The sequence below is a fragment of the Lepus europaeus genome, chromosome 6 (assembly GCF_033115175.1).
Source record: "Lepus europaeus isolate LE1 chromosome 6, mLepTim1.pri, whole genome shotgun sequence".
In the NCBI taxonomy this organism is placed as follows: Eukaryota; Metazoa; Chordata; class Mammalia; order Lagomorpha; family Leporidae; genus Lepus; species Lepus europaeus.
The window spans coordinates 122,215,795-122,358,793 of NC_084832.1; the positions used below are offsets into that span (position 1 = coordinate 122,215,795).

General features: G+C 49.9%; 2 protein-coding genes across 9 annotated transcripts; both read right to left on the bottom strand.

Annotated features, from left to right (window-relative positions):
- Positions 1-9,565: 9,565 nt before the first annotated feature.
- CAPRIN2 (caprin family member 2) lies at positions 9,566-57,770 on the bottom strand. Of its 7 annotated transcripts, none has more exons than XM_062195028.1 (18): positions 56,727-56,989; positions 54,034-54,096; positions 43,477-43,563; positions 39,978-40,216; positions 37,815-37,897; positions 35,091-35,258; positions 30,793-30,836; positions 29,019-29,693; positions 25,121-25,243; positions 24,212-24,293; positions 22,890-22,945; positions 20,675-20,776; positions 19,428-19,565; positions 17,001-17,169; positions 15,425-15,547; positions 13,982-14,082; positions 13,262-13,325; positions 9,566-10,477 (listed from the first exon to the last, which is right to left on the bottom strand). In XM_062195028.1, exons 1-18 carry the CDS (start codon positions 56,973-56,975, stop codon positions 9,909-9,911), a joined length of 3,135 nt encoding a protein of 1,044 aa, XP_062051012.1. In that variant the 5' UTR covers positions 56,976-56,989; the 3' UTR covers positions 9,566-9,908. The 7 variants fall into 7 exon arrangements, with proteins under 7 accessions (XP_062051012.1, XP_062051011.1, XP_062051010.1 ...); XM_062195027.1 differs by having other exon boundaries at positions 15,425-15,607; XM_062195026.1 differs by having other exon boundaries at positions 15,425-15,610.
- Positions 57,771-93,451: 35,681 nt separating this feature from the next.
- Positions 93,452-125,913, bottom strand: SINHCAF (SIN3-HDAC complex associated factor). Of its 2 annotated transcripts, none has more exons than XM_062195033.1 (6): positions 125,750-125,913; positions 111,486-111,631; positions 110,370-110,469; positions 107,245-107,371; positions 97,595-97,745; positions 93,452-93,901 (listed from the first exon to the last, which is right to left on the bottom strand). In XM_062195033.1, the coding sequence occupies exons 2-6, from the start codon at positions 111,611-111,613 to the stop codon at positions 93,739-93,741; spliced, it is 669 nt and encodes a 222-aa protein (XP_062051017.1). In that variant the 5' UTR covers positions 111,614-111,631; positions 125,750-125,913; the 3' UTR covers positions 93,452-93,738. The 2 variants fall into 2 exon arrangements, with proteins under 2 accessions (XP_062051017.1, XP_062051018.1); XM_062195034.1 differs by lacking the exon at positions 125,750-125,913 and adding an exon at positions 123,898-124,002.
- Positions 125,914-142,999: the final 17,086 nt, after the last annotated feature.

The window sequence follows — 142,999 nt, forward strand, 5'->3', positions numbered from 1 at the left end:
GGTAAAGCCACTGCCTGTGACGACAGCAACCCTATAGGCACCAGTTCACGTCCCAGCTCTCTGCTTATGGCCTGGGAAAAGCCATGGAGGATGGCCCAATTGCTTTGGCCACCACACCCACGTGAGAGACCCAGATGGATTTCCAGGCTCCTGGCTTCAGGCTGGCCCAGCCCTAGCTGTTGCAACCATTTGTGGAATGAACCAGTGCATGGATTCCGTGTGTGTGTGTGTGTGTGTGTTTCTCCTTATCTCCGTGTGGTTCTTTCAGCTAAGTAATTTTTTTTATTAAAAAAAAAAAAGCCAGTGTTCCCAGGAAAACTTTATGTTCCTTGGACACTCCGTGAAGACAAGTTACTAAAAGCAAAACTATCAAATGAGGGTTTCTTTTTTTTTTTTTTTTTTTTTTTTTTTTTTGACAGGCAGAGTGGATAGTGAGAGAGAGAGAGACAGAGAGAAAGGTCTTCCTTTTTGCCTTTGGTTCACCCTCCAATGGCCGCTGTGGCCGGCGCATTGCGCTGATCCAAAGCCAGGAGCCAGGTGCTTCTCCTGGTCTCCCATGCGGGTGCAGGGCCCAAGCACTTGGGCCATCCTCCACTGCCTTCCCGGGCCATAGCAGAGAGCTGGCCTGGAAGAGAGGCAACCGGGATAGAATCCAGTGCCCCAACCGGGACTAGAACCTGGTGTGCCAGCGCCGCAAGGTGGAGGATTAGCCTGTTAAGCCACTGTGCCGGCCCAAATGAGGGTTTCTAAGACAACAGGAAAAGATCAGGGGCACACACAGACTCCCTGCCTCTGTTCTCTGATGCCTTTACAAGTGTTTCAGCGGCTTGCCCTACACTGTCATCTGTTTAGCTGACGTCGGGCTGTTTCTGGGGCCCCTGTGCTACACTGCCCCAGATGCCAGGGCTTCTTCCTGGCGCGACAAGCTCACCTTGTTGGAGGGAGAATGTGAGCCGGCTATTTCAATCTCCGCGTGTCGCGATGTGCATGTACCTCGCCTCTCAGTGCCTGCTTCCCAGAGCTGTCAAGTAGCTCCCTGCCCCGGGGACACGCTCAGGAAGCGCTGTTATCCTTGAGGTCTTTTCAAAGGACAGGAGAGACCCCTCACTCAACCTTCAGTGACCAAGACATAATGAGGGGGGCCGGCGCTGTGGCGTAGGGGGCCAAGTCTGCCTGTGGCGCTGGCATCCCATATGGGTGCCAGCTCATGTCCTGGCTGCAGCTCTTCTGATACAACTCTATGACCTGGGAAAGCAATGGAAGACGGCCCAAGTGCTTGGGACCCTGCACCCAAGTGGGAGACCTGGAAGAAGCTCCTGGCTTCAGGTCGACCCAGATCTGACCACTGCGACAGTGGATGGAAAACCCTTCTCTCTGTCTCTCCCTCTCTCTGTAACTCTACCTCTCAAATAAATAAATAAAGACATGAGATACAGTCTCTCATTGGTACAAAAAAAGCAATGTGCAAGCACTGGTTGAATGTATAATCCAGTACAAATGCTGGACAAGGGGTCTGACACAAGGCATCCACACTAGGGAAGAGGAGAGGAAAGGTTTGAGACCCATCACAGGTACAATCAACAGCAATTATGATGAAGTAACCAAGGGAGGTCAGGAAGTATTCCAACGTCCCAAGCTTTGATGACCTATGAAGTCATTAACCAGGGAAAATGCAACGCAGGTCTGGCAGGGAAGGTGAGCTTTGCCGCTGGACATGTTGAACCGGACACACTTGGAGTTCACGCCCTCGAGATTCCCCGCAATCCTCTGGCACTCCTTTGGGAGCTGGGCGAGGAAACACAGGGCTGGGATGGAGAACTGGGTGTCACCTGTGTACACACGGGAACCAATGGCATCACCCCAAAGTTAGCAGAGGGGGTGATCTGCATTAGCACTCAAGGTGCAGGAAGCAGTTTTTACTCAGAGCCCTGCCCTGTCTTGAGATATGCCATTTACGCCATCATGGTGTAATACCAGGCAGCTGTTCCCCCATCTGCCACACAGCTCATCACCTCTCGGCATTAGGCTTCCATCTAGTCCAGACGGTACAGAGGGAAAGTTAGGAACCAGTAGTTAGGACACAGCAGTTCAGAGCCCACCTGAGACATCCAATTCCGTATCAGTTCCCCGGGTTTCAGCTTCCAGGTAATGCACACCCTGGGGGCAGCAGGTGGTCACGTAAGCTCCTCCCAGCCATGTGGGGGACCCAGATTGCGTTTCAGGCTCCTGGCTGCAGCCGGGCTCAGCCTGACTGTTGTGTGGGTGTTTGGGAATCGCCAGAGGATTCAAGAGCCCCCTCTCTCTGCCTTTCAAATAAAGTAAATTAAAAAAAAAAAAAAAACAATGCATAGAAATTCCTGTAAGTTTAATAACACATCTTTTAAACCATGTTAAATTATCTGGGGGTGAAAGTTGTATAGTTGGTAACTGTATTCCTGCATTCGAAAGTATCTACATTGTCGGAGTTCAATTTCAGAGCACCTAAAATTCATGCGAAAGCAGACAGATTTCTTGCAAATGAAGCATCTTCAGTATTTGCTAACGGAAGCCAACAGTGACCTTTTACACAGAAAACATGAGGTGCCACAGTGTATGGCACCAGCACCCCACATCCGAGCGGCGGTTCAAGGTCAAGCTGCTCCAATTCTAATCCAGCTCCCTCCTAGTGGGTCTGGAAAAGCAGCCAAAGATGGCCCAAGTACCTGGGTCCCGGCCACCCACATGGGAGACTCTTGGCTTCAGCCTGGCCCGGCCCTGGCTGTTGCGGCCATTTGGCAACTGAACCAGCTAATCAAAGATCTGTTACTATGCTTTTCCAATAAATCTATAAGAAAAAAAGCATCACATGCGAGGTGTGCGTTTGGCCTGGCGATTAAGATGGCCCTGACCCGGATCTGACACCCAGCTCCCGCTCCTGACCTCCGTCTGCTCCCAACGCAGACTCCGGAAGGCAGCCGGGATGGCTCAGATGTGGGTCCCTACCACTCACACAGGAGCCTGGGAGCGAGCTCCTGGCTCTTGGCTTGGGTCCTGGCCACTGCAGCTATCATTTAGGGGTGAAACAACAGAAGGGAGCTCTCCTAAGAACGTGACAGATCTAAAGACTTCTTAGAAAACTGCAATCAGTGACCTGTGAGCATCAGCCCAAGAAGGCAGGGGCAGCGTCACAAAGCTCCTGCGCGGGGGCCTGAACCCCCACTCCCCAGTGCCTCTGGCAGCGTGGACAGGAAGGCGCTGAAGACAGCTGAGTGACCGACAATACAGACCGTCTCCTCTCACCTCTCTTCTTCCAAATGCCATTTCTTCATCTCCCGGGCATCCCACCTCCCACTCAGACAAGCAGGCCACCCCCAGCCTCAGCTTCAGGACCACGGCAACCTCAAGAGAACACAGTTTACCAAGTATAGAGCTGGCCGCAGCCCACTGAGAGCACACCAAGGCGAGTGTGTGAGACAGCACTAGGAACCACGGGCAGGCAGAGGCACCGGGCGCCAGAGGACAGAGCAGGCTTAGGAACCAGGGCAGCCAGCTCTGTCCCGGCCTCACAACCCCACCGTGAAGATGAAGGAAGGTGATGGTGCAGACTACGAGGGGCGTTGTGAACATCAAGCGCTGTGGCTGTGCAACCCCTCCACGGGAGCTAGCGCAGGCCTATGGTCCTCACAACACTCAAACCCTACCCAGAGACCAGGCAGGGCAGGCACCGCCGCTGTGTCCTGTCTCCTCTGACTTGAGAGGTTTTCACCAAGAAGCGATGCACGCATCTCACGTTCAACAGCACGAATGGACAACGCTCCCTCACTCCTAGGACAACCCCAAACCCTCCAGGCCAACACCATCAACTGCCCTGTGCGTCGTACCCGGAAACAATCGATTCAAGTAGTCAGAGGTCTGAAACTGCACTACCAATGACCTCTCCCGCACAGCGCGCCGAGCCCTAGCACATCAGCCACGGACCAGCTCAGCGTCTGCTTCTGTAACCAATGCTATGGAAGCCCTCTTTCCCCACGTTGCCTGGCCCGATTCCTCAACTGTGTGTCAATTCCTCGCCGCAGGATGTCTGGCTTTCTCATCTTGATGGCTACCATGCACCGACCCTCCCAGAACAGCCCAGCTCTACCCCCACCAAGAGTACACGGGCTTGAGGGTGATGAGCAAACCTCCCATGCCTGCAAAAGTGCTTTGCAACAAAATAAACATTTGCAACAAAATAAACATTTTTAAATTCCAATTCCGCCCTGAATCAGAGCACGTGAAGCGTGCATATTTGTGCACGTAGGTGTGAGCTGCTTCTGCAGATTATCTGTCTGCTGTCTCCCACTGCACATGCTTCTGACACTAGCATTTCCCTCCACAAAGTTCACGTGGCAGAGGGATCCCAACTCAGCAGTATCCGGGTCTTGCACCGCACAAGCTCTTCCGTCTGTGTCCTACGCCGCTCCACGAACCCTGCCTCCACGAAGCCCAGGGGCAACAGTCCCAGCTACACAGAGTTCCCGGCAGCTTTCTGGTGCCCCGTTGGTAATTAAGAACAGTTGGCAACTACCACAAGACCCATGGCCAATCTAATACAGAGAAGAGCCTGGGATGGAAAGACAAGGCACCGGAAATACACCACGCAGAGGAGCAAACTAAAACACAACTGTCCACCACACAGTGCCTGGACACTCCTCATGTGGCCCGCGTGTAGACGCCAAGGGCGGGCCGAGGCACTCGGGTGGGGTTTCACCTGCAGGGTTGCACAGGGTTGCCCCGCTGCCAGTTCCAAAGCCGAACGCATCCTCCTTGAAAGACAGACAGCGAAACCTGCCAAGCTGCGCAGCAGCCACTGCAGAGCCCCTGGCTCCACGGGGTCTGCACTGCTCTCACGTGTCTCCCATGGGTCCCTCTGCTGCTGGGTTTGTCTGAGTGTTACTAACGCCACCTGAAACTGACTGAAGTGTCACTTCTTGTTTAAAAGGCAGAAAACACAAAAGACTGGTCCTGCAGCAGTCAGAAAACAATGTATCCTAAGTCAACAGGATACGTATATGGAAGCTAACAAGTATGCTACGGATTTTATATGTTAGCAGTGATTCAACACAGGGTAAAATACTAGCAGGACAAAACCAAGACAATCTCCCGGGAAGTCAAGCTCAAAAGTTAAGACAAAGGTTGAAAAACAGTTTCAGCTTCTAAATAGGAACACTTCCAGACAGAAAGACAAAACATGTGCGACAGACACCAAGGAAACCACCAGAGATTTGGTCTCAGAGGATGAACCTGTTACACCTGCAAGTCTCTCTTCTTTCTAAGAGTCAGGTTTAAGCCAGATACTGAAGCGACTAAATTCATTAGCCAGGTACAGAACATGTGAAATAACGCTTGACCAACAGTGGGCCTGAGACCTCCTGGTATGGATAATATTTTATAATCCAGCAGTTATCATCTTGCATTGCTAACCAATGGGCTATGCAACAATCACTGTCAACCCTTGCCCAAAAACTAAAAAAAAAAAAAAAAAAAGAGTACAAAGGTACCACGGCCTCATCACTAAAGAGGTCAATCGAATACCCCAGGATGGGTGGAGGTGCAAACACAGGAGCCAGAGACATACACTGAATTTTCTAAGCCAAAATCATTTAAAGTATTTGGAGGGAGGGCAGATAAGGAGTTATATGGGAAAAGTCTGCAGTACCTAAAAGGAAACCTGTTCTGTCGAGGAACAACTTACTACTTTATCCCTTTTAGTTTTTTTTGTTCTACTTAATACTATTGGTTGAACTCTTTAATTCACACACAATTATTCTTAGGTGTTTAAATTTAACTGAAAAGTGATCCCTGTTAAATATCAGAGAGTAAGAGAGGGAGGAGATGTACAGTTTGTCACATGCTGACTCGGACTTACCCCTAATGGTAGTTAGAAAAGTGCCAGGGGATTCCAATCCAATCCCATCAAGGTGGCATGTACCAATGCCATCTCACTAGTCCAAGTGATCAGTTTCAGTTCACAATTGATCATAATGATAGGTCTAAGAGTCAAAGGGATCACATAAACAAGACTAGTATCTGCTAATACTGATATAATTAAAAAGGAGAGAAAGATCCAACATGGGAAGCGGGATACACAGCAGACTCATAGAATGGCAGATGTCCTAAACAACACTCTGGCCTCAGAGTCAGCCCTTAAGGCATTCGGATCTGGCAATAAAGCCTGTGAGAGTATTTCAGGCATGAAAAGCCAAGACATCGTGGCAAAAAAAAAAAAAATTTAAATTGCCTAAATGAAAGATCTCTGCGAGTGAGATCCCAGCAGAAAGAACGGACCATCAAAGAAGGATGTACCTTTCTCTGAAGGGAGGCGAGAACTTACACTTTGATTATGACCTTGTCTAAATAAGATTGGAGTTGGCAAATTCAAGAGGCTTCCATAGCCTTGGCAGCTCATGACAAGGGCCTCGGGTGATTACTGACGTCATAAATAAGAGTGTCAATTGTCAAATCAACAATGGGAGTCACTGTGCACCTACTCCCCATGTAGGATCTCTGTCCTTAATGTGCTGTACATTGTGATTTAATGCTATAACTAGTACTCAAACAGTACTTTATACTCTGTTTCTGTGTGGGTGCAAACTGTTGAAATCTTTACTTAGTATATACTAAATTGATCTTCTGTATATAAAGAGAATTGAAAATGAATGATGAAGAATGGGATGGTTGCGGGTGGGAGGGTGGTTATGTGGGGGCTGGGGGGGGAAGCCGCTATAATCCAAAAGCTGTACTTTGGAAATTTATATTTATTTAATAAAAGTTAAAAAAAAATGGAAAGTCTGTGTATGCGCACAATTATTTCAACATAAAACACATAAAACTTCACCTGGTAATTATCCCGGGATCATAAAAGAACATCATGTCATTAAAGCAAAGATTTTAAATTTATCTTTGCAAATAGGAAATAATGATAGAAACGTAACATACGTAATGTCAAAGGATTAAAAAAATGCAGCTGTCATGGAGCTGTGTAAGGTAAACAAGCAGCACGGGTGAAAGACCACGGGGTCCGGGGGACCAGAGGGAGTCACACGTGCTCTGCACTCGGGCTGCTCACCCCATCAGAGCCACAGGAGTCACAGACTCAGAGACTGAGGGTGAGAGCCCAGAACTCAGGGGACACCGGGCATCAGCGTCACTCCTCCTCCCACAGAACCACCACGTTTCTACGACCACAGGCAGCAAGAATGACAGATAGCCTTTCCACTTCAGTCGCACCCACAAGACCCGCCCAGTGAAATCCGAGTTCTTCCCACAAGCTCTGCAAATGGGCTTCGGGTATCTGCTCCCCACTCCACCTCCTGCACACAGAAGTGCAATCTGTTCATGGTCACTTATCTGAAGCTACGCGAGCTTCACTACGACTTTCCAGAACTATCTTCAAAAAGCAATCTCACATCACAATGAAAGAGCTTGTCCATTCATCCTCCCAAGTCTGAGAATAATGTATAACACATAATTTTTATACCTGGCAGAAGAGAATTTAAATAGACTCCTACAGCATGACTGATAGCATCAGTGGGCCCCCTAGTTAATCTCTTGTTGTTTGACACTTGTCATAAAAAAAAGTTGTCTACTTTACATGATTACATGTGGGAGTGGGGGGAGGATTAAGCCAAAGACAACTGGTAGAAAATCTAACGGTTACAGCAACATGATGAACTTGATCTCCAACTGTTCTTCAACCTCTGGGTTCCCTACTTTTTTTTTTTTTTTTAAGATCTATTTATTGGAAAGGCAGTGTTATTGGGGGTGGTAGTGAGTGACAATGAGTGAGTGAGTAGGAGAGATAAATGGATCTTCCACCCACAGGTTCCCTCTCCCAATGGCCACAGGGGCCTGGAGCTTCACCTGGGTTTCCCATGTGGGTCAGGAGCCCAAGCACTTGGCCATCTTCCACTGCTTTCCTAGGTGCATTAGCAGGGGCCTGGATGGGAAGTGGAGCAGGAGGGGCTCAAACCAGAGCCCAGATGGGATGCCTGTACAGCAGGCTGCAGTTTAACCCACTGCACCACAGTGCCGCCCCTCAACCCCAAATCTTTTAATCATACCCACAGAACACTGGATGCTAAAGCCATGAACTAGTGTATTTAGTTGGAATGCTAACATCTGTAACCCAGAAAGTACCTACCAGGAACTGAGGAAGTTTTGCCAACAGTGGCCCTACGTCCCCTCTGTAGAGGGCACCACAGGAGGGTCCTTCCACAGGCTCATGGGAAAATGGAAATGCAATACCCATTTATTGTGAACACAAAACCTGAAATGCAGGCAGTTTTCTTCAGACACATAACACACACTTGCTGTGAACTTTTTGAAGACTCCCTAACAGAGAAGGTATGGGGGGTGGGGGTGGGGCTGGGGACGATGTCAACCTCACAGGTAAAATGATTTGCCAAAGATCAGTTACCAAGTGGCAGAGTCAGGACTCAAAACACAACCCTGACCACGGAGCCTGTGCTTTCTGCCTATTCTAACTAAGCATTCACTGCCGAGGCCACGTCTCACTAAGAGAGGGCCAGAAAATCACCTGTGTGCGTCCTACCATGCCTTGTACTATAGCAACAGGTACCCAAAGATGCCCAACTGAGAGACAGAATGGCTTCATGGAGACTGCAGGACTGGGTCCACGGAGAGATCAAATCTTTTTTAATGAATGAGATGTTTAGTATGCATGAAAAAACTCAGGGAAAAAACAGCTTTATAGAAGTCTTATTTTGGCCGGCGCCGCGGCTCACTAGGCTAATCCTCCGCCTTGCGGCGCCGGCACACCGGGTTCTAGTCCCGGTCGGGGCACCGGTCCTGTCCCGGATGCCCCTCTTCCAGGCCAGCTCTCTGCTGTGGCCAGGGAGTGCAGTGGAGGACGGCCCAAGTACTTGGGTCCTGCACCCTAAGGGAGACCAGGAGAAGCACCTGGCTCCTGCCATCGGATCAGCGCGGTGCGCCGGCCGCAGCGCGCCAACCGCGGCGGCCATTGGAGGGTGAACCAACAGCCAAGGAAGACCTTTCTCTCTGTCTCTCTCTCTCACTGTCCACTCTGCCTGTCAAAAAAAAAAAAAATTAAAAAAAAAAAAAAAAAAGAAGTCTTATTTTAAGGCCGGCGCCGTGGCTCAACAGGCTAATCCTCCGCCTTGCGGCGCCGGCACACCAGGTTCTAGTCCCGGTCGGGGCACCGATCCTGTCCGGGTTGCCCCTCTTCCAGGCCAGCTCTCTGCTGTGGCCAGGGAAGGCAGTGGAGGATGGCCCAAGTGTTTGGGCCCTGCACCTGCATGGGAGACCAGGATAAGCACCTGGCTCCTGCCATCGGAACAGCGCGGTGCGCCGGCCGCAGCGCACTACCGCGGCGGCCATTGGAGGGTGAACCAACGGCAAAAGGAAGACCTTTCTCTCTGTCTCTCTCTCACTGTCCACTCTGCCTGTCAAAAATAAAAAAAAAAAAAAAAGAAGTCTTATTTTAAAACAGTCGCAGGAACTTTAAAAATTGGCTATGTCACCTCTCAACGCAACGTTCAATGAACAGGACCACAGAGGGTGCAGGTAACCTTTTTATTGAGGCACAACAAGGCATTGTAACCCGCCTGTACTGGAGGCAGTCAGTTTAGTAAGCTGAACGTTAATACAGTTAAGGATTAAGTGCAAACAATTATACATTCACAGCTTGACTAGCGAGGCTACATCACAATTTATAAAGTGCCAGATTAGTGCTAATTGTCATTCGGCCTGAAATTTTTCACCTTGGGGAGGCAAACAAAAAATAAGGCTCTCCTCCTTCCTCTGGGAAAGAAGACATTTCCTACACCAACCAGTGCCAAGGACAGGGACTCCTGCTCCCTTCAGCCCACTCATGCGAACACCATCCTCTCACTGCCGACGCCGTACTTTCAATCCTGATAAAGCAGATAGCCGGAAAACGTGGAATACTTCCAACTGCTGCCGTAGATGGCTCCCCTGTGCAACCGCAGCCAGATCTGGTCTCCCTGGAAGAGCTGCAGGATGGCGTGGTTGCTAGCGGTCTCGTGGTCAGGAGCACCGTCGTTGGCGTAGGCCGACACCAGGACCTCCTCGTTCTTCATGAGGTTGACGTACAGCGGCACGTTCACCGCCAGCTTCAGCATGTGGAAGATGAACACGTACGTGCCGTTCACCGGGCAGTTGAACCGACCGAGCTGCAGGTCGAACGTTTCCCCCAGGTTGTTGAGGAGCAGGTCGAACACGATCGGCTGGTCCAGCGTCCCAGGGGCCAGGTTGGAGGTTCTGGCCGCCGAGAAGGCCACGCGCATCTGCTGAGGCAGGGGGTAGACGTGGACTGGCAGTATGGTGGCCGCCGGATTGGTCACGGGCACGTCCACGGGGGTCATGCTACGGGAGTCTCCTTGGCCGGAGTCGCCACTGTTGAAGGTCTCATTGTCCCGCTCCGGGCTGCTCACCTGAGATGAATCACTCCACCCTGCTGTTTTATTAGCAACAGTGAGTTTCTCATATGGAAACAGTTAGCTTTGAACACAGTATGTACTATGAGTCGGCTACTGATACACAGATTCGAGACACATTTTTATAGTCCATTCCAAAGCCAAAGCAGTGACATACCATTAGACTGCACTTGGCTGGGAATTTCGGGCACTGGGCTTTCACACTCCTACTCTACAGCCAGGGAGATCCAGAGGATAAGCAACACTGGGAGACTTCCAGAGGCAGTCTGTACTCTTACCTGAGGCACAAGGCACTGCACCCGCCTGCACCTGAGCCAGTGTGCTAAGGCGAACGTTAACACACACCGGGTAACTCAGCAAAGCTGGCTAGAGGCAGCAAAGCTAAAGCACAGGCTTGAATGCTTTCTACTCCTTCCTGAGTTCACTTCTCAGCGATGCATCTCCCACTCCAAGTGGCTGCTGTAGGGCAGGTGTCTGGACACCACCGACTCCCACATCCCTTACACAAGCGCCTGCACTGGAGACCCGGCTCCACTCGCAATTCCAGCTTCCTGCTAACGTGCACCCCAACACGCAGCAGAGGATGGCTCAAGAACTTGGGTCCATGGCCGGCGCCGCGGCTCACTAGGCTAATCCTCCGCCTGCAGCGCCGACACCCCGGGTTCTAGTCCCGGTTGGGGTGCCCATTCTGTCCCGGTTGCTCCTCTTCCAGTCCAGCTCTCTGCTGTGGCTCGGGAGGGCAGTGGAGGATGGCCCAAGTGCTTAGGCCCTGCACCCCATGGGAGACCAGGAGGAGGCACCTGGCTCCTGGCTTCAGATCGGCACAGCGCACCGGCCGTAGCGGCCACTTGGGGGGTGAAACGACAGAAGTAAGACCTTTCTCTCTGTCTCTCTCTCTCTCACTGTCCAACTCTGTCTGTCAAACAAAAAAACTTAGGTCTCTGCCTCCTACAAGGGACTCATACACACATACACTGAGTTCATGGCTCCTGGCTCAGCACAAAAATTCAAGGTGTGAACCAGAGGATGGGAGATCTCTGTCTCTCCTTCTCTCTCAAGTAAGTCAAGAATTTTTCTGGATTGGCTCATGTAGAAGAACTCAAGAAAACTGAGCTTAAATAACAGAAGCCAGCTTTCAGAACCACTGGCCTCTAGCCATTCAGACATTTTGGGCTGGTTTTAATTCCATGATGAAAACCTGTTTTTCCAATTCCAAGTTAATGTGACATCATCTATGTGCAGTATAAAAACACTAGCCGGAAATAATGCAAACTCATAATGACTACTACATTTCCTTATAAAATAAGTAATTATCTTCAACATTTTTTTTAAGTTTATCGATTTCTTTGTGAAAAGCAGAGAGGGGGGAGGTATGGAGGGCAGGGAGAGATTATCAATCTTTTATCCACTGGTTCAGTCCCCAAAGGGCCACACAGCCAGGTCTGGGCCACGCAGAAACCCGAAGCCGTGAACTCCATCCTGGTCTCCCACGTGGTGCAGGGACCCCAGCCCTGTGTCATTCTGCACTGCCATCCCAGGGGCATTCACAGGAAGCCGAACAGGAAGTGAAGCAGCTGGGACTGACACCACTGTTCCGATTCGGGGTGCCAGTGTTCTGAGGGGAGGCTTAACCACTGTGCTGCAACACCGGCCCCTCCAGTCAGTACTGATCTTCTCAGCTCTGCTCAATCTTGCCTCCTCACACTTTAAGAAGTGCAGGGGTTGGCGCTGTGGCACAGTGGGTAAAACCGCCACCTGCAGTGCCGGCATCCCATGTGGGTGCTGGTTCGATTCCTGGCTGCTCTACTTCCAATCCAGCTCTCTGTTATGGCCTGGGAAAGCAGTGGAAGATGGCCCAAGTCCTTGGGCTCCTGCACCCCACCCAAGTGGAACCCAGAAGAAGCTCCTGGCTCCTGATTTAGGATCAGCACAGCTCCAGCTGTTGCAGCCATATGGGGAGTGGACCAATGGATGGAAGACCTGTCTCTCTCTCTGCCTCTGCCTCTCAGTAACTCTGGCTTTCAAATAAATAAACCTTTTTTTAAAAAAAAAAGTGTTATACATACACTGCTTTTGAGTCAGTGTGTCTGAACTGTTGATTATTCAAATTTATCAGAGTAATGACAAGAAACTATAAGTGCTTCTTATTTAAAAATAAACTCAGCCTGAAACACACAAAACTGGGTGCAGTCAGCATCATGAGTATGTATCAAGATTAAATTATGTGCCAGCGCCGCGGCTCAATAGGCTAATCCTCCACCTTGCGGCACCGGCACACCGGGTTCTAGTCCAGGTCAGGGCGCCGGAGTCTGTCCCGGTTGCCCCTCTTCCAGGCCAGCTCTCTGCCATGGCCCGGGAGTGCAGTGGAGGATGGCCCAAGTGCTTGGGCCCTGCACCCACTTGGGAGACCAGGAGAAGCACCTGGCTCCTGGCTTCGGATCAGCGCGATGCGCCGTCCACAGTGCGCCGGCTGCGGCAGCCATTGGAGGGTGAACCAACGGCAAAAACGAAGACCTTTCTCTGTCTCTCTCTCTCACTATCCACTCTGTTAAAAAAAAAAAAAAAAAAAAAAAAAAAGATTAAATTATGCTCTGGTGTTAAATTCATTTTAGCTAACATACACCTTTAAATAAGCTGACAACGGGATCCACAGCTCCTCTAGTCATGTCACACCTCCCTTAACAAGCAAGCTGAACACCTCGAGACAAAGGCTGAAAGCAACGTGGCTTGCGGAGGCTCAGCACAAAGCAGAGGGTGCTAGGCAGGCGCCCAGGGCAAGCGGAGCACTGGTCACTGACCCTTACCTCGTGAGTTTGCCCGAGGACCACCAGAGGCTCCTCCTCGCTTGTAACACTGCTGGAAATTATCCTGAAAGCAACACAGAACATTCCCTTCCAGGACTGTAATTAGTGAGCGGCCAGGATTACCGACTGGTCCGTGTAAGATTATCCAATTCCTCCTAGTGCTCTATCCTGCCTCCCCCAGCAGCCACACACCTGGGAAACACATCAGGAAGGGGCAGGAACGGCCATGTTGGCTTCTCCTGTTAACTAACCTGCCCAACTAGCTATGTTCACACTTGTAAACCAACGAAGCACTCGGAGAACTCCGTGAAAGGCACAGTGCAGCGCCCGCACTGTGGCACAGCCGGTTAAGCCGCCACCTGCACCCGTGGGGGAGACCCGTCAGAAGCTCCTGGCTGCGGATCAGTCCAGCTCCGGCCATTTTGGCCATTTGAGGAGTGAGCCAGCGAATGCAAGGTGTCTCTTTCTCTTTCTCTCCCCACACCCAGATCTAACTCTGCCTTTCAAATAAATAAATAAATCTTACTTAAAAATTTGCAGCACCTCACACCATTGAAGCTTCGAGTGACTGGCAGCCACGTACCCTCCTCTGGGTGATGATAAGAATGTCCAATTCAACCCTCCTCAGGAGTTACAAGCAGTTCCAAGACTCTGCCATGGTTTAATCACAGCCTGGCAGCAACACCTGCCACACTCCCCACGCGGGGCAGTGACTCTTACCCTTTGGGAATAAGGAGTTCCAGGATAGTCTCGCCCTTGGAACTGCAACTGGCTGTAATTTCCATTGGAAATTGAAGGGGGTCCTCTGTAAGCATCAAAGCCTAGTGAATAAAAACACAGCAAGTTAAATGCAACCAAGGGTGAACACTAACTCTGTACTGCCTTAAAAATTCCACTGATCCTGTAATGCCATCAGCAGTCAGGCCTTCCGTAGGTAAGGACTACTGACATCGCTTCCACAGAGCAACACACATTTATAAAATATCGCTGACTCCAAGTAAGCCGACGTTAGAAATCTGCTACTGAAGAAATGCAGGCAGGGGCTGAATGTGGTGCCGTAAGAAGCTACTTAAGGCCCGTGAAATACTGAACAACCGTAACTAAAACCTAAGAGAATATCTGGACTACAGTCTCGATTCTATGCTCTTATCTGTGATAGAATATGATCAATAACTACTAGAAAATAAGCACTAACTATGGCAAAGTTTTACCAAACTCAATTAACTAAATAAAAAAAGCAGTTACTCAAACATGAAGATAAATTCATGCCATCCCAAACAAGATGGGAGCAGGTCGCTGTGGTGCAGTGGGTTAGGCTGCTGCCTGGGACACCTGTAACCCACCCCGCAGTGCCACTTCAAGTCCCAGCCACTCCAGCTTCCCGCTAATGCGCCTGGGCAGGCAGCAGATGACGGCCCAGGCCCTCGAGTTTCTCCCACCCACGTGCACCTTCCAGATCCCATCTTTGGCCTGGCCTGACCCAGCCCTGACTGCTGCAGTTGTTTGGGGGCATGAACCAGCGGATGGCCGATCTCTCTCTCTCTTCTCTGTCCCTATCACTCGGCCTTTCATAGAAATAAATAAATAAATAAATAAACCAACAACAGGCCAGCATGACAGCAGAGTGGATTAAGCCCTGACATCAGTATCCCGTATCAACACACCTGTTCAAGTCCCAGCTGCTCCACTTCCAAGTCTGCTTCCTGACAATACACCTGGGGAAGCATCAGAGATGGCTCAAGCACTTGAACCCCTGCTACCCATGTGGGAGACCAGGATGGAGCTGCCAGCTCCCGGCTTCAGTGTGACCCAGCCCTGGCTGTTGTGGGCATTTGGGGAGAGAACCAGCAAATCGAAGGTCTCTCTGCCTCCATCTCCCCCTACCACTCTGCCTTGCAAATCAATAAATAAATCTTTAAAGCTCAACAGTCAACCTTTCACCTTCAGCAAGTCATAGAACCTATGTGCTTTTCCTACAGAAAGGCAGTTCCTATGAAAGAGAGGATAGGCATATTAAAACGACTTTATTACTTACAAATAAAGAATTCTCTATCACATTACCACCGGCAATGACAAAAGAGAACAAGGTAAGGCAGTAACAGCCAGAGCAGGTCAATACGCAGACAAGGCAACTGGTGTAACTGGGGCTGGCCCAGAGCCTACCTTTGTAACCTCCAGGGGAGCGGTAGGAGTTGGCCAGCAGCCTGCCCCCACGGGCGCACCCTCGCACAGAGCCCCGGCTCCCGACGAACGGCTGCGCAGGTCTGGGGAACACACTCGTCTGTGCTGGGTAAAAGGCAAGGCTACCATTGCTTACTTGAACAGCTCCATCAGGAGGATGATTGGCTGCTTAAGGAAATAGTTCAAGAGTCCGAGAGTTAAACGGCAACAAAGGGCCAGTGCTCCTCAGATTTCAAAGTCGAGATACATCTGAACCCTCAGACACTGGCTCCCTTTACAAAAAAACCAGGTGTGTGTGTGTGTACATGCACACACAGAACATATCAAGTGAGTATCATTTGGCCTTGAAAAGGAAGCTGCTCTGGCACGTGCCACAGCATGGGTCCAACTGTCGAGACATCATGCCACGTGAAATAAGCCAACTCCACAGGGACCACGTTGTGGGTACCACGTGTGTGAGTACCAAGGGGTGTCAAGTTCATACTCCAGGAGAATGGCTGTTGCCAAGGGCTGGAGGAGAGGAGAGGGTGGAGTGAGTCAACGGGGAAGGGGCTGATGACGGCACAATTTGGATGCAGTTAATGCCAAACTGTAAAAATGGTTATCTCTGTGTTATATATATTTTGTAATTTTTTTTAAAGAGTAGGGCGAATACTCCAGATCAGGGAACGTAAGATAAAGAATTCCAACCAGAACCCATAACTGGGAAGGCATGAAGAAAACATCCTTTATGCAAATCACACGGCCCAGCCATCAGGAGACAATGCCGTGGCACCACCTGTGGCTGCCAGGGATCCACATGGACTCAGCTGCTTAACTCAGGACTCTGAACACTCAGTTACTTCGCTAAGAAGACACACAAAGCTCTCTTTTTTTTTTTCATGATTGAGAACAGTATGAAAGATCATAGTGGTCTCCTATCCCTGGGCGAATAGTTCTGTAAGCACATCAAGTTACACCTTCACACTCATAGCTCCGTTTCAACTACGAGGGAAGAAGGGCAGGATGGTGCATCATGTAACTGTAGCCTGGGACTCCTACAGCCCATACTAGAGCCTGGATCCCAGTCCTGGCTCAACTTCCACTTCCAGCTTCCTGCTACCACACATCCTAGGAGGCAGCAGGAGGCTCAGGGCAGGAGGGCCCCTGCCACCCACAGGGTAGACCGAGAGGGAGCGTGTGGCTCCTGGCTTCCGCCTGGCCCAGCTCTGGCTGTAGCGGCATTCAGGCAATCAACCAGGGGACAGAAGAGACTGTTTATCTCTGCCTTTTAAATAAATGTTTAAAACAGGGAAGAAAACGGAGAAAAGGCCAGATAATCATTCTACAGAATGGTCTCAAAATCTGCACAGAAGCAGCACAGGGCTTCTATACCCCGGTCACTGTCCACGGCGATCAGAGCAACCAGTCTGCAGATTATGTCTAGCACCTCAGTACTGCCGGTGCAACAATTAAACTCACAGGTGAACCTAACCACACAGGCACTGCTCGAGGAACACACGGAGCCGTGACGCATGCTCGCCCCTCCAGCTGTCGCTGCCCCGTGCACACGTCTTACCAGTCTCTTGAGAGAGGACAGTTTGCTCCACGTGTATGGCTGGCAGCTGGCACTGGGGTGGCGTCTGTGTACTTGCTGTCGTGTAACTCTGATTGTAGCCCGCTGAGTAAGGGGATTCTTTTATTTCTTGTTCTTTCCGTGGAGGCAGAGGTGCGTTAACATTAAATACCTTAAAAGACAAGGGTGCAGTCAGTCACTTGTCAAGACTCACGCGTTAAGCTTAAAGGTGGCATCCCCTTCAACTCTCCAACATTCAAACAAGCCTTTTGCATGGGCCAAGGACCCGAACACACGCTTCTCCAAAGACGACAAATGGCAAGGAAGCACATGAAACTCTCTCAGTAGGATTATCCACTAGGGGAATGTCAATCAAAACCCCATTAAGATACCTCTTCCTACCCATTAGGATGGCTGTCATCCAAGAGACAGAAAATGAGTGGTGGCGAGATGTGGAAAAACTAGAACCGTCTTACACTGCCAGTGGTGTGTCCCCGGAGGAAGACATGGGGGCTCCTCACCTCGCTCAGAAGCATCACCCTATGACCCAGCAATCCCACTTCTGGGTAAACACCCCAAGAACTGAAAGCAGGGACTCAAACAGAACTTAGTACACCGAGGTTCATAGCATCACTCAGCACACTCAAAGGTACAAACAACCCACGTATCTATCACCAGATGAACAGATAAAGTAAGGGGCATAAATGAAGTGGATATTATTCTGCCGTAAGAAAATCCTGCCACACACCTGTAAACTCCATGCTAGGTGAAATAAACCAGACAATACATGGTTTTACTTAGAATACGTAAGTTCATGGCCACCACGTAGTACGGAGGCCACCAGAGGCTGAGGCGAGCGGGAAATGGAAGTGATGACGGTTGAGTGGGTAGTTTCCGCTTGGGATCATGACAAAGTTCTGCAAACAGTGGTAATGGCAGCACAACACCGTGAATACACTCAGTGCCCAAAGCAGCAGACCCTGTATCAGGTACACTGTACTGCAGAGAAAAACCCCAACCTTTTGTAACGATACTTTTGAAGTTTGTACACAAGTGAAATTGAAAGATAAACTGATTTTCGTGCCAAAAAAAAAAAAAACTAGAAATGTGTGCATGGCTTTTTGTGACATGGATTCTTCACGAACTTTTTAAAGAGTCCTCCTCTCTGGGTGCTGGCAGAATTGACACCCAAGAGTAAAAGCTAACCCCCCACTATCATGCCTTCACACTCTGCTCAGAACAGGGAAGCGGAGTAGGGAACGAGGCTCTGTCTTCAGTAACTGGAGACGCAGCAGTCCACCATGCACTGGACTTCTCCATGTGGAGGCTGCAACCTGTGCGACCCTGGCACTTCAACTCCCCAGCCCCTAAATCTGCTCCGTCCTTACTGCACACAGCCAGCACATGACAAGCTCCCATCTCTCCGGATCGCCAAGCTCCCTAGGCAAATCCAGCGTCCTGAGTACCAAGTCTCTGCTATTTCCCAGGGCTACCACCCCAGTGACTGCGAACAGGGCCTGGCTGCACAACCTCCTGCCTACCAAAGCAAAGACAACCAGTTTGACTTGGGTGGCGGTCAAACAGGCAGACACGAGGAAAAAGGAACTGTGACAAGCCCGCAGACGGCTGGCTCAGGGGCCCAGTCTGGCAGCTCACAGCCGACTGCAACACTGTGTCTGGCTAAGGACTCGATCTCATTCCGCCAGGGACCTCTGCCTGCTTTTAATCAGGCTACAGAAAAAGTCGGTAAAACCAGTGTGGCAATACTGCGCAGGGTCGCCTGACAAGACGACTAACACGTTCCATCAGGGCCAGCATCACGTGGGAAGGCGAACGAGCCGTGGGGTCAGTGGGCAGCCATGTGCAGTGGCTGCGTGACTGGCCCCACCCCCCACTGTGGGACACTGGGCACCATCAGGAGAGGCACCTGTTGGCTGAGATGTTTCTTCCCCCAGAAGAACTGCTTTATACTTGTCTGTGCTTAGAGAACATGCACACCAATCTAGCTTTATCAGTATAGCGTATCTGAAAATGCCAGACACCTGTCCCAATGATGAGGGAACCCCTCAGTGTGCATCTGCACCTCGTGTTCCGGGGCTGTGGATCGTCCCCAGGGTGACGTTAACAAACACTATGAAGCTGTGGCTGCACAACCATGCTCCTGACCCACACATCTCACTGACTGCACACGGGCCCTCACCCCAACCTGCTGGCTTGCAGAGGGGGAACAAGGCTCTCATCAAACACCCTTCGAGAACCAGAGAGGCTGTGCACTGAACACTGATTCCCATGGGACCAATGCCAAGTCCACCACCCCCAGTGACCCTGCGACGGAAGGCGGGCTCTGCCCGTGGTCCCAGCGATGGATGCAGAGCACCAACAGTTCTCCGGCAGCAGTGAGCCACGGCCAGCACCATGCTTCATACTCACTGTCTGCAGGGCTTGGAAAGGGGCTGTGTTAATGGTCACGGAACTGCTACTCGCTGGGGGTGACTGGAAGCCCTGCTCAGAGCCCTTGGCCATGGGCACGGCGGGAGAAGACGGTCGCTTGCTGGCGGTTACAGCTGCCTGGGGACGACAAATGCAGCATCAGCCAATCACCTGCCCCGTCACAAGCAGTTAGCTCCCACTAAACCCCAAACCGGCGGAAGTCAGCAAGTTCTTTGGGATGGCATTTGGACACAGGAATGCAGAAGAATAGCTTTTGCTTACAATTTCAAATCTCAACTGCTGAGGAGGCACAGCCGTATTTGCTTTGCGCAGCTTGCTGACTAAGGAAAAGCGTCTTCCCAGCGAGCAGCCGGGCGAGCAGACCAAGGGCTCAGCCACACGAGCAGCTCGAACCTTTCCAACCCTGAAACGGCCTCTCCACTCAAGAACCCGGCTCTGCCCCCAAGTCACACGGCAGGACCAGGCTTGGGGAAGGCTCGCTAAGTACCTCCTGTTTCTCCGTTTTCAGTACATACCCATCGGTTTCTAAGTCAGCTTCTCAGACAAGAAAACTGGCCCTGGCCTAATTTAAATCATCCTCACCTGAGGGAGCCAATTCTTAACAGATCAGAAATCCAAAAGCTACCAGAAACCGCCCCAATCAGGGTGCAGCAGCAGCGCTGAGTTACCTGGCAACCATCACTTCCTCTTCTTAAAGGGAGCACCCAAAACTACCTTGAGAGCCGATCAGCATCATAAAAACTGTTAGCTGTGCTTTCTTATACTCTAGAGTGAATGCATATTCCCCTGTAATAGTGAACCCTCAAAATGAAACCCAATTACCCATCTGCTGGAACACAGCGAAGACTAAACTTAGAGCCGAACACACGAACACCATGTTGTCAAAAGGCTTTTTGATGAGCACAGAGTCAGCGCTCAGCAACACGACAAAACGACTGAATGGGCAGCGGCACACATGAGTGACTTCCGTGAAGCAGTCCCGTTTTTTCATGTTAGAACTTGGCACATCTATTCCATGAGATACGGCAACGCAGCGTGAAATCTACTTTATGGCAAAGCCACAAGACAGTCAGCAGTGCTCGTTCCGTGACCGGAAGGAGCAGAGGGCAACGCCTCGGTGACAGAGGTGGTCACATCAGGCACCTGAGCACGCTGGTCACTCCCGAGGGAAGCTGCCTCCCTACCTCTTAAGGAAGAAAAGAACTTGGAAGAATCACTCTTGTTACCTCAGGGGCCTCTGAGGTCATAAACTCTGCTTCTGATCCTGAAGACACCTGGTCGGCAGTGACCAAGCCAGCGTTGGTGCTGTGGGTGCCTGGAGAAGCAGCCTGCACATGGGAAGACAGGGAACACCATCACAGCCACGCCGTGCACACCTGCACCTGCACCTGGCGCTGTCTGGGCCCTGGGCTTCCTGACACCTAACTTTATCAACCTAAGCACTTTACACCTGCTACACATATTCACATATTTAATCCTAACATTAAAATCCCTGAATGGTTGACCATCAGGCAGAGCCAACGAAAGGTTAAGTGACTGTCCCCCAACCCCCATCACATTAAAACCCAACAGCAGAGCTAAGGTGGGAGCTCCAAAACCAAGCAGCGCCATCACCCCCGACCGCACCCTCCCTTTCGAGACCCGTGGCCCTAGAAATTCGGGTGCACACTCCAGGCACGGGCACCTGCACAGAAGGAGGGAGCAGGAGGTGAGGTGACAGTGAGTTAGGTGTTTCTGACTGGTCGGGTAGACAGGTGCAGTCTTTCCCCTCCCAAAGCTTGCCAGTGAATGCCAACAGGGCTCCGAGATGCTAGGGCAAAGTCGGAGCAGCTGGGGAGTCAAGCACTGGGAGGAAGCGGCCAGGGACGGAGCCTACAGCAAGTGTGACCCGCGCAACACTCAGAGCTCTAGGAAGGAAACCCAGAACACACAGACACACCCGGAAAAACAGCAACACGCAGCCAATGGCGTCCTCTGTCCCCAAGTTCTAGGTGGTCCTGAGGCTCAAGCAATGCACTGAGGGAGGGTTTAGAATGTCTAAGAAACTGAAGTGTCTGTAGAACTAGGCCTTTCTTCTCGCCTTCCAACTAAAATAATGAGATGACTACTGGAGCTGCCTGGGGAGCCAGCTCACTCCGCTGCTGAGCAAAGACTCAGACGACAACTCGACGGTCACGCCGAAACACACATGCTTAGGTAACACCCCTAAAAATTCTGCTCCAGTAGGTCTCAGCTAATACCTAGCAAGACGCGTTCTTATTGAAGTGACCAGCGGACTCTGACACAGCCATGCCACAGCCTCTGCACCAGGGAACAAACTCTATCTATGGCTTCTGAAAACCCTGGTCACTGGACAGCCTTGTGTAGACAGGGGCAACAGATGCTAACTGAAGTAAGGAGTGGAGTGGGGGGCCACGGGGTAAAACCCCACTGGTACCCCAGCCCACAGACACAGTCTGAAAACTGAGCCTCATCTTGCCAAGCTACGTCCAAACGACCATGAACAAACGGCATCACTGGAAAGCTCTTGGAGGGATAGACTGCACCTGTCGAACCAAGCAGTCGGAAACACCAAACACACCGTCAGAGCAGCCACCGTGGAGAACGCTGCCACAAGGTTTTCGGAGGGATGCTGACAACATTTTTTGACAAGTTCAGAGACCAGAAAACTAGTGAGCCTTGAGCAGACCACTGAGGGAAATGTGACGTGACATTCAGAAACCTCACTGCTCTGATGGCTTGGCCCCGCTAAGTGCAACCTGGGAAAATCAGTTCCTGACAACGTCAACTACTAAGTAGGGAAGGAGACTGCTGAACCACAGGCCACACAAGGTGAGCTTCTTTCTTGGGACCCTGACTGTTCTAATACAGCAAGTGACTCACGTAGCTCCACAGCACTCGGGCAAGGTCCTCGGAATCCCTCGGGCTTGCTCGCCTCTGACTAGCAAAGTAACTACTGCAACAGATGTCATCAGAAGTCACCATAGGGGCCAGTGTTGGGGCACAGCAGGCCAAGCTACCGCCTGCGATGCCGGCATCCCATAGGAGTGCCGGTTAGGGACCCAGCTGTTCCACTTCTGCTCCAGCTCCCTCCTTGTGCACCTGGGAAAGCAGCAGCAAACAGCCCAACTGCTTGGTCCGCTGCACCCATGTGAGACACCCAGATGGAGCTCCAGGCTCCAGCCCGGCCCAGCCTGGTCAGCCATGGATAGAAGTTCTCCCAAACTCTACCTTTACAAATGAGGAAGTACATCTTTGGAAGAAAAACAAAGTCATTTTAGGACCAGTTGTGCTTAACTTGAGAACTAGCTAAACCCTAGAGATACGTTCAGAAACTCAGATACATCACAATCAGTCACCCTCACCACTCCTGCCAAAAGCAAGCGGCTCCTCCACAAACAGCCAGAGACAGGAAGTGAGAAACTAACTTGGAAATGTTACCTGCAATGGCTCTTGAAGAAAATCGCTCTGACTGGACAGATTCTGCTCTGTAGGCGCTGCAGAGAGGGAATCAGGAGAACGTTACTGAGGCTGGAGAGGGTCACTGCGCATCACCCAGGAAGTCTCAAGTCCACACATTGTCATACAAGTGTGAATGGGAGAGCTGACACTGCGGCACAGTGTGTAAAGCTGCCACCTGCAGTGCCAGCATCCCATATGGGCGCCGGTTTGAGTCCCAGCTGCTCCACTTCCAGTCCAGCTCTCTGCTATGGCCTGGGAAAGTAGTTGAAGATGGCCCAAGTCCTTGGCCCCCTGCACCCACGTGGGAGACCCAGAAGCAGCTCCTGCTTCGCATTGGTGCAGCTCTGGCTGTTGTGGCCAACTGGGAAGTGAACCAGCAGATGGAAGACCTCTCAGTCTCTCTGCCTCTCCTTCTCTGTGTAACTCTTTCAAATAAATAAATATTTAAAAAAAAAAAACTGAATGGGAGGGACTAGGTCTTGCAGCCACCCACACGTGCTCTGAGACCTTTGAAGATGGCAGACTACAGAAGAGTCAATGCTAGCTCCATCTGTGATGCACACAGACTTTAAGGGTAAACAGAAGCAGAACTAAGGGCAGAAGCAGCACTTCAAGTCTTCCAAAAGAACCCAGTCTTCAAAAAACAACTGGTGACAGTCACCTGCGAGATGAAACCCGAGCTGTCACCAACACTAACGAGTCTTCAATCTCAGCTGCGTCACCCATCTCTCTAGGTTTTCTTCCTCTCCGGTTCCATTACGAATACGCGTCTCAGCATGGTTCTTGTTGTCCACTGCTCTCTCTGGACTCTCCCTGCTTCACCCGGGAAGGAGCACACCAGTCTCCCAGCAGGGGTCTGCCGCTGGCTGCAGATACGCCCTGGCTCTCGGTCAGTCCTATCCTGAGCAGCAGCCGCGGTGCACAAAGCCCAAGCCAGGAAGCATCAGCCCAGACTCCAGTCCAGACCCCACGCTTGGCTGCTGGGCTCAGCACTGTACTAACCCCGCTGGAGCAGCCTCAGTCACAGTGCGGATCCACGAGCCCCAGCACCATACAGAGTCCAGGGGAGTCAACAAGCTCTAGTCTGAATCCACCCCAAAAAGACAAAAAGCTGCAAACAACTGCTGTCAACTTCACTCACCCACACGGGACTTTCCCCAAAAAATCCAAGTCAAAGGACCCTCACCTCCTAACGTGATCTACCCATATGAAACTGCGAACAGATGGACACAGCTGAAGCAGCTTAACCACCGACCAACAGACACCAAGTGGTCCCCAGACTCCGTACACTGCCCACTCACCTCCTGGGCTGCCCGGAGCAGTTGAAGGCGGCTGTGACGATGGAATTGCACTTGAAGGTTTGTCAAAATCCAGAACAGATTCCTAAAACGAGATTGTACACGACGAACAGGAACAAAGATTCTTCACTCAACAGCTCTCACCATTAATCACAGTATTCCCACGACCCAGCTAACTAAAGCAATAGCTATCCAGCTAATAACCATCTCACAGTGCTAAAAAACAAACTGAAGAAATCAAGAGTTTAAAAAAACTGACAGACCCCAAGGCTTGGTCAACAGTTCAAACTACAATAGTAGAATAAAACACAGGGAGAAGAAAAAAAGCTGCATTAGTAACTCAGACTGCAAACTTGGAAACAAACACCTGACTCGAGGTCTGGGACCTAAGCACCCGTCCTGGTCCAGATGGAGCCCTCAGGGCCACTATTCCCAACAGTGAGGGCATCGATTTCCCCTCCAACACTTATTAGCCTGCCCTGTTCAGCACTCTCACCGTGAGAGCTCAGTCTCCTCTACCTAGGTGCTCCCTCAAAATTTCAACACTTTACATACATTCTTGGTTTTTTTTTTTAATCTTCCAACAATGTGAAGAGACTGGTTATTCCTTCATTGTGCAAATCCATAGAGGGCTGGAGGTGAATTAACTCACCCCAAGTTACACAGCTGGTTAAGAAGTACAACAAGGATTTAAACCCAGGCCTAAAGCCTAAAATCAAGAACTACTGTCCTCAATTCTCAATTGAAAAAACTGAAAATCATTTGCCTAAACTCTCGGAGCAGGCAGAGCCAGGACCTGTACCCACTGTGGACACCAGCATCCTTGCTGTCAACCACAATCTCCCTGTAAAGCTTTGGATCACGTTAGCAGCTCCACGTGTCCCACTGGACGCTTCTTAAAGTGACTCATACTTGCATAAAGTTACAGGTTCCTTGAATCTGGGTCATCAGATCCTGCAGTTTTTCCTTCCTCAGTGCTGGATCCTTTGGGAGGGCAGATGAAGAACCTATGGGCTGATGCATAGGGTTAGGCACCTGCAAGACAGACCCACACCCAGGACAGAGAAATTCAACTTCCAGGATCAGTGCATACTCATCAGATTCATCTCAGGTGAACAACTTCCACTTCAATACACTTCTGAATCAGCTAGGCAAACGTTACAGTTTTTCCTGCTTCCAGATAACTTTAATGGAAATCTTTCTAAATGACAGAAGATTTTAATTTAAAGATTTTATTTATTTATATGAGAGGTAGAGTTACAGACAATGAGAGGGAGAGACAGAGAGAAAGGTCTTCCTTCCGTTGGTTCACCGCCCAAATGGCCAGAATAGCCAGAGCTGCGCTGATCTGAAGCCAGGAGCCAGGTGCTTCTTCCTGGTCTCCCATGTGGGAGCGGGGTCCCAAGGACTTGGGCCATCTTCTACTGCTTTCCCAGGCCATAGCAGAGAGCTGGATTGGAAGAGAGGCAGCTGGGCCTAGAATCAGCGCCCATACGGGATGCCAGCGCCACAGGCGGAGGATTAACCTACGGCGCCATGGTGCCGGCCAGAAGATACTCTTTTTAAAGAGAGGTCCCAGAAGACTGCAACTTCCTTGTTAAGTGTTCATTTCAGACATAGTTCCCATGTAGTCCTCTGTAAGATGTCACAGACTATTGGGAAATACAAACCACTTATTTTCTTCCCAGGTAAAAATCCATTCTACCACGTTAAACACACAAACCATTTTATAGATGTTTGAGTTTAAAATACTAAGATGTGTGTATACATATGTATGTACCCAACACATTCTGGAAGTGAGGAAGTGAACAGCTGTATTTGCCTCTAAGCTAAGTACACTCTTGAGGGTTTACTGATGTTTCCAGGGCAGTTAGTTCTCACACTAATGTGATTAAAACTCCCACAAAGTACACCTAATTTGCAGTCACTCCTTCCAGCTGTGGGCCTCTTCACCACCTGCTTATTCACTGAGGAGTCCCACAGGCTGAGCCAACGCCAGGTGCATGGGGGAGGGACTCTTTCAGGGAAGAGCAGGAGTGGTGGGACTCCACATCGCCCCTGCCTACGTTCGGGCACAACCCAGGCAGCTGCCATCAGCAGCCCCGAGAGCCCAGAATCCATCCTAAAAAGACAGAAAGCTGCACAAACAACTGTTGTCAACTTCACTCACCCACATGGGACTTTCCCCAAAAAATTAAAGTCAAAGGACCCTCATCTTTTTTTTTTTTTTTTTTTTTTTTTGACAGGCAGAGTGGATAATGAGAGAGAGACAGAGAGAAAGGTCTTCCTTTTGCCGTTGGTTCACCCTCCAATGGCCGCTGCGGCCGGCGCATCACACTGATCCAAAGCCAGGAGCCAGGTGCTTCTCCTGGTCTCCCATGCGGGTGCAGGGCCCCAGGACTTGGGCCACCCTCCACTGCCTTCCCGGGCCACAGCAGAGAGCTAGACTGGAAGAGGGGCAACCGGGATAGAATCCGGCACCCTGACCGGGACTAGAACCCGGTGTGCCGGCACCGCAAGGCGGAGGATTAGCCTGTTAAGCCACGGCGCTGGCCAGGACCCTCATCTCCTTACATGATCTACCCATACGAAACTGGTAACAGATGGACACAGCTCTACAGCATGTGCCCTCAGTCACAGAGAAACCCTACAACCTCGACAGGCTTTGGCCTTTCCAGCAAAGCATGCCCCGTTTTAAATCCTAGCCAACAAAGAGCAAGTTAGCAATACTCTGGTGCAGTCCACACTCAGCACGGCTGAACTCAGGGCGATTCTAAATTAAGTTGTTTTAAACAGCTTTACTGAGTTATCGACCTTTTACATCTAGGTTTCTCAAGGTGGTTATCGTATTACAATCACTGTTGTGTGCTATCTATAGGGTCAGGAAGATGAAGACGGGAAAGGAGACAGAACACAAGTAACTCACAACTCCTTCTCGTAAGGCAGAACGGAGCCAGGATGTACCTATCCATGAAGTGCAATGCTTCTCCTTCCCCCAGCCACAGCTTCCACATGGCTGGAGGACCCAAGACTTAACAGAGAGCCTTTGACCAAAGCTTCAGAAAAGTACATAGAGAACTACTGCGGACATCGCAGGGTGGGAGACTCACCGCCCATTTCTCAGCTAGCAAGGTAACAAGTCTGCATTTAGCAAAAAGCACAGTCGAACACTGTTCGCAAGGGTCATGCCCCGCAGGGCGCACCTCCCTGAAACAGGGTGCTTATCATCAACACGTAAGGCCTTATTTACTAGGGAAATTTCACACTCCCACATCTGAAGATGAAATATTTAAAAGTCTGCAGTTCACTATTTCTAGAAAAATTCTTATTGTGAAACAGAAAGGGGCCAGTACTGTGGCACAGTAGGCTAAGGGCCAGCCTGCAGCACGGGAATCTCGTACGGGTGCCAGTTCGTGTTCCAGCTGCTCCTCTTCAGATCCAGCTCTCCGCTATGACCTGGGAAAAACAGTGGAAGATGGCCCAAATGCTCGGGTCCCTGCACCCAAGTGGGAGACCCAGAAGACGCTCCTGGTTTCTGGCTTTGGATCAGCCCAGCTCCGGCCATTGCGGTCATCTGGGAAGTGAACCAGCAGATGAAAACCTCTCTCTCTCCTTCTGTTACTCTGCCTCTCAAAAGAAAAAAAGAAAAAAACCCAAGTAACCCAAGTAGAGAATAAATTCAAATCTTTGCCCAGCCACATGAGTATCTGTAGCCGCACTGTACCTTCTGCTAGGCTGAGTGTCAGCTGCTCTGAGGAGCTACAAATGGGCAGAGGGAAGCCCAGGCCCACGAACAGTCTAACTCCCGCGAGAGCCAGCCGCGGGCAGACAGATCATGGCAGACAGCACATGGTAGACAGCCCCCATCCCGTGACCACAGCTTCTCATCGTGCCTGACATCGCACTGCGTCACTGCAGCTACGACATTCAAACTTAAATTTAAAACCTCATCTCAGGGGGCCTGCACTGTGGCTCAGCGGGTTAACACCCTGGCCTGAAGCGCCAGCATCCCATATGGGTGCTGGTTCGAGACCCAGCTGCTCCACTTCCTGTCCAGCTCTCTGCTTTGGCCTGGAAAAACAGTAGAAGATGGTCCAAGTCCTTGGGCCTCTGCACATGCTTGGAGACCTGAAAGAAGCTCCTGGATCCTGGCTTCGGATAGGTACAGCTCCGGCCGTTGCGGACATCTGGGGAGTGAACCATCGGATGGAAGGTGCCTCTCTCTCTCTCTCTCTGCCTCTCCTCTCTGTGTAACTCTGACTCAAATTAATAAATAAATCTTTTAAGGAAAAAAAAAAAAAAAACCTCATCTTAGGTTACGCACCCAGACACCTTAGGTTAACTTCCACCTTTCCAGGGAAAATAAATCTACCCATTAAACAGTTAACTCAAAAACTTAATGACTATTCATTTCTTTGTTACTGTTTTTAAATAGAACTAAAAAGTTACCATCACTATAGTTCCTTTATAAAAAGAAAAATCAAAAGTTGTTTTCATCTACGTGAAAGGCAGAGCGGGAGAGACAGAGAAAGACCTTCTATCTACTGGCTCTTGCCACAAATGCTTGCAACAATCAGGCGGAAGCCAGGAGCCCTGAGCTCCGTAGGGGTCTCCCACGTTGGGTGGCAAGGACCCCAGGACTGTGTGCTCACTGCTGCCTCCCAGGAGCAGAGAGCGCAGACTTGAACCAGCACTCCAATGCGGGGTGTGGACGTCCGGGGCTGCAGCTTAACCCACTGCACCACCACCTTTCCACCAGCTCCTTTTACGTGCCTGTGGGACAGCGGCAGGCAGACACAGAACTACTCACATCTTTGGGTTCGGTGTTGAACTTCCTGGGCAGGAGCTGCTCATTAGGTACAAGGCTCGCGGCAGCTGCACCCCAGGACTTTGGAGATGTCTGTGCCTGCGGCGTTGAAGAGCGCTTCTGACTCTCCACACCGTTTTCCCAGGTCTTTGGGGGCTCCAGCGGCTTTGAATCCTGGTCTTCGCACACGGCGGGGCTCCAGGACTTGGACAGGTTCTGTTCACTCTGCACTGAAGGCATCCAGGACTTTGGGGGTTGCTTCTTTGGATCCTGCTCTTTCTGCAGCTGGCCTGGCCACGGCTTTGGGGTCTCCTGCTTCTTTTGCTCCTCCTGGGCGCAGCCTACCTTGGCCTTGGGCACTTCCTGCTTCCCCTGGCTGGGGGCCGCCTTGGCCTTGGAGACGCCAGACTTCTTCAGCTCGTCCTGCAGGGAGGACCTGAGCTTTGGGGCCTCTTGCTTCCTCGGCTCAGAGGACACCACAGGCTTCGAGAGCTCCTGGTGCTTGGGAGACTCCCAGGACTTGAAGGATTCCTGTCTCTTCTCCTGGCCATCTGGCTCAGTGAGCACATCCCAACATTTGGGGAGATTTGGTTTTCTAGCGTAATCTGCTTCCCACGACTGCTCTTCCTCTTGTTTGCCAGAATAGTCCACTTCCGCCATATAGCGTCTATTAAGAAACTAAGCCAGAGAAAGAACGCACTGGTCACAAATTTCAAACCAACTGTTAGTATTCCTATACCCAATGTGCAAAAACTTGTTTTCTTTTTCTTTCCAAATGTGAATAGGAGACAGGGAGGAGAGGGAGAGACCTCCCATCTGCCTAGTTCACTCGTCCAGTACCTACAGAGCCAGGTCTGGGCCAGGCTGCAGTCAGGGACTAAAGTTACTTGGGTAGCCGATCGCCAATTACTCGAGCCACTGCCTGCTGCCTCCAGGGTACACATTACAGGAAGCTGGATTGAAAGCAGAAGCAGGTGTTGAACCCAAGCACTCTCAAAGTGGCACGCAGGCATCCCAAGCTGCATCGTAACCACTGAACCAAATGCCCACTCCTAGCACGCTTCTTTTTTCCTAACTTTAACAGAAATGTGAAGTTTGATTCTTCAAAAGCAATAACGTGTCTGACTCGCTCAAGACTGACCGAAGTGCACACCGTGCGGCCACATCGCGTGGACAGCGCTCTGAGCACGGCTCCTCTGCCCTTCCTGGCCTCGGGGCCCTGCCACCCACCACACTCCGCTCAGAGGTAAGCCAGGGCACAGTTCAGCAACAGGCAGCGCTGCTGCTGCACCCTCAGCGGGAGTTTCCTCCATCAGCCTTTGCTGTTTCCCTGAGATGTCAGTTATACCACGCTTCTGCTTCTCCCGTTCTGTTCGGCTCCCACAAATTTAAATGTCACTTCACAAAAGCAAAGACACTTTCTACTAGCAGTGCACGTAAAATGTGGACACAGCAAAATCCTGCACCTCTTTAAACCCTAACAGAGAGGTCCAGCAGCCAACACTGGAGCACTTACTGCATAGCAGACAAAATTCTAAGTAATTCAGAATTAGGGGACTCCTTTCATCCCCACAATAAGCCCACAAGACAGACAGTATCTCCAGGCCCATCTTACACACGGGGACACCAGACACAGCGAGGCCTGAATTCTTGCCAAAGTCACTAAGCTCGGAAGCTGCAAGCTCAGGCTGTCTGGCTCCGGAGCCTCTGTTCCTGACCGGGACACCACACACAAGTCTAAAAGACGCCATCCGCCAATCGCCTCTCGGCATCTTACCTCTCGCGGCTGTATCTCTGGCTGTGCAAGTTCCATGAGAGATTCTGGGAAGATAAAATAACAGTAAATAATCATTGGGTTATCTAAACGCTTGAATACAATTTGGAAATAAATTTATTTATCTGACAGACACAACGAGAATGCTCCTGTCTAATGGTTCACTTGTCCCAGAAGGCTCCAACTGCTGGGGCGGGCTGGAGCCACAAGCTAGCAATGCAATCCAGGTCTCCCAACTACGTGAGCCATGGTCACAGCCACCTTCCAGGGTGTGCATTAACAGGAGGCAGGACACAGAGTCAGTTATCCAAGCCAGGACTCTGCAATGGGACGTGCACACCTTACCCGTCAGGCCAAACGCCCGCTCTCTAAGTTGTTAGTCTGGTTACAATTCCATCAATGTATTTCAGATGATTCAGAAAAGCAATTTTTTAAAAAGCATAAATACGATGTTGGTCAAAAATGTGTGTCCCAGGCTAGTTGAACCTAGGAGGATGAGGCTTCAAAAAGTTCATGCAACACTTATTTTATGAAATATTAACGAGGCCAGCATTGTGGCACAGCAGGTTATCTGCTGCCTGCAATACCAGCATCCCAAATGAGCACTGGTTCAAGTGCTGGCTGCTTCACTTCCAATCCAGCTCCCTGCTAACAGTTTTGGGAAGGCAGCAAATGATAGTCCAAGTGGGCTGGCACCGCAGCTCACTAAGCTAATCCTCTGCCTGTGGCGCCGGCACCCCAGGGTTCTAGTCCTGGTTGGGGCACTGGATTCTGTCCCAGTTGCTCCTGTTACAGTCCAGCTCTCTGCTGTGGCCCGGGAAGGCAGTGGAGGATGGCCCAAGTGCTTGGGCTCTGCACCCACATGGGAGACCAGGAGAAGCACCTGGCTCCTGGCTTTGGATCAGCGTGATGCGCCGGCCGCAGTGGCCATTTGGGGGGTGAACCAACAGAAGGAAGACCTTTCTCTCTGTCTCTAACTCTGCCTGTCAAAAAAATAAAGAAATTTAAAAAAGATAGTCCAAGTGTCTGGGCCCCTTCCACTTGCGTGGGAGACCTGGATGGAATTCCAGGATCCTGGCTTCAGCCTGGCCTAGCCAGCTGTTGTAGTCATTTGTAAAGTGAACCAGAGAATCAAAATTCTCTCTGGAATTCTGACTTTCAAATAAATAAATAAAAATATAAAAGAAGGAAACAACCTGAATTTCAAACATTTCTGGACCAAAGTAAACTTATCATTTTATTCCATTTTCCAGGGGCCAGTGCTGTGCCAGCATCCCATAAGGGTGCCAGTTCGAGTCCAGGTTGCTCCACTTCTGATTCGGCTCCTTGCTAATGGCCTGGCAAAGCAGTGGAGGATGGCCCAAGTCCTTGGGCCCTTGCACTCACATGGACGACCTGGAATAATCTCCTGGCTTCGTCCTGGCCTAGCTCTGGCCACTGCAGCCATTTGAGAATGAACCAGCAGATGGAAGGTCTCTTTGTCTCTCCCTCTGCCTCTCTGTAACTCTGCCTTTCAAATAAATGAATAAATCCACCTCTAAAATTTCCATTTTTCCATGAACGTTCTGAAGTACCCACTGGCTCTCACATACAAGACACTTTGCTGTAAGTTTCAGTTAAAAATTGATTTCTGCTGAGATGCTGTCACTTTGAACAGCCCTTATCTCTACTGTTGAAAACAGGTTTTGCACAGTTCAACTATTTGTTGAACTCTTAGTATAGAGCTACTCATGTGAATACAGTTAATTCAAAATAGATCTTAGTAAAAATAAGAATGGGAATAGGAGGAGGAAGAGGAAGCGGGCTGGGAGTAGGGGTGTGAAGGCGAGCCCGGTGGGAAGACTACTTTCCTAGTTGTTCTTAAGAAGTGCGTGAAGTCTGTACTCCTTAGTTTCTGGGGAAAAAAGAAAAGTGATTTCTGGTAGAAAATACAATTGTCTCTTCTTTTTAGAAACTATTCTTTTCCCCAATTGGGATCACAGCTCAAATCTCCTGGAGGAACAGGACCTCCCCACAGGCATGTTAGGGTTAGCAGAGGACCAAGCACTGGCCTGGATACTAAGAACCAAAGGGGAGGCCGGCACCGTGGCTTAACAGGCTAATCCTCCACCTTGCTGCACCTGCACACTGGGTTCTAGTCCCAGTTGGGGCGCCGGATTCTATCCCGGTTGCTCCTCTTCCAGGCCAGCTCTCTGCTATGGCCCGGGAAGGCAGTGGAGGATGGCCCAAGTCCTTGGGCCCTGCACCCGCATGGGAGATCAGGAGAAGCACCTGGCTCCTGCCTTCGGATCAGCGCGGTGCGCCGGCCGCAGCGACCATTGGAGGGTGAACCAACGGCAAAAAGGAAGACCTTTCTCTCTGTCTCTCTCACTATCCACTCTGCCTGCCAAAAAAAAGAACCAAAGGGGAGAGGACTTGAGCGATGACTTGGCTTTTACTAGTGGCTCCAAGAACCTGCCTCCAGGGCTGGCACCATCGCATGACGGGTGAAGCCACCACCTGTGGCACCGGCATCTGACATGGGCACCAGTTCCATTCCCAGCTGCTGTACTTCCTATCCAGCTCCCTGCTAATGCACCTGAGAAAGCAGCAGAGCACGGCCTAGGCTCTTGGGCCCCTGAACCCACATGAGACCTGGATTAAACTCCTGGCTTCAGCCTGGCCCAGCCCTGGCTGTTGTAGCCATTTGCGAAGTGACTCAGCTAATGGAAGATCTTTCTCTCTCCCCCTCTTTCAAATAAATAAATAAACCTTAAATATATATATATATATATATATATATATATATATATATTTAAACAAACTAGGGGCCAGCGCTGTGGCTCACTTGGTTAATCCTCTGCCTGCGGCGCCGGCATTCCATTCGGCTGCCAGTTCTGGTCCCAGTTGCCCCTCTTCCGGTCCAGCTCTCTGCTGTGGCCCGGGAGTGCAGTGGAGGATGGCCCAAGTGCTTGGGCCCTGCACCCGCATGGTACACTAGGGGGAAGCACCTGGCTCCTGCTTCGGATCGGCATAGTTCTGACTGTGGTGGCCATTTGGGGGGGTGAACCAATGGAAAGAAGACCTTTTTCTGTCTCCCTCTCTCTAACTATCTGTCAATAAATAAATAAAATAAATAAAAAAAAATACAAACTGCCTCCCCCACCTCCTAGGCAGAGATATTTCTTATTTAACCTAAACAAATACCATCAAAAGTGCCAATTGCTGCAAATATTTCTTTCCCCATTAAACACTAATTTGAAAAGCATATTTCCTTTAAAAATTTTGGTGACTTTTTTCCCTGAATCAACATTCTACTCTAATACTGTAATCGTTAACTTACATTTTAAACAACTTTAAATGGAATTATCTTACCTATAGTTTAACAGAGAGATTCACTCAAATTTCAGACACACTTAATTTTAACCCATGTATTATACTGGAACAAAGTTTAACCTTATGTTTCTATTAAGGTTCACTCCATAAACCATGGAAATATAGACTAGAGATGTTTTCAAAACTTACAATTTTCCTGGCTGGTGCCGTGGCTTAACAGGCTAATCCTCCGCCTTGCGGCGCCGGCACACAGGGTTCTAGTCCCGGTTAGGGCGCCGGATTCTATCCCGGTTGCCCCTCTTCCAGGCCAGCTCTCTGCTATGGCCCGGGAAGGCAGTGGAGGATGGCCCAAGTGCTTGGGCCCTGCACCCGCATGGGAGACCAGGAGAAGCACCTGGCTCCAGGCTTCGGATCAGCGCGATGCGCTGGCTGCAGCGGCCATTGGAGAGTGAACCAACGGCAAAAAGGAAAACCTTTCTCTCTCTCTCTCTCGCTATCCACTCTGCCTGTCCAAAAAAAAAACTTATAATTTTCCTGCAAGTTTCACCTGCATGTACAACCTGACACACTAACATGAGGCCACCGGGGCAGGCGTTGTGCCACTGCAGCTCAAGGTTCTACTTGGAATGCTCACATCCATGCTGCAGGGTCTGGTTCAAGTCCTACCCACTCAGCACTCCTGACCCAACCTCCTGCTAACGCACCTGGGAGCAGCAGACGACAGCCCAAGCACTTCTTTTCTTGCCACCCATGTGAGAGCCCCAGTTTGAGTTCCTAGTTCCTGGCTCCAACCAGCACTACCCCAGCTGTTTCTGGCATGTGGAATGTGAACCAGCAGATGGAAGACAGCTCTCGCCCTCTCTCTGTATCTCCTCCTCTGTCACTCTGCCTCTCAAGTCTTAAAAAAAAAAAAATCATGCCATCATTTCAGGATGATTCGACTCATCACACAACTACTAGACAGAGTATCGACAATCACAACAAACCTGACTCTTTGACAGGTTCAGTCTTCAACAACTGTTTTTTCTTTTCAGACTGTATCAGCAGTTCTTCCTCCAAAGATACTTCTTTCTCTTTAGCATTTTTGGGAACTGGGATACTTTCAAAATAGCCTGAGTTCAGCAGTTTAGACAGTAGATCTTTCATGTGTTTATCTAAGAAAGACGGATTAAGACTTAGTATCACATCAACTACTAGTCCATTGAAAATTAATAGGAACAGAAACCTTAATTCTAGTTGCATCATTACAGTACTTTACTTTGGGGAGACTCAGATTAACTGGTCGGTTCTATGAAAAGGACATGTACAGTCCATCTTGGTTTTATGCTTCATAATACAAAATTTTAAAGATCCAAATCTGAAAGTTCAGTGCATCATTTAAGTCTCTCTGGATTAATCACTAAAAACCAAAGGTCCTAATCAAGAACTCCAATATGTCACAAGATAACTCCTTCCCTGAGCTGTTAAACAAGTCCTGTTCCTCTAGGACATCACAACTAGCAACTTCTCTACCTCCCATCAGTGAAGGGCTCGGAGCAGGGAAAGAGCATCGCTCAGCTGGAGGAATGCCGTCTTAGAAAACTGACATGTCTGTCTAAACTATGAGATGCCTTGGTTAAGATTTCAGTCTTGGATTGTGATCTGCATCTCTCCTGGCACATCACCATTCGATGATCAAGAAAAATCTTCAAGTGACAGTAAAGTCACTGCACTAAACACAGGCATGAGGGCTAAGTCCTCTTCCATATCCAGTAAGAGCTTAGTACTCCAACTTGATCTCAGTGGTCCCCCTTTCACAGAAGTACCATGTCACTTTAGTTCTTCTTTAATCAGCTCTGATGCTTCACCAACAACATGCACCTATTCAAAGTGTACGACTTGCACAGATGCAGTCAAGTGTCCACCAGAACCGTGACACAGACCATCTTCATCAGCCATCAAAGCCCCTTCAGAGCCCTGTGTCTACCCAGCCCTCCCCAGTCCCCTGGCAACTAGTGGCTGCCAACTGCTCTTGGCAATTGCTCTTGTTCTAACACTGTCTTTCCTACAGTTTCATGCAAATACAATAGGGACTCATTTTGGGGGGCAGAGGGTCTGGCTTCCCTCACCCAGAGTAATTACTTTGGAGATTTATATATGCACTTATGGGAATCAATTTTCACTCCTTTTTCTAACTGCTGAGCAGATTCCACCACACAGTTACACGTTTTGTTTATCAGTTTTCAGCTGATACACATCTAGGCTATATCCAGTTTGGGGCTATTATAAATAAAGCTGGTACTTTCATGTACAAGGACTTACAAACATGTTTTCATTTTTCTTGGGAATTAGAAATGTAATTGTGGGGGCTGATGCTGTGGCATAGTGGGTAATGCCACTGCCTGCAGCGCTGGCATCCCACCTGGGCACTGATTCAAATCCTGGCTGCTCCACTCCCAATACAGCTCTCTACTATGGCCTGTAAAAGCAACAGAAGATGGCCCAACTCTTTGGGCTCTTGCACCCACATGGGAGACCCTGAAGAAGCTCCTGGCTCTTGGCTTCAGATTGGCCCCGCTCCAGTTGTCGCAGCCACTTGGGGAGTGAACCAGCGGATAGAGGACCTCCCTCTCTCTCTCTGCCTGTGACTTTTAAACAAATAACTGTTTATTCATACTAAACACATACTTAATTTTACAAGAAATGTCAGGGGCCAGCAATGTGGCATAGTAGGCTAAGCCTCTCTGCCTGCGATGCCAGCACCCCTTATGGCCACCGGTTCATTTTCTGGAAGCTCCACTTCCAATCCAGCTCTCTGTTTATGGCCTAGGAAGTGAGTGGAAGATGGCCCAAGTGCTTGGCCCCTTGCACCTGCATGGGAGACCCGGAAGAAAGTCCTGGCTCCTGGCTTCAGATCGGCCCAGATCGAGCCATTGCTGCCATGTGGGGAGTGAGTCAGTGGATGGAAGACCTCTGTCTGTAATTCTGCCTCTCAAATAAATAAAGCCTTAAAACATAAAGAAATTGTGAAACTTTTCCCCAATTTTCCTAACCAAGAAAATTTTTAATTGACATTTAAATTTGAAAGGTCTTAGAAATCTTAGAACAGTTAAACATACTCGGATTTTTTTTTTTTAGAAAGGAAATAATCACTAGTTAATAAAACATTCTGCCAGCTCCTAGTGACTTTTCATTATCCTAAGCGAATACAAAAAAGCTAAGTACTTGACACCCAGCCCCTGGTACTTGGTCATTTGGCCAAAGGCTATTTAGGAAGCCAAAAGGACTCACTCCCTGCACTGCATTTCCAGATGGAGAAAAAGCAATGCTTCCACAGACAACGCCACTGACCTATCATATTGTCTTGGTCTGATCTGGTCGATAGGCCCTCACACTAAAGATGTGTGGATGTAGCATTCTTGAGTAGAGTAGGTTTTACCATGCAGAATAGAAAACCGAACCCCAAAACATTCAAGGTAGGATTGAAGCCAAAACTGGTGCTTAGCTCTTGTCCCCAAACCACACTGATCCGCCACTTCCAAGCTCTCTCTACATTCTATTTTTGTGAACAAGGTTATATGATGGCTGCTTTTAACAGAATTAAACCAAGGGATCCCTCTCCCAAAGACTCCAGTCTTGTGAGACATGTAAGCTCTGACGGACACAGTGTAGCCCCTCTACTTCATACTAAACCTCCAGACATCCCTATATCCAGAAGAGAAGAGACTCACATGTCGTTCCTACTACTGCTTTCTCGCTACCTTCCAGAAGGTCCCAGAAGTACAAGGACGACTGCTCCATCTGGTCTTCAACACTGACAAGGAAAAGCAGCAGCAGAACAGAGTGGCTTCAGAAGCACATAGAGAGACGGGGCAGCACAGTGTGCACCGCGGCCCGTTCACAACATTCCAACGTTACCTTTGTCTTTTCACTCTTTGGAAATAATCAAAATTGATAAAAGGTGACAATGCTCATTTATGGATTTCAAATGAGATAGTTTTTCCTTAAAATACCTAAAACAGAGATTTTACCAAATACAACCACCGAGCAATAGATGAACAAGAGGTGACAGCTGCCAACGCGGCATCATTAGCGACCACGAGCGCGTCCTAGACACAGCAATGGCCGAATGGACACCCGAGCTGCATTTCTTAAAGAGATCAGCCTATTTTGTTAACTGTTTTTCTTATATTTCACTTGTTAAAGTAAGCTGCCTCCCCTGCACCCACCTAAGTGAGAAGGAAGCAGCAAGAGATCCAACAGGTAATGATAGAGTACACACGGCCGAGGCCGGCGCTGTGGCATAGCGGGGTAAGCTGCCGCCAGCAATGCCAGCATCTCAGGAGGGCGCCGTTCACGTCCCGCTGCTCCACTTCAGACCCTGCTTCCTGCTAACGGCCTGGGAAAGCAGTGCAACACCGCCTACCGTTTGGGTTCATGCCACCCACGTGAGACACCCAGGAGAAGCTCATGGACTCAGCCTGGCCCAGCAGTGGCCGCTGCAGCTCTCTGGGGAGTGATCCAACAGATGAGGATCCCTCTGCTCACGCTCCCTCTTCCCCTCTAACTTTAAAATTAAATGAGTAAATCTTTAAAAAGAAAATGGCCATGCACAGGTAACTCAGTTTCACGAGGCTTCTCTGTGAATGATCTCTAGTAACAGCTCAAGTCTGACTGTACTTAACCATGGCTGACAGATGCCAATATGGAACAACCTGGGTTTCACAAAGCTGAAGTAGAAACATCCATTCAACTCCATTTAACAAAAACAGCTTATGGGAAACCACAGGGAAAAAACTGAGGGGATCAGATGGCTGTCTCAGTATTGGCTAAGGACACAATAAAAACACAAAATAACCCTAACTATAATTTTGGCCAACTTAAATTTTCTTTTCCTCTACAGAAGTAGAGCAGGTACACAAAGCCAAAGACTCTGAAATTAAAATAATGTTCTATGGGCCAGTGCTACAGCAGTGCATGTTAAGTTTCCACCTGCAGCACAGGCATCCCATATGGGTGCTGGTTCAAGTCCCAGCTGCTCCACTTTGATCCAGCTCCAAGCTAATGCACCTGGGAAGGCAGTGGAGGATGGCCCAAGTGCTTGGGCCCTTGTGCCCACATGGGAGACATGAAAGAAGCTCCTGGCTCCTAGCTTCAGCTTGGCCCAGCCCTTGCCATTGCACCCTTTTGGGGAGTGAACCAGAGGGTGGAAGATCTCTCTTGAGGCCAGCCAAGTGGCATAGTGTGTAAAGCTGCTGGCATCCCATATGGGCATCAGTTCCCATCCCAGCTGCTCCCCTTCTGATCGAGTCCCCTGTTAATGCTCCTGGGAAAGCAGTAGAAGATGCCCCAAGTCCTTGGACCTCTGCGCCCACACTGGAGATCCAGAAGAAGCTCACGGCTTTGGATTGGCCCTGCTTGGAGCAGATGTGGCCATCTGGAGAGTGAACCAGTGGGTGGATGATTTTGGCTCTATCTCTCCGTGTATGTGTGTGTGTGTGTGTGTCTGTGTCTCTGTCTTGCTCTCTCTCTCTGTTCCTCTTCCAAATAAATAACATTTAAAAAAAAAAAAATCTCTGCCTCTAACTCTGCCTTTCAAATAAGTAAATCTTAAAAATAATGTTCTATGAATATTATATATAACAGGACTTCTGTATGGTTATAACCTGATCAGACATCATTACAATCAGTTTTATAATTAAAAAGCATGATAAGAGACCATTCAAATTCACATTCCTTCTAGACAATCTGTCCACTCTATTTAAGTATGAGCCAGCCAAGACTTCCCAAACAGATGCAGATTAACGCCTTCTCCGTTAACTCCTAACTTCATGCGTAACTACACGGCCCAAGTGCTATGTGACCAACTTCAGGCAAACCTTCTCCAAGCTTACCTCAGACTTTCGTTCCTCTCCGGGCAGGTCAGTTTTGAAAATTTAATGAGGTAGTCGAGTTCTTTTGAAGGCAAATATACTGCCCCATTCAAGCCCCCTCGGAAGTCCTTCTGCACGTGCTCCTGCGTCAGGTTCTGCAGCACGTACTGCACCTGCAGGATGGTCCGCAGCTTCTTCTTCTCGGCCTCCAGCTTGATCAGGTGCTCCCTCCTCTGGGCCTTCTTCTGCGCTTTCAGCAGCTGTGGAAACCGACAGTCACTGAGGGGGACAACCCTCCACCCGCATGGGAGACACGAGCGCTCACAAAACCCCACAGCTGGGCCAACAGGCCACGGAAACCACCAATCAATGAACCGCTGAGTCTCGGGGAACCAGGGCACAATGAGCCCCGACAACCGACTCAGCACCCAGCACCTCCAAGCCCCCAGGAAGGTGGGAAGCAGAGCATCCGGCTCTGGGCTGCACGCTGACCTCGAGTCTACCTCTTCCTAGAACGTGCATCAAGCCTTCGCAGGCCAACTCTGTTAGCAAGTGCTTTGGCGTAGATGTGGGGTACTGCTCATGTTTCAGAGGAAAAATGTCAGCTCAAATGGTCTATTTCCAACCGACCAAAGGCTACAGGGTATAGTATAAGGAAACAAAAACTAACAGACTTGTCTCACAAGTCAATACAGAAAACAACCACAGCAAACGTGTTCTTCAAAGGAGGAAAAGTGGAAATTTTATTTTTTAAGTTCGCCCACCGGTCTGAAGACAGCTGTAGCCTCTAATACTCAGCTGAGGACAAGGATATGGAAAATTAGCGCCACTTAGGTTTTCCCTTAAATACTGTGTCTGTGGCGACAGCAGCCCTGGGTCTACTCCATGCCAAAGGACGACAGCACCGTAAAGCCTTGTATCATCAACATCGTCGCACAATTATGCCACCTTAAAGCCTCGCCTAAGGCATGGGCCCAGGAACAGCCACCACTTAACAACCCCACACACACCACAGCTCGCACGGCACCAAATGGCTTCATTCTCGTATCTGCACCCGTGTCACTCACCAACCCAACACCAGTGTCCACTACACAGCCGGCCAAGCCACAAGACAGAAGATTCTTGGTCAATGACTCAAGTACCACAAAACACATCATGTCCCAGATCAGGATCATCTGTCACAAAAAGCCATTTCTTACCGAGGCAGACACTCGGATGAAAGTGTGCGTCCTTCTAGCTGAGGATACAGGAAACACCCTGCTCCTGCTCCCAAGCAACGTGACTGCCCGACAGAATTGTCTGACCCATGACTGAGAACGAACAACCCCAGCCAATGAATGGCAAGCATCACACCAACCAAGGAGGACACCATACGGGCGCCGGTTCTATTCCCGGCTGCTCCACTTCTGATCCAGCTTCCCACTAATGCACCCGGGCAAGCAGGAGACCCACAGCAGACCCAGAAGCGGCCCAATGCTCCTGCCTGCAGCTTGACCCAGCCCTGGCCACTGCAGCCATTAGGGGAGTGACCCAGCAGACTGAAGATCTCTGTCTATCCCTCACTCTGCTTTTAAAATAATTAAAATAAATTTAAAAAAAACCCTCAGTGGGGACTGATAAGAAGTGGTGAGCTGAGAGCTCCCTCTGCACCCCAGAAGAACTCGGGGTCCCATCCTGGCTCTCCCACTCAGCGACACGTGACTTTCAGGAAGACCCAAGACTCAGGAGCTTTACCTGAACAAAGAGATTGTTTACATTCACAGCCCAGACTGCTGTAGGCATCAAGTGTTATGACCTAAGTGCCTGGCACAGAACGGAGTTTCAATATAAAAAGGAGTTGGTGCTGGGCACAGCAGTGAAGAACCTGCTTAGAATACCACATCCCGTCCTGGAACGCCTGCTGCAGATCCCGGCTCCTCTGCTGGCCCAGCTTCCCGCTAACGGGCACCTTGGGAACCACCAAGTGATGGCTTCCAATACTGGGGTCCCTGCCACCTACGTGGAGACCCAGACCAAGCTCCTAGCCGTTTCTCTGTAACTCTCTCAAAAAAATAAATTTTTAAAAAAAGGGGGGGGGGGTGGCAATGCTGTGGCACAGTAGGCTAAAGATCCACCTACGGTGCTAGCATCCCATATGAGGGCCGGTTTGTGTTCTGGCTGCTCCTCTTCCAAGCCAACTCTCTGCTACGGCCTAAGAAAGCAGTGGAAGATGGCCCAGGTCCTTAGGCCCCTGCATGCGAGACCCCGAAGAGGCTCCTGCCATTACATCAGCTCAGCTAGCCTCTGGGGCCATACGGGGAGTGAACCTACAGATGGAAGGTCTCTGTCTGTAACTCAACCTCTCAAATAAATCAATTAAAAAAAAAAAAAATGTTCCTGGTCCTGGCTTTGACCCTGATGGCTGCAGGTATTTGGAGAGTCAATCAATGAATGGAAGATGTCTCTGCCTTTTAAATAAATATTTAATAACTGTGCAATTAGCAAAAAACTACTAAAATTAAGTGATAAATGTGTGAGCTAAAATAGGCTGTGGCTGACAAGAAAAGCAGGCATCTTGGACCTGCATTAACAGAGCACCAAGCAAAACAGCTTGATGGCTCCATGTGATTCCACCTTAGATCCGTGTGCTACCTCTTATCCCCTCCCAGAAAACCCAGAACTGAACTATATTCCACGGACTGTGATGACAGAGGTCTTCGGCCTAGATACCATTCTTTGTATTCCAGTGGAGGAAGACCGCAGAGATTCTTAGACCACTGTAAACAATGGGTAATAAAAAAAAAAAAAAAAAAAGACGATCTGCATGGAATGTGCTCCCCCCACCACTGGCACAAATCATCAAGAAACTTCTTCTACTGAACAAGACCTTTAAAGGGCCTTTTAAGATTTATTATTTATTTATTTGAAAGAGCGAGAGAAGGAGAGGCAGAGAGAGAGAAAGAGGTCTTCCATTCGCTGCTTCATTCTCCTACTGGGGGCAAGGGATAGAGCTGCACCAGTCCCAAGCCAAGAGGGAGGAACTTCCTCGGGGTCTCCCACGTGGGTGCAGGGGCCCAAGGACTTGGGCCATCTTCCACTGCTCTCCCAGGCCACAGCAGAGAGCTGGCCTGGAAGTGGAGCAACCGGGACTAGAACCAGCGCCCATATGGGACGCCGGCACTGCAGGCAGCGGCTTTTCCCTTCACACGCTGATAAGGGCCTCCTAACGCTAAGACCCTGACCCAGGAAGAACACATCCTCAGTGAAGAACACAGATCCACTGTAACTACCAAGTGACGTGGTTAGAGGTCGGAGTCTGACTGCCAACACGGACCATCTCCCAAGCAGTGAGGCCACACTTAAGCCCTCCAAAACATGCATCTGAAACTCTCCTGGTAGTAACTGTTCAGGCTTCAGAGGAGTGCAAACCCCGTGTACCCTACCATGGGAAGCCCGTATGATAAAGCTCCACCATTACACATAACACTTTCTTCAGGATTAGTGGTTACACTTATCAAGAAGGCAAAGCAAACACACTCACATCTTGGCTTAGTCCAGAAAAGGTTTTCTGTAGCTCCTTGGCGAATTCCAAGTTATGCAGCACTTCTTCGTATTTCTCTACGGCTTCCTACCAAACAGAGAAGCAAGCATCAATTCCATGACCTTCTGAGTATGAATGCATCAGAATTAGTGCTCCTTCAACATAGAGCAGACACAGCAAGGTACTTACCGTTTACAAAAGTTAGTCCAGGTTACATTAAGATAAACTTTAAAACCCAACTTTCATGCAGAAATTCTAATGTTAGAAATTCAGGGGCCAGCACTGTGGTGCAGTGGGTTAATGCCCTGGCCTGAAGCGCTGGCATCCCATATGGGTGCCGGTTTCAGACCTGGCTGCTCCACTTCCAATCCAGCTCACTGCTAGGGCCTGGAATAGCATTACAAGATGGCCCAAGTCCTTGGGTCCCTGCACCCGCATGGGAGACCTGGAAGAAGCTCCTGGCTCCTGGCTTCTAATCAGCGCAGCTCGAGCAGTTGCAGCCAATTGGGGAGTGAACTATCGGATGGAAGACCTCTCTCTCTCTCTGCCTCTCCTCTATCTAACCGACTTTCAAATAAAAATAAATAAATCTTTAAAAAAAAACAAATTCAATTTTTTAACTTGTGATTTTGCTCTTTTAACTTAATAGCCACAATCTGTTAGCTAATTTACTCTCATTTATTTGAAAGGCAGAGTAACAGCAAAAACAAGAGAGGTATCGAGGGACCTCCCATCCGTTGGTTCACTCCTCAAATGCCCCCAACAGCCAAGGCTGATCCAGGTAAAAGCCAGGAGCTGGGAACTCCATCTGAGTCTCCCACGTGGGTGGCAGAGGCTCAAGTACTCGGGACGTTAGTAGGTGGGTCTTCATCCCAGAGATTCCAATATGGCATATGGACATCCCAAGTGGCAACTTAACCCACTGCGCCACAACACTCACCCCACAAGTTCCATTCTTGGAGTAGAAATCTGCCCCCTCTACGAAGTTAAGGTCTGAAGAAGGTAGGTGTTAAGATCATTCAGTCAACAGGATTCCTCTCTCAACAGTCACTACTCAAGTTTATTACACAAGTACCACCATGAATCACAGATGAACAACTTCAAAATAATTAGGAAAAGATGCGAAAACTAAGTATCTTTTTTTTTTTTTTTTAATTATAAACCTGTCTCACGACGGTCTAATCCCAGCTCACGTTCCCTATTAGTGGGTGAACAATCCAACGCTTGGTGAATTCTGCTTCACAATGATAGGAAGAGCCGACATCGAAGGAAAACTAAGTATCTTAACATAAAAAATGTGCAATGTCCTACCAGAAATTTAAATGAGCAGATTTTGGAACTAGCAGGTGCTGTACCCAAGACACTACTTGGGACCCAAGCATCCCACATTAGAGTACTTGGTTCAAGTCCTGGCTCTGCTTCCAATTCCAGCTTCCAGCAAACGCGCACCACGAGATGCAACACATGATGGCTCCAGTACTTGGATCCCTGCCACTCAGGTGCAGACCCAAACTGAGTTCTGAGGTCTTAGTTTCAGTCTAATCCAATCCCCCAGGTGTTGCGAGCGTTTATCGAGTCCACCAGCAGATGGAAGCTCTCTCTACACGTCTCTGCCCCTCAGATAAAATAGAATTTTTAAAAATATTTAAGATGTATTTACTATTTGAAACGCAGAGTGAGAGACACAGATAACTCTTCTACCCAGTGCCTCACTTCCTAAATGCCTCCATCAGCCAGTGCTGGGCCAGGCCCAAGTCGGAAGCCAGGAACTTCATCCAGGTCTCCGACGTGGGTGGCAGAGGCCCAAGTACTGCAGCCATCATCTGCTGCCTCCCTGGGATGTTAGGAAGAAGCTGGATCAGAAATGGAACAACCAGGACTTGAGCTGGTGCTTCAAGACGCAGGCATTGCCAGCAGCATTTTAACCCAGTGTGACACAACATCTACCCCAAATAAAATCAAAAAGAATACTGAAACAGGCTCTAACATGAGTGAGACTCAAAAATACTACAGCAAAGAAGCTAGATGTACAAGACTTTATATGAAATGTCCAGAATAGATAAATTTATAGAGACTGAATCAAGACAGGGTATAATGGTGAATTTTTCAAGGTGGTAGAACTGTTATCAAACTAGATGGTGGTAATAACTGAATAACTCTAAAATTTACTGTAATTCACTGAACTGCACACTTGCAATGGATTTGTTTTTATAATATGCACCATTATACCTCAAAGCTATGGGGAATAGAATCCAGGTGCAGTCAGTGCAGCACTGGGTGACACCATTGCTTGGGATGGCCACATCCCACGACAGGGCTGGTTACTGTCCCAGCACCTCCATTACCAAACCAGGCTCTTGCTAATTCCCCTGGGAGGCGGCAGAGGTTTCAAGTGTTTGGGAGACCCAGACTTCTGGGCTCCTGGCTATCACAGGCATTTGGGGATTGAGCCAGCAAATGTGTGGTATCTCCTTCTGTCTCTGTCACTCTGCCTTTCAAGTAGACAACAAAAAACAAGTATTAAAAAAAGGTTGGCTGGCGCCATGGCTTAACAGGCTAATCCTCCGCCTTGCGGCGCTGGCACACCAGGTTCTAGTCCCGGCTGGGGAGCCGGATTCTATCCCGGTTGCCCCTCTTCCAGGCCAGCTCTCTGCTATGGCCCGGGAAGGCAGTGGAGGATGGCCCAAGTCCTTGGGCCCTGCACCCACATGGGAGAGCAGGAGAAGCACCTGGCTCCTGGCTTCGGATCAGCGAGATGCGCCAGCCGCAGCGGCCATTGCAGGGTGAACCAAAGGCAAAAAGGAAGACCTTTCTCTCTGTCTCTCTCTCTCTCACTATCCACTCTGCCTGTCAAAAAAAAAAAAAAAAAAAAAAGGTCAAATACTGCACATATACATTTATAAAAACAAAAAAGGCAGAAGTTCGTAACAGTAAGTCTGTGTGAAGTTGTAGAGCAATACCTTCTCCTGTGAACTACCATCAGTAACCATCAGTACGATGATTTTGGAGAACAGTTTTGGCACTTTTACCCATTAAGTTAACCATGCGCGTATCTGAAAGCCCAATAGTAAGCCAACCCCTTAATACAGCTCCAAGTCAAACTGTTCGTAACACCAAGAAACTTACAAGCAACCAAAGCATCCACCTTTCACAGTGCTGCCTGCACTGACATAACTAAGAAAGCCATCCTTCATCTCTGCACCTGTAACAGTGGAACCTGCAGCTGACAGACGGCTGCCTGTGTCTGCTCACTCCCCACCTGCTCACAAACTCTGTTCCCCGTGGGTCCTAACCCTACCACCAGACACAGGATCTTCTAGGGTAGGCTCTGCCTACATACTGCTGAAGGAACGCAAGGTAGTTCAGAACACCACCTTGAGGAACCTAAAACACGCTTAGGATTCTGATCAGATGTTAAAACTTTTCAATCGAACCAGACATTAACACTTCTGTTCCAGGCAAAGGAAGCTCAAGACAACGGCAGCGCTGAGCTGGAAAACAAAGTTTCAAGAGAGGAGATGGATCAGGAAGCTCACGTGACACTGAGGTGACCACCTCTGCAGAAAGGGAGGCACAGAGGATGTCACTCTTCTCCATGGGGTTATTATTCCAGCTCAGCACCAAGGAATGAGCACCAATCCTAATTCATTTTATTTCTCACAGTGTTTTTTCTTCATTCATCTCACAGAGGGAGGCAGAGAGAGCTCCCATCTGCTGCTTCACTCTCAAATGCCTACAATGGTGGGGAGAAGGGGCCAAAGGGAACCCAAACCAGGAGTCAAACTCAATCCAGGTCTTCCAGGTAAGTGGCAGGAACCCAGTCCCTTGAGCCATCACTACTGCCTCCCTTAGCAAGCTGGACCGGGGAGCCAGAGCTGCAACCTGCACCTGGGCACTCAGAGGGAGGATGTGGGCATCCTCACTGGTAGCTTAAGCTGGACCAGGGAGCCAGAGCTGCAGCTTACACCTGGGCACTCAGAGGCAGGATGTGGGCATCCTCACTGGTAGCTTAAGCTGGACCAGGGAGCCAGAGCTGCAACTTGCACCTGGGCACTCAGAGGCAGGATGTGGGCATCCTCACTGGCGGCTTAACTGCTCCAGGGGTGCTGAGCTTCTCTGCCAAGGGGCATCTGCATATCCACACCTTCACTCACAGACATCAGCAAATTACCTGCTTACAAGGTAGCCTGCTTCCCTGTTAGAATGGCTTTCATACAGAAATCAACAAACAACAAATGCTGGTGAGGATGTGAGGAAAAGACACCCTAATCCACTGTTGGTGGGAATGTAAACTGATACAGCCACTGTGGAAGACAGTATGGAGATACCTCAGAAATCTGAATACAGACCTAACATATATCCCAGCCATCACACTCCTGGGAATTTACCCAAGGGAAATGAAATCAGCATATGAAAGAGTTATCTACACCCCATGTTTACTGCAGCTCAATTCACAATAGCTAAGATATACAATCAACCAAGATGCCCGTCAACAAGACTGGATAAAGAAATTATGGGATATGGGCTGGCGTCATGGCTCAATAGGCTAATCCTCCGCCTATGGCACCGGCACACCGGGTTCTAGTCCCGGTTGCCCCTCTTCCAGGCCAGCCCTCTGCTGTGGCCCAGGAGTGCAGTGGAGGATGGCCCAAGGGCTTGGGCCCTGCACCCTCTGGGAGACCAGGATAAGCACCTGGTTCCTGCCTTCGGATCAGCGCGGTGCGCCAGCTGCAGCGCGCTGGCCGCAGCGGCCATTGGAGGGTAAACCAATGGCAAAGGAAGACCGTTCTCTGTCTCTCACTATCCACTCTGCCTGTCAAAAAATAAAAAAAAGAAAGAAATTATGGGATATGTACACCATGGAATTCTACACAGTGGTTAAAAAAAAATGAAATCTGGTCATTTGCAACAAAATGGATGAATCTGGAAAACATCATACTTAGTGAAATAAGCCAGTTCCAAAAGGACAAATATCATATGTTCCCCTGATCTATGGTAACTAATACAGCACCTACAAGGTAATCTATGGAAGCAAAATTGACACTTTGTGATGCGATGCCTTTGAACAGCCCTTGTCTCAACTGCTGAGGAACAGTTTTTTCCTCCTACTGTTTGTTGAAACCTTTACTTAGTATAATCTTATATGTATAAAGTTAATTGAAAATAGATCTTAGGGGCCGGCGCTGTGGCACAGCGGGTTAATGCCCTGGCCTGAAGCCCCGGCATCCCATACAGGTGCTGGTTCGAGATCTGGATACTTCATTTTCCATCCAGCTCTCTGCTATGGCCTGGGAAAGCAGTGGAAAATGGCCCAAGTCTTTGGGTGCCTGTTACCTGCATGGGAGACCCGGAGGAAGCTCCTGGCTCTTGGCTTCAGAACAGCGCAGCTCCGGCTGTTGCAGCCAGTTGGGGAGTGAACCATCAGATCGTAGACCTCTCTGCCTAACTCTTTCACATGAATAAATAAATCTTTAAAAAAAATAGATCTTAGGGAAAAATGAGAATGGAACAGGAGAGGGAGGAGGAAGAAGGGTGGGATGTTCCTGAAGTTATATTTAGGAAATACATGAAGTTTGCAGACGTTAAATAAGAGATTTCTGTGGGTGGGGCAAGTTAGCCTGCTACAGATTTATTGAATTTCAAATTCCATCTACAGCGGCCTTGGATCTCATGCGCTAGATACAGTCCACAGGTGGGCCAGCCATTCCCCACCCCTGCAAAGTTTGTGAAAGACACAAACTGTGAAATTTCTCATGGGGCTGGGTGTTGTGACACAGGGGGTCAACGCCATCACTTGGGACGCCTGCGTCCCATAGCATCCCGGAGGTGCCAGTTCCCGTCTCAGCTCCTCCACTTCCGATGTTCCCTCATGCTAATGGGCCTGGGAAAGCAGAGATGATGGCCCAAGTATTTGAGTTCCTGCCACCTACATGGAGACCTTGACTGAGTGCCAGGCTCCTGCCTTCCGTCTGGCACAGCCCCAGTGGATGCAGGGATTCAGGGAGTAAACAAGTGGACCAAAGACCTCTCTCCCCCTTTTTCCCTTTGCCTTTCAAAGACACAAATATTTTTACAATATCTTTCTCATGAACAGTACCGAAAGTACAGTATCAAACCTGATACAGCTAATGTGATAAAGGAAAATTCACTGTCTTCAAAGAACTTTAGAAAATGAAATTGTCATTAGAAAAAGGAAATAAACCGAATGAAAGCAAAAAGCTCAAGTGAGTTGAAAAGACAACAAGTGGAATAAACCAAAAAGGTAAAAAAAAGTTTATTATTTTCAAGAAGTTTATAAAAATTGCCTCCAAAACAAGAAATCTAAACACAATGCATTTTCATAAAGAAAAACAGATTATTTCCCAAGAGCTCACCCCTAAAACAAATTACACAAAGAGGAGCAGACTCTGATGGTTTCACACAAGAATCGACCCAACCTCAAGGGTGGCACGGCAGCAACACAGCTCTGGAGCCAAGGAAGAGGGGAGGGGGAGGGGCAGGCCGAGCGCAGGGTCTTTGGGGAGAGAACTCTGCTCTACACCTCCACAGCAGACACCACCGCACCTGTCAACACCCACAGGGGGCACCTCTCGAGGGAACAGTGTGGAGCAGACGACCTGTCAGGGCAGGTTCATCACACCTAAACCTGCTTCTCTAATGATGGACGCCAACAGTGGAGGGGGCTGTACCCTGTTAGGTGCAGGACGCCCCAGTTCTCTACTTCCTGCTCAACTGTCCAATAAAACAAAGCTTGAGGGGCCAGTGCTGTGGCGCAGTGGGTTAACGCCCTGGCCTGAAGCATCAGCATCCCATATGGGCAATGGTTGGAGACCCGGCTGCTTCACTCTTGATGCAGCTCTCTGCTGTGGCCTGGGAAACCAGCAGAGGATGGCCCAAGACCTTGAGCCCCTGCAACAGTGTGAGAGAACAGAAGAAGCTCCTGGCTTCAGATCGGCGCAGCTCCGGCTGTTGCAGCCAACTGGGGAGTGAACCAGTGGAGGTAAGATATCTCTCTCTCTGCCTCCCCTCTCTCTGTGTAACTCTGACTTTCAAATAAATAAATAAATCTTAAAAAAAAAAAATTACATACAGTAAGATGAGAACTGAACAGGGCAAAGACAGGGCTGAGAGGAAAAGCTATATCTTAAGTATTTCCTAATTTCAGAACCATGTACCAATTTTGAACACTAAACTTGGAGCTTTTTAATTAAATGCTGAAATACTTCCATCAGTTCTCACAGGTTTTTTCTCACCTTAAATATACCTTAAACTTTCTTACCTTAAACATACACTGCTCTGGTAAGGGGATGTGCTTTCTCAAAGCAGCACAAACTACGTGGTCAATCACATCCCAAGAGGAAATATTCAGTCACTTTACACTTAATCTGTATGTAGCAAGTATTTTAATGCCTACTAGATGCTGTACACCAAGTATATAGCAGGCAACACACAAAATCCCTACTCTCACGGAGCTTGTACTCAAAAGACAGAGATAAACAAAATAAAACATAATTTCACCGTTTCTCAGAGAAATGCTAACTTCTGCTACAAAAAAGAAGAGGATCTGAGGCGTATGGACAGGGCGTGGTGGTCATGTGGTCACCGCAGGCCCTCCTGAGGTGACCTTCAAATACAAGGCAGGAGGGCAACACTGAGCCACTGACACACGGAGGAAGGGCCCAGGCAGAAGGACAAGCCCCCAAGAGTGCCTGGCACATGTGAGCAGCAGCAAGAGGGCCACGGCCGCTGAATGGAGCTGGCAAGGGAGAGCTGGACGGCAAACGCAGCTCAGACAGACTGTAAAGAGGAAGCACACTTCATAGGGTCTGAGACCCCACTCAGCACACTATGCCGGCCTAATGGGAACCGGTGGGGGAATTTTTTTCTTTTTATTTGAGAGGCAGAGAGACAGAAGAAAGAGAAGCTGGCAGACAAAATTCCCATCCACCAGCTCACTCCCCAAATACCTGCGACAGCCAAGCTGGAGTTGGGCCAAAGCCAGGAGCCAAGGGCTCAATGCAGGTTTCCATGTGGGTGGCAGGAGCCCAATTGCTTGAGCCATTACTGCTGCCTCCCAGGGTCTACATTAGCACAAATCTGGAGCCAGCCCCTGGAGCTGGGATTGAAACCCAAGTACCCTGACATGCCACACAGGCATCTTAACTAGCAGTGTCTTAACTGCCAGGCTCAACGCCTGCCCCAATGGGGACTTTTAACTGCTAGGCTAAACAGCTACCCCAGTGGGGACTTTCAAGCCGACAAGTGACTATCTCCACAGGATCACTGAGGTTACTATGATGAGAACAGACTTTAAGAAGAGGAGAGGCCGGCCCCGTGGCTCACTAGGCTAATCCTCCGCCTGTGGCACCGGCACCCCGGGTTCTAGTCCCAGTCGGGCTGCTGGATTCTGTCCCGGTTGCCCCTCTTCCAGGCCAGCTCTCTGCTGTGGCCTGGGAGTACAGTGAAGGATGGCCCAAGTGCTTGGGCCCTGCACCCCATGGGAGACCAGGAGGAAGCATCTGTCTCCTGGCTTCGGATCAGTGTGGTGCGCCAGCCGCAGTGGCCATTGAAGGGTGAACCAACGGAAAAAGGAAGACCTTTCTGTCTGTCTCTCTCACTGTCCACTCTGTCTGTCAAAAAAAAAAAAAAAAAAAAGTGAAAAACATTCAGAGAGCTTTGACAGCAATATGGACGAAGATGACGTCCCTTGGACCAGGATAACACAAGTGGAATTACAAGAAATGGTCAGTTTCATGTATTTTTGATGGTTCAAACCATCAGATTTGTTGATGATATACATGCGAGATACAAAATTAAAGTGAGGAAGTCTCCAATGTTTTCAGGCATCCCTTCCTTGTAGTTGATTAAGCCACTGACTTATGTAGCCAAAATTAAAGGAAGGAGGTTTGGGAAAATAGCAGGAAAGCAGAAACAAGGGGCCATCAGCCAAAGTCCGATAGGCAACAGCACACGGGAATACAGCATGCAGGGGACTCATCCATCAGTAATACGAAGCCGGCAACTGTCAACTTACTACCCAACATCTGAGGCTCAGGGCCAGCATGGCGGCACAGGAGCTCGAGCTGTTCCTTGCGATTCCAGCGTCCCAAATTGGAGTGCCAGCTACTCTGCTTCCAATGCAGCCCCCTGCTAATGAGACCGGCAAGGCAGCAGCACACGGCCCGAGTACTTGAGGCCTTGCAACCCACACGAGACCAGGATGCAGCTTCTGGTTTTGGCCTGGCCCAGACATGGCTGTCACAGCCATATGGGCAATGACCCAGCAGATGAAGATCTCTTTCTCTGTGTCTGACGCTCTGCCTTTCAAATAAATAAATCTTAAAAAGAAATCCAAGTTCATATTTTTATTACAGAAGCAGTATGTTGTTATAAAGACAGTAATCAAAAACAGAGACTGCAGCTCGCCTGGCTACAGGTCTCAAACAGGGCATGTCCTTGGCATTTCTTACAGAGCCACCATGAGAACCACCACCTGCCCCCTCCCTCCTTTCCCCCAAAAAATCAAGAATACAGCTGTACCAGAATCCTTCCTTCAAAGATACCTACACAGAGAAAAGCTGTCCCAGTCTAAGAATTACCGGACACACTATGACAACGGAAAAGCAAAGCCAAGTCCAAAGGTTGGGTGTTCAGCTGAGCGAGCACACCACTCTCGGAACTCACACAATTCAAACGTGCACCTCAGCAAAAGCATACTCCACCACATCACCAGAATTCTGGGTCAGTGATGAGGAGAGCCAGCAGCGCAGGGCAGCAGGCCTTGAATGCCAGCAACTATGACACACAACCAAAAATCTCAGCTGAAAAAGATGAGACAATGAACTCACAGGCTAGATCAAGTCACTTCTAAGTAAGTTTGTCTCTTCTCAGCCAGGACATGTGATCAGGTCAAAAGTGTATTGATGAACCATTTTTTTTTTTATTTCCCTACTGTAAAAATTCTTTGTTAATTAGATAAAATCTGCCCCTCCCTCTTAAATGTATCATGGACAAGTTACAGAATATCATACAGCATTGCCAAAAGTCTAATATTCAGAGTTGTTCCTTAGAAGGCTACACACCTGTCAGATACCCCCCCACCCCCCAATGAGACGGGGCACAGCAATGCAGGGCAGGACATCGGGGAACCAGGAGAGGAACTTGAGGAAATCAACTGAAAACTAGAGGCAGCCAGGGCAAATATTCGCCGATATTCCGGAGCACAAAGGCACCCGCGCCGGAACCCACCAGGGTCGAGTGGACCGCGGGAGGGTGCCCTGCTCCTCTCTCACTTCTCCTGAGTTTAAGCCTAGCTTACATCCGTAGCCTGACTCCTGCTGACCGTCTATGCTGTCACTCGTATCAGACTACTTAGCCCCCATCCTCCTAATCCCAACAGCCAAGACTCAATTATGAGATAAGACTGTGTGTTCCGAAAGAATCCCGGAGATTCTAACCCATTTTTTGGCCTACCAAGTCTCCAGTTTCACTAAATCCACCCAGAGCTTTCTGAACAAAGGGAAACCAGAGTGCGACAAAGGATCATGGGACACTCACCAACTGGTCTGGATTCAGCTGCTCTCCATTTTTCAGGCGATCCTTGTAATCTTCCAGTTTGAGCTACAAAAGAGAAATGTGTGTCTACTACAATCTGATACAGAACTCTACAGCGAGAAAGCTCAATACCAGGTCTTGCTTCCCATGAAAACACGATTCTCAAGTAATCAGCCCGCAGGAATGCCAATCAACTGCAGATGGGTTCCAGTCACAGGGGAACAGGCTCATCAGACACAGTAACGTTAGCCTGGAACTCTACAAGTTCAGCAGTGATAAAGCCTCGATCTCTTAATTTCTTCTATTTACAGTTAGAGAGCACTAACAGACCGGGACTTACCTGGTGCCACTAACCCAGTGGTGCTCCATCTAGGCCAATTCCGTCCCCCAGAGATAGTTGGCTGGGTCTGGGGATACTTCTGGTCACCAGGACAGGGAGTGGGAGGAGGGGAGGGGTGGAGGTCAGGGCCGCCGCCCAGTGCACTCAGGTGCCCGGGACAGAACTGCCCACCAGAGAATCACCCAGCACGAAGCGTGTTGAGATTCAGAAGTTCTGCTCTAACCTCAAGCTTCAACTGTTACTTCAGTTACCTGCTGAATCACATGGCATTTTCCCAACAGCAAACTTCCTAACGAAAGTATTAAGTAGGAAGGTAGACAGACCTCAGCCTCCGAGTGCTCAAAGGGTCCGAGGAACAGAACCACGCCCGGGAGGCAGACCAGCACTTGCACCCTGACAGTCCTGCCTGTGTTGGGGGGGGGGGGGGAACAACTTCCAGGGGCCAGTAGACCCAGTGACCCTGTGTTCATTCCCAGGAGGAATTTCACGAATTCCATGCCCGCAAAGCTCTGCACCCAGCCCCCTCCCAGAAGAGGAAGGGGGGAAGAGAAGCATGGGTTGTATCTGTAAAACCTGCAGGCTGCATGCAGACTGCACTCTGGGCTCTCCACTGGCCTGCCAAGGGTACTCTCTTCCTCAGCTGTGCTACCTTGTTTACGGCTACTGTGTCTCACAGCTGCAATTCTTCTCTTGCAGGAAGACGGGGCCTCTGAGCAAGCCATCTCCAGTCACAGAAGCACAGCAATGTCACAGACTTCTAGGACTCTACTAACCTCAACTCGAAGCGGTTTTTCACAGTGCATTTGGTAGTCAAAGAAATCCAGCAAAGCTAAATTACCTCCACCAGCCCCACAGGAATGGCACATACCCACTACGGTATTCTTCTTCTAATATTGTATTTATTTACTAGAGATGCAGAGACAGAGAAAGGTATTCTAAAAGCATTTTTTCAGGCTTTTCTTGAATTGGCTTCATATTCTTAAAATGCTTTCTCAGAATCTTGAAACAAAGATTGTTTCCGATTCACACAATCCAGAATGGAAGTCGGAATGTTTGAATACACAGGAGGTAACTACACTGCAATACAGACGCCACTTCCCCGCCCCATCGAAGCCCTTCCACAGACCCTGCTCTGGCAGAGGGCACGAGCCCAGCGGTTGACCCCCACACTCCCCATCACAGTACCTGGGCTGCACATTCCGCCCGAGCTCCTGACTCCAGCTTCCTGCTAACGCACACCCTGAGCTGGCAGGTCACCGCTCCAGCACAGGGGTTCCTGCCACCCACGTGGGAGCCTCGCACTGAGCTCCAGCTCCAGGCTCGACTGCGGGCATTTGGGGAGTGAAGCAGCCGATCGCAGTCCTGTCCCTGTGGTCCTTCACTCTCAAACAGTTAAATGACATTCAAAAAAGAAAAAAAAAAAAAAAAAAAACCCAGATGCTGCTTTGACTAGTTTCTCTAGGGCAGAGCAACTGTGCTGACCCGGCCACACTTCCCTTGCCACAAGTGCATGCATTCCGAAGACCAACGGGGAGAGCTGCAGCAAAGCTGCCACACCGGCCCTTCTCACTACCTTCCCAGCTTAAAGGGAAATGGAAAACGCGGAGAAACAGCATCATCCAGACTCTTAAAAACCTCCCTTAAAAAAGACAAAGAACAGCGATTCTCTGGACTCACTGCAGTCATGTTGAAGAGCACCAGGGTCCCAAGAGTTAAGCACTCAGCCCTCGCCATCAAAGCCGTGACACAACACGGCAGCGTGCAGCAGCGTTTCCCGGGCTCCATGACTCAGGAATTGAGAAAGCACTGGGATCCTGACATCAGCTTCTACTGTACTGTTCGGCACCAAGACCCCATGCCTGAGTCTCTTCCCAAGGCTGTGCGGCACACTTCCACCTACTCCTCCCAGCGCAGAAAGCAGGGCCACCTCACGGCCTGGCGGTGCCACGGTGACACCTACGGACTGCAGCAGCCACACTGCAGTACCAGGTGCTGCACAAAGTCACAGCAACAGCAGCAGGCTCAAAACCCGGCTGCCCTTCACCCCGGAAAGGAGGGAGACAACACCCAAGCAGTCCACCCGGCCTGGAACACCCAGCCCTTCAAGCATCCGCACAGCAGGCACCAGTTTCGCCAGGAAGAATATCTTTATTCCCTGTGTCGACAAATGAAACACAATGTTGGATACATCCACTATTCAGCCTGCCTGCTTAATTGTTCTCAATCAGTTAAATCCCAAGGTTAATTAGGAAGGAACACCCACAGCCCTGCTGTAATAGAGACCTCGGCTGCTTAACCCCTTGTTGAAGATCATGCATTTTCAGGCTTGGAGGGACAAAGGGGGGGGGGAGGTTACCTTCTTTTTCTCGATGTTTCTGATCTTGTGTTTAAGGCATATCAGTCCGTTGTCGATATAGGTCTCGTAAGCCTGGGAAGGAGACGCAGAACTGACGGCGGGCTGCAGGGGGCTCATGGCCCGCGGGCCCTCCCCATGCGGGCTGTGGTTCAGCTGGGGCTTGGCCGCCTTCATATTCGCCACCGTCCCCTCCTCGGCGAGGCCTGAAGGTGTCTGGTAGCCAAAAGCGGACGAAGACAGCTGCACCATTGAAACAGAGGAGGCTGAAGGGCAGAAAGGGACGTTAAGTGCGCGCCGGTGAATGCGGGCACAGCCCTGCTCTCGCTTCCCCGGGGAGCACCGGCGCACTCGCCGAAAGCCCCCTCCCACCTTCCACCCAAGGCCGCGCTGGCGCCGCGCACCGACGGAACCACTGCCAAGCCCGGGCCAAGGCCTCTGCACAGGCCAAAGGCTCGCTCCAGGGGACGCTTCTAGAAACAGCACCGCTCATCCCGCAACGGCTCGGGAGCCGCTCTCCGGTCAGAAGCGCAAAGCACGCTCCGAGCCATTCCCAGGACCCGGGGGTGAGCTCGAGGCAAGGTGCCCACGCCCGGCCCTCCCCACCAGCCCAGGCCTCGACCCCAGCCGACCTTTCCGGGGAAGCCCCCCACGCCGTCGGGGGCCTCAACAAGAAGGCTCACTTCCCTCGGGGCCTACGGGGCGCGCCCCTCGCTGCCGGGCCCCCGGGGCCGGGGCCTCCGCAAGGTGCCAGAGCCCCGAATTCATTCTCCGAGGCGCCCCTGGACTAACCCGTAGCTAACCCATAACCCCCACCCCCAGCCGGTCTCAGGGCTGCCTCTCAGGGGCCCTGCGCCCCGAGCCACGCAGCTCAACCCCCCGCGCGCATCCGCAGCAAGAGCGCAGGGCAGCTCCCGTGCGCGCCGCCGCGGACGCCTCGAGGGCACCCGCCGGCTCCGTCCGCCGCGCGGAAAAACTCGCCACGCCCCACCCGGACACCGGGCCCCTCTGCGCCCCCGCGCCCAACTTCACCTCCCCAGGCCGCCGAGGCCGCCGCCGCCGCCGCCGCTGCCGCAGCCCGGGCCCGCCTCCGAAGGCCGGCGGGAGCCAGGAGAGCTGCGGAGGTGGACCCGCGCCACCCGGCACCACGTCTCCGCCTCCCGGCCGCTCCCGCCGCCCCGCTCCAGCCCGCGCGTCTGCGGCGCCGGGTGCTCCGCCGACCCCGCCGCGCGTGCCCAGGCCCGCCCTCGCCGCCGCGCGGGGCTCATATAGGCCGCGCCCGCCCGCCGCCCCGCCCCCTTCCGACGCGCCCGGCCCGGCCCGGCCCGCGGGGCCTCCTCCCGGCCCAGCTGGGGCGGCGGCGGCGCTGCGGGAATGGGCGCGTGCGCTGCGACTGCGCGCGGTATCCGCGGCAGGTGCGCCCGGGCGAGGGGACGCGCGCGGGCGCGCCGGGGGCGCCCAGCGGTCGGCCGGGCCCTGCTGATTGCGCGCGGCGCCCACTCGCCGCGACACCTGACTTCAATCACTGCAGAAGCGCAGCGCGGCTCGGAGGAGCTGCGGAGCAGACGTGGGGCGCTCTTGCAGGGCAGGGCGCCGCTGGCCCTGGGAGAGCATCGCTCACGGCAGGAACGGGAAAACCGGGTCCCTCGTAAGGGACCCGGTTTGCGGGAGCAGAGCGGCCCGCAGCGGCGCAGCCGTAACCGGAGGAGGTGACTCTGCAGCCTTCAGTACTGGAGCTGTGTCTGTTAGGCTGGGTTGTTCGCTGCTGTGCGAAAGATGGATTCGTTGGCATCCAGAGAAAGAGCTGGCGAGAATCTTTGTAAGGTTGCACGAAATTAACAGAAAAGGCTGGAAACACTTAGGATGGCGCGTCTCTTGCAAAGCCTCTGTTTTATAAGGAGCAATCACTACCTCGCCCCCAAGGTGCCCAGCTATTTCATCACAGAGAGCTGTTCTAGGTCGTGTTCCTGCGCTCCGATAAAAGTTACTTAAGACTAGCAAGAAGAGGATAGAGAAAAATCAAGCGATTGACCAACAAAACAAAGGCCAAGTCTGGCCAGATCCACACAAATGTGACTGTGATGTTAATATTTTGATACAGTATCTGTCCCCTTCTTTTCAGTCCCTGGTGCTATTTGTATCTCGATGTTGCAGTTTCCCTTTGGGTCTCTGAATCCCACGTGAGACCTTGAAGGTCAGACAAACCTTAGCTTGTCCCTTTGTCTGTTTGTAGCCAGATCAAGAACAGACGTTGTGGAACGTGAGGGCAGGCACACCATGCCTTCACCTTTGGCAATGCAGAAGTCTGGACTTAGTAAGAAATAATGTGAAGGGCACACTTTTGGATCAATGATGTGGCACAGTTAGAACACAGGCAATGCCTATTGTAGCCTGAGCTACAATGAACTTGAAACAGGATTTCTCACGAACTGCTTGCCGTGTAACTGACTAGGCAAAACCCAGCCCTTGGGTCATACAGATCTGGCCCCAGATCCCAAACATTCCACTGAGTGCAATAATTCTGAGTGACTGTATACAGACTGACTTCCCACCACGGGCTGTGAACATGAATCAAGAAAAAACGGAAAGGTGAAAGTAATTAAATTTCAAATCCAGGAAGGGGCAGCGTGACTTTTGAGGGAAAACGTCTCACAGTAGATAATGCTGCAGAAATGTTTTCTGAAAAAGTGACAAGGGTGACTAGGACAGCAAAACGCTTTCCTGCTGGCCGAGACCTTCGAGGCGGGTGCCCTGGCCTGTTGTGACAGCATGTGCCCCCAAAATCTTGTCCGTCAAGGCTCCTGTTCATTCCCTTCCTCCCCTCCTCCACTATTCTCCCCAATGCCTGCATTTGTCTTGGCCACCATGAGGCAGTATTTGTGGCATGCCACCTCCAAGCTTAGCACGGAATTACTGTAATCGGAGTGTAATTTAAAATATCCTCAATCAGTGAGGGACAAATGCATTCATTCATTCAACAGCTATTATTGGGTGATAGGGAAATAACAGTGCACGAGGCAGTGTAATCCCTGCCTTCCTGGGACTGGAGTGGGCAGTCAACAAAAGCTGCAAGGTGTAAATGGAAAAGAAAAAAAAAAAAAAAAACTGAGACAGAAAGACAAAGTCCTAAAGTGTTATAATGCATGGTTTGATTTCTGCAAAAGTAGCCAGACTTCACATCCTTTGGCAATCTGGTGGTCTTAATAAGCATTGTCTAGCAAACACAAGGTTCCTGCAGTGATAGTTAAACCACAGTTCCTTTGTATCAACACAGCTTCACGTTGTTGGACCTGGAGAGATTAATTCACCAACGGACAAGAAAGCCGGTAGCGTGTGATGGGAGATGCTGGAAACTGTCATGCACATCTTGTCACTGGTGACAGACATCTGCTTCTAGTGGCTCTAAGACAGCTTGTGGAGCAAAATAGTAACCCCCAAAAAATGTACGGTCCCAGGGAACAGGTAATCTAAGGTTGTTAAAAATGATGCATTTTTGATGGCCCACATGTTTGGGCCCCTGCACCAACACGGGAGCCTGGAATGCAGTTCCATGCTCCTGGCTTTGGCCTGGCCCAACCCTGGACACTATGGCCATCTGGGCAGTGAACCACCAGATATAAGATTCTCTTGTGTTCTCTGTTTCTCTCTCTCTCCCTGTGTTTGTGTGTGTGCCCCTGAACTCTGCCTTTCCAATAAATAAGTCTTTTAAAAATATATTGCAGTTTCACATACTTTCAGATTCAGTCTTTTCAAATAGTTAAGGGGAGACTTCTCTTGAAAGTAAAGAGCTATGCAATATAGACCTGAGCTAGGAAAAAAAAAGTTGTCATAATAGTTTAGAGCATTTTTAAGAAAAGTTCTAGGGACCAGTACTGTGGTACAATGGGTTAAGCTCCCATCTGTAGCGTCTGCATCCCATATGGGCACTGGTTTGAATCCTGGCTGCTCTACTTCTGATCCTGCTATGACCCCTGCCACCCATGTGACAGACCCAGAAGAGGTCTGGGCCCCTGAATACAGTTTGGCCCAGCCCTGGCCATTACGGCCATTCAGGGAGTGAGCCAGCAGATGGAAGATAAATCTCTCTGTAACTCTGCCTTTCAAATAAATAAATCTTAAAAAGAGATAATCACTAGTTTCTAATATTAATATTCCTGTGAGTTTATTTTTTTCATAAAGTTGAAATTACACATTCCTAGGAGTCTCGATTAGAATTCATCATTGTTTTGGCCTGGGAATTAGTGTATTAGTGGTGTTTAAATGAAAGGTGCTAAGGAGAGGGGTCAGCATAGCTGGCTTCATCACGCACACTTCCTTGGCCGCCTCACCTTCTGCAGGGCCCCTCCCTGCTTGCTTTCCCAGGATGCTGCAGCTGCCCACGTTGATGTGGCCACCGGGGGATTCTCCGTGAGTAATATCAGGCAGAAGCAAGGTGAGCAGGCTCCACCTCCCAAAGAGGATTGTGCTATTTGAATGCCCTACGTCTGTTCCACCGGCATCGTTATGCTGATATTTTTCTGGCGATTGGAGAGTAGCCTCTTCAGAACCATGCAGTGTTAATTAGAGCTTTCAAGCAGATGTCTGGGCCAGAATAAATTCAGTGAATTACTTATTTTAAAAATAAGAATATGTCTCTTAATCTCAGCAGGAATCCTGTAGACTGGCAAGAAAATGATTCTGAGGCCAGTGAGGAGACAGGGAAAGGTTGATTTTCACAGGAAAAACAAAAAGATGCAGACTTGAAAAAGCTACTTTTTTCTTTTTTTTTCAAAACGTCAAACTGATAGGTAAAACAACATAGCGGTGAAGATGGGGGGAGGGGTAAGACTATGTGGGCCTGCACTGTTTCTGCCTTGATGCAAATTGTTTTTTCTAGGAGAAATTTCCCATTGGATACAACTAGGGGAAAGTTCCATCTCAGAGTAAATCAGCTTCTTAGAACTTTGGTTGCATTACCTTGAAAATGGGCTAATAGTAATTGGCATTGTGGTGCAGCAGGTTAGGCCACGGCCTGCAGACATCAGCATCCAACATGGGTGCTGGTTCCAGTCCCAGCTGCTCCACTTCCAAATCAGCTCCCTGCTAATGCACCTGGGAGCTGGTGCTTAGGGGCCCAAGTGCTTAGGCCCCTACCACCCATGCGGGAAGCCCAGAAGACAGCTCCTGGCTCCTGACTTCCGCCTGACCAAGCCCCAGTCATCACAGCCTTTTGGGGGGGTGAACCAGCATATAGAAAGTCTCTCTCTCTCTCTCTTTACCTCTCTCTCTGCCTTTTAAGTAAATAATTCTTAAATAAATAAATAAATAAAATGGGCTAAGAATTCACAGAAGTGTTGTAATGGCTAAAGGAGTTGATAGATGTAAAGCATTTAGCCCATTGTGCAGCCCATAGCACAATGATTGGTAGTGCTTCTTAGAAAAATTGTTTCCACTGCTAAAGCCGTTCCCTGCACCTAAAGACTGGTGAGGAACCAGAGAAACACACGTCCCAGGGCAACTGCTGACTGTGAGGACCACTGAGGAGCGCTCAGGCAGAGAACATGGCACTACATAAGGGCGCATGAGAGGTCGGCTGCTGTACTTCCGGTCCAGCATCCTGCTAACGCTGCCTGGGAAAGCAGCAGAGGATGGCCCAAGTGCTTGGGCCCCTGTACCCACATGGGAGACCCAGAGGAGGCTCCTGGCTCCTGGCTTCAGATCAGCTCAGCTCTGGCTGTTGCGGCTATTTGGGGAGTGAACCAGCAGATGAAGGACCTCTCTCTCTTTCTCTGTAACTCTTTTTTTTAAGGTTTATTTCATTTATCGAAAAAGTACATGAGACAGAAAGTCCACCCCTGCAGAACTGCAAACCAGGGGACAGTGCTGCCTCCTTCGCTTGCCTGTGCTGCTCAGCTGCCCCAGCTTCACAAATGGGGTCCCAGGGGGCAGCACGGCAGCTGCAGCACGTAGGAACAGGCCGGGTTCCCTGCCAGCGCTATAGCAGGCATCCTGCTAAGACAGCTGCTTTCTCTACCCCACCTGCCACCATCACTAACGATGCCACCAACTACAAAATCATGTTTGAGAGTTGCAGCCTTGTCATTTCCATAGCAGCCTGTGCTATGTTTGTTGATTCAAAAAGAGTGACATAGAGAGGGAGAGGGACAGAAATAGAGAGATCTTCCATATCTGGGTCACTCCCCAAAAGGCCACAAGAGCCAAGTCTGGGCCAGGCTGAAGCCAGGAGCTGGGGACCCAATTTGGGTCTTCCATATGGATGGCAGAAACCCAAGGGCTTGAGTCATCACCTGCTGCTGTCAGGGGTGCACATTAGCGGGGAGCTGGAGCAGAAGTGGAACAGCCGTGACTCAAACCAAGCCTCTGATAACAGATGCAGCATCACAAGTAGAGGCTTGACCCGCTGTGTCACCGCACTGGTCCCTGATGGTCTGTTTAAAACAAAACTTGGAGGTGAGAGATAGAGGGCAGGAAATGAAGGCTGGGATACAGACAACGTCCTGTCGATATCGTGGCACAAGTAAAGGTCCAGTAGAAAGAGAACTGGGCTAAGAACCAAGAAGGCAGAGGTCTAATTCTCTTCTCTGCCTGTGACAGTTTGCGAACCTGGGCAAACTGCTTCGTTTGTCTGTGAACAGCCACACATAAATTACCAGCAGGTGCTATCAACTGTACCTCCAAAGCATATCTCAATTCTGTCCACTTCCTGTGCATACCAGCACCCAACTCACATCCTCGTGTACCCACTCCTCCCTGTGTACACCAACACCCAACCACACCCCAATTCTATTCACTTCTCCTTGTGTGCAATACCACCTAACTATATCCTCGTCCACTTACTCTTCCCTGCATATACCATACCCAAGTCACATCCTAATTCTACCCACTTCTCCCTGTGTGCACTACCACCCAACTCACATCCTCATGTATCCACTTATCCCTGTGTGCACAACCACCCAACCATATCCCAATTCTACCCACTCCTCCCTGTGTACAAACCACCACCCAACCACATCCCAATTCTACCCACTTCTCCCTGTGTGCACCACACTCTAGGCACATCCCAATTCTACCTACTTATCCCTGTGTGCACAACCACCCAACCATATCCCAATTCTACCCACTCCTCCCTGTGTACAAACCACCACCCAACCACATCCCAATTCTACCCACTTCTCCCTGTGTGCACCACACTCTAGGCACATCCCAATTCTACCCACTTCTCCCTGTGTGCACCACCACCCAACCATATCCCAATTCTACTCCCCTTCTCCCTGTGTATACCACACCCAAGGTACATCCTAATTCTACCCACTTCTCCCTGTGTACACCACCAGCCCAGCCACATCCCGATTATACCCACTTCTCTCTGTGTGCACACCACTGCCCAAGCTACATCTTCATCTACCCACTTCTCCCTGCGTGCACCACCACCCAAGTCATATTTTCCCCACCTCTCCATGTGTACACCACCATCAAAGCCAGCCCACTGTCTTCTCTCCAGGACATAACAACGTCTTGTCTGGATTGCTTGCTGCCCTCCTGGCTGCACTTCAGTTTCTCCCAGACACTGAATTCGAAGGATATTTAAGAATTTTGAATCTGAAATAATCCCCTGCTCATAACCCCTAAAGACTTTATATCCTACTTAAGAAAAAAAAAATCTTTACTATTTAAGATGCTCATGATATAAATTCTCCCCCTCCCACACCTCTCTTACTTTATTGTGGCAGACAGAGTTAAAGTGGCCCCCTCAGTGCCTACCTCTAGGTACTCACTCTGTACACTCCTCTCCCTCTGAGTGGGCAGGGCCTGGATGTGTTTCCATGCAAGGTACCCCAGCAAAGGTGGCCAGAGTCACCTTCATGATAGTATCCCATCGGCTGTACCCCAGCGGGGCAGGGACTCCTCCTCCCATGCCAGCTTTAGGAAGCCAGCAGCCGTGGTGGGACGGTCCACACGGTGAGCTAGTGAGAGCAGCCGCCAGATTACCAGCAAGAGCCTGTGGTCTCAGTCCCACAGCCTGCAAGAAACTGGATTCCCCTCCGACGACTAGGCTGTGCCTGGGCTGGGGACCCACGGGAGCTCAGATAGGCAGTTGTTCTAAGCAGCTTAATTTGTGGCAATGTTGTTCCATAGCCACAGATAACTCTTCTGCCTCCACATTTCTCCCCATCCCCTGTGGGCTCCTTGCTGCTCTCCCTGGCACCAGGGTTGTTCCCTCTGGGGTCTTTGACATGGAAAGCCCTCTGCCTAGGAGGCTGCTTAACCCAAGTCTTGATTTAGCTGACGTTCTCTTGTCATGCCGGATCTCAGCTCTAATGTTCATGTTCGTCTTCCTAACCTACAGAAATACTCTGCTAGGAGGACTTAGTAAGGATTTAATTCTCTCACAGGGCTTTTGCTATTTGCAAATAAATAAATAAATCCTTATTCTGTTCTCTCTCAAGAATCTGAGCTCTTTGAGAGCCAGGACCTCACCTACCTTGTTTCCCACTGGAACCTAAAACAGTGCCAGCACTGTGGTGAACGTTCAGTAAACACTCGCTGATTATCACTGAATGAACACGGGGCAGCCTGGGAGTTCCTTCCTGAGCTGAAGCCGACTCTGACCCACAAGCAGAGACGTGCACAGGTGCTCACAGCAACAGCGTTTCGGGTACAGTGAATGGGAGATGCTGCTGCCTCCTTCACCGGCAGAGCAGGTTAGTGACACGTGGGTGCACACTAGGTACAGCAGTCAGAATCGACAGGTCACGTGCACACCCTGTGACGTGGCTGACTCAAAGCACAGTGCCCAAGAGTAAGGTGCATGAGATGCACATTTTTGTTAACAAAAATGCATCAGATAAAGGCGCCGCCTGCTATCCTGGCATCCCATAGGAGCACCAGTCCCAGTCCCGGCTGCTCCACTTCCAATCCAGCATTCTGCTGATGTACCTGCAAAGGCAGCAGTAGATGGCCCAAGTGCTTGGGTCCCTACTCCCAACTGGGAGACCTGGATGGAGCTCCAGGCACGGCCATTTGGCTATTTGGGAAGTGAATAAGTGGATGGAAGCGTTCTGTCTTTCTAACTGTGCCTTTCAAATAAACAAACAAATAAATAAATCTTAGGAACAAAATAAATAACAAAACAAATAAATCTTAAGGGAAAAATATATGTAAACAAAGACAGCTATTCTCTAAGAACCACACACATAAACAAGGAAACAAAGCCACTTACATAACATTAAATAGATTGGAGTGGATGCTTCTAGGCAGGGAAGGGCATGTATATGGGAAATGGGGTTAATGAGAGATAAATAAAACAGGAGGACCTGGCACTGTCCTAGTAATTAAACTCTGTGCTTAGCCCAATCTTCCGCATCCCCGAACCGAAATTCAGACAAAACAAAATGAGTGATTCAGAGATCCTAGGAGCTATCATGGGACGTCAGCAGCCCAAGGGTGGAGAGTACGGGGTTAGATACAGGAGAATGACATTCTGTCACTGCCAACCTTGACTCTGCCCACCCCCCCCACCCCCCGCCCTTATGGAAACAGACATCCGGCTGCTTCCTCACTGTATCCCAAATTAGTCTCCACCATCTGAGGTGTCCATCACGACACACAGGTGCACTTGTCATGACACCACTGCTGCATAGTTACCATGGCCTTGTGCTGAGAAGTACGTAACAGGTGGTTGTCTCTTTGTAATACCACAGCTACACACGACCGAGGGCACCAGGTTCCATGTCAGGTTTCTTTGCTCATTTGGATGATCTGAGGCTACTTCTCTTCTATGGGAGCAACAGTCCCTGAGCTCTTAAATGTGCATAACAGGGGTGGGCATTGAGGCACAGCAGCTCAAGCCACAGGTTTGGATGCCCACATCCTGTCCCAGAGTGCTGGTTTGAGTCCCAGATGCTCTGTTTCTTTCCTTTTTTTTTTTTTTTTTAAGATTTATTTATTTATTGAAAGGCAGGGTTACAGAGAGGCAGAGAGAGAGAGAGAGAGAGAGAGAGAGAGAGAGATTCCCCATCCACTGGTTCACTCTCCAAATGTCCGCAACATCTGGAGCTGAGCCAATCCAAAGTCAGGAGCCAGGAGTTTCTTCTGGGTCTCCCCTGTGGGTGCAGGGATCCAAGCACTTGGGCCATCCTCCACTGCTTTCCCAGGCCATAGCAGAGAGCTGGATTAGAAGTGGAACAGCTGGGACTTGAACCAGCACCCACATGAGATGCCAGCACTGCAGGTGGCTGCTTTACCAGCGACACTACAGTGCCAGCCCTAGATGCTCCGCTTCTGATCCAGCTCCCTGCTGATGCACCTGGAAGCAGCAGATGACGGCCCCAGTGCTTGGGCCCCTGACACTCACCCTGGATCAGGATGTAGCTCCTCATTCCTGGCTTCAGCCTTGCCTAACCCTGGCTGTCGCACGCCTCAGGAGAGTAAACCAGCAGATGGAAGACCTCTCTTCTCTCTGTCTCTCTGCCTTTCTAATAAACAACCTTTTTTTAAAATATTCATAGCATGGGCTGGCATTATGGCACACTGGGTTAATGCCCTGGCCTGAAGCGCCGGCATCCCATGTGGGCACCAGTTCGAGACTCGGCTGTTCCACTTCCTATCTAGCTCTCTGCTATGGCCTGGGAAAGCAGTAGAAAATGGCCCAAGTCCTTGGACCCCTGCACCCACATGGGAGACCTGGAAGAAGCTCCTGGCACCTGATCAGTGCAGCTCCAGCTGTTGTGGCCAATTAGGGAGTGAACCATCAGATGGAAGACCTTTCCCTCTCTCTCTCATATATATATATATATATATATATATATATATATATATATATATCATAACACCTTGCCTATAACTTTTATGCTTAAAAGTCTACTTAGCAGAATATGAATCCTTTTTTATAGACTTTATCATTTATTTATTTTTTTATTTTTATTTTTTGACAGGCAGAGTGGACAGTAGAGGGAGACAGAGAGAAAGGTCTTCCTTTTTGCCGTTGGTTCACCCTCCAATGGCCGCTGCGGTAGGCGCACCGCGCTGTTCCGATGGCAGGAGCCAGGTGCTTATCCTGGTCTCCCATGGGGTGCAGGGCCCAAGCACTTGGGCCATCCTCCACTACATTCCCGGGCCACAGCAGAGAGCTGGCCTGGAAGAGGGGCAACCGGGACAGGATCGGTGCCCCGACCGGGACTAGAACCCGGTGTGCCGGCGCCGCAAGGCAGAGGATTAGCCTACTGAGCCACGGCGCCGGCTGACTTTATCATTTTTAAAAGATGTTTTATTTATTTATTTGAGAGGCAGAGTTACAGACAGAGGTCTTCCATCAGCTGGTTCACTCCCCAGATGGCCGCAACTGCCGGATTAAGCATTTGGACCATCTTCTGATGCTTTTCCAGGCCATTAGCAAGGAGCTGGATCAGAAGTGGAGCAACCAGGACTTGTACCAGCACCTGTATGGGATGCCAGCTCCACAGGTGGAGGCTTAGCTACTAAGCCACAGTGCTGGCCCCAGAATACGAATCCTTGGCTCATGTTTTCTTTGCTAACTTATGATGATCTTTCATGCCTCTATGTTCAGTGGATCCCTGTCTCCACTGCAAGAGACTTCCTGCTGCGACCTGTCACATGGCTCAGGACCACAGCAAAGCCTTTCCTGGGTCTTCCTGACAGAATTCAGTTCTGCCTCACTCTCTAACTCTGCCTTCCAAATAAATAAATCTTTGGGGGAAAAAAAAGTAACATATTGGACTTCCTGCTTTCTGGATCTTAGGTTAATCCTTTTCCTGTTAAAAAAAATTTATTTATATTTTTTAAGATTAATTTTTTATTTGAAAGACAGAGTTACAGAGAGAGGTAGAGACAGAGAGAGAGGTAGAGACAGAGAGAGAGGTCTTCCATCCGCTGGTTCTCTCCCAATTGGCCGCAATGGCTATAGATGCGCTGATCCGAAGCCAGGAGCCAGGAACTGCTTCCCAGTGTCCCAAGTGGGTGCAGGGGCACAAGGAGTTTGGTGATCTTCTACTGCTTTCCCAGGCCACAGCAGAGAGCTGGATCAGAAGTGGAGCATCCAGGTCTCGAACCGGCACCCATATGGGATGCCGGCACTGCAGGCCGGGGCTTTAACCCGCTGCGCCACAGTGCCCACTCCTATTTTCTTTCTTGATATTCTTCATATGCTGGCTTTTACAGCCATTTCTCTTAGTAACTGATTATTTAGTGAAAACCGGGCACAGAAGAACGTTGCTGTTATTAAGCATTTTGTTGAACAAGGAGGGTTTGGTGCAGGCCTATGGCATAGTGGTTAGGCATAGTGCAGGCCTGTGGCATAGTGACCCATTGGGATGCCCTCATACCCATATCAGAGTGCCAGGGTTCAAGTCCCTACTCCACTTCCAATCCAGCTTCCTGCCAACATGCACCCAGGGAGGCAGTAGTGATGACCCAAATAGTTGGGTCCCTGCCAACTGCATAGGAGACCCAGATGGAGTCCCTGGCTCCTGAATTTGGACTGGCTCCAGTCCTAGCTATTGCAGCCATTTCTCTCTCTCTCTCTCTCTCTCTCTCTTTCTCTCTTTTGCTCTCTTGCTCTCTCAATCTTTCTTTCTCTCTCTTGCTCTCTCAGTCTTTCTCTCTCTCTCCCTCCCTCCCTCCCTCTGTTGCTCTGCGTTTCAGAGAAATAAAAACAAATTGTGGGTTAGACAGTTTGGGTCTGGCCTGTATCATTTCATCTTTCCCTCATTCCTGGACACTCCGTCATGGTTCTAGAACACATTTCTTGCTAATGACATCTTCGTTCTGTCTAATCTCTTTGGCTGAAGTGCACCATGAAGCTTAGCTTGTTGCAAACTTGCACCAATGGAAAAAAAGCTGCTTGTGAGCTTAATTCGGAGTTGTCGTTCATTTAGAGGAGTTGGTTACTGCATAATTTGCAGATCGGGTACAGTATTCAGTTGCTGAAGTGACTGTGAGCACTTAATGACTCAGATGGAAAAACACAGCCCAGATTCATGAATAAAAGGGAGAGCAGAATTTCATCATTCCTGTGTGATGACAAGGACCACCAGAGCAACCTGAAAATTAACTTAATAAGAAACATTGCAAAATTATTTTCAACATCATATGTTAAATTAAGGAACTGCTTTGATTGCTACATGGATAATAGAAAAAGGCAAATTAGTAGGGCTTGTTAAAATTGGGCAAATGCTTTACAAATTGCTTATTGCCTAGTACTATCACAACACAATATTGGCACATTTCACAAGGGTTCAGAGTTCAAGTGGAAATAGATGACAGTTACGTAGACAATTTGAACAATTTGCTCAAAAATTTCTCTGTGTTTCCTCTTTGTATCTGGAGAGCTAAAAATATGTTGTCCAGAATCCAGTAACTTCCCCAGAACATAACTGGCATTCAGTAAATATGTGTAGAAAGAGGAAAGAAGGAGTGGTGACAGTTTTTTAAAAGACATTTATTTTAAAGGCAGATTGACAGAGAGAGAGGGAGACAGAAAAGAGAGATCTTACAGCCACTGGTTCACTACCCAAAAGGCTGCAATGATCCATGGTGGGCAGAAGCCAGAACTCCACCTGGATCTCTCATGTGTGCATATAGGTGGATCCAGCCAACAGTCTAAAACAAAATTCATTTTTAGTTCTTCTTTTCTTCTCAACTCCTCCTCTATATAGATCTGCTTCATGCATATCTGAGTGAGAGTATTTCCAGATTACAACTCCAAGAGGGCTTAAAGCAAAAATAAGCTTGGGTTATTTTAAAATCAGATAGGGGGCCGGCACCGTGGCTCACTAAGCTAATCCTCTGCCTGCGGCGCCAGTACCCCAGGTTCTAGTCCCAGTTGGGGTGCCGGTTCTAGTCTTGGTTGCTCTTCTTTCAGTCCAGCTCTCTGCTGTGGCCCGGGAAGGCAGTGGAGGATGGCCCAAGTGCTTGGGCCCTGCACCCACATGGGAGACCAGGAGAAGCACCTGGCTCCTGGCTTCAGATCGGCGCAGCGCACCAGCCGTAGTGGCCATTTGTTGGGGGGAACCAACGGAAGGAAGACCTTTCTCTCTATCTCTCTCTCGCTGTCTAACTCTGCCTGTCAAAAAAATAAAAAATCAGATAGGGGGCAGTGGGCATTTGGTACAGCATGTAAGACTCCACATGAGTTAGCCGGCGCCGCGGCTCAATAGGCTAATCCTCCGCCTTGCGGTGCCGGCACACCGGGTTCTAGTCCTGGTTGTGGCACCGGATTCTGTCCCGGTTGCCCCTCTTCCAGGCCAGCTCTCTGCTGTGGCCCGGGAGTGCAGTGGAGGATGGCCCAAGTGCTTGAGCCCTGCACCCGCATGGGAGACCAGGAGAAGCACCTGGCTCCTGGCTTCGGATTGGCACAGTGCGCCAGCCGCAGCGGCCATTGGAGGGTGAACCAACGGTAAAGGAAGACCTTTCTCTCTGTCTCTCTCTCTCTCTCACTATCCACTCTGCCTTTCAAAAAAAAAAAAAAAAAAGACTCCACATGAGGGCGACGTTGTGGTGCAGTGGGTTAAGCTGCTCTCTCAGGTGCATTAGCAGAGAGCTAGATCAGAAATGGAGCAGCTGGGACTTGGGCCAGTGGCCATATGGGATGCCAAAATTACAGGCGACAGCTTTACCCACTATACCACAGTGCCAGGCCTAGAGTGATCATGTCGGAGTCTGAAGAGTGACAGTCATATCCAGTATTAATAGGTTAACCAGGAACACGTGTTTGGTGTAGCAGTGAAGTCGCCACTTGGGATGCCACATCCCATATCAGAGCGCCTGGATTCAAGTCCCGCTCTGCTCCTGATTCTAGTAGCTTCCTGCTAACATGCACCCTGGGAGGCAGCAGCGATGGCCAAGTGGTCGAGTCCCTGCTGCTCACGTGGAGACCTGGATGGAGTTCTACGCTCCTAGATTTCACTTGGCACAGCCTCAGCTGTTGTGGCCATTTGGGGAGTGAACCAGCACATAGAAAATCTTGATCTGTCTCTATGACTTTCAAATAAAATGAAATTTGAAAAAAAAAATTGTATGGAAAACAATTACATGCAATGTTACATGTACACAATTAGCCAGATTCTTTCTGTGTCTATACAAATATCAAGAAGGAAGGAACAGAAAGAACAGGAGAGTGGACAAGGAGGGAAAGCCTCCATCCAACCCCAACAAGAGAAGACGGTGCCAGAGAGTGGGTCCTTCTGATCTTAACGGGGGCAAGACTGTTGGCCTTCGGGTGAGAGAACAGAGGGGAAAGCCATCCAAAGGACAGCCGTTCAGCAGAGAGCCGAGAGGCAGAGGCACATGACAATGGGGGCGGGGACCCCAGGAAGCCTGCGGGAGCTGACTTCAGAGGACGGGGACTTCCTGGTTGCTGGGAACGGTGAAGGATACAGGTGGGCTGCGGCCTTGTCCACAGGGGCTCCTCGGCAGGCTGGGCCCTCCCTCCCCGTCTGACCAGCACAGTTCCCACGCTACCACCTGCTGCACCGGGAGCCTCCAGAACCCAGAGTGTGCAGCACTCCGGGGGGAAGTGGTGGTGAACTCCACGCCGTGGGTGACGGAGGCACAGGGGCTTAGTGGCTCTCAGCATCCCTGTTGCAAAGAGCCGCGGGCATGGATAAAACGCGGTCTCGGTAACAGAAAACAGGCGGTCATGCGACACATTTCAAATAAAAACAGAGATCTTGCCCAGAGAAACCTGAGACCTTGCTGAGCTGATGCAGTGACCCCTAAGCCAGACACCCAGTCCTTCCGTGCTCACAGCCCCGAGATCTCGGCTGCTCATGCCCATGACGGGGCCCACCTAGCCTCCACTGCGAGCGATTCACCGCCAGCAGGAGCCCAGCTCTGCATCAGTGCCTCCTGCCATCACCCCGGCCCCGGAGGCCTCTCACAGCCCCCACAGAGCAACCAGCACAGCCTCGGGGCCTCCTACGGCGCCCCCCTGACGCTGACTGTGGCGTTTGCAGCCCTCTCTGCCCCTTCTCTGCACACGGACTCCTCCCTTCACCCTTCGCTGGAGGCGGCTGGCGCTTTTTCCAATTCTCTAAGAGGAAACCTTGCAGAGTCCCAGAGCCGTGTCCTGGGTTCTCGCCGAGGTGTGAGTCCTACACCACGGAAGAACGTTCTCACAAGGACACTCTGCCCCTTCTCCCGTTTCTGTCCTCTGCGAGTCAGCAGTCTCCAGACCCAGCCACACTCAGGCACGGCGAGCTCCTGGCAGCACGGGCTGACCCGGGCCCACCATGCCTGCTGGAGCTCACCCCTGAACTCCCTCTGTGCCTGGACTCGTGACCCCAGCCGTGGGTCTGATGGGGGGATCGGGAGGCATCCACAGCAGTGCATGGGTTTCCCTGCAGCGCAGATCCTTTGTAGGATAAGCAAGCACACAGGAGGCCCCAGCCTGCGTCAGGGAGCAGCAGTCGCGGCTGATAGAGCAAGGACCCAGATGTCGCCATCCAAAGTCTCTTAGTCTTGCTCCTTCCAAACCAGGACCCTGACCTGGAGGTTGCAGAACCAGCTGGAGGAGAGCACTCAGTGTTCTCCAGAACTTGGCTGCCTGCGTGATGTGTAACAGCTCAGCTTTGCCAGCCCTCAGCTTCGGGAGGGGACGGTGGGGGTTTCTACACAGCCAAGAGGACCCCTGGGCCTCACAAGTCCTCTTAGCTGGGTGATCCCAAACCTCAACCTTGCATCGTCTTTCTCCCAAGCAACAGCCATCTGACTCCAAATTTCCTTCTATTTACTTCATTTCCCCAGAGCGCAGAGAGGCCACACTTGCCCTCACAGTCCCTTCCCCCAGGATGCCACCCAGCCCACCACCTGTCCCAGGGTTCCACTTGGCTGCCTTGGGTCCTCTACTGCTGGGATGGCCACTGCAGGAGCTCCCAACTGGGGGACAGTGGCAAGTCCTGTGAGCCACAGGAGGAAGCCACTGCACACGCACTGACCCTGGGGAGGAGAAAGCACAGTGTTGGGGCCAGGAGAGCAGCACAGCTGTGGGGCATTGGTCATCAGGTAGTCCCTCAGTCCCGGAGGGGAAGCCGCACCCAGCAGCATCCACCACACAAGGTGCACCACCTAACTCTCTGAGGCTGCTCCCTGACTGCAAAAATAAGGATGCACGAGCTGCCGCACAAGATGAGGGCGCACACGCAAGAGCGAGCAGGTCACGAGCTGTGACCAAGGTCTGCTTCCAGGCTGAGCTCTGGAGCATCCTCACTGCCCTCCTCCTCCTGTGCCCCACCCCCACTTCCCATACCAAGATTTGGCTTTGAAGTTCCGCTTTACGGCTTCTCTGAGAAGCTGCAGTTATAGTGTTGAGACACAGATCATTTATTATGTGTCTTTGGGTTATTGTTCATCGTAAATTAGCTTCTGAAATAGCACCTATAACAAAAGATCCTTTAGTCCATAATCTAAATTCTACAAAGAACAACATTCAATAATTTGTAGTTTTGTTTTCTTTAAAAGTGTACTTATCTGTTTTTATTATTCAAAAGGCAAAGTGGCAGAGAGAGGAGAGAGACCTATGGGATGCCAGCATCACAGGTGGCAGCTTTACCTGCTGAGCCCCAGTGCCACCCCTCACCCTATTTTTAAGCAATTCTCAATTTTTAAGAAGTACAAATTCTTGGGGGGACATCGTGATGCAGTGGGATGGGCTTGGCACACCTGAATCCCATATCTGGAGTGCCTGGGATGAAGTTCTAACTCCGCTTCTGATACACCTTCTTGCTGGTGTGCATCCTATGAGACAGCATATGATGGTTTAAGTACTTGGGTCCCTACTATCTACATGGGAGACCTGGATGGAATTCAGGGCTCCCAGTTTCAGCCTGGTCCAGCCCCAGCTGTTGCCTCATCTAGGGATTTAACCAGCCCAGCTCTCTACATATAGTTCTTTCAAGTAAATAAATCTTCAAAAAAATTTTAAATTGCTCTCAAAAGTTTTTACCAGGGGCCAGCCTGTGGCGCAGCAAGTTAAAGCCCCATCCTGCAGCACCAGCATCCCGTATGGACGCCGGTTCGTGTCCCAGCTGCTCCAGTTCTGATCCAGCTCTCTGCAATGCCCAGGGAAAGCAGTGGAAGATGGCCCAAGTCCTTGGGGCCCTGCACCCATGTGGGAGACCTGGAGGAAGCTCCTGGTTCCTGGCTTCGATCAACTCAGTTCTGGCCTTTGTGGTCATCAGATGGAGGACTTTCTCTCTCTCTCTCTCTCTTTCTCTGGCTCTACCTCTCCCTGTAACTCTGTATTTCAAATAAATAAAATAAATCTTTAAAAAAAAAGTTTTGACCAGTTCAGAGTGGGTGTTTGTGGTCTAGCAGTCGGGACACCCAGGTCCTGTAGCTCATGGGTTGCTGCCACAGCACCTCCCCTGGTCCCAGCCTCCCACTAATGCAAACCTGGGGAGGCAGAAGTGACAGCTCAGGTGGTCGAGTCGTTGCTACTCATGCAAACATTTACGGAGTGAATCAGTAGAAGGTAGCACACTCTCTGTGTTTCTGTCTGTCTCTCTCTCTCAAATAAAAAATTTTTACTGTCACCTATGGTAAAGTTTTTAAAACTTTAAAAAAAATTCACCACTTCAGAGGATATTTGGAAATGGATTATGTGATTTTAAGCAATTCTCACCAGATGCAGCTAAATATAAATAAACTTTTCCACGCAGCCTCAGTTTCTGAGTTGATCAGACCTGTATACACTAACTGTGTGTCTAAATCTCTCTGCTCAGTGTGACCATATAGTGTGGGCATTATAGTACAGTGGAATTAAGACGCCACTTGGGAGACCTGCATCCCATATCAAACTGCCTGGTTCATGTTCTGGCTCCACTTGCCACCCAGCTTCCTGCTAACGCACACCTTGGAAGGCAACAGGGGATGGTCTTGAACCCAAGTACTTGATACTTGGGTCCCTGTCAGATCAAGCTCTGCTCCCAGCTTCAGCCTAGCCCATTCCTGGCTGTCGTGAGCATTTGAAAAGAGAAACAGCAGATGGAAGATCTCTCTGCATCTCATCCAGACTGCCGGAATACTGTATAGGATTTTTATTTCTTTGGCTCTTGGAAGGTTAAAGTGTTTTTCTGCCAGCTCCACAGACCCCTGGTCTGGATAAAATTCTGCATTAATTTATATTTCTCTGTGAAGGCCACTTAATTATTAAACATTTGTAAATGGCATTTGATGGCATTCTGGAAAACTCTGTGGCTTTGAGACATCATGTGGTCTCACTTCTTAAGGTCATACCACTAAATCATCCTTTCAGTTACTAAAACACTATAAAATCAATGTAATTAAAACAGGAGAACACACAAGAAAAGCCTTTCAATGAAACAGCACAAACACAGTCACTAGATTTTTTTTTTCCTAAAATGTATTTTATTCGCTTGCAGGGCAGAGAGAGAGAGAGAGAGAGAGAGAGAGAGAGAGAAAGTAATCTTCCATCTCTTGGTTCACTTCCCAGTTGGCCACAACAGCCAGGTCTGAGCCAGGCTGAAATCAGGAGCCTGGAATTCCATCCAGGTCTCCCACATGGGTGACAGGGTCCTGAGCACTTGGGTAGTCTTTTGCTGCCTTCCAAGGTGAATTAGCAGGGAGATGGATGGGAAACAGAACAGCTGGGACTCGAACCAGTATTCATGTGGGATGCCAGTATCGCAGGTGGCAGCTCCACCTGGTACGCCACAATGCCAACCCCACTTACTAGATTTTGAAACAATATAATTCTAGCCGGTGCTGTGGCTCACTAGGTTAATCCTCCACCTGCAGCGCTGGCACCCTGGGGTTCTAGTCCCGGTCAGGGCGCTGGATTCTATCTTGGTTGCTCCTCTTCCAGTCCAGCTCTCTGCTGTGGCCTGGGAGTACAGTGGAGGATGGCACAGGTCCTTGGGCCCTACACCCACATGGGTGTAGGAGGAAGCACCTGGCTCTTGGCTTCGGATCAGCACAGTGCGCTGGCCGCAGCACGCTGGCCGCAGCGGCCATTGGAGGTGAACCAACAGAAAAGGAAGACCTTTCTCTCTGTCTCTCTCTCTCACTATCTACTCTGCCTGTCAAAAAAAAAAAAAAAAAAGAAACAATATAATTCCTATTAATTAAAAGGAAACAGGGAAATTGTTCTATTCAATGTTTATCTAGTATTGTAAAAACTGGTCAGCTATCTGATGATACAAGACATTAAAAAAATTAACTATAGGTGACTTAAAGATTCAAATATAAAACTAAACCAAAAACTCTCCAGAAATATTTGTTTTCTCTTTGAATAGAAAAGGACTTTCAGGCCGGCGCCGCGGCTCACTAGGCTAATCCTCCGCCTTGCAACGCCGGCACACTGGGTTCTAGTCCCGGTCAGGGCACCGATCCTGTCCCGGTTGCCCCTCTTCCAGGCCAGCTCTCTGCTGTGGCCAGGGAGTGCAGTGGAGGATGGCCCAAGTTCTTGGGTCCTGCACCCCATGGGAGACCAGGATAAGCCCCTGGCTCCTGCCATCGGATCAGCATGGTGCGCCGGCCGCAGCGCGCCTACCGCAGCGGCCATTGGAGGGTAAACCAATGGCAAAAGGAAGACCTTTCTCTCTGTCTCTCTCTCTCACTGTCCACTCTGCCTGTAAAAAAAAAAAAGAAAAAAAAAAAAAAAGAAAAGGACTTTCTATTCTTAAACACAAGAGAAGATATCACACTTCACTGACTGCATACAAGTTTAAGACATCTAAATTAAAAACAACAACAACAACAACAAAAGCAATAGCTAGAGACACCCCTGCAGTCAGCTGTGAGCGCCATCTTAGCACGTCAAGGTAGGAAACACTGCCCCGTGCCTCACCCTGCCACTCGCAGTATTAGTGAGAGGGGATTCCACAGTCACCCACTCACTGTTACTTCAGCCTGGAGAGTTGACTGGGGTCTAAGCAACTGCTGGACAGGGAAGAGGGAAGACACCCTGCTTTCCTCCCCTCCTCCACCCACAAAAGCGCCATACTTGGCAGCAAAAAGCCAGGCAGCTCACCTCTATTCTGCTCCTACCAGCATCGGAGTCAGAGTAGGGCAACGCGTGGGGCGAAGGACAGATCCCCTGCAGCCTGCACCTGTGGGGGCTTTGAGCATCAGCCCCAGAGCCATGCTCACACCCTCTACAAGATTTGCCAAAGTTGCTGGGGGCTAATGCTAGAAGCAGCCCATAAAAAAAAAAATCTGCTCCATGGGACCGACACTGTGGCACAGCGGCTTAAAGCCCCAGCCTGAAGCGCCAGCATCCCATATGGGCGCCGGTTCTAGTCCCGGCTGCTCCTCTTCCAATCCAGCTCTCTGCTATGGCCTGGGAAAGCAGTAGAAGATGGCCCAAGTGCTTGGGCCCTTGCACCCACGTGAGAGACCCAGAGGAAGCTCCTGGCTTCAGATCGGCACAGCTCCAGCAGTTGCGGCCATCTGGGCAGTGAACTAGCGGATCAAAGACCTCTCTCTCTCTCTGTGTGTAACTCTAACTTCTGACTTTCAAGCAAAATAAATAAATCTTAAAAAAAAAAAAAAAAAAGATCTAATGGGGAAGAGCACTCTGATGTGGTATAATAAGCCAGAACTTATGGGCACCAATTCATGTCCTCCTCCAATCCAGCTCTCTGCTATGGCCTGGGAAAGCAGTAAAAGATGATCCCCTGCACCTGCATGGGAGACCCCCTAGCTTCTGGCTCCAAGCCGCTGATCAGCTCAGCTCTGGCTGTTGCGGCCAAATGGGGAGTGAATCAGCAGATGAAAGACCTTTCTCTGTCTCTCCATCTGTCTGTCTGTAACTCTGCCTCTCAGATAAATAAATAAATAAAACCTTTAAAAAAGAAAAAGATCTAATATGCATCTTGAAGACTTAGAAAAACAAGAACAAACCAAACCAAACCCAGAGTCACTAGACCAGAAATAATAAGAGCAGAAATAAATGAAATTGAAACTAAAAAACAATACAAAACATCAACAAAACAACAAGTTGCATTTTTTGAGAAGATAAAACTCTAGCCAAAAAAAAAAAGAAAAAAAAAGTCAAATAATAAAATTAGAAATGAAAAAGGAGACATTACCACTGACACCACTGAAATACAAAGACCATAAGAAACTCTATAAATAACTATATGCCAATAAACTGGAAAACCTAGAAGAAATGTATAAATTCCTAGATTCAAACAACCTGTCAAGGTTAACTCAAGAAGACAGACAACCTAAACAGACCCATAACAAGCAATGCAGTTGAAGCAGTCATCAAAAGTCTTCTATCAAGGATAAGTGCAGGACCTAATGGTTTTACTAGTGAATTCTACAAACATCCAAAGAGAAAATAACTCCAATACTTTTCAAAGTATTCCAAAATATTAAACAGGATAGAACTCTGTCAAACTCTTTTTTGACACTGGCATCATTTTGGTAGCAAAACTAGACACAACACAAAAAGGAAACTACAGACCTGTATCCTTAATGACCATAGATGCAAAGACTCTCAACGAGCAAATCAAATTCAAAACCACATAAAAAGATCATACATCGCAATCAAGTAGCATTCATCCCATAAATGCAAGCAAGGATGGTTTAACATTTGCAAATCAATAAACGTCATAAATCACATGAATTGAATGAAGAACAAAAGCCATATGGCCATCTCAATAGATGCAGAGAAAGCAGTTGATACAATACCACTTTGTGACAAACTCTCCACAAATTAGGTATAGAAGGAACATACCTGGGGCCAGCGCTGTGGCTCAGTGGGTTAAACGTCCTGGCCTGAAACGCCGGCATCCCATATGGGCACTGGTTCGGGTCCCGGTTGCTCCTCTTCCGATCCAGCTCTCTGCTGTGGCCTGGGAAAGCAGTGGAAGATGGCTCAACTCCTTGGGCCCATGCACCCATGTGGGAGATCCGGAAGAAGCCCCTGGCTCCTGGCTTCAGATCGGCTCAGCTCTAGCCTTTGCAGCCAACTAGGGTGTGAACCATTGGATGGAAGACCTCTCTCTCTCTCTCTCTCTCTCTGCCGCTCCTCTGTGTAACTCTGACTTTCAAATGAATAAATAAATAAATAAATCTTTAAAAAAAAAAAAGAAGGAAAGAAGGAACATACCTCTAAATTATAAAGAATATATATCACAAACCAATAGCAAATAGCATTCCGAATGGAGAAAAGCTGAAAGCATTTCCTCTCTGATCTGGAACAAGATAAGGATGTCCACTTTCACTAATCTTATTCAATATAGTACTGGAAGTTTTAACAAGCAATTAGGGGGGCTGGCACTGTGGCGTAACAGGTAAAGCCATCCCATATGGGCACTGGTTCGAGTCCCAGCTGCTCTGTCCGACCCAGCACTCTGCTATGGCCTGGGAAAGCAGTAGTGGATAGCCCAAGCACTCAGGCCCCTGCACCCATGTGGGAGACCTGGAAGAACTTCCCAGCTCCTGGCTTTGGATAGGCCTAGCTCCACCATTATAGCCATTTGGGGAGTGAACCAGTAGATGGAAGACCTCTCTCTCTCTCTCTCTCTCTGCCTCTCTATAACTCTGCCTTTCAAATAAATAAATAAATCTTTAAAAAAAAAAAAACAGAGAAACTCACTGATTTTGGAAGAACATTACCAAAATAACTTCATTTTCAGTCCAAAACACTGCAAAATCATTTTGCGGAAGGTATAACATGCAGTATGTACACAGGTGAAAAAGAATGACAACCAATATGTTCAGAGTTTCCTGTCGAGTTTACAAAACACAACCACAGGGCCATTCACATGAGGAAGGGGAGCACTTGTGCGGTTACCACCCTTCCCAGGCATTCACACTCCTCTTATGGTGTCTGAAAAACTCAGCTACTTGTAACTGAAGGGACCAGATTCTTGCTCCACCACTGAGAAAAGCTACCAACTGTGTGTGTGCAGCCCAGGGCAGAATGTGCTCATGAGAACTGAAACACCTTCCAGTTGAATCTTTTCTTATTCCAGCTAATGGTTATCACACTCTCACAGGGCTTTAAAAGATCTATGGCAGGCCTGGCACCGCAGCGTAGCAGGTAAAGCCACCACCTGCAATGCCAACATCCCATACGGGCACTGGTTAAAGTCCCGCCTACTCCACTTCTGATCCAGCTCTCTGCTATGGCCTGGTAGAAGATGGCGCAAGTTCTTGGGCCCCTGCACCCATGTGGGAGACCTGGAAGAAGCTCCTGGCTCCTGGCTTCAGATTGGCTCAGCTGCAGCCATTGCAACCATCTGGGTGTGAACCAGCAGATGGAAGATCTCTCTCCCTCTCTCTCTTTTTCTCTGCCTCTCTATAGCTCTGCCTTTCAAATAAATAAATCTTATAAAACAACAACAAAAACAACTCCATGGCACAGGCTGTAAAAAGCTGGAACTTCAGCCTACTGACAGGAAGCTGGTAATCTACTCACTTTCTCAAGGTCCACTACCTCCTTCAGGTCAACAGGGGCATTGCAAGACCCTGACAGTGTCAGCACAGTTGGAGTAGAAACCTCACCATAGGATCTGCCCGGCCCCTTCAGTGAGCCAGCAGTCCCCTGAGAGCAGGTATTCTCCTAAGTTCTTGTTAGATTGCTAAAGTGTGCAGGGGGCACTGCTAAGACTAAGCAGTGCTCCCACGGAGGGTGTGTGTGTGTGTGTGTGTGTGTGTGTGTAACTACCATAGCAGTCTAATTAGGTATCCTCACTTCACTTACTTCAGAAAGCATAACAGGTACCGCAGATGCATAGAACGCTTTATTTGGAATGTAAATGACACAGTACTCTTTCAAAAGGTGTATAGCCAAGAAAAAGAAGGATCTTGTGATTTTCCCCAGGACTGAGGGCACAGGTGCAAGCACAGGGATCAAGGGAGGAGCCAGCCACCTACGCAGCAGCTTTGCTGTCTGAGGTCATGGCAACTCTGATAACAATCAGGCTTCCAAGGAGGATTTGTTATCACTTGAATTATCTGGTTTGTCTTAGGAGCTATGTAATCACCAGCTCGCCCCTTCATGTTAAAAAGTGACAAGGCAGGGGCCAGCGTCATGGCATAGAAGGTAAAGCCGCCACCCATGGTACCACTTTAGACCCAGCTCCCTGCTTCTGCTTCTGGCTTGGGAGAACAGTGGAGGATGCTCCAAGCGCTTGGGCCCCTGCATCCACGTGGGAGACCCAGAAGTTCCTGGCTCCTGGCTTCAGATAGGCCCAGGCCTAGGCCCAGCCATTGTGGCCACTTGGGGAGTGAATCAGCAGATGGAAGCCCTTTCTTTCTGTCTATTCCTCTCTGTGTGTCTCTAACTCTGCCTCTGAAATAAATTTAAAAATCCTAAAAAAAAAAAAAAAAAAGTGACCAGGCATTTGATCCAGAGGTTAAAAACCTACCTGGGGTGCCTGCATCCCATATCGGAGTGCCTGGGTCTGAATCCTGGCCCCACTCCCATTTCCAGCTTCCTCCTAACACATACCCTCAGAGGCAGCACTGATGGCTTAAGTACTTGGATCCCTGCCACCCATGTTGGAGAACTGGATTGAGTTCCCAGATCCTGGCTTCAGCCCAGGCCCAGCCCCAGCCAAAGTAGGTATTTGAGTAGTGAACCAGTAGACGGAAATGTTCTCACTCTCTGCCTTTCAATTTTAAAAGCAAATACATTCTTTAAAAACAAAACAAAAGAATACTACAAAGAACAAAAAATGTCAACAATTGGTGAACCTGTGTCTAGGGTGCAGATATCCATTGTACTAATACAACTTTCTGAAGGTTAAATTTTCTGGTTAAAATAAAAAAATGTTTTAAAGACAGGAGGAAGACAAATGGAATAAAAATGTTATTTTCTCACATAATTTAGGAAGTGGTAAAAGTACTTAATTTATATTAAAATTTTAATTAATTGAGAATTTGCGCTATAACCTCTTAGGTAACTATCCAAAGAGTAGAGAAAGAGTGAATGACAAGCTGAGCAGTGAGAGGTGGATAACAAAAAGTAATTAAGAAGGCAAGGGGGGCCATGGCTGTGGTGCTGCGGGTTAAGCTACCACTTGAAATACTGGCATCCCAAATGGGCACTGGTTTGTGTCCCAGCTGCTCCACTTCCTTTTTTTTAGATTTATTTTAAAAATTCGAAAGCCAGAGTTACCCAGAGAGAGGAGAGGCAGAGAGAGAGACAGACAGACAGAGAAGGTCTGCCATCCACTGGTTCATTCCCCAATTGGCTGCAATGGCCAGAGTTGCGCCGATCCGAAGCCAGGAGGCAGGAGCTTCCTCTGGGTCTTCCCATGTGGGTGCATCTTCTACTGCTTTCCCAGGCCACAGCAGAGAGCCAGATTGGAAGTGGAGCAGCTGGGACTAGAACCAGCGCCCACGTGGGATGCCGGTACTGCAGGTGGCACTGGCCCCTGCTCCACTTTCAATCCAGCTCCACACTAATGTGCCTGGAAAAGCAGCAAAAGACGCCCTGAGTACGTGGGCCCCTCCCAACTATGCAGGAGTCCCAGAAGGAGTTCCTGGCTTCTCTTTATCTCTCTCTCTCTCACTCTCTCTCTCCCTCCCTCCCTCTCCTCTCTCTTCATATCTGTGCCTTTCAAATAAATTTTTTCTTTAAAAAATAATAGAGTTGGGCAGACGCCACGGCTCAATAGGCTAATCCTCTGCCTGCGGCGCCGGCACCCAGGGTTCTAGTCCCGGTCGGGGCGCCGGATTCTGTCCCGGTTGCTCCTCTTCCAGGCCAGCTCTCTGCTATGGCCCGGGAAGGCAGTGGAGGATGGCCCAAGTGCTTGGGCCTCGCACCTGCATGGGAAACCAGGAGAAGCACCTGGCTCCTGGCTTCGGATCAGCGTGGTGCGCCAGCAGCAGCGGCCATTGGGGGGTGAACCAACGGAAAAAGGGAAAAAGGAAAACCTTTCTCTCTGTCTCTCTCTCTCACTGTCCACTCTGCCTGTCCAAAAAAATAAATAAATAAATAATAATAAGAGTCAAGGAAAGTGAGGAAAGAACACCCAACAGGTGGCACACAAGAGGAAACAGTAAGATAGTAGACTTAAATCCAAATATGCAATAAGTATGTTAATATACACACTTGACTAAGATGAAATGGTGGTCAGACTCGCTAAGACACGATTGGCCTTTTTCACCCCATTGACGTTTGCACTGATGGAGGAAGAAGCAACAGTGGGAAAACCTGCGGCCCCCTTGGCCACTCCAAGGTGAAGGCACCAAATGGGCCACTTTACCGGCAGCTGCAGCAAAGCAAAACAGAGCCAGTCCCTTACACTAGAGAACGCCTGTGATGATGTGGGATGAACGCACATCACAGTCCTTGGGCCGTCTTCGCTGCCTGCCAGGTGCATCAGCAGGGAGCAGGAGAGGTGGATGCTAACACAGAATCTCCACGCCGTGGCCTGAAAGTACACACTGGCTATGGAAGGTACCTCTTCCAGAACATTCTAATACTGTGGGGAAAACTGGTCAGCACAAATGCAGACTCCATAGAAGTCAGAAACCAGATCATACCGAATCACCCAGGCATTTACCATATTTAAGATAACCAGGCCCAACATGTGATCTTACACAGTGTATTTACCCACATGACAAACACAGTTCTAGTTTCCAACTCACACACATACATACATACACAAACACACACACACACACACACACATCCTCAGAAGCACACTACCTGGTCTGGAGACTCTTGAGTGACGCTATGATGTAGAAAACATCTGATAACAGAATTCCAAGAAGAAACTTCGCGCACAAAGCTCCCACACAACTCAGGTAGGGGAACTACAGCAGCTCTGTGCTGAAGCATATACCTGTCATGGGAGGCCCCTCAGAGTTAGGGTGGCTCCTGCCATACGCATGCAAGGCAGCAGAAGTCGAGGTGGCCAGTGGCTGTCCCTTACAATTCAGACTACACTCCACGAAGCACACCTGTAACTGCAGCATGCAGTTAGGGTGAATTTTCTCTGGTCCAAGACGGTTTTCCCAGGGTAAGTGATTTGCATCTCTGGGTGGAGCTGGAGAGCTGTATCCCTTTCTTCTTAGGGGGCTCCGCCCCCACCCTTATCTGTGCTCTGCTCACTTTTGCTCTTTGACCAGCAAGCAAACTGCACAAGATTCTGGCTCGCTCTCTCTCTCTCCCTACGCCCCCTTGAAAGGCAGAACAAGAGAGAGAGAGAGAGAGAGAGACAAATCTTCCATATGCTGGCTCACTCCCCAAAAGGCCACAGCAGCCAGGGCTGGGCCAGGCTGAAGCCAGGAGCCGGGAGATCTATTGGAATCTCCCGTGTCGGTGCAGGCGCCCACGTACTTGGGCCGTCTTCTGCTGCCTTCCCAGGGGCATTAGCAGGGAGCTGAACTGGAAGCAGAGTAGCTGGGTCTCAAGCTAGTGCCGGGACATGGGATGCCGCGTTCCAGGCAGCGACAACCTGCTGCAGGCACACTGCCAGCCCTAAGCTAACATGCTTTTGAAGGCCAGTACCTGCCCAAAATGCTCAGTAAGTCGGATGCCTCCCCTAACACAGTGCATCTTGCACTTGTTCTGTCTTGGCATTTCTTGCTATTTCCCAAGACTGCACAGCTCTTGAAAGCAAAGATGCCGCTCCTCCCCCTCTCTAGGGACTGCTGGGACTTGTGGGTGCCCAAAGGAAGACAGTAAAAGTCCCCAGGTAACCGGCAGGTGCTTCTGTCTGTTTTTGCTTCTTTTCCACCTAATAACGGCACTGGCCGGGGAGGACGCCCCAGGCTGACACACACACCGCCGCTCCGCACCTCCCGAGTTCCCAGGGCAGGGTCTTCACGCATGCTCAGTGACACAGAGTTCACAGGGACATACACACGTCTGTCCAAACCTTAATGATCTCTCACCACCCAGCAGGCACCCCTCCCTGAGTTATGTTTCTGTAGATGTCATTGTAAAACTCGCACTACACGGATAAGTGAGGGCCTGCGTTGTGGCTCAGCCAGTTGAGCTGCAGCCTGGGACACCTGCGTCCCACATCCCAGCGCTGGTGCACGTCCTGGCGCCTCTGCATCCGACCCAGCTCCCTGCTGGTGTGCACCCTGGGAAACAGCAAAGGACGGCTCAAGGACTCAAGTCCTTATCACCCACATGGACACCCAGATGGAGGTCCTGGCTCCTGGCTTCATCCATCCTGGCCCAGCCCTAGCTGTTGCGGGTGTTTGGGGAGTGAACCACCACTCTGCCTTTCAAATAAATAAAAGGTTTTGTTTTGTTTGTTTGTTTGTTTGTTTGTTGTTTTTTTAGCAAAGAAAAAGGAGGGTCCCAACCAACCAAAGCCTGCAGTGCCTACATCCCATACAGACGCTGGTTCGAGTCCTGGCCACTCCGTTTTTGTTCCAGCTCCCGGCTAATGCACCTGGGCAAGCAGCAGAAGATGGTGGCATACACAGCCAGATCAATGGGCCCGCCATGGAGGTGGGGCGGGAAACCCTTCGGCCCCAATCGTTTAACAACGACCCAATCTCCAAACGGTCTGGACAGAAATCCAGGCTTCTGGGAGGGTTCAGAACTGGGGCTGCAGCATCCGTGACGTCCCAGAGCTGCAGTCACACTGTGTGCTGGCCCATGGCCCATGATGGTGTCGCCTGGGAGGAGGAGGGGGAGGAGGAGGAGGAAGAGGGGCAAGTGTGCTTCCTCCTGACAAACTGGAGTTAGCTGCCGAAGAGGAAGCGCTGATTAAGGACCAAAACTGAGGTTGGCACTTGGCACAGCAGTTAGGACGCACTCGGGACCCCACATCCCACGCTGCAATGCCTGGTGCGAGTCCCAGTGCCGCTCTGACTCCAGCTTCCTGTTCACGCACACCCTGGGAGACAGCAGGAAAGGGAGCAACTGCTGGGCCCCTGTCCCCGGTGCGGGAGACCCGGATGGAGATCTGGCTCCTGGCTTCGGCCTGGCTCAGCTCTGGCTGTTGTGGGCATTCCAGAAGTGAACCAGCAGGTGGAAAACGGGTCTCTGCCGCGTTGTCCTTCTCATCTGTATTTCTGCCTCTCAAAGACATTAACACATTAATAATAATAATAAATTGTGCCTGGCATGTGGTTAACAAATTTACATAGAAAAAAAAGAAGAAACAGGATTCTCCGAAGTGTTTTAAACAACTTTCTAAAGCTGAAGTCGGAGCTGAGACGATCATTCTCCTCAGTGTAGACGGAGCCATGCTGACGTGTGAGCTGAGGCGATTATTCTCAGTGTAGACGTAGTCATGCTGACGTCTGAGCCGAAGTGATTATTCTCCTCAGTGTAGACGGAGCCACGCTGACGTGTGAGCTGAGGCGATTATTCTCCTTCCCAGTATAGACGGAGCCATGCTGACGTCGGAGCTGAGGCGATCATTCTCCTCAGTGTAGACGGAGCCATGCTGACGTGTGAGCTGAGGCGATTATTCTCCTCAGTATAGACGGAGCCATGCTGACGTCGGAGTTGGGCGATTATTCGCCCGAGTGTAGACGGAGCCACGCGCGCGCTGCCGTTCTCGCTGCACACCTGAGCGGCCCGGCGGCCACCGGCGACCTCCCCTTCGGTCCCCCCGCGGCGCAGCGGGCGGCTCTGACGCAGCGACTCTGGCCGCGGCGCGTGGGGCGAGCGCCACCTGGTGGAAATGTGCGCGCACAGCCACAGGACAAGGGGCGCTGCCGGCGGACCAGAGAAGCTGCTGGCTAAAATTAGCAGCAAATAAAAAAAACCGAATTACGCATTTTAGAAAGCGAAAGTAGCTGCAAAGGGCTGAGTGCTTCCTGACAGTCCTCCAGCTCGGAGCTTGAGTTCAAGAAAATGAAACTTGTCTACGTGTATGGAGACTGTCGGCCGGGACTGGCATCCCCAGGCCCCTCGCTGCTGGCTTTTCCGGAGAAGAGGAAACCGGCCGGGACCCGGAGCCGCCCGCCGGGCTGTCCAGACGACGGCGAGCACCGGCGCAGCCCGGCCTGCAGCACGCCGCTGCCCACCGTCCTGCAGTTCCCAGAGCAGAAAATGAACTCCTGAACCAGCGCCAAAGCCAAGGTGCGAATTCAGGTCGTCACTGCCCAGAGGCTGATCGACCGCGGGAACGTATGTTTGGCTCACGGTTTCCGAGGTCCAAGTCCAGTGATTCGAGGTCCGGTGAGGACGCGGGCTGGCAGTGGCCGGGCGTGGGCAGAGCAAGGAGCGCAGCCACGGTAACAAAGCCGCACCTTCCAGGGGCACGCGCCTCCCACCGGAGCCACCTCCCAGACGATCTGGGCTGTCACCCTCTCCTGCCTTTTACTTATGACTTGAGGGGAAGGAGGAGTAGCCTCCCCGCTGCTCCACTTCCAATCCAGCCCCCTGCTAATGCGACTGGGAAAGCAGAAGACGGCCCCGGGGGTGGGCCCCCTGCCACCCACCGGGGAGGTCTGGATGGAGCTCCTGACTCTGGGCTTTGGCCTGGCCTGGCGCTGCCTGTTGTGGCCACTTGGGGAATGAACCAGCTTTTGAAACAGATAAATCTTATTAAAACAAAAGTGCTGCATGAGTCTGGGAGCCCAACCACAGCACTGTGGAACGGGAACCACTGAGAAATCAAGACAGTAAAAGTCACTGGCAATCAAATGGCAGGAACAGAGCACAGCGAGCTTGAAACACCAGGAGTCTCCCATCAAAGAACTTAGAGATTCCAGCCACCTGCTGAGAGCTATTTACAGAGCCCAAGTGCTCAGTGATACAATACCGAGTAGGCAGAGCCCAAGTGCTCAGTGAACGCTTGAATGAAAAGTTGTTTAAAAACAGCATCACTCCACAATTCTTTGTAAATGATTACAAAATAAGGGAGCCCACATTGTGGCATAGCAGGTTCAGCCACTGCCTGTGATGCCGGCTTCCCAACAGAGCACCAGTTCAAGTCCCACCTGCTCCACTTTCGATCCAGCTCCCTGCTCACGTGCCTGGGAGAGCAGCAGAAAGTGAGCCAAGTGCTGGGCCTCTGCCACCCACGTGGTTTGTTAACTGCTGCACCAAAGGCTTACCCTGACATTGGGCTTCATACATATGAAGGCAGAGTTAGAGGCCTTCCATCCACCGGGTCCCTCCCCAGATGGCTTAACCTCACTGTGCCACACGCTGGCCCTTCAACTATTTTTCCTTTAAAAGCTCTGAGTCATGGTGGGTGGGGGGCATGGAGCAGGGTAGACTTTTCCAGATGAAGAGAGGAGAAATGTGACCAAATGTATACATCAACCATGACGGCATCCTGGACAAGGGCAAAGGGTTTAAAAGACTTGGGGACAATTCACAGCTCCATCATATCCCTGGGGGATTAGGAATGCTCCTGCCTGGGAGATGGATGCCTAAGTATTCGGGAGTGGCAGGTCCAGGTGCCACAGCAACAAACGAGAGAAGCATAAAGCAAACTAGAGAAAGTACACATGGCATGTTAGCAGTCTCTGTGGAAGCTATTAGCTTATTGTGCTATTTGGCTCTTCTGCCTATTTAATTTTTTGTTACACATATTCTTTTAAAATTCATCAAGACTGTTAGCATAAATTCAACTTTACTATGCACACAATTTCTGAAAATATAACACTATAATCAGTCAACTAATAATATTATTTGTTGTATTCCTGCTACGTGATCCACCGCTGTGAACAGATACACATCCTGTTTAGTTTCTTTTTGAGACTTACTATTTATTTGAAAGGCAGAGTGACAGAGGGACAGTGATCTTCCATCCACTGGCTCAGGGCTGAGCCAGGCTGAAGACAGGAGCCAGGAACTGCAACCAGGTTGTCCATGTGGGTGGCAGGAACCCAAGTACTTGGGCCATCTCCCACTGCCTCCCAGGTGCATTAGCAGGAAGCTAGATAAAGTCAAGAAATGAGCACCAGTTCAAGTCCCGGCTGTTCCACTTCCGATCCAGCTCCCTGCTATGGCCTTGGAAGGCAGTAGAAGACGGCCCAAGTCCTTGGGCCCCACGCACGCAGTGTTTCCATGACACACATCTCCCATGAACTTCTGAAGACTTCATGTACTTGAGATGTTTAGAATAGGAACGGAGGCCTGGGAAGAGGCCCACGTTGAAGCCTGGGCCAATAAGTCTGGGGTTAAGAGAACCTGGGGCTGGCCACTTGCCGTAGCTGTTACGTGGCCACTAGAGACACCGGCATCCCGTATCTGGTGCCTGGGTTCACGCCCCAATTCCTCCAGTTCCAGGCCAGCCTCTTGTTGGTGCACACCCTGTGATGACCCAAGCTATCCACGAGACCAGGACGGACGCTCTGCTTCCTGGATTTAGCCTGGCCCAGACCTGGCTGTCGCGGGTGTTTGGGGAGTGAACCAGCTGATGGAAGCACACTTGCCCTTTGCCTGATAAAATAAAGAAAAAGAGGAAAACTTGGAAACCAGTGTCATCAGTCTACTCCAAGAAAACAAGTACCAATCACCCCACGAGCTGGGAGGGGCTGAAGGAGCAGGCTGAGGGCTAAAGAACCCCTGAGGATGTCATCAGCACCCTGGTGTCGCAGGAGGCGGGACCAACCCTGGAGTGGCTTATGATGGTAGCTGGAGGCCAAGAATACACTATGTACTCTTTGAAAATAAACCAACAAACAGAGAGGCGTCATTGTTAAGGCTCCTATTCCCCACCATCAACGGAAGACCGTGAGTTGTCTGAGCCTTCCTTTTAAAACATAAACTGAGTATGAAACACCCATTCTTCCTGGCAGGTGCAAAAACTCCAGTGCCTGGACAAAGTGACACTAACGTAAGCTGAGCCCGAAGGCAGGACACAACAGCAGGGACAATCACTTCCCCTGTCGCAGACCAACACAAAGGACTGTGACACAATCTTCTCTACACAGGCCATTCAAGCTCTTTCCCATCTACGCTTGCAACTCAAGTCTTCCCAAGACCCTCTCCCCAACACCCAGTAAGAACAGTCTCCAACCAGCATCCGGGTACTTGATCCCCAAGCACTTCTGTGATTACAGTGAGTAACCAAACTCCACCACTTGAGAAATTGCTAGAACCCTCAGGACCTTTCCTTTGAGAACATGAGCTCTGATTTAGCTCTGAATTAGCTATGATGCAATTTGGCTCTCTCCTCCCTTCCCAGCTCATGGACCACCACCCACAAACGACACCGGTGCAGTGCAAGGTGGAATCTGGGGCACTGGTTAACTACCCTGTGGCTGCCTGGGCCACCCGGAGCATGCAGTGGCTTCTGGCTTGGCCATCACAGAGACCATTTTTCTCTACAAAAAGCAAAAATACGTAGCTTTCAGTAGGATCAAAATTCCAGAACAAAACTGACCAAGACGGAGTACAAGACCCCTGTGCCTGCACACAGCCAGGCTCTCTCAGCCTTCAGAAGAAAAGCAGAAGAGAGCCAGGCACTCGCTTCCGGGTGAGATGAGGATGTGGTCAGGATGGTCCTCCTGCAGCACAGACCACGGGGACTGGGCCAGAGGGGTGGCACACGTTGGCGCTAGCCATCCCCCAGCCATAAACACAGGTGCTATCCCCTTTCTCACAGCAGTCCAGCAGTCACCTGGACTATCAAAGCAAATGTAAGCCCTCACAATACCTACGTCGGCTCAGAGGACCTGCCTTCTGCAGGTACTAAAACAACTTGATTTTAAAACTTGCAACTCCATGAGGTTATTTTAAGTTTTTTTCACTCCAATGGCTAATAAGGGGCAGATACAGCAATCTGAGAACTCAGGTCCTACCCGCTGTGCAGAACCCCTGCTTCCAGTCTGTCTCCCAGTCCCAGTGATAAAGATGCTTTGAACAAGCCTGTTTCTAGTCCTGGCTCCTCTGCCTCGGAGCCAGCTTCCTGCTTACTAACGCATACCCTTGGGAGGCAACAGTGACAGCTCAAGTACTTGGGTCCCTGGTTGCTGGCTTTGGCCTGGCCCAGCTCTAGCTGTTGCAGGTATCTGGGGAATGAACTGGTGGACAGAGGATCTTGTCTGTCTTTGCCTTTCAAATAAAACATGAAAAATAAATAAAATGAAGGTCCCCGAAGTCTCACTGAGGCGCCAGTCTGCCAATAAGAAAATCAAACCCCAGACAACAACAAACCCACAGCACAGACATTCCCGGGAACCTTGTTCAAACTGTCATACCACTGGGCTAACAGCAGTGCACCTTGGGTAAAATGTCCTTTATTCTAAAGTCTTTATTTTCGTGGGCCAAGAGGTTTTTCCCCCTCTTCCTGGCTTTGAAAATACTGAGGACTCAGCTGGATGTTCTGTGAAAGCAAGACCACTGGTTACTTACCAAAAACCTGAGAACAAAGCCATGAGATAGCTCCCTTTTATTTTCTAATAAGACTAAATTTATTCAATACCCTAGTAAAAGTTTTGATTATAAGTATCCAACAGTATAAAAAGTACAAAACAGATCTGTAGATGTCTAATATATTAATACAAAGTGCATGACTACACACAGTACGTCCTACAGGCAGAGAGGGGGCGGGGGAGAAGACGGTGGCTGAGGTCTAGCAATAAATAAATAAATACAGAAGTAGAGATGACCCACGTTATAGTATATTCTACCACCAGTACTGCAGCCAACATGTACAAAAAAAGAAAAACAACAAAGCCATTTCGAAGTAACTCAGGATGGAGGATGATAACAGCTGGACCCTTGCGTCCCCTTTTGAGGCAGGGGGAGTCGGGGGTGTGTGGGGTCGGGAGCAGGCAGGCTTTTTCCCACAAGGGAGAAATGCAACCTGTTACGTTCAGACAAGAGCTAGCGGACTACGGGGCTCACTCCTCGGTTAGGCTACCCAAAACAAAAAACTCCAGTTCTAAAATTAAGCGCCGAGTCCTGGCACCGTAAGCGTGATGCTCCTCCTGCAGGGGGGCCGTCTGGACAGGGCTTTTTGTTTTTCCCGGACTTCTAGAAAAGAGGCAATGAGAACACTTTGGCGTGGATTCAAGTGAGAAGCTTTAAAACTGAGGATCTCACAAGTGGAGGGCCTACGGTCACATCTGGAGATCCAGACAGCCAGATAAAAAGTCGAAGCAAAGCCAATCTTAGTATTCACGCACGCCTCTGTCCTTTTACTCAATTTTACGTTAATTATAACGAGAAAAAACAAAACAACAAGCCCTCATCAGCTACAAGAAGTCAGACACTGGCTCAACTCTGGTAAAACCTTCGCAAAGGTTGCAGGAGATAAAAGCCAGGGCCCGAATGGAACGGCCCGGACTGGCGGCGAAGTACCCCCCAGTCCCCAAGGCGAGCCCATGCCACACACGCCAGGCGAACCCCAGAGCAGCGTGCCTTCACGCTGTTTCTCAACTAGCTGAGCCTGTTTAACCCGGGATCCGCGTTCCCCGGGGCGGAGCTCTGCCTCCGCTGTGGGACCTCACGGAAATTAAAACCTGGACCAAACATGAACATGAGGGAGGTGACATGGATGCAACATATACAGCTAAGTGACCTCTCTGTCTGCTGAGAAGTTACCGTCTCCTGCCCGGGACGCGCTCCCGCTTCGTCGTCAGTAGTACGGGTTTGAGCCCCCAGATCCTGGGCCAGACATCAGGATCCCAGCACCAGGGGTCGGTCCTGTAACCGGGTTACCACCAATTTACTGTCGGGAGGGAAAACAAGGGCCGCCAGCCAATGAGAAACTGCCCCAACCACTGCTTCTCAGTACAGAAAGACTACAACTACATACGGCTTATCATACAACAGATCCCATCTCTGTCCCCTGAAATTCCCCTAATTCCATTCATTAGAAGGGGATTTAATAAAAAAAAAAAAAAAAAAAAAAAAAAAAAAAAGACTTAAAGAGCACTTTACAGCAGCATTCAGCTTCCTATGAGATCCTCAGCATCTTAAATATTATGTACACGTATTCTTTCTTTCAGTAAGCGAGACACTGGCTTCAGGATGTGTGGACCTGGGGAGAGAACCCATTCAGAACTAGTCTAGAAATTGTCTTTTGGCAGAATAGCAGGTATCCGGGTGAAAACGTTAAGAGGGTCAGTTTGTCGCTTCGTGGTCTTCGCAGAATCTCTGCTGCTCTGCCGCCGGGCCCGTGGGCAGCGGTCACCACTCCTGAGGGGCCATGGGCAGCGGCTCGGGGCCCTGGGGCGCCGGCGAGGGCTCGGCGGCCGGCTTCTTGCTGTTGCAGCAAGGCTTGAAGAGGTGCGTGTCGATGAGCACTTCCCCAAAACGCCCCTTGTAGATGATCCCACAGCAGATCTTCTGCCTAGGAGGAGAGAGAAGCAGACACATTAGCAAGGCGGCAAGGAAAACAGCATCTCCTCCTCCTCCTCGTAACCCGACCAACGGGAGCATGGCGTCCCCGTCCTCCCACCCCAGCCCTGTCAGCCAGGGGGTGGGAGCCTCCCAGACCCCCTCCAGGAGGAAGAAGGGAGTTGGACACACAGCAGCCATCTTCAGCTGCCACTCAAGCTGTTAACTTTTCTCCAAAACTCACCAACTCCTACAGAAAACCCGCCCCCCACGAACAGGGGGACCCAGCAGGTCGCTTTACTGTGCTTAAACACTGAGTAAAGAAAAATGTTTTTTCTAAGCTGCAGAGCTGGGATACAGGAACACCTTCAACATGACTGGAAGTTGACAACCATTCACCAACACAGTTCTAAGTGTTTTCACCCAGAACCAACAGCGATCTCTTCATTGCATACCTAATCTCCAACAGCTATGAACAGATTTTATTTCAGTTTTCACCAATCTAGTGGGTGTAGAACCACATTTCACGGATACACTAATGTCATCAACCTCGATCCTTCTATTCTTTGTCATAAGAAATCCTTTTGGCACCGGTGATGTGGCAAGTGCTTGGGCCCCTGCACCCACATGGGACCTGGAGAAGCTCCTGGATCCTAGCTTCGGTCTAGCCCCAGCTCTTGTAGCCATGGGGGGAGTGAACCAGCAGATGGAAGATCTCTCTGTCTCCCTCTCCCTGTAACTCTGCCTTTCAAATAAATAAAAAATCCTTTCCTACCCAAAAGCCACTTTCAATACTCCAGCATCCATAATTGATGTGTGTTTAGGATCCAAGCTTAACTTTTCCATATGCAAGACCACACTGTAGCCAACACCCTAACAGCACTTACTGCTCGTCCATGTCCCCTCATTGGTCCCCACGTGGCAAGTAATTCCACACTCAGGCTCTGCACTCTGTTCCAATGGCATCTTTTCCAATTTCTAGCCCAAAACCACACTGTATTGATTACCATGGCTTCGTATGTCATGATCTCCCTTAGGGCAGACGTATTTACACCTTTCTTACTCTGCTGAAGACCACGTGGGCCCTTTGCTCTTCTACACAGATCTTAAATCCAGCTCAGCGAGTTCCCCAAATACGCTGCAGTTTTGGCTGCAATTATCAGTTTGTTATACCATCACTGTGCTGGACCTTGCAACTTCTGTGGGCATTTTCAAATGTCATCCAATAACGAATTGGTTTCCAAATCTCTCCATAAGGAGCCCCTGACATTTCTCACTATGTTATTTCATATCCTGTAATGCTACATAAGGTATGTTCTAATGCTGAACTATATGGTTTAAACCCTGCTCTACTTCCGTGTAACTGACACGTGAGACACACGTATAGACATGTGCAGACACTAGACAGATGACTCCCTTTGCGCCTGTTCCCACAGAATGCTTCACAGAGGTTGTAAGGATGACCTGAATCAGTACGGCACACTCTGTGCGAGGCCCTGTCCTGAGTTCACACTGCTTACTGTCACCAACACCACCGGACAGAACCTCTGCCTAACAATGAAGACAAGCAGTGCGGTGAACACACGTCCATCTGTTCCTGATCTTACAATGCTTTCCCCTCATCACAACTACATTGGATGCTGACTTTTTCCTTTTGTTTGTGTTTTCGGTAAGCAGCCCCCTTTACCCATCTGACATCCTGAGGATAAACCCACTCCCAGGGTGCAGTTTCGGTGGTGGGCCTGGGGCCTCTGGCCCCTCGCTCACGGTCTGGAAAAGCCAGTGCTCCTCCTGTCAGGGACCCACTTTCTCCTGTACGCGCAACGTTACAGCTCGACTCTTCTGGCCAGACCTTTCTCAGAAATCAGCTGTTCCCTCTGGTGATTTTCTCCACTGGTTATCAACCCTCTGCTCCATTCATTTCTGCTCCTGTCTTTGGGGTTTCCTTGTCCTAATGTCTCTCTGTTGGGCTTTCTCAACCTCCATATTACACAGTTATCAATTCAACCATTTTAGTCTTTCTTTAGGAACAGCATTAAAGGCAATAAAATTTGCTTCGTCTACCTTTTCAGCTTTGGTCCACAGATTTTAATTTGCAGTATTTTTCAGTTATTATTCAGTTATAAATATTTCCTAGTTTTGGCCCAGTGCTGTGGCATCCAATATTGGTGCCAGCTGGAGTCCCAGCTGCTCCACTTCTGATCCAGCGCTCTGCTGACTGCCTGGAAAAAGCAGTGGAAGATGGCCCAAGTGTTTGAGCGCCTGCACGCTCATGGGAGACCAGGATGAAGCTCTTGACTTAGGCCTGGCCCAGCTCCGGCCATTGCAGCCATTTGGGGAATGAGCCAGCAAATGGAAGACCTCTCTCTCTGTGACTCTGCATCTCAAATAAATAAATACATATTTTTTTAATTTCCTAATTTATATACCTTTTACAAACATATATGATATTGGCTATCTAGGTGTGGTTTTTTCATCCCTTTATTTTTAAACTTTATCCTTTTACCTCTGGAAAGCAGAATATAGGCAGATTCTACCTGAGTATCCAACTGCTGGCTCCTCACGTGGATCACCATCATTCACTCCCACTTTGGGGTCTGTGCCGCTGCAGGCCCGGGCTCTCCTGCACACCCCACTCCGCCAGGGTCTCCTCTCAGTTGTGTGCGTCTCAGCTCTAATTCCCTGCCCTGCCCTTCTGATCTCCAAGTTTCACACTCTTACCGACACCCAAAAGCTAACAACTACACAAGCCACCAGTCCTAAATCACTCAACTTATTTTTTTCTAACAACGCAAAGGGGCACTGGACACATCAGCTCCTATCACCTCTATTCACAGTTTCCCTAGAGTTCCTAATTTTTTCTTTTTTACTACCACAACTACAGTCATTTAACATAGTGAGTGTCTGTTCACATTTACCTAAATATGCACTATTTTACTTATCCTGCTCTTCCTCTTCGAGTTTCAATCTGGGATTTCTTTCCTCCTGCTTCTTCACAGAAAGTCAACTTAGAGCAAACTCACTCTTCTTCTATTACCGTGTCTTATGCACTTGTACATAAAAGACATTCTGCTGCATCTGTAATTTCAGGTAGAGAGTATATCGCTTCTTGGTCCACGACAGATACTAATCTTTTGCTTTCTGCCTTCCTTTGCTCCTTAGAAAATAATGTATATTCTCATTGCTTACACACTGTTTTGTTTTGTTTATTGTGTAGTTCCACTATGATGTATCTTTGGTTGAGATTATTATTATTATTATTATCTTGTTTTTAATTTCTTCACCTTCCTAGGTCTAAAACCCAGAAAATCCTTACCCACTTCTCTTTGACAATACTGTCCCTTTTCTACACTCTCCTTGTGGACTCTGAGGCCACTTATTTGGCCTCCACATCTTACTGGGACCCTCACTCATCAAATGACATTTTTAAAGACTTTAAGTACCTCTCCAGCACTTTCATCCTTTTACAGTTGGAAAGCTGCCGTCAATATCTACTCCACCCCATGACAAGAAATGAGGAACGGGAGGGGGGAGTTTTTATTTTAAATGCATGGGAGTAAGAAGAACACTCAAAACCCCAACCCTGCTTCACCTACGTCCAACAACGTGCTGCAGCTGTTTCCCAAATGCCATTAACTGCTAAGTGGGACTCTGCTGCCTGTCACCGAGATGGCTCGCTGATCAGAGACCTTTCTGTTGCTTTTACCTTTTCCAGTAGGTGAGATCTAAAAAGGAGAAGACCGGTGTTCTGCTGGAGCCGGAAGCCATCTCTGTATCTGAGCCGTCATCTGACTGGTTACTGTAGCACGGGGACTGAGCTGGAGAGGCACTGGAGGTGGTGCTGTGAGCGTCCGAATCTGCAGTAAAGACAAAGGCGCATTTCCATTCCGTGTAACTGGACTTACAGACGTTCGTTCCTCAACTGACAGTGGAGTTCCATGCCAACACATCCAGCCTACAGTGCACACGGAAACGAACGCAACGGCAGGTGCTGTGGCGCAGAGGCGTAGGCGACCACCTGCAAGGCCAGCACCCCTTACTGGAGTGACAGTTCCAGTCTCGGTTACTTGGCTTCCAATCCAGCTTCCTGAAAACGTGTAGAAGAGGCAGCAGAAGATGGCCCAAGGCCTGGGGCCCCTGCTACCATGTGGGAGACCAAGATGGGGTTCCTCCTTTCTGGCTAGAGCCTGTTCCAGCTCCAGGGACGTGAACCACAGGATGGAAGATCTCTGACGCTTTGTCTTCCAAATATCTATATCTATATAGATATAGATATAGATATAGATATATACACACACACACACATATATATATATATATTTTTTTATTTGACAGGCAGAGTTAGACAGTGAGAGAGAGAGACAGAAAGATCTTCCCTCCATTGGTTCACCCCCCAAATGACAGCTACGGCCAGCATGCTGCACCGATCCGAAGCCAGGAGCCAAGCGCTTCTCCTGGTCTCCCATGGGGTGCAGGGCCCAAGCACTTGGGTCATCTTCCACTGCACTCCCGGGCCACAGCAGAGAACTGGACCAGGAGAGGAACAACTGGGACTAGAACCCGGCGCCCATATGGGATGCCGGCAGCGCAGGCGGAAGATTAACCAAGTGAGCCACAGCGCTGGCCCCAATAAATAAACATTTCTTAAAAGAATGCATACAGTATACTGCATATTATCATAGCTCGTTGACCCTCATAATCGATTACATGGCTGGCCTGGAGCTGTGAGTTACTGCTGCTGACCAGCAGGGAGAGAGGAAAAACCACTAGCCTAGAAAACCATAAAATTCAAAAGTAGAAGTTTGTCACTTTCACATCACAATGTCTAAAAATCTTACATTGAGAGCCTCCTGCAATCCTCAGCAGAAGACTGTGATAAAACTGGTAAAACAAAGAAAAAAGCAAACAGAACTTACCTTCTGTTCACTACTGAAATTGGAAGATGTTTGTTCTAAATTACTTTGTTTTTTTTAAGATTTATTTATTGGTGCCGGCTACAGGTAAAGCTGCTGCCTATAGCGCCAACATCCCATATGGATGCCAGTTTGGGTCCCAGCTACTCCACTTCCTATCTAGCTCTCTGCTATGGCCTGGGAAAGCAGCAGAGGATGGCCCAAGTCCTTGGGCCCCTGCACCCATGTAGGAGACCCAGAAGAAGCTCCAAGATTCTGCCTTCAGATCAGCAGAGCTCCAGCCACTGCAGCCATTTGGGGAGTGAACCAGTGGATGGAAGACCTCTCTTTCTCTTTTTTTAAAAAAAAGATTTATTTATTTATTTGAAAGGCAGAGTTGGAGAGAGAGACAGAAGACAGAGATCTTCCATTTGCTGGTTTACTCCCCAAATGGTCTCAATAGCCAGTTCTGGGCCGATCTGAAGCTAGGAGCCAGGAGCTTCTTTTGGTCTTCTACCGCTTTCCCAGGCACATCTACAGGAAGCTGAATCAAAGTGGAGCAGCTGGGACTCAAACTGGAGTCCATACGGGATGCTGGTGTCGCAGGTAGCTGCTTTACCCGTTACACTACAGCACCCGCCCTATCTAAATTACTTTTAAGATAGAATGAGGATTTCCACTTACAAGAAGATACAGCAGACCTATTCTCTCCTTTTCCTGCTTATACAATGAAAACCCTGGACACAGCATGCAAAGCAAACAGAAGACTCAAAGATGATGACCGCCCGGAACCCGAGACCCAAGGAATGACATGGTGCTTGGTTTTCCTGGATTTTCTTTTGGTCTTTTTGAAGATGACATAGCAACAACACAGAAATATAATACGACAAGGAGGAAGGAAGGAAAAGCCAGTAAAAGCCAGCTTTCCCCTAGCCAAAGGGCAGTCTAACAAGATGTGGAGCTTTATTAGACAATAACCTTACTGCCCCAGACAACACCACACCTGACTCATCCAGGAGCCACGAATCCACCCTCCAGACTGTTAGCAGGCACCTCCATCAAGGTGGTAAGGAAAGAAGCCTAGGGGCCGGTGCTGAGGCGCAGTGGGTTAATCCTCTGCCTGTGGTGCTGGCATCCCATATAAGCACTGGTTCTAATCCTGGCTTCTCCTCTACTGATCCAACTCTCTGCTAATGACCAGGGAAAGCAGTGGAAGATGGCCCATTGGTCCCCCTGCACCCATGTGGCTAGCCGAGGAGGCTCCTGGCTCCTGATTGGCTTAGCTCCAGCCGTTATAGTCATTTGGAGAGTGAACCAGCAGATGGAAGACCTCTCTCTCCGTTTCACTCTCTGTCTATAACTCTACCTCTCAAATAAATAAATAAATAAATAGAATGTTTTAAAAAAGAAAAGAAAGAAAAGGAAGAAGCCTAGAGCAGGGCCAGTGGGAGGATGGTCACCCTCACCGTGTAGGAGCCAGAACTGCACCCCCAACTGGCACCCTTCCCACGTGAGCAGAGGCTGAGTCAGGAATCTGAATCAACAAGGCAAGGGGAAGCTGGCTGTACCCTCAGCCTTCCCTGGCTGTAGCAGTGTCTCAAAATCCCCAATGACAACAGAGGGTTTAAATTAGATCCAGAGTACCACACCATAATTGCAACATGTCCACATGGCAATCAAAAATCACATCCTGGGGCTGGTGTTGTGGCACAGTGGGTAAAGCTACTGCCTGTGTGAAACAGGCATCCCAAATGGCCACTAGTTTGAATCCCAGTTGCTCCACTTTTGATCCAGCTCCCTGCTAATGCTCCAGGGAAAACAGTGGAAAATGGCCCGAGTGCTTGGGCCCCTGCACTCACATAGAAGACTTCAGAAGAAGCTGCTGGCTCCTGGCTTCATACTGGCCCAGCTCGACTTTTGGGGAGAGTGAACCAGGAGATGGAAGATTTGTCTGTCTCTGCCTGTCTCCCTCCCTCCCTCTCTCTCTCTCGCTTTAAAACTCCACCTTCCAATTAACTTTTAAAAACATCAAAAAACAAAACAAAACAAACAGGTCGGCGCCATGGCTTAACAGGCTAATCCTCCACCTTGCGGCGCTGGCACACCGGGTTCTAGTCCCGGTTGGGGCGCCAGATTCTGTCCCGGTTGCCCCTCTTCCAGGCCAGCTCTCTGCTATGGCCCGGGAAGGCAGTGGAGCATGGCCCAAGTGCTTGGGCCCGGCACCCGCATGGGAGACCAGGAGAAGCACCTGGCTCCTGGCTTCGGATCAGCGCGACGCGCCAGCCACAGCGGCCATTGGAGGGTGAACCAACGGCAAAAAGGAAGACCTTTCTCTCTGTCTCTCTCTCTCACTATCCACTCTGCCTGTCAAAAAAAAAAAAAAAAAAAAAAAACACACATCCTACTCAAAACCAGGGTGCAGCCAGGATTTTTCTAAAGGAAACAGCGAGTTCGCGCCAACACCCAGAGGACAGACATGGGAATTATGACCGCGCTTAAGCAGCCGTGACGGAGATCACTCCACAAGTGATAGAAACAAACGAAAACACAGCTCCAACAAGAAATGGGAGTTTTTAGTAAAAATGAGCAGAAACTACAAAGAAGCAACAAACGGGAAATGCGGCAGACACAATCAACTGCGGAGCAGAGAGAACAGAAATGACCCACTGTGCCCAACACAGAGACAGTACAAGAACAGAGCCAGGGCGGCGCCAGGTGCTGGCACAGCAGCAGGAGGCTGCATTCGTGTCCCTGCAGGCATGGAGGGAGAGGGGAAAGAGGGACAGGCAGGAAAGCACTCAAACACAAGCTGAAAATCCCCAAACTGGACAAGAGACAGGAGCCTAAGAGTCAACAAGCTGAGCAAATGGACCGGCGTGGTAGCACAGCTGGGTTAAGTCACTGGTTCGAGTCCCAGCTGCTTCACTTCGGGTCTAGCTCCCTGCTGCTGTGCCTGGGAAAGCAGCAGAAGATGCACCCACGTGGGAGACCCAGAAGAAGCGCCTGGATCCTGGCTTCAAACCAGCCCAGCTCTGGCCATTGCGGCCATTTGGGGAGCGAACCAGTGGATCTCTGTCTCCATGTCTTTCCCTATCTCTCCTTGTGTAACTCTGCCTTTCAAATAAATAAATAAATCTTACAAAATAAAAATAAAAACAAACAGCCACATTCCCACACTGGAGGACCTGGATTTAAGTCTCTGACACCAGTTCTGGCTGAAGCACCTGGGCTCCTGCCACCCGTGTCAGAGACCTGGGTTGAGTTCTTGGTTACAGCGTTGGCACAGTCTAGCCCTAGCTCTTGTGGGCATTTGGGGAACCAACCAGCAGACAAGCAAGCCCTCTATTTCTCTTTGTGCCTCTCAAATAAATATATTCAACAACAACAACAAAAAGAGCATTAGGCTTTAAAGGAGTAAGACTGGTGGGATGTTTAAGACTTTCCAGCGGCAGATGCCAAGGCACAGGGGTTAAGCTGCTGTGTGGGAAGCAAGCACTCCATCTCAGAGCGGGTTCCAGTCCTGCCTACCGTGCCTCTGATCCAGCTCCCTGCTAATGTGCCTGGGAAGGCAGTGGATGGTAGCCCAAGTGTATGCATCCCTGCCACCAAGTGACAGACACAAATGGAAGTCCAGGCCCCTGGCCTGCTTGGCCCAGTCCCAGCTGCACCAGGATTTGGGGAGTGAACCAGCAGACAGATCTGTCTCTCTGCCTTTTGAATAAATGAATGGATATATAAAATCTTAAAAAAAAAAAAAAAAAAAGACTGTCCAAAAAATTAACATCAGCACTCAGCTCTTTGCTGTTGAGAAAAAGAGTACTGTAGGAAGTGCTGCACATGTTTAGCTATTTAAAATTGCAGGCCAGCGTGGTGGGACAGTGGGTAAAGCTGCCACCTGCAGCACCAGCATCCCATATGGGCACGATTCAAGTCCTGGCAGCTCCATTTCTGATCCATCTCCCTGCTAATGGCCTGGGAAAGCAGCAGAAGATGGCCCACGTCCTTGGGTCTCTGCTACCCATGTGGGACACCTGGCAGAAGTGCCTGTCTCCTGGCCCAGCCCTGGTGGTTGCTGCCATTTAAGGAATGAACCAGTGAATGGGAGCTCTCACTCTCTGTCACTCCCTCTCTCTGTGTAGCTCTTTCAGGTAAATAAATAAATCTTAAAATGAAAAAAAAATTTCAGTTATAAAAACTGCAATTTCAGGCCCGGCGCCGTGGCTCAACAGGCTAATCCTCCACCTAGCGGCGCCGGCACACTGGGTTCTAGTCCCGGTCGAGGCGCCGGACTCTGTCCCGGTTGTCCCTCTTCCAGGCCAGCTCTCTGCTGTGGCCAGGGAGTGCAGTGGAGGATGGCCCAAGTCCTTGGGCCCTGCACCCCATGGGAGACCAGGAGAAGCACCTGGCTCCTGCCTTCGGAACAGCGCGGTGCGCCGGCTGCAGCGCGCCAGCCGCGATGGCCACTGGAGGGTGAACCAACGGCAAAAGGAAGACCTTTCTCTCTGTCTCTGTCTCTCTCTCACTGTCCACTCTGGCTGTCAAAAAGTTAAAAAAAAAAAAAAAAGATTAAAAGAAAAAAATTGCAATTTCATATGGTTTCACCTAATATCTGCGACATTGTGATGTATACAACTTCCTGCATAAACACAGCGTGAGGAATTCTCTTCCAGAATGCAGGTCTGGAAATTCTTCACAGAACCACAGTTACTTCAGTAGTAAAATGTCAGCGGGATGTGGAAAGGCAAAGCACTGCTCAGACAGCATGGGGCAGGCAGGGCCAGGAACAAAGCCATGAAGCAGAACACACCACACCACTGGCTGCAGAACCTCTCGGCCAGACTCTTTCTAGGGATTTTCACTTTTGTTTTTCACAGGCAGAGTTAGTGAGAGAGAGAGAGAAAGAGAGACAGAGAGAAAGGTCTTCCTTTTTCCATTGGTTCACCGCCCCATATGGCCACTACGGCCAGTGCTCTGTGTTGATCCAAAGCCAGGAGCCAGGTGCCTCCTCCTGGTCTCCCATGAGGGTGCAGGGCTCAAGCACTTGGGTCATCCTCCACTGCCTTCCCGGGCCATAGCAGAGAGCTGGACTGGAAGAGGAGCAACCGGGACTAGTACCTGGCGCACCAACCGGGACTAGAACCCGGAGTGCTGGCGGCGCAGGCAGAGGATTAGCCAAGTGAGCCGCGGCACCAGCCTCAACTTTATTCTATGGCAACCAGAAATCACTGCCAATTCGAGGAGAAGGATGAAATAAAATAGCCACCAGGACGGTGTGTGGCATAGTGGCTTCCATTGCTACCTGCAGCACTGAATCGCCATATTTGAGTACCAGTTCCAGTGCTGGCTACTCTTCTTGCAACCTAGCTCTGGCACAGCTCCCCACCACTGTGCCCGAGAAAACTGGAGGATGGCCCAAGTGCTCCAGCTCCTGCCAGCCATGAGACCAGATGGAGTTCCTGGCTTCACCTGAGCCTAGCCCCATCCGCTGTGGCCATTTGGGGAGTTAACCAGTAAATAAAAGACCTCTCTGCCACTCTGTCTTTCAAATAAATAAATGGGGGGTGGGGGGGGGGTGGGGGGGTGCTGGTCCTGTGGCACAGTGGGCTAAAGCCTCTGCCTGTAGTGCCAGCATCCTACATGGGTGCCGGTCAGAGTCCCAGCTGCTCTACTTCCAATCCAGCTCTCTGCTATGGCCTGGGAAAATGACAGAAGATTGCCCAAGTGCTTGGCCCTGCAACCGTGTGGGAGACCCGGAATAAGTTCTTGGCTCCTGGCTTCAGCTGGGTCCAGTTCCTGCTGTTGCAGCCATTTGGGGAGTGAACCAGCAGATGCAAGACCTCCTTCTTTGTCTCTCCCTCTCTGTAACTCTAGCTCTCAAAATAAATTTTAAAAAATATAAAAAAGAATTACCACATACATTAAGAATCTATTTTGTTTTCCAAAAACTTTTTTTCCCTGGCTGTCAAGTGACACCTGGCCACACATATGTCAGAGATAGAAATAAGGAACTGCAATTCAAACCCAGATCAAGCTCCAGGTGCAAGGGCTCCCTGGTATACCACAAACGACTGCGTCAGGCTGAGGCTGAGCCCAGGGACAGGCAGGACTGGACACAGGGAAGCCAGCCTGTAACCAGAGGCCAGGAGGTGATGCATAAGCATTCAAATGTCCGAGCGCGGTTCCATTGCACACAGGTGCTTCTGAATCACAGTGCACCTGGGAAAACTGTTTCAGTCTCAGCCTACAAAGTCCACACATTATCAAAGGGACTGCTTTGCAGCTGCAACCAACACACAGCATTGCTTGACCATAAAAATCTCAAAGTACACTAGACATATTCCTCAGATAAGGCAGAGTCCGCCAGATACCACTTTCCTGATAACTCAGGAAAAAGGTAAGAACATATACATAATGATGCAACCTTCAACTTCTCCAATGTGCATTAAAATATCTTCCAAGGGGCCAGACATGTGGTGCAGCACCTGGCATGCCGGTTGGGACACCATTTTCCAGGTCAGAATGCAGGAGTTTGAGTCCCAGCTCCACTTCAGATTCCAACTTCCTGCCAATGTTAATCCTGGGAGGTGGCAGGTAACACCGTAAGTACTTGGGTCCTTATGTTCTGAGCTCCTGGCTTTAACCTAGCCCAGCCCTGGCTGTTGTGGCCATTTGGAAGTCAATCAGTGGACAGATCTCTCTACCTCTCTGTCTCTCTCAGCCTTTCAAATAAATAAAAATTAATTTGAAAAATTCTTCTAGGGGCCAGCACTGTGGTACCGTGGGTTAAGCCACCAGCTCCAATGCAGGCATCCCATAAGGACTCCCAGGTGCTCCAATTCTGATCCAGCTCTCTGCTAATGCCCCTGGGAAAGCAGAGGAAGAAGGCCCAAGTCCTTGGGTCTGTGTGACACACACGGAAGACACACGTGGAAATTCTGAGCTCCTGGCCAGCGCCGTGGCTCAACAGGCTAATCCTCCGCCTTGCAGTGCCGGCACACCGGGTTCTAGTCCCGGTCGGGGCACCGATCCTGTCCTGGTTGCCCCTCTTCCAGGCCAGCTCTCTGCTGTGGCCAGGGAGTGCAGTGGAGGATGGCCCAAGTGTTTGGGCTCTGCACCCCAGAGGAGACCAGGATAAGCACCTGGCTCCTGCCTTCGGAACAGCGCGGTGCGCCAGCCGCAGCGCGCTACCGCGGCGGCCATTGGAGGGTGAACCAACGGCAAAAGGAAGACCTTTCTCTCTGTCTCTCTCTCACTGTCCACTCTGCCTGTCCAAAAAAAAAAAAAAAAAATTCATCGGAAATTCTGAGCTCCTGACTTTGGCTTTGCTCCAATCGCAGGCCACTGCAGCCATGTGGGGAGTGAACCAGCAGACGGAAGATCTCTCTGTAACTCTGTCTTTAAAATAAATTTAAAAACCTTAAAAAACATTTGTTTTTAATCTAGTAAGAACGGAGGGTAGAGGGCCCGGTGCCTTGGTGCAACAGGTTGATGCCCCGGCCTGCAGTGTCGGCATTCCATATGAGCTCCGCTTGAGTCCCTGCTGCTCTACTTCCGATCCAGCTGTCTACTTTGGCCTGGGAAAGCAGGAGAAGATGGCTTGGGCCCCTGCACCCCTGCAGGAGACCCGGAAGAAGCTCCTGGTTCCTGGCTTTGGATCAGCTCAGCTGTGGCCATTATGGTCATTTGGGGAGTGAACCAGCGGGAAGACTTCTCTCTACCTTGCTCTATCTCTCTGTAACTCTATCTTTCAAATAAATAAATAAATATTAAAATAAAAAAATGGAGAGTAGAATGAAAAGGGGATGAGACTCCTTAAGCAAACAAGAGATGGGCAGTGTGGTACAGTGGGATAAGTCGCTGTTCAGAACACCCACAGAGTGCATCTCACACTGCAGTGCTAGTTGGAGTCCTGGCTGCTCCACTTCCAATCCTGCTTCCTGCTCACTCACTCACTCCTAGGAATGCAGCAGATGACAGCCCAAGTATCTGGGTTCTAGACACCCACATGGGAGACATGGATGGTAGTCCTGGTTCCTGGCTTTGGCCTGGCCCAGCCCCAGTTACTGTAGCCTTTTGGAGAGTGAACCAGCAGACGGAAGCTCTCTCTTTGGCTCCCCCTCTCTCTGTTATTCTGCCTTTCAAATAAATAAATCTTTTTTTTTTTAACAAGATTTATTTATTTTATTTGAAAGGCAGTTACAGAGAGACACAGGCAGAGAGAGAGAGAGAGAGAGAGAGAGAGAGAGAGAGAGAGAGAGAAGGTCTTCAATTCAATCTGCTGGTCCACCCCCAAACTGGCCACAACCGCTGAAACTGCCCCGATCCAAAGCCAGGAGAGTGAATGAGCAAATGGAAGAAAGACAGATAAACAGACAGATGTCTCCTTTTCTGTCATTCCAGCTTTCAAATAAATAAAATAAAATAAGGGGAAAAATAAGTTCTATAGCTCCAGAACTCAACTTACTGTGACGTTTAAATTCCTTTTGCAACTTGCTGATCTGGTTGCTTTTCATCCTGCTTCCAGACAGAGTCTTCACTTTCTTTGGTTTCAGTGTGGTCTTTAGACTGGGCCCTGCCCTTGCATCTACCACCTGGAGAGAAAACAATGGTTATTTAATCCCATTTTAAAAATGACATTCATGTATGTAGGAGCCACAGTATCATACTCATAGCGTCAAAAGGTCCGTGCACTTTTATCATCACATGGTATGAAAAATAAATATTATAAATATTATTTATCTAGTGGAGCTTTTTTTTTTTTTAAAGATTTGTTTATTTATCTGAAAGGCAGAGTTAGAGACAGAGAGGTCTTCCATCTGCTGGTTCACTCCCTAGATGGATGCAGTGACCGGAGCTGCACCCATCTGAAGCCAGGAACCAGTAGCTTCCTCCCAGTCTCCCACTCAAGTGCAGGGGCCCAAGGACTTGGGTCATCTTCTACTACTTTCCCAGGCCACAGCAGAGAGCTGAATCAAAGTGGAGCAGCTCAGACTCCAACCGGCGCCCATTTGGGATGCCAGCATTGCAGGTGGCGGCGGCTTCACCCACTACACCAGTGTTGACCCTTAGTGGGGCTTTTTAACTCTTTCCTTGAAGAAGAATACGCTGAAAAAAATCTAAATAGTTTTCTATATGGGAAATCATGACTGACTGCATGACTTAGGTGAGTTTACAACAATCAACCCACCAAAGCTAACATTCCTGCAGGATGTTTCACAGTTGGCAAAACAAAAACTTTCGTATACTTTTGATTTCACTTTTACTATACAGTGGTTCAGGGGACTATTTAGGTTTTCCCAATCTTAGACTGTAACCAAAGCAAAGTAAATTCTGTAACTTGCCTTATTCCCCTAAGCTGGTGAGAAGAGAAAGCAGGCAGGAGACAAGCCAACCCCAGGTTTTCATTCCTCGTGCTATCTTCAGACCACACCTTAACCTCGCGGGTCTGCTCTGTGAGGGTAGCAACAGACTCTCAGGTCTGGCCCAGCCAATGACCTAGCCCTGGGATGGTGCTGCTTGTCAGACATTCATTCACTTTTCCTACTCGCAGACTCTTACCCCCATGTCAACATTCCAATCTTGATATTCTCCAGAGAAGGTATTAAAGAAAAACTCATTTTTAATATTTCAGGGGCAGGACTGTGGTGCCACTCCACAGCTTGCAAAGCCTGTGTCCAATTTAGGGGCACCCTACAAGTCTCAGCTAGTCTACTTCTGATCTAGCTTCCTGAAAATGTGCCTGCGAAGGCAGCAGATGACGGCCCAAGCACTTAAGCCCTCCCCCATGTGGGAGACCAGGATGGAGCTCCTGCCTCCTGGCTTTGGCCTGGCCCAGCCCTGGCTGATTTGGCCATTTAGGCAGTGAACCAGTGCACGAATATCTCTGTCTCTTGTCTCTCTGCTGTTCTGCCTTTCAGACATTTTTAAATTATTTCAGGAAGAACTTGAGAGAAAAAGCAAAAAGGAAACACCTTTCCATGTCAGTTTGTTCTCAACAAGAGGTAAATACAGAGAACTGCTTCCATCCAATGGCGATGTGTTACACGTTGTAGATAGCACCTCATTCACTTCTCAACAGCGCTATCAGAGAGCTCCTATCTTCACACTCCATAAACAAATATAACCTGCCCAAAGCTCACACCAGTAAGTCACAAAGGAAGATTCAAACCTGAGTCTGGCTGCAATACCCACATGTTCACTAATAACCTGAGTTCAAAGTCATGGATCACTAAGAGAAAGAAGGGGGGCAGGCATGGTAGCACAACGGGTAAAGCCTCCTCCTTTAGTGCGGGCATCCCACATGGGTGCCAGTTCGAGTCCCAGCTGCTCCACTTGCAATTCAGCTCTCTTCTGTAGCCTAGGAAGGCAGTGGAAGATGGCCCAAGTCCTTGGGCCCCTGCACCCACTTGGGAGACCCAAAAGAAGCTCCTGGCTCCTAGCTTTGGATCAGCGCAGCTCCGGCCATTATGGAGAGTGAACCAGTGGATAGAAGACCTCTTTCTCTCTCTCTCTCTCTCTCTCTCTCTCTCTCTCTCTGCCTCTCCTCTCTGTGTAACTCTACTTTCAAGTAAATAAATCAATCTTTTGGCCGCGCCATGGCTCAACAGGCTAATCCTCCACCTTGTGGCGCCAGCACCCTGGGTTCTAGTCCTGGTCAGGGCACCGGATTCTGTCCTGGTTGCCCCTCTTCAGGCCAGCTCTCTGCTATGGCCCAGGAGTGCAGTGGAGGATGGCCCAAGTGCTTGGGCCCTGCACCCCAAAGGAGACCAGGAGAAGCACCTGGCTCCTGCCTTGGGATCAGCACGATGCGCCGGCTGCAGCAGCCATTGGAGGGTGAACCAACGGCAAAAAGGAAGACCTTTCTGTCTCTCACTGTGCACTCTACTTGTCAAAAATAAATAAATAAATAAATAAATCTTTAAAAAAAAAAAAAAAGAGAAGGAGGAGTCCACGTCCAACTCTGGGGATGGCAGCACTGAGCCTAAAACTAAGTGTGTGTACCCTGGGGATCTCAAAATGGGGTCCTGGACACAGCCTTAGGCAATGCCCACTGGGTACTCAGCCCCAAACCTGCCAAAATGCAAAGTGATTGTATCTGAGAAGCTATTTGTGTTTTTTACTTTATTTTTTTCATATTCCTATTCCTCCAGCCTAGAAATATATTTCTTCCTAAATCAGGGGAAAGTTACTGTCAATTATTTAACTGACAGTAAAAAATGCATCAGACATGGAGGCCAGTGTTGCGGTGTAGCGTGAAGCCACCAGCTGAGACACAAGCATCCCTTAGGAGCACCAGTGTGAACCCCGGCTGCTCCACTTCCCATCCAGCTCGATGCTAATGCACCGGGGGAAGCGACAGAAGATGGCCCATGTGCTTGGGCCTCTGCACCCACGTGGGAGACCTGGAAGAAGCTGCAGGCTCTCAGCTTTAGTCTGGCACAGACGTGGCCGTTGTGGCCGTTTGGGAAGTGAACCAGCAAATGGAAGACTTTCTCTCTCTCTAACTCTGCCTTTCAAATAAAAAATAAATCTTCTAAAAAATACATATGTATCAGATATATAACTGAGAAAGAAGCAAAATGGACTAACGTGATTCCAGTTTTTTTTGGATCCTGCCGGCAGCTTCTTCCATCTTTTCACCAGCAGGACGCAGGCGTTGCAGATGTCTCCGGAACGCGTCTCATGCAACCTGGAGAGAAACAACCCCACCTGGGTGAGTCTCTTTACCCCAAAGAACGCACGTGAGCACACGTCTCCACACCTGATCACTCGGGATGACACAGTACCAGCGATTCCGCAGTGTATCTCAGAAACAGATTTAAATTCTAGAGCCAAAGAACCAACTCTGTACTGCAGTTTGCTCATTTAAAATAAACGCTGTTTAAACTCCACCAATAAAACTTAAAAGAGATCCACGGTTTTAGACAATGCTGTTTAATTCACCTGTCTTGAAATACTGATAACTCTCATTATGTGTAAGACTAGAAATCAAGACTACTAAAAGAAAAACGTAATTTATAACAGCACAGTCAGCATAGCTTCTTTCTAACAACCTTCAAAACTACAAGTCCAGGATTCACAATTAACCATCAACAACATTTCAGCAGGAAAAAAAGCATACAGTTAATTTCTAAAAGAGGAAATGGTTCAACATTTAACACCTTATTTTATACAAGTATTTGCTGGAAAGTAAACTCCATTTTATTAAGCAGAGGATTATCATCCAAAGATGAACTAAGAATAAAATTCTGAAACAAAAGCTAACCAACGCTGACAAGTTCCAAGGCAGAACATTAAGTCTTGGTACAACCACCTTCCCCAGCAGGTGGGGTTAAAACACATTTCTATCGTTGAGGAAAAAAAATCAACAAAGACAGAAGGATACAGAGGACCACTACCACGAGAGAACAAAGGTAACTTTTAAAAATCCCTCTATACATCCGCATGCTAGCAACAAAAGGGCTGTCCAGTTACAACCTTAAGGGGCTTCACAGTGAACTTGGCCGTGGTGTGTAACCTGGACAACAGCAGCGTGTCATGTTGTTCAATTCACTCTAAGAGCAGAGGGCTTAATACCTGGGATTCGAACACAGCAGTAACTTAGTCCGCACCTTGCTTCAAGGGCTCTGCTCAGCGGTATTTCCGTACACTGCCATTGTTTCTTTTTTCCACTCTAAGAACGGTACAAACGGTGAACGAGCTTACCCGAAACAGCTCTGGAAGTCCTTCTCGTAGCGCTTACTGTCGGTGAAGCGGGAGCTCGAGGACTTGGCCCGGCAGATGCAGCAGCCCTCTATGCTTCGGTACATCTTTGGCTTGTGGAAACCAAACATCTTCTCTTCTGGCCAGGTCTGGAAAGACAAGGCAACAGACACAGCTCTGCTGAGAGCTCTCACAAGAAACCATCCGAGGAGCCTGTGCTGTTCCACCCCGGGCCCACCCAGCCCCGTCAGACAGCAGGACTCTGTGGAAGGTGGCCTGGACCCGCCTCTGCTCCTGGCGCTGGGACGCAAGTATATGACACAGAACAGCTCAGGTGTTTAGGGAGGGCCCCCGCTATCACCACCCCCACCCCCCTCCCACCCCCGCAAACATTCATTCTGAAAATGAGGAAGGGGAGGCTGGGTGGCTTGTTGGCAGGGAGCCAAGCACTTGAGCCATCATCTGCTGCCTCCCAGGGTCCACGTGAGAAGGAAGCTGGAATCGGGAGTGGATCAAGGATTGGAACCCAGGCACTTGGACACAGGATATGCTACAAGCTCTCCCGATAATCCTGTAAAGTGATGAAATCATTTAGGATGTATCTTGAGATCTGAGACAAGGCATACCTTTTCCTTTTGCATCTTTGAAAGTGACTCCCCCCTGGGGAAGTTCTAAGCATTTACCACGCCCATCCCTGGATGGTAAGTACGCAAGCAGCTCAGAGCTACCAACCCACACACTACCTCACCCTCTGGGAAAACCAGAGGGGATTTCTCCCGTGAAAAGTGGGAAGTGCTAAGCAGTCAGGCTCAATTCTGAAATGAAACTGCTCAAAGGAGGAGGTAAATTTCATAAAAACCCAGGGTTAGTTCTTTAAAACAGTAATTTTGTAAGTCACTAAGACAAAAATAAGCCTATGCTGCCTGGCCGCTGCTGAGTTGTGCAGGTTTCTGGAGATCCTCTATGAGGCTTCGAGCCCAAGAGAGCTTGATGGAGATAAATGTCCAAGAAACATAGAATGAGATTAACTGAATTCCCCGCTCAAAAGAAAAACAAAACACAAATCACATGGAGGAAGAAAGAAACTGCTCTACGTTTGGTTGCAAAAGTGCAGCTGTCAATAAATCACTATCTTAGCAGAAGTAAATCTGGAATATCCAAACCAAGGCCAATTTCACCAGAACATCTAGATGAAGAGATGACAAGGCATTGAAAACAGAAACAAACACCCAATGGGCAAGTTCAGAGTTGATGTGTGTATCAAGGACCAACTACAAATTATCACAAAAACATCAGTCACAAAACATCAGCAAGAGAAAATTATTAACACTGCTTACTGTCATGACCATAGTCAAAGAGTTAAAAATCACAGACCACCATCCCTTTAAAGTTGCTATAGGGGCTGGCATCATGGTGCAGCGGGGTAAGCCCCAACTTGGCAACACTGGCATCCCCTATCAGAGCGCCAGCTGGCTGGAGTCCTGGCTGCTCCACTTCTCATCCAGATCTCTGCTTATGTGCTTGGGAAGGCAACAGAAAATGACCCCAAAAGCTTGGGTCCCTGCCACCCATACAAGAGGCCTGGATGTACTTCCTGGCTCCTGGCTCCTGGCCCCTTGCATTGCATGGCCCAGCCCTGGCCATTGCAGCCACCTGGGGAGTGAACCAGCAGATAGAAGACCTCTCCCTGTCTCTCCCTCTTCGTAACTCTCTCAAAATAAATAAATAAATGTTTAAAAAAGTGACAAATATTTAAATTTTATGAACAAATAATTTGCCAAAAATCGAAGCATTCCTTTTAAACTTGGATATATTTGCATGTATTTGAGAGGCAGAGAGAAGAAGAGTAAACGCGGCCCCCTCTCTGCTGGTTCACTCCCCAGATGCTTGCGACTGCTCCCAATCCAGTTCTCCCACTTAGCTGGCAGGGACAGGAAAGCAGAGGAAGCAGCAGAGCCGGGACTTGAACCCAGGCGCTCTGAACTGGGATGCCGGCATCCCAAGGGAGGTCTGTGTACAACGGTCATCCAGGGCTCCTCTTCCAAGTGCTCGCTGGCCAGGGAGGGCGGAAGGGAGGGAAGCAGGGCAGAGGCCACTGATGCGCTTCAGTAAGAGGACAATCGTACCTGATGACCATTTCGGTCAAAAGGCTGGGGACTGGGTTTTCCTGAGGCGGCAACATGGGGCAGCCGCGCCCCAGGAACACACTCTTAAGAGAGGCTGCCTGGGACTACGGGCAGCCGCATTTCCTCAGTCCAACAACAAACGCATGTGGCAACTGCGAAGAGCATGGTCACGTGCTGCTTTGGGAAAAAACAATGTCGAGTGACAGAATTCCAGAAACGAGAACCTGGAGGGCTGCTGCTGTCAGCTGCGTGGGCAAAACCTCGTCATCTTCTCGGAGGCCCCTCACACGCAGGCCAAAGTGCACAGACGCTCTAGGAAGCCCCGCCTCCCTCAGCAAGGGCAAAGGAAGCACAGCAAAAGGGGCCAGGCCATTGCGTTAATAACCAGACCAAATCCTATTACGACAGATCCCTGCCTGTGCCCCGCCCCCCACCAGCACGCACGGGAACAGCACGGCTCACGGATCACCTCTGGGACACGCGCTGGACTTGGGGACCATCGCTCTGAGCCAGGGACCACACAACTGCAGCTGCACGTGGAAGCTTCCTTTTTTAACCCATGGCTACTTCCAGTCCAGCGTCCATCGCCAGCGATTTTCTGCTGGTGGCGACCTCACACATCTTACTTACTAGCCCCTGGCAAGAGGTTCCAAGAGGTTCTTCTTGGCTATCAGGGACAACAGCCTGTTGTCTCCTGAGAGTTAACCCTTCCCTGTGCAGCTGTGACCTTGCTCTTGCTCCAACAGAATTCTTGCCCGAACACCCGGGAGGGGCAGGGGCATCTGAATCTCGAAGCTCCGCCTGCTCTTCTGGCGCAGGGAGGTGGCACAGAGCAGAAGCACAGGACCCGCTTAATGCATGACGCCATAATAAAGCTATTAAACCCTCGCTGAGCTCACCCTGCATTGAGCAGCACCTGGGAATCGGCAGCAAATCCACAGGGCTTTCATTTGGGGAGTTTGTTTACAGCCACCCAGTTAAGGCACAGTTAGTATTTAACCATTTTCAATTTGGGGAGCCCTAAAATTAACTGCAAACATTTTCACTAAACCTACAGAAAGGTGGGGCACAGTGAGCTGGCACTGTGGCAGAGCAGGTAAAGCCGCCTGTAACACCAGCATCCCATCTGGGCGCAGGTTCAAGTCCCAGTTGCTGCACTTCACATCCAGTTCCTTGCTAGTGGCCTGAAGAAAGACGATGACCCAGGTGCTTGGGCCCCTGCCACCCATGTGGGAGACATGCAAGAAGCTCCTGGTTCCTGGCTTGGGCCCGGCCCAGTCCCAGCTGTTGAGTGGCTGAAGGGATCCATGCATGGAAGGTCTCTCTCTCTCTGTACCGCTGATTTTCAAATAAATCAATAAATCCTAAAAAGAGAGCAAACAAAATCCTAGCTAAACTCTAGAAGAAAAGCAGGAACACAAAATGGCCTCTGAAACCAACTCACCCTAACGCATCCGAGGAGATGGTTGGCCACTGCACACTTGAGTAGAACTGGCGATTCCTGTGATTTCAAGCAAGCTGATGGCCTTTCTGGGTGCCACGTTCGTGCACTATCTAAATGATTCCTGCAAGACACTCTGGTCTTTACCATTTTTACACCCAAACCGTATCTTTTAATTCTGTCTTCTGTGAACGTGGAGCAGCACGCACACATGTGCTCACTGTCAGCCATGGAGCTACCTGTGACTCCTGCGCCGACTCCTCGTCCCATCATTCAGCACCCTGCGCTTTTTCTCACTAGACGGACGCCAAGGCCATCTGCTTCCTCACTGAGGAACGGTTACAGCTGAGAGCAGACTCCACCCGGTCTCACCCCTAAGCGTGTGTTGAGGGAGAGCCCAAGAACACGAAGCTTTAGATGAAGCCGGAAATCAGCAGGACTTCAGATACTGATTAGAAACCATCTAAAATCACATGGTGGTGCTGGTTCACTTCCTGAATACACGAGAAGCCACTGAAGTGTACACACTACAAGAGTGCATTTTGTGGTATGTGAATGACATCTCAATAAGCCTGCTTCAAAGATATAATAAAAATGAATGGGTTAGGCATTCTGTCTCCATCACCTTTGTAATCTCAGCATCTAGGGCAGTACAAGGCTCCTAGGTGCTCAACAAGCACGTCGACTAAGCTTCTAAAAAATGTTATCGTGTGTACAGCTCTGTGTCATTTCCCAAAACACTTTCACTGACATTATTCCTTTGGCTACTGTCAGCCAATACCCATGTGTTTTTAAATAATGTTAATGGTTACAAATAAATCAATCATGCTAGAATTACATTTCTGACCAACATAATCAAATCTCACAAAATTAAAAAATTAAGGCTAGTAGCTAAATCAGCCAATGTAGGAAGACAAATAACTATATGAACAAAACAGACCAAAAAAAAAAGGGGGGGGGGGAAGGGGTGGTGGTGAAGTTTTTAAAGTGTAACAAATTAATTCTCAAGGTCTGTTTTGGCTGATTTGTTGGTTTCTTCTACTTTGAAGCTGGGAGTTTCATACAAATCTAATGATCAATTTAATGCAGGCATGGGGACTGTAACCTTGGCGTTACAGGTCAAGAACAGGATGAGGTAACCACTGTGTATCAACAACACAAAAGGGCCAATTCTAATCTAACCTAATGAGACTGCGAAGCCAAGGACCAGGCATGATGTCCAGTTTCACTGAGTGCAATACAATGTAAGAAAGAAAATGTTTTCACAGCAACAGACACTATTTAAGAAAAGTTTTCTTATCAACCTCTTAGAAATCTTAACAACTTGCAGAGTTTAAGCTCCCACTAGGAAACACTAGGAAGAATACTGAAATGGAAATGTGCGCCCTTTTTAATAGGGAATTGGGTGAAAAGGTGAAGAACTCAATTGTCCTTTGAATCCTACAAGGATGTTAATTTAACATCTTTGCAAACAGGAATCTTAAGATAAAGTTGACATCCATTAGGCCCATTTGGCTGGTATGTAAGCTCTACAGGACACAGTTACTCAAGACAATAACCTTCCTCTGGCTTTTTAATGTTTAGAAGTAAGGGCTTTCTTAACAGTCAAGAAACATGTCTTTCAAAACTCTAAAATGCCAGTGAATGGAGTAGATGGAAGAAAACGGAGAGGCAAGTAAGACTGGTAAATCACAAGTTAACCATGTAACTTGTCCTAAATCACAAGTTAACCATGTAACTTGTCCATGCCATTTTGGGAACTGAAATTCCGCCAGACACAAATTAGGGAAATCACCTTCCATATGGAAATATTTTTAGTTTTCAGTAGACCAAAACCCTATAGCTTCTAATCACTTTTTTCCTAAAACTCGACTGATGGAGACCTTTAAAAAAAAAAAAAAATCACAAGATATTGGCAGCGTCCTATACTGCCTGTGATTTTGAGACTGATTAAACTATGGTGTCTTCATACTACAGCCCCTAAAAAGAACGCAGCATGCCTATGACATGTGCGGCAAGGGAACCCTATTCAAGATCTCTTGTTCTGTGACACAGGCAAGTTGAATAAGTTTCACAGCACAGTCCCACGCAGTACATTTTTAAAATGAGACCTTAAACGTACAAACTTTTTAAAAATAGGTGTATAAAAATAGTAAATGGCTGCCTGTGCAGAGTGCAAGCAGGAGAGAGCTTACTTTCACTTTACTGCCTCTAGCAGAGCTGGTTTTTTTCTTTAACCAAGCGCATCACACCCCAATAACCTTGATTACCATCACACACCTTCATCTTACTGAAGAGGAGCCCGAAAAAGCCCCGCATTTGAATAAACTTCCTCCAAGACACACAGATGGGGAGACACGCAGCAGAAAAACCCACTGCACTGGAGTGAAGTCAGAACAGGCACACGGCAGAAGGCAAAGGAAACTGTGCAGTGGGGAGGAAGAGGCTCCGACCAAAGACAAAAGGAACCAAGCAACCAAAGACAACTTTGAAGTGAAGGAGATGCATTTTAGAGGCCGGCAGGAGGATGAGAAAGGAAGAGAAGCAACACGAAAAGGCACTTGTGATCTTAGCGTGGGGACAGCCGAGTCTGCTGTAACTGCTAGCCAGCGGCAGGCTCTCTAATCACACAGAAGCACAGGAACCAGTAAACGGACAGCGTAACTGGAGCAACGCTCTTCACAAAGGGTCAACAGGACCGAGGGTTTTGTATTCCCCTGCTGCTAGGCCACTTGGCTGCAGAACTCAACAACACATGTTCCATCAGCGCTTAAGGAAAGCCACGGGGCAATAAAACATTATTATTTCCGCTCACCTGCTTCCAGATAGCGCCTACTTCCCAGCACCGAAGGTTCTCAATCTACTTCATCACTTTCCAGGAGCAAAGTTTAATGTGTCCAGAACACAGAGAAAGGGGCAGCCGACCCTACAGCTACTCCAAATATGCACTCTCTCTCTAAGAAACGACATGGTAAGACACCTGTAACTTGCTCTCTATGCGAGCTATTCTTATTCGACAGGACACAGGTCAAACTCCGAAATCTGCTAAAGCAATACAGGTGAAAACAGACATCACGAGCCCAGTCTCTGGGTTTTAGATAGTGGAAAAACAACAACACTGGGTGTGCCAATTCTAGATTAAGAGCAAGTCTAGTGGGCAGAAAGTTGCAAAAGGTTAGAGACACAGTATTAGCTTTTAAGGGATGATTATTACTTAGCAAATGTAACTCCAGGGAGTCTGGGGGAAAAGGCACTATAAAGACAACTTGGGGTGTACTTCTGCTTCTGTCTTTACAACTGACTAGGAAGTCACTTCTAATTTCATTTGCCTCTCTGTAACATCATGGTGAAATCTCACTTCTACTTTCCAGGGACACTGTAAAGCAGGAATAAGAAAACAATATTCTTATTTCCTTTACATTGTAGGACTTACGCATTACAGGAAAATAAACTGTGTCCCAGGATACATTCAACAAATTCAACTGAGGGTAGAATCCAGAATTTTCAAAGTCTTCTTTTAGGCTCAGGTCCGTGGGAAAAGGGGAACTTGGTCTTTTCAGGGAGATTTCATGGTCATAAAACAAGCCTATATTTCTTTCTATGAAGCTGCTCTCCCTTTGCCAAGCTTGATAAAAATGGTAAGGGGCAAGCACTTAACCTACAGTTAAGACAATGGTCCCATATGCCTGAACCTGGTTCCAGGCTCTGGCTCCTGACTCCACCTTACTGCTCATGCAGACGCTAGGAGGCAGGCGTTGGGGCCCAAGTAACTGAGTCCCTGCCACAGCGTGGGAGACCTGGGTTCCCAGTTGCTGGGCTTCCGTGCCCAGCGTGGCTGGCATTTGGAGAGTGAACCAGATGATTGGACTTCTCCCTGTATTTCTCTGCCTCTCAAATAATGTTTAAGTTTAAAAAAAAAAAAATGTTTAAGTTAGGAAAAAGAGTGTGGGAGCACACAACACCACGCAATCTGACCCAAACCTCTTCTGCCCATTTCCTCCTCCTTAAATAGGCTGAGTCCCAACTCTTCTGTAGCGCACAGCACAGAGGGAGCAAGGCAGGCGCTGGGCGCTGACATTTCTTCCTACCAGCAAGTCTTTCCCCCTTTCTCTTTGTTCCTCTCTCACGTCAGGGATGGTTTCAATGCCTGTTTTGGAGCACCCCGCCCTCAGGAAGTCACTGATAGTCCCCAATATTCAGCTCCTGATCCAACCTCTCTCCCTTCGCATTAGGATCAACATGGCAAACTGACCACCAATCCATTCTGCCCTTTGAAGGTGCTGAATTAGCTACTGTTCCAAGCCTCATCCTGTGGTTACCCTACACACAGGTACACCAAAAAATCTGGAATTCAGCTCCTCCTCACGCTCCACACAGCTCCTCACCAGGCTCATAATGAGGTCCTGATTCTGCTGCTTTCTCCCATCCTGCTCCACGGCTGGGCTGGCTGTCCATCACCGGCACTGAGGCTCCTGTTAGAAGCCGGCGCCGCGGCTCAACAGGCTAATCTTCCGCCTTGTGGCGCCGGCACACCGGGTTCTAGTCCCGGTCGGGGCGCCGGATCCTGTCCCGGTTGCCCCTCTTCCAGGCCAGCTCTCTGCTGTGGCCTGGGAGTGCAGTGGAGGATGGCCCAAGTGCTTGGGACCTGCACCCCATGGGAGACCAGAAGAGAAGCACCTGGCTCCTGGCTTCGGATCAGCGCGGTGCACGGGCCGCAGCAGCCATTGGAGGGTGAACCAACGGCAAAAAGGAAGACCTCTCTCTCACTATCCACTCTGCCTGTCAAAAAAAATAAAAATAAAAAATAAAAGAAAAAGAAATTCATTCCTGACTTCCCTGGAATCCCTAAAGCTCAAATGTTAATCATCCTGACTTCAGGATAGGATCCGAACTCCCAGGCAGGGAATTCAAAGCTTTCCAAGATGTAGCCCTGCCTATCGGCTGTTCCCAACTTGGAATTCTGATTTTCCAGGAGTGACAGACCTACAGCCAGTCGGAAACAGCTTCCCCTCCATCCCATCAACCTAGGAAATTCTCTTAAAAATTACTTCTTATGGAGCCAGGGCTGTGGTGTAGCAGGTAAAGTAGCCGCCTGCAGCGCAGGCATCCCATATGGGCGCTGGTTCATGTCATGGCTGCTCCTCTTCCTATCCAGCTCTCTGCTATAGCCCAGGTCCTTGGGCCCCTGCACCCGCGTGGGAGACCTGGAAGAAGCTCCTGGCTTCGAATCAGCTCAGCTCTGACTGTTGCAGCCATCTGGGGAGTCAACCAGTAGATGGAAGACCTTTCTATCTCTCCCTCTGTCTGTAACTCTGCCTCTCAAATAAATAAATAAAAATTAATTCTTGTAACAAAATGTTTTTGTGACTTTATTAGAACACCTAGCACACAAGACTGCAACCTACTTGTTTACTGTATTATCTCCTCTACTCAACAGTCAACGCTGCGGGGCAGGCACTAAGTCTTTCCTTACAACCAGGTGCTGAGTGCACGTGGCACACTCCAACAGGTGGAATGTGCTAACTACCCCAAGAGTGGGGCAGCCAAGATGAACTGAGCAGTAGAGGAAGGTGAAGGCATGGAATGGAAAATGGTGTTTGTCATAAAAATGTGAATTAAAATATTGAGGGTCTGAAAGGACTCTTATTTCTTTAATATTTAGTCTACAGCCTTTTTAGAAAAAAAAAAAAAAACCTGCAAGGTTTAAAGATTTCCAGGAAATGTGAACCAAATGAACTACTTTAATTAAAGAAGATTAATGGTAAACAATTTTCTTAATTGGTAGAGAAGGAGGGGTAGATTGGAAGTGCAAAGAGGAGCCTCACGATAAGAGCGACTTCCACCCAGCATATATTAGCACTAGCTAGATTAAGCCAAATCAAACTTTCAATGGGACATTATCAGAAATGGATTATTTTAGCCCAGTTGCAACTTTTGGATTTGTCTTTTTTTTTTTTTTTTTTTTTTGACAGGCAGAGTGGACAGTGAGAGAGAGAGAGAGACAGAGAGAAAGGTCTTCCTTTGCCGTTGGTTCACCCTCTAATGGCCGCCGCGGTAGCGCGCTGCGGCTGGCGCACCGCGCTGTTCCGATGGCAGGAGCCAGGTGCTTATCCTGGTCTCCCATGGGGTGCAGGGCCCAAGCACTTGGGCCATCCTCCACTGCACTCCTGGGCCACAGCAGAGAGCTGGCCTGGAAGAGGAGCAACCGGGACAGGATCGGTGCCCCAACCGGGACTAGAACCCGGTGTGCCGGCGCCGCAAGGCGGAGGATTAGCCTGTTGAGCCACGGCGCCGGCCTGCAACTTTTGGATTTGAATGTGTAACAGCAAATATGTGCGTGATTTTAGTACTTCCTGTGCATAAAGAAAATTTCCCTACCTTAAAACTTATGTTTATTTTTGGGAGGGAGAGTAGAGGCATTTCAAGATTATTTCTGTAATAAGGAAAATCTTAGTAGCAGACTCAAAAGAAAAACTGGAAGGACCAGCACTGTGGCACGGGATAGGTGAAAACGCCAACAACCCCCATCAGAAAGCCTCCAGTCAGGCTGCTCTCCATTTGTGAACCAGCTCCCTGCTGATGCGACTGGGAAAGCAATGGAAGACTGCCCAAATACTCAGGCTGCAGCCACCCATGGGGGAGGCCCGAGTTCCTGGCTCTTCTCTTGGGCTTGGCCCAGCCCTGGCTGTTGGGACCATCTGGAGAGAGAACCAGTGGATGGAAGATCCCCCTTTCTCTGTCACTCTGCCTTTCAAACAGATAAATAAATCTTTAAAAAAAAAAAAAAGAAAGAAAGAAAGAGGGAGAACCAAAACATTAAAAAATATTCTCAACTTAAAACCCTCTGGAGTCAAAACTAAGCATGGGAAACACCAGACACTCGCATACACAAGAGAAAGCAGGAAGACAGAAAATGACATTTTCCAGGTTTCCACAGGGCTGTGGTGTAACAGTTCAATCAGAATTGGAAAGGCAAACAGTGTTCCTGGGAGGTGCTGAAGGTGGGGGAAGGGACCATGCCTTCCACTGAAGGCTTCCGTGGGCCAGAGCCTTGGGTCACCTCCTGTGAAAGGCCAGTTCCCCAGCCCGGGGGTGACACTGCTTTATTCTCCACAAAGCTCTGCGACAAGTGCTCTCGCCGTTTCACAAGTGAGAGGACTGCACCACAAATCTAAGATCATCAATGCTTCGGAACCTCCTCTGCAACAAACCTCCTCCCACACCCGTGTCCCCTTTCTCCTGGGCCAAGTAGATTCCCACAGTTTCTTAGAGGAAAAAAAGAAAATGACATATATGTCTTTTTAAAGCAACCTGCCATGTGTCTGGCATGGCAAACTAATATATTTGCCCTAAATAACAGCTTCCTTAAGTTAGTTTAGGTTTCAAATAATTTTAAACTTTCACTAATGAAAAACTTTTCTAAGTAAAAGCATTCTCAAAACATTTTTCTGACATAAACATGTCTGAGTTTGAGTCCACTGAATCAGGTTTTCCCAGCTTTGGGGGGGGGGGGGGTAAGATCCTGGTTTTAGACACAAATAATCAGAAAAACTGAAACAGCAGCCCCGCAGCCTGCTTTCCACGAAGGTTCTAGAATACACTTAGCACCTACAGAACTTCTCACCTCTAACCTTCCAGAGTAATACCAACAGAAGGCAGGGAAGACCGGGTTCTTTCCTTTCCCTAACTCACTCACCTCACATCTCTGATGTGCAGATCAGATTATTAAAGCAAAAACCATTATACTCTGTTTGCTAAACTAAAACTTCCCCACATACTGAAATTCTTGGCTTTAAAATAGGAAGAACTTGTCAGAGAATGTCAGCGTACTCACGTCACATGCATTTCAGACATGGCACAGAAATAACTGACCAAAAGAAAGTCAAAGTAATCACACTCCAAGTTCTTATTTTCTTAACAGGCTCATTGCATTCACTTAAGAAATCTCACAGTATTGGTTGCCTTTCAGTACTATGAATCTGGTCGACCAAAACTTGGGAAAAACATGCTTAACAAGACTAAAACAAAAAATGTATCTGCACTTGCGTGGATTTGTGGGAGCCGGTGGGCAGGGCATGCAAGGTTGTTATTTTCCGGTCATGACCACTTCTGGATTCTAACCTTCAACAAGACCCAAACGCAGCAGGTCCGGGGCTGCTGCTTATCGGATGTCTAGACTGCAGGCAAACCCCGGATTCCAAAGACGCATCCATGTGTCAAACCGGCATAATTTCTGAGCTATGCCTGGGGCCGCATACCAATAAAAAAAAGAAAAAAAAAAAAAGTTGGCTTGAAAAGAAAATCGAGGAGGGGTCAGCAGAAGGTCAAGCCCGGTTCCCAAGAACCGGAGAGGACACTGTGTCATCCTCCCCAAAACCCTGGCTTCCCTCAAGCTCACCCCAAGACAAGGCAGCGAGCAACAGCGGTAGCTTCCCGGCCAGAGAAGACGCCGCTGTCCCTAATCTTTACAAAAACACTCGGCTCTGCTCGGAACTCCACCACCATCAACTCCGGGACTTGCATTTAATTGAGTTTGGGGCACCCGCACGTGCTGGTCCTGCAACGCGCATCAGGAAAAGGCTGCACGGGGGCAGCCTCCGGTCCAAAAGCAGGTGCTTTTTTTTTTTTTTTTTTTCCATTATGAAAAGAGGAGCAGTGAGTTTTCTGACCCCCTCTCCTCAGGGCCACAGGCCAGGGGCGAGGAGGCAGCTGTCCACTCCTCGCCTCCCGGGTGGCTGCGGAACCGGAGGTGAGCGCGTGAACGCAACAACAAAGGAGCCGAGTGGGAGCGGATCCCGGTGGCCGGGACGGACTCCGCACCACCCACGGGGGGAGCCCCGAAACCTACCTGGCCGGCCGCCTCCCACGCGTGCACACACAAAGAGCCCGCGGCGCGCCCGCTTCGCCCCCGCACCGCGGGGAGCCCCGAAACTTCCCCTCCGCGCCTTTCCGGGCGGCGTCGGGGCTGGGTCCGCTGGACGTGCGGGGGCCCGGACGGTGCGGGGGCAGACGCCCGCCCGCCCCGCGCCCCCAAATCCGCCCGCCGCGTCTCCGGCGCTGCCCCCCACGCTGCGGGTGCCACCTCGGGCGCGCGGCGGCCGCCGCAGACGCGCAGCCCGGCAGCGCGCAGAGCCGCTCCCCGGCCGGGGTGCCGGCCCGCAGGACGGCTGCGGCCCGGGCGAAAGTTCCCGCGCGGGCCGGGGCGGCCGGGGGGCAGCCGCGTCGCTCGCCGCCGCCGCCGCCCCCCTCACCTGCGCCGGAACAACGGGCCCCGCGCCCGCCCTCCGGCCCGCCCGGCGCCTCCCGCAGGCCGCGCCTCCCGCACGCCGCGCTGCCGGGGCTGGTTCCTCCTCATGGCTTTGCCCTGACGTAATTCAAACATGGCAACAGTTCGACTTCAAAGGCGAAGCCTCAGACCTCCCAGACGCGGGCTCCCGGGCCGCGAGGTCCGGGCGTCGCCCTGCGGCCGCCCCCGGCCTGGCTCCGCGCGCGGGCCGCGCCGCCGAAGTTTCCCCGCCGGGGGCTGAGGGACAAAAGCCCTCCCGAAAGTCGCCCGAACTTCGGGGCCTGGGCGCCGGCGGCCCTTTGTCTTCCGTCCAGCCGGGCGCTGCCTCCGTGCGGCATCGGGGCCGGGGCCGGGGGCCGCGGGGGCCCGGCCCGCCAAAGTTTCGCGGCGCAGCCCCGGAGGAGAAGCGCCCCGGACCGCCAGCCGCGCACGGGCGGAGAGTTGGCGACTTGCGCTCTCGCTGTTCACAACTGGCAGGACGCCATCATCGGCGGGTCACATTGTCCTGCGGGGCCGGGGGCCGCGGGGCCGCAGCACGTGGTCTGTCACACAGGCCACAAAAAGCAGCGCCCACGAGCGGCCCCGGCGACGCCGCCGCTGCCTGCCGGCCGCCCGGACTCGGCTCCCCGGGCCATCTTGGCCCGCAGACGGCGCCCGCGCCCACGCCACAGGTGAACGCGCGGGTGGCACAAGTTGGGGCCGCGTGGGAGCCGGGCGACCGCGTGTGGCTCATTGTCGCGGCCGCGTCCCTCCGGAGTTGGGCGGACCGCGCCGCGCCGCGTGCGCTCCGGAGGCCCATTTAAACCCCCCTCGCGGAAGCGGAAGGCAACTTAAGTTTTGGGGCGGATGGCGCTCATTGTCCACCCCCTCGGCGAGACACGCGCGTGAGGGGCTGCCGTGGGCTACACCACGAGGCGCGGCGCCGGAGAGTGTGTGTGCGCCCCCCCCCCCCACCTCCGCCACCGGCCAGCGTCCACGCGGACGCACCGGCCCCGGCCGCCCCGCAAGCCCCTTTCCGCCCGGGCCTTGCAGCCTCCGGGGCACGGGGCGGCGGAGAAAAGTCGTTGTCACCTTCAGCGTGGATCGCTCAACTCCGCGACTCCCCGGTCACTGCCAGGCTCCGCGCACTCCCCCCACCCCAGGACTTTCGGTTTGCCGGATACCCGCCCCGGTGGGGGAAGCAGGCGGCCGAGACGCGTGTGTACAAAAGGACCCGGGGGCCGGCGACCGCGGAAACGGGGCGCCCGGCAATGCCACCTCCCAGACAAAACTTCCTGCGTGTGCGTGCGTGTGCGGTGAGCGTGTCGGCTGTGTGTGCAGGGACGGGGAGGTGGGCGAGCTGGACACAGAGGACACCCCGCTCGGAAACCGAAGCCTCGGCACGCAGCCCTGCAGCCCGGCAGAGTTCGCTCACCTTCCCGAGGCAGCCGTTCCACGCGCGATCAGGCTCCCGAGGTGCGCGGTGCACGCAGGCCGGCCCCTCCAGGCACTCCGTCCCCCGCCGCCGCCGCCGCCGCCGCCTTGTCTAGAAAGATTGTCTCCTGCAGTTCTGCAGTTGCTACCGCGGCCCGGGAAGGTGTAGATTCCGCTTTCGTTCTGCGCACGCGCGCTCCCGGGGCAAGAAATTCTCTTGAATCGGGCTCATTTGCATGCGGGCGCGCGCGCGTCGCGGGCGGGGCGGGGAGGGGGCGAGGCGGCCGCGCGCGCTCCCGGGGCCTCTATTGTCCTTTTAAGGGGAGAAGCGCCGCGGCGCGGGAAACGCGGCGGCCGCGGGCGGCGGGGCGGGGCCTGCTTACTACGGCAACGTCGCGTAAACAAACGGCCGCGGCGGGCCCGTGGGCCGCGGCGCGGGTGGGCGCGGGGAGTGCGGAGTTCCGGGGGCCGGTTCTGCGGGCACCTGTGACTTGCGACAGCGTGCACACGCCGCCTCGGTTTGGCTGCAAGTTGCGTGTTCGCAGCTTTTTGGAAACGCGCGCGCGAGTCCCCCGGAGCCCGCGGGGAGCCCGTGTCCGCGCGGTCGCGCTTGGACTCCGCGTGCGGCCGCCGGCCCCCGCTGGCCCCTCTCTCTCCCCCGGGGTAGCCCACGCACCCCAACTCCTGCAACTCGGAGACCACGCCACGAACGGGCGGGCTCGTGTGGGCACGCAGCCGGCCACGCGCAGGCTCTGTGCACCCGCACCCACGCCCGGAGGAACCCCTCGCGGGAGGCACCTGGCTCCGGTGCGCGGGCCACCTGCCCCAGGCCGCGGGGAAAGGCCGTTCGTCCCAGAAACGGCTTTCTGGTCCCCAGCCGCAGGCGTGTGGCGGCCAGCCGTGCCGGCAAGTGTCCACGCGCGGAGCTAGGTCGATACTTGGGCAACGCGGGTGTGACACAGCCAGTGCTGCCGCCGCCGCGGCTGCTTCTTCCTCGGGTCCTGCACCTGCAGGCGGAGCGCCCGCAGGGCCCACGCCTCGCCCAGGAGAGGGCCTGGGTCCGTCCGTGGGCAGTGGGCAGTGTGCTCCTGCGGACCGCAGCTGGATCGCGGGCTCCCGCAGCCTCGCAGTCTGACAGATGACCTAAGTCACTCTGCACGTGCAGGAAGCAGCCCCCGTCCTAACCGAGGTGACCAGGATTGGACAACCTGGACCCCAGGGGCAAGCCTGTGCCTCCCTCGTTTTGAAGACAACTTTAAAAAGTTGTCCTTGGCGGTCTCAGACACTGACTCGGTTTATGAAAAACCCTCCAAAATTAACTTCTAATTATTACATGCCTCTGAAAATGTGAAAGTTCCAAGTACTTTTTTTTTTTTTCTGGTGGAAGAAAAGTAGTTTGTTCTGCTATGCAGAGAACAAGAAGTTGGGCAGCTGTTCAATCCCAGAATCCCAAGAAATAGGCCAGCGCCGTGGCTTAACAGGCTAATCCTCCACCTTGCGGCGCTGGCACACCGGGTTCTAGTCCCGGTCGGGGCACTGGATTCTATCCCGGTTGCCCCTCTTCCAGGCCAGCTCTCTGCTATGGCCCGGGAAGGCAGTGGAGGATGGCCCAAGTCCTTGGGCCCTGCACCCCATGGGAGACCAGGAGAAGCACCTGGCTCCTGCCTTAGGATCTGCACCATGCGCCGGCCGCAGCGGCCATTGGAGGGTGAACCAAAGGCAAAAAGGAAGACCTTTCTCTCTGTCTCTCTCTCTCACTATCCACTCTGCCTGTCAAAAAAAAAAAAAAAAAAAGAATCCCAAGAAATAATTTGTCAACTTCAATTATTGTGTACTGGACATGGGCATGCAACACAAAGGACCTTAAATGCCTTTGTCTTGAAAGTTGATGTAAACAGTGACCATTGCAATCCAGGGTTGCAGCAAGCTTGAAGGTGCAGGCCGTGTAGGATATACTGTTCCTGGAGGCTACATGGCTACTGAGCTACTATCATGTATCAAGACTTCCTGTGCTCGCCCCACAGAGGTCAAGAAGTAATCTGGGGAGGTTTTGTAGGAAGGGCAGTAGCAAAATCCTTAAAGAGAAATTTGAATTCCTTAGAGTCTTGGCTTTTTTTTTTTTTTTAACAACCACGTGCTATTTTTGAGAAACCAGGTGCATTCCAAAGGTTCTTTTGTTCATTTTGTTGCTTGAACATGTTGTTATGGCTGGCCCTACCTAGGGCCAATAGCTCATTAATGGACTACTTTAAAATAGTATTACCTAAATAGCTCTTTTTCATCCAAAGAACAAGAGGGATACAGGGAAACAAGGGAAGAAATAGAAATTACACTGAATTACAACATACCAGGAAAATAACTGGGTTTTTGTTTTGTTTTGCTTGTAAGATTTATTTCTTTGAAAGTCAGAGTGACACAAAGAGCAGATATACACCATCTGCTGGTTCACTCTCCAAACGGCTGCAACAGCCAAGACTAGGCTAAGCCAGCCCAAGCCAGGAGGTGTGAACTGCATCCAAGTCTCCCACGTGGGCAGCAGGCGCCCAAGAACTGGAGCCATCTGCTTCCTCCTGAGCTGCACTGGCAGGAAAGCGGATCTGTAGCAGAGTGGCCAGGACTCCAGCCAGACACTGCAGGACGGCACGCAGGCGTCACAAGCAGCAGTTCAACTCACTGTGCTGCAACGTCTGAGAATTTTTTTAATGCCTTCAATGCTGTGTTGAACTCATGAGTTCCCAAAAGTTTTGAAAAATATATTTTGCAATAAGATAGCTGCATAGCCAGATACTGTAGGTAAGCCGACTACTTTCATTACAATGGATTATCCCACTCTGGAATTATCCCTAATGCTTGAACATTTCCATGCACTTGGCAAACATTTACTGGTCACAGCTGTGGGCCCCATCCAGGGGTCACTTCAGAACCAGAGGGGCTCTAGCCACCTCACTACTACTTTATTTCCTCGTAATTCTGTTAAAAGATTTTTTTTTTTTTTTTGTAGAACAGATTGCCTTTTTTTTTAAAAAAAAAAATAGATTTATTTATTTGAAAGAGTCAAGAGAGAAACCAAGCCAAAGCCAGGAGCTTCTTCCAGGTCTCTCAAGTCAGTGGCAAGAGCCCGAGCTCTTGGGAATCTTCTAGTTTCTCCCAGGCCATTAACAGGGAACTGAATCCGAAGTGGAGCTTCACTCCACTCAGGTAGCAGCTTCACTGGTTACACTAAAACGCCAGCCCCTGGTTTGTCTTTTGAGAATTAATGATGACTATTAACTTTAGAATTTATTACAGTATTCTTAGGATGGAGGATGCTTATATATAAATGACCGAAAGGACAATTCTTACTTGGTAATGAAGAATATTTTAAACAGTTTAGTGATGTTTGTATTGACAGTTCCAACTCATGCTTGTTACTTAGTATTTATTTGCCATTTATTTGAGAGGTAGAGTTACAGACAGTGAGAGAGAGAAAGCTCTTCCATCTGTTGATTGACTCCCCAAATGGCCACAACGGCTGGAGCTGAGCCAATCCAAGGCCAGGAGCCACGAGCTTCTTCCAGGTCTCCCACGTGGCTGCAGGGGCCCAAGAACTTGGGTCATCTTCCACTGCTTTCCCAGGCCATAGCAGAGAGATGGATCGGAAGTGGAGCAGCCAGGACTCCAGCAGGCATCCATCCCTAAGGTATGCCGGCACTGCAGGCGACGGCTTTTACCCACTACACCACAGCGCTGGCCCCCCTGCTAAGGTTTGAGTGTGCCCCCTAGAATTTCTGTGCTGGAAATTTATCCACCAGTGCAATGTGTTGGCCTTTTAATGGGGGGGGGGGGGGGTTTCAGGTCAGGAGAGCTGTGAGCGCAGGAGTGGAGTGAGAAAGGGAGGTACTCAGCCTCTCTCCCCTCTCATGCCTGCTCTCACCAGTGGTGCCTTGCACCAGGCTAAGAGGCAGAAGAGGCGCCCACCAGATGTGAGCCCCTCAGTCGTGGCCTCCCAGCCTTCAGAACCAGGAGCTAATGCGTTCCTGTTCATTACCCAGCCTCAGGTATTCTGTTACAGCAGACAAAACAGACAAAGAGGCTGCCTTAGTGGGCAGTAGCTATAACAACCAAGAGCTCTTTTCCTCACACCAAAACAAGTACAGTATTTTGTTACTTATTTGTTTAAATCCCTTTGAAGTTCAAATAGCAAGTGGTTAGAGCAAGTCAGATAATTTTACGTTGTAAGATATAGAATTGGCTATGCCATCTAAGACACCCTAATCCTCCCACAAGCATTGACAGCTGCCAGGAAAAAGGTATCGATTACTTCACTGAAGTTAGCTTTTCAAATTTCTGAACATAAAGACTAAACAATATCACAGACTTAGAAAGACAAATCTCTGATTTTATGAAAATGTTAAGCTTGCTTCTAAAAACAAAATTAGGAGTGGTCTTTGTGGGGTAAGGGTTAAGCTGCAGTTGGGGATCCTTGCATCCCACAGTGGAGTGCCTGGTTAGAGTGCCAGGTACTCCCTGCTAATGCACCTGGGAGCAGTGCATGATGGCTCAAGTACTTGGGCCCTGCCACCCATGTGGGAGGCCAGGGTAGAGTTCCTGGCTCCTGGTTTGACTTGGCCCTGTCCTGGCTATTGCAACCATTTGGGAAGTAAACCATTGGGAAGTAAACCTGCATACAGAAGCTCTAATTCAAATAAATAAATAAATCTTTTTTTAAAAAAAGAATCCTTCAATTAGAGGATGGAATTCAAAGTTTATATCAAGTAATTTTTAATCATGGACTAATGGAGCAGAGAGGAAAAGACTTGAAAGATTCATAAATTTCATTACATGAAAATTTAAAATATGTATATGGGAAAAAAATAGAGATAATTTCTCTTTAAAAATACTGATTTATTTATTTGAAAGACGTACTGACAAATCTACCTGCTGGCTCATTCCCCAAAAGCCTACAAGGGTGTGGGTTACTGAAGACCATTCAGGAAGTCAGGTACCTGAGCCGGCAGGCACCGCTGCCTCTCAGAGTGCAGGAAGCTACGGTCAGAAGTAAAACCAGGACTGGAACCCAGGAACCCAGATACATGACGCAGGCCCCAAGGCAGCAGATGCATTGCTGAGCCGAAGCTGTGCCCCAAATTCACTGCTTTTTGTTCAGATGTGATCACTAACCATTTCTTATAATATCTAGGGTTGATGACCATGTATGAAAAGAGAAGTGCTTAGGCTTTATTTTGGGCGTATCAATTATTTGTCCCTTTAGATAGCAATTTAATGCTACCTATCAAAATTTAAACTGCCTGTACTTCCACAAGAACACAGGCATATAAGAATATTCACCCCGGAGCTGGCGCTGTGGCGCAGTGGGTTAACGCCCTGGCCTGAAGCACCAGCATCCTATATAGGCACCGGTTCGAGGTCCGGCTGCTCTGCTTCCAGTCCAGCTCTCTGCTATGGCCTGAGAAAGCAGTAGAAGATGGCCCAATTCCTTGGGCCCCTGCAGCCATGTGGGAGACCTAGAAGAAGCTCCTGGCTCCCAGCTTCGGATCAGCACGGCTCCAGCCGTTGTGGCATATTGGGGAGTGAACCAGTGGATGGAAGACCTCTCTCTCTCCCTCTCTCTCTCTCTCTCTCTCTACCTCTCTTCTCTCTGTGTAACTCTGACTTTCTTTCTTTCTTTTTTTTTTTTTTTTGACAGGCAGAGTGGATAGTGAGAGAGAGAGAGAGAGAGAGAGAGAGAGAGAAAGGTCTTCCTTTTTTGCCGTTGGTTCACCCTCCAATGGCCACTGCGGCCGGCGCATCGCGCTGATCTGAAGCCAGGAGCCAGGTGTTTCTCCTGGTCTCCCATGCGGGTGCAGGGCCCAAGCACTTGGGCCATGCTCCACTGCCTTCCCGGGCCATAGCAGAGAGCTGGCCTGGAAGAGGGGCAACCGGGATAGAATCCGGCACCCCAACCAGGACTAGAACCCGGTGTGCCAGCGCCGCAAGGTGGAGGATTAGCCTGTTAAGCCACGGCGCCGGCCAATCTGACTTTCAAATAAATAAATAAATCTTTGAAAAAAAAAAAAGAATATTCACCCCAGCAAGACTCACAATATAAGTTAAAAATGGAAATAATCCAAGTGTCTATCAATATGGAACTGGTTCAATTAAGTGATGGAACATCCAAGAAATAGAATTCTATACTGCAGTTACAAAGAATGTGCTCCCTACTTATCAAAAGAGAGAGGTATTAACAATATGCTAAGTAAATGTAAAGCAATGTACAGAATAGCAGATAAGGTATGATTTCATTTGAGGGGCAAAAAAAGCAATGAATGTATACTCATTTTTAGACTCATATTTACACACACACACACACACACGATATGTAGGGACTTGAAAAAATTCATGGAAAATGTGCATCACAAAAAAATTTTGCATGGATTTCAGGATTGTTTTGCACCATAATAAGTTTGTACTAACTTGTTATAACATACCGGAAAAAGGATCTAGTCTGAGGCACTATGAAAAATAAGAGAGGCAGGAGTTTGGTACAGAGGTTAAGAAGTGCTGTGACACAGCAGGTGAAGCTCCACCTCCACTCCAGGCCCAAATCCTTGGGCCCCTTCACTCATGTGGGAGCCCAGAAGAAACTCCTAGCTCCTGGCGCCTGCCACTGAGGCCTTTTGAGGAGTGAACCAGTAGATGGAAGAACTCTCTCTCTCTCTCTCTCTCTCTCCCTCTCTCTCTCTAATTCTGCCTTTCAAATAAATATATCTTTAAAAAGAGACACAATTTGGGGTGCCATATTGGATTGCCCTGGGGGTTGGAGTGCTGGCTCTGTCTGCAACTTTTTGCAATGCATAACTTGGGAGGCAGCAAGATGGCTCAAGAACCTGAGTCCCTGCCTCTCACATGGGAGACCCAGACCAAGCCCCAGTTTCGGGTTCCTGACTTCGGCATGGCCCAGCCCCAGCTGTTGTGGCATCTGGGGGAGTGGATCAGCAAATGTAATGTCTGTCTTTGTTGTTCTGCTTTCAAATAAAATGAAAATGAAGGGGAAAAAAAGAAATGCTCTTAAAAGGGTTCCTAGCAGAGCACCAAGAATACTGCTAAAATTGAAACAAAAACAAACACAGAATTTATGGTAACACTTGGGTGCCATGATGATGAAATCAATGATACTTCATGAAAATTTATGGGGACAATGCCCTCAAAGAAATCAGATTTTTAGTGGGTAACCCGTCGTAAGACGGAATAAGGGGTAGGTGTTTGGCATGGAGGTTAAGATGTGGCTGGGGATGCCCACATCCCATACCAGAGTGCCTGGGCTCAAATGCAGGCTCTGCTCCTCATTCCTACATTCCGTGGCGCTGCCCCGAGTACTGGGTACCTGCCACCCACGTGGTAGATGCAGAGGAAGTTCCTGGCTTCAGCCTGGCCCAGTCCCATCTGGTATGGGTATCCACCGAGTGAACCACTGAATGGCAGCTCTCCTCTGGCTGTCTCTCTGTCTCTCTACCTTTCAAATAAATTAAAGAAATAAATTACAATTTACAAAAAGAAGGGACAAAATGATGTTTGAGACGAAGCCTGCAGTACCAGACCACATCAGTTTCTGAGGAAAAAAATGAATCTCATTCATGCTCGGACTAAAGCAGACTGAGAGATTAACAGAAGAAACAATACCAACACCCAAGACGTCTCAACTGGTTCCGCTGGCAAAATGCTGAAAAACTAAAGGGGAACAAGTTTTCTGTACAATGGTTGCCAAAACGTATGCACCCAGCTCAGGTGCAGACAAGAGCAGGGCTTGCAATGCGGGTTTTCAGTAGGGGAGATCAAGATCCCGAAGCATTTCATCCCAGAATCAGAACAGAAGACGAACACAGCTTTACCAGTGTGATGCTGAGGACGGCACACTCGAAGCAAAGGCGACCTCGAAGGGGAAGTGGACCAGTCAAGGGAAGAAGTGGGGCCGGGTTTCTGGGATGCTTGGGGCATTTTGCTTGTTGACTTGCTGAAGGAACAAGAAATGATGACATTGCTTATCGGCAGAGTATTCTGAGAAAGCTAGCCAACGCTTTAGGAGAAAAAATGCCCGAGAAAACCTGACTAGAGATCCCAGCTCTGCCACAATGCCCGTGCTCACTGCTCACCAAACTAGAGCACTTTGGTGGGAGTGTTTTAATGGGAAATCATCGGACACACACCGTACAGCCTGCATGTTGCTCCCTCTGACTTCTTTTTCGTTTCTTAATTTTTTTTTTAATTTTTTTTTTTATTTTTGACAGGCAGAGTGGATAGTGAGAGAGAGAGAGAGAGAGACAGAGAGAAAGGTCTTTCTTTGCCATTGGTTCACCCTCCAATGGCCGCCGCGGCCAGTGTGCTGCGGTTAGCGCACCGCGCTGATCCCAAGGCAGGAGCCAGGTGCTTCTCCTGGTCTCCCATGGGGTGCAGGGCCCAAGGACTTGGGCCATCCTCCACTGCACTCCCGGGCCATAGCAGAGAGCTGGCCTGGAAGAGGGACAACCAGGACAGAATCCAGCGCCCCGACCAGGACTAGAACCTGGTGTGCTGGCGCTGCTAGGCGGAGGATTAGCCTGTTGAGCCATGGCGCCGGCCCGTTTCTTAATCTTTAAAAAAAAAAAAAAAAACATAAATAGCTCACATTGGAACCGGCGCTGTGGCGTAGTAGGTTAAGTTTCCACCTGCTGCACCAGCATCCCATATGGGAACCAGTGGTTATTCCACTTCCAATCCAGCTCCCTGCTAATGGCCTGGGAAAGTAACAGAACACAGCCCAAGTACTTGGCCCTGTGGGAGACCCAGAGAAGGCTCCTGGATCCTCATCAGCCCAGCTCTGGCCATTGCAGCCATGTGTGGAGTAAACCAGTGGATGGAGGATCTCTCTCTGTGTCTCTTTTTCTGTAACTCTACCTCTCAAATAAATAAATCTTTTTTAAAAAAAGAGCTCACATCTTACTTTTATTAATAACTTAAAAGATTACAGGCTGCACTGACCTTGTTGAATTCCCAGGACCCTCAATTCTTTAGTGATAAACTACATGTCTGGTTTCATTTTCATTACTTCTAAAAGTATCTTGAATTTGATGGAGCTGATGTTGAGAAATAAGGTTTATATTTTTATTTTAAACTTTTAGCTCAATTTTCCCACAAACTTTATGAAATTCCCTTGTGTGTGTCTATATATGTGTGTGTTTGTATATATATATATATATATATATATATATATATATATATATATATATGATACGTGCATAAAAATGTCACAGAAGTTAACCGGAGTGGGACCAGCATTGTTGCAACTTGCAATGCCAACATCTTTGACCAGAGTGCCGGCTTGAGTCGTGGCTGTTCTTCTGATCCAACTCCCTGCCGGTGCACCTGAGAAGGCAGCAGGTGATGGCCCAAGGACTTGGACCCCTCCACCCACACGGGAGACCCTGATCGAATTCCTGTCTCCTGGTTTTGGCCTGGCCCAACCTTGGCTGCTTTGGGAATTCTGGAAGTAAACCAAAAGATGGAAGATTCTCTCTCACTCCTGATTTTTTTCTTTATCACTCTGCTTTTTGAATGAGTAAATAAATTAAAAAAAAAAAAAAAAAAAAGGAGGGGAAGGAGGGGCCGGCGCTGGTACAGTAAGCTAAGCCTCTGCCTGTGGAGCCAGCATCCCGTATGGGCAGCAGTTCATGTCCAGGCTGCGCCTCTTCCAATCCAGCTCTCTGCTTATAGCCTGGGAAAGCAGTGGAAGATGACCCAAGTGCTTGGGCCCCTGCAACCACATGGGAAACCTGGAAGAAGCTCCTGGCTCCTGGCTTCAGATCGGCCTACCTAAGGCCGTTGTGGCCATCTGGGGAGTGAACTAGTGGGTAGGAGACCTTTCCCTCTGTCTCTCCTTCTTTCTGTCTGTAACTCTGCCTCTCAAATAAATAAATCTTAAAAAAAAAAAAAAAAAAAAAAAAAAAAAACCACAGCACTAGTAACACATAGCCATTCCCAGGCTCTCGCCTGGGTAAAGGAGACATGGCTAACTGCACCAAGAAGGCCAGAATCCTTGATGAACTCGGGAGCTTCTATGAAGCTTCCCTCTGGGAAACAAAACCAGCAGCACACCGAGTGCACGCGCTCCTTCTGTGGGGCAACACCAAGGTGAAGAGCTAGCTCTGGGGATCTGGCACTGCTCCCGCCTGAAAACTGGAGCCGGCGGTGCCTGGGCCCAACACCACTTCTGCCCTCACTTCTGCAACAGGAAGACCAGTACAACTTCCACCACTGGAGGCAACACAAGCTGGTAATGAGCAGGTTAATGTAAAAGACACGCACACACAAGACACACCTAGCACATTAGGAATGCACACAACATTACTTCAGAAGAGTGTCTGTATTAGTTTAACAAGTGAATTATTGCAGTAACTGTTAGTTTTATGAACCCAAGATTCACATTTGGTTTGTCTATAAAACTTTGAAAGGATATTAGACAGTACCGGGCTCACGTAGATAGTACCTACTTATATAAGTACCTACTTAAGTGCGTTAGGATAGATGTTGGGGCACAGCAGCTTGCTACTTAGGATGCCCACGTTCCACATCAGGTGGAGGGCCTGGTTAGAGTCCTGGCTACTCCCTCTCCCTCTCCCCCTCCCTCTCATGCTGTCTTTCAGATAAAATAGACATTTTAAATTTTAATTTACTTAGCTGAAAGGCAGAGATCCAGAGAAGGAAGTGTTACCGGAGAATGGCAGGGTCCTTGTCTTCGCGCAAGAAAGAATTCAGGCGTGACATGGAGTAGTGGAAAGTAAAATAGCAAGGTTTATTAGGGCAGGGACATCCGTGAGAATGGATGGGCACCTCTCCAGACAGAACCTGAGAGAGAGTGCCCAGTCGCTCAGACTGGGGGAGAGCGAGGTTACATGGTTGAGTGGAGAATCTATTCTCCACCCAGGCCAGGCAGGCGGCTCAGCAGAGAGGCAGAGGGCTGTGTGCACAGTCTGGTTGAGGCCGGGGGGTTTTTAAGGGGATGGGTCCTGCCTCCCCACCTCTGCTCATCCTGAAACAAAGGACTTTTTGGATGAGGAAGGATGGGCAGGACCCCCTAGAAGATCCATAGGATGTTTGAAGTGCAGATACTGGGCTGCACCTGGAAGTTTATCAGGCAGAAGGGGCAGGACCCCTACCTGGCAGGTTATCCGGATGACTTTGAGATGCACATGCTGGGCCTAGATGTCAACTCTTTAGGCCTTTGTCACACAGGATAAGTTCTTATCTGACTTCCTACTTAACAGAAGGAGAGAGGGGGAAAGAGAGAGGAAGAGAGAGAGAATCTTTCCTCTACTGTTTTACTCCCCAAATGGCCACAACAACCTGGGCTGGGCCAGGCTGAAGCCAGGAGCCAGGAGATTCCTCCAGGTCTCCTATGTGGGTGCAGGCACCCAAGTACTTGTGCCATCTTCCACTGCCTTCCCAGGCACATTAGCAGGAAGTTGGATTGGAAGTGGAGCAGCTGGGACTCCAACCAGCGCGCATGTGGGATGCCGACCCTGCAGGTGGAGGTTTAACCATCTACACCACAGAGCCAGCCCCACTAAATAGACATTAGGAAAGGAAACCTTTCCCTGCAGGCTGTCCTCTCCCTGGCTGCTCATCTCTGAGACCTTAGATCCCACCTGTTAGGAAAAGAGGTGCCGACCAGAGACCAGGCAGAATACGAGTCTACAGCCAGACTAGATTTACTCAGAGAAAATCAATCTACAGAGATGGGTGACCAGCTGCTGGAGGGCAGGAGGCCCCGACCTCAGGGTGGGCTAGGCGTTGGGGTGGGGGTAGGAGGCAGCAGGCAGGACTGGTCTTTCTGAACCACCTGGCCTCTGAAGCTGGGGAGGAATGCGGGGGGGCGGGGTGTGAAGACTATAGGGTGTGAGACAGAACTGAAATTCAGAGACAAGGAATAAATTCCGATGTTTATCTGTCTTTTGGGCTACCAGGGAGAATGGCTGAGGCTTGTGTCTTTGTCCCATCACCACCTGTCCTCCCAGGCCCGGCTCCGATGCCAGCTGAGGTGCAGCTCAGCACGCCGCATCACTCTACGTGTGGCACATGGTGTCTCCCTCTTCTTGTTAACTCGCAGTCGTCCTGGTGCATAGTGGGCCTGGACAATGAACTTGGCAACTGGGCAGCTGACTCAGTGTCCAGAGGTCAGCAGGCAGCGGCAGGAGTGATAAGAAGCCACGGCTCCTGGCCTGGCTCATTCCCAGCTCCTTCCACTTTTGCTCCATGGACTTCACCCTCATCTCTCATACAGGAAGTAGGTGTTTCTTCCTCTGTTATCACCCTATCTGTGCCCCCTAAGGCACATATTAACTTCTACTTTATAGTTCAGGTAATTATAAAGCCTACGGTGAGACATTATGGCACAGCAAGTTAAGTCACTACTTGAGATATCCCATCACTATCAGAGTGCCTGGTGTGAGTCTCAACAACTCTGCTTCCCATCCAGCTTCCTGCTAATGTGCCTGGGAGGCAGTGACTGATGACTCGCATGGCCCCTGCCACCCATGTGGGAGACCTGCATGGAGGTCCTGGCTCTTGGCTTCAGCCTGGCCCAGCCATGGCAGCTACAGGCATCTGGGGAGTGGTGTGAAGATTTCTCTCTCTCTGTCTCTCTCCCCCACCCCAACTCCCTGTCACTGCCTTTCAAATGAATAAATATAAAGCCTGTGTCTCTGTGAGTGTGAGAGCTGACTCCCACTGCTTCAAGGCATTGGGGGCCTAAAAATTTCCAGTGGACTTCGATAAAACATTTGCGCCACAGATGTTGCAAACCAGAGCCTCTGCAGCGGGTGCCTGGCTACCTGCATATTCAGATGCTGTAGAGGTGGTTCTGATACACACCGAGGGGAGGACTGCTAGTCTCACCCACACCCGATCTGCCTCTGAATTCCTATAGTGCCTTACAGGAAACAGATACCTAAACATACTTGTTCAATGACTCATAATCATTAGGAAGTTTTGCAAATCACAGTGTGGACCCAGAGCCGCCTTTCAAGCGTTGGGCGATGGGGACAGGGGCCTGAAGCCCTCAAGGGTCTCTGAGGGTACCAGGTGACACACCAGCATGTTCCAACTGCAGCAGCCCTGGGGAACGCGAATGGGCTTATCTTTGGGCCAGAGCTGTCCCTCCTTGCCCAACTCACTTCCTGTGAAGGCGGCCTTATTCAATCCATTCCCACCTGCTTAAGTGTCTCCCATCCAGGAAGGAGCGTCTGCCTGGCTTCCCCTGAACTCCCTGGTGCTGCGAAGGTAAAAAAAGAGGACAAGACCACACCGGCAGTGCTTTGAACAAAGGAAGAATGGACTTGGGACTGGGAAGGGGGGCTTAAAGGGACCCCAGCAGGAATGCGGCGGAACAGGCCTGGCCACAAATGCACCCTGGACAATGAGGTTCCTCCACTGCGAGAGGGACTGGAGAGGGAAACACGTGGGGTGGTCAGCCCTGTTCTTCCCCAGACTTTCACAACAAGAACAAAATTCTGTGTGTGTGTGTGTGTGCTCGCTTGTGAGATTAGCTGACGTATGTGTGTGCGTGCACACATGTCAGAGTAGCTGACTCTTCAGTTTTCTCAATCAATCTTTTCTATTAAATACCAGCATAGGCAATCTCGCTGGGAATCTCATCGGAGGCTGTTACATAGATTTGACCTGAGACGGATGAGTTTATCACATGGGAAGACCCTGTGGACCCACAGTTAGGAGGGTGGCTGTTTTCACCTGCTGATGGTAACAGCCACTCATTCAAGTTTTCCTGCATGTATTCTGCTATTCAATACGCACATGCAATGTTATAAAACATTCTTCTATCCTCAATAGCTTTCCAGCCCCACAAAGGAAAACTCACAGTGACATAAAAATGCCAAGCGGTGGGCTCTGTGGCACCGCTTAGGATTCCCACATTCCATGGAGAACGCCTGGTGTTGAATCCCAGCTCCACTTCCAACTGCAGCACCCTGGGAGGCGGCAGGTGATGGTTCAGATACTTGCGTCCAGGCCAGCTCTGCTGTGCAGCTGGTTAAGTCATTGCTTGGGATGCCAGTATCCCACATCCAAGAGCCAGTTCAAGTCCCAACTACTCCTCTTCCAATCCAGCTACCCGTTAATGTGCCTGTGAAGGCACTGGATCATGGCACCGGCACTTGGGTCTCTACTACCCATGTGGGAGACCTGGATGGAGTTCAGGGTTCCTGGGAGAGTGACAGAGAGACACACACACAGACACACACAGACACACACATCCTTCATTGGCTGGTTCGCTCTCTAAATGGCTCCAACAGCCATGGCTGGGCCAGGCTGAAGTCAGAAGCCAGGAACTCCATCCAGGCTCCCACAGGAGTGGCAGTAACCCAAGTCCTTGTGCCACCACCCACTGCCTTCCCAGGTGCATTAGCAAGAAGCTGGATGGGAAGTGGAGGAACCAGGACTTGAACTGACACTCTCATCTGTGATGAGGGCTTCCCAGTAGCAACTTACTCCACTGCACCACAACACCAACCTCTTGGCCCTGACTTTCTTTCTTTCTTTCTCTTTTTTTTTTTTTTTTTTTTTTTTCAGGCAGAGTGGATAGTGAGAGAGAGAGACAGAGAGAAAGGTCTTCCTTTTTGCCGTTGGTTCACCCTCCAATGACCGCTGCGGCCGGCGCACCGCGCTGATCCGAAGCCAGGAGCCAGGTGCTTCTCCTGGTCTCCCATGGGGTGCAGGGCCCAAGCACTTGGGCCATCCTCCACTGCCTTCCCGGGCCACAGCAGAGAGCTGGCCTGGAAGAGGGGCAACCAGGATAGAGTCCGGCACCCCAACCGGGATTAGAACCCGGTGTGCTGGCGCCGCAAGGCGGAGGATTAGCCTGTTAAGCCACGGCGCCGGCTGGCCGTGACTTTCAATACCACTCCCTTGGAGGTCAGGATTTCAGTGTAGGAACTCAAGGGGCAGGGTGACATCAACATCCGGGCCATAGCAAGTGGAGTGAGGAGGAAGAGGAGGCGTTGATCTTCACACCTCAGAGGACATTTCACCCTCTGACACTCACGGGGTGGATGTGCACAAGGTGAAAGGAAGCCATATCTTTAGGAGCGGAGAGCTCAGGCATCCACTGCTTGCTGGTCTCAATTTTCTCAATGAAATGGAAGCAAGAAAAGCTGCTTCAGAGTGAGGGTTGGAGAGGCTGGCGCTGTGGCGTAGCCAATAAAAGCCACTGTCTGCAGTGCGGGCATCCCATGTGGACACCAATTCAAGTCCCAGCTGCTCCACTTCTGATCCAGCTCTCTGCTATGGCCTGGGAAAGCAGTGGAAGATGGCCCAAGTGCTTGGGCCCCTGCACCCCCGTGGGAGACCTGGAAGAGGCTCCTGGCTCCTGGCTTTGGATCAGCCCAACTCTGGCTGTTGTGGCCATCTGGGGAGTGAACCAGCGGATGAAGACCTCTTTCTCTTGCTCTCCCTCTTTCTCTGTCACTGTGCCTTTCAAATAAACAAAATTTTTAAAAATTTATTTGAAGGAATTGTTCTAGATGATGTAGAGGCTACAGTTTGTGGGCCAGGCCAGCAGGCTGGACCCTCAGAACCAAGGCAGAGTTCACTCTGCAGTCTTGAGGCTGAACTGCTTCTTCCCTGGGAAAAGCTCATTTTTGCTCCTGGAGTCTTCGGGGCAGAACTCTCAGAACCCTGAGCTGCTATAAAGAAAAATTTAAGCCAATTTTGTGCAGTTTTTGTTTGTTGTTTGTGTGCAGTTTTGAGGCTGGCACTGTGGCACAGCGGATTAAGCTGCTGCCTACAGTACCAGTTCCCCATAGGGGCACCACTTTAAGTCCCGGCTGCTCTGCTTCCAATGCAGCTCCCTGCTAATGTGCCCAGGGAGGCAGCAGAAGATGGCCCAAGTGCGTGGGGCCCTGCCACCCACAGGGGAGACCTGGATGCAGTTCCGAACTCTGGTTTCAGCCTGGCCATTCGTGGCTGTTGTGGCCATGTCAGGAGTGAAGCAACAGACAGAAGATCTCCCTCTCTCTCTGTTTCTCTCTTTCCCCATGACGGTGCCTCTCAAATAAATAATTTTTTTTTTTAAAGTATGCGATTAAACAGGTGCAGAAAAACAGCTTTCTCAGAGCTTCACTTATCTGACTACAAACAACAACCTCTGGGAAAGAAGATGCCAGCAATCCCCCTTCAAGGCAGATCTACTTCCAGAAGAGAAAAAGCCGAATAGAACTCACTCCACACTGCTTCTCCAGGGAGTGAGGGCCCTAGGCAGATGCAAAAGCCACTCGTGCCTGTACAGACAAACATCATCACAGACGATTTTTAAATGTTTATTTATTTATATGGGGGAGAGAGAAACAGAGACACAGATCTCCTATGCACTGGTTTACTCTCCGAATGCCCACAATGGTCAGGGCTGGGCCAGGCCAGCGCAGGGAGGCAGAAAGTGAACGGAGGTCTCCCACATGGGCGACAGGCATCCAAACAGCTGCCACCTCCCGGGGCATCCATTAGCAAGATGCTGGATTAAGGAGTGGGAGATGGCTATGGGCCCCGGGTGCGCCGATGTGGGATGTGGGCACCTTACCTGGAATCGAGGCTAAATGAATGCCATTTTCCCCCATTTATCCTCTTGAAAATTCATTTATTCCAATTTCCAGTAAGTGCCTCTCTCTCCCTCCCCTTCCTCTACCAACATGGTATCAAAGCCCCCCCAGACCCTCCCCTCCCTTCGAGTCACTCACCTCCGAGTTCTCCTGTGCGTATTTGCACTGCATGCACAAAGAAACTCGAGCTTTCTTCTCCCTGTTCATCCTTCTCTTGTAGATGAATTCCTGGGCCCCCACGGAACCTATGAAAACACAGGAGAAGGTTTTCACCCCCTGCACATTCAACAGACGGGATGAGGCCCATCTGATGTGGGTGGGCAGGGAGATGGTGAGGAGGAGCCAAGAGACACCAGCAGCCTCCATGCTGCAGCCCTGCCCCGTGCACACCTCACCCCTTCCATGCAAATCCAACGTGATGCAGGCTCGGCACAGCCACCCCCATCACGCACCTGAGCCTCCATCACACATGAGAGATCATGAGGACCCGGGGTGTGATGTAGCGACACCTCCAAGGGTCTCAGTAGAGGGGACAGGAAGTGAGGCGTACTCAAGCCCCACCCAAGCTTCACTCCATTTGAATATTTAAGTAGGGGACCATCCTCCTAGCTTACAACAGCGCAACTCCTACTCTG

Bases quoted from the DNA above. Each gene is read 5' to 3' on its own strand.
- CAPRIN2 (XM_062195026.1), bottom strand. From the start codon at position 56,975: ATGGTGCAGCTGTCTTCGTCCGCTTTTGGCTACCAGACACCTTCAGGC. The intron at 54,097-56,726 runs GTAACCTCCCCC...TCTCTTTTGTAG, and splicing joins GAAACATCGAGAAAAAGAAG to CTCAAACTGGAAGATTACAA. The intron at 29,694-30,792 runs GTAAGATGCCGA...TCTCTGGCTTAG, and splicing joins CAGAGATACAGCCGCGAGAG to TTTCTTAATAGACGCTATAT.
- SINHCAF (XM_062195033.1), bottom strand. From the start codon at position 111,613: ATGTTTGGTTTCCACAAGCCAAAGATGTACCGAAGCATAGAGGGCTGC. The intron at 107,372-110,369 runs GTTAGTCCATTT...TTTTCTCTCCAG, and splicing joins CCAAAAAAAACTGGAATCAC to GTGGTAGATGCAAGGGCAGG. The intron at 97,746-107,244 runs GTAAGTTGAGTT...TCTTTACTGCAG, and splicing joins AAAGGAATTTAAACGTCACA to ATTCGGACGCTCACAGCACC.